Here is a 127,535-nt window from a genome sequence, read left to right as displayed (position 1 = left end):
CCTGGTCTGTAGGTCAATGGTTTTAGTTTTTGGTTGTTATCCTGAAATAAGGTCTGTGGTTAACACAAGCTGAAGAGGTTAGAATTCTCCGGCATAAAATACGTCAGTAAATACCCAACTGGTGAATTTCAAGATGGCGGTTGATAACAAGTGTCTAAATGAGACAACTAAACGTCATCACGCCCAACATTTACACACATACTATCTCCAGCTGCAGAGGGGTGTAAGCATTACCTTATTGCACCATGACACCCCCTCCACCTAAAGCTGGCTACACACCAACCCGATTTTGGGAGTCAGAGGCCGTCAGAGGCAGTCGGGCATTCGCGGCGCCCTACTCAGGTTGGTGTGTCCCGCACCGTCGTCTCTTTACGGCACCTTTTCCCGATGCCTCCCACGGCCGATTCAACACGCGGGAGGTCAGAGAAAGTCGGCCCAAGCAATCACTCTGATTGGCTGTTCACACTACCGCTGCCTGCTGGTAAGGACAGTTATTGCCACTCGTCGACTGAAGTATTTGCGGTGTGTTCGTAGGCGGGCGGCGTAGCGGGCTGCGTAGCCGACGCAGGCGACGTAGCTGACGTAAAAGTCGGGACGCCTTCGGTACGCGTTCTTTGGTCTCAGGTGGGTGTGTAGCGGCCTTAAGACCCAACTTGTAAAAGCTGCAGCACTTTTATTCAGTGCATCAGAGGCTTTTACCTGGAAGTCAGCTGTCACTTAGTAACAGGTGACTTGCAGCATCACCCATTCACATTATATATGCTTCCGTTAGGCAATATTATAAGGAATCACTCTGTACATTTTCATTGTTATGCGGATGATACTCAACTATATTTATCCATCAAGCCTGATGAAACCAATCATCTAAATAAAATGCAAGACTGCCTCAAGGACTTAAAAACTTGGATGACCTTACATTTTTTTATGTTAAACACGGAAGTTATTTTACTCTGCCCAAAGAATCTACGAAACAAATTATCTAAAGATATATTAACTATGGATGGCATTAATTTGGCCTCCAGTGAGACTGTAAGGAATCTTGGTGATATATTTGATCAGGATTTATCCTTTAACGCCCACATAAAATCAATCTCAAGGACCGCCTTTTTTCATCTACGTAACATTGCAAAAATCAGGCATATCTTGCCTCAAAACGATGCAGAGAAACTAGTCCATGCATTTGTTACTTCAAGGCTGGATTATTGTAACTCTTTATTATCAGGGTGTACCAAGAAGTCAGTTAAGTCGCTTCAGCTGACTCAAAATGCTGCAGCATGTGTACTAACTAGAGTTCGGAAAAGGGACCACATTACTCCTGTTCTGGCTGCCTTACACTGGCTCCCTATAGAACACAGGATAGAATTTAAAATTCTTCTTCTCGCCTACAAAGCCCTTAATGGGCAGGCGCCATCTTAAGGCCCGGACACACCAGTCCGATTTTGGGAGTCAGAGGCCGTCAGAGGCAGTCAGAGGCAGTCGGGCATTCGCGGCGCCCTACTCAGGTTTGTGTGTCCCGCACCGTCGTCTCTTTACGGCACCTTTTCACACCTCCGAACGCCTCCCGCGGCCGATTCAACATGTTCAATCGGGGGCGTCGAGAAAGTCATGTAAATTTTGGCCATTATTCAGATAGTGTGTCTGTCTGCCCATCTATTCTTTCTCCCATTATCCTCCACAATCTGCCTAGAAGTATGTTAACGTTGTAGCTGTTCAAGATGGTCATTTTAAAATGTGTTAAAAATATACTGTTAGTAGTTAAACCAATAATAATGTGCGGCTGCTACTGGCAGTTATGTAGGCACATTTTTTATTTTTTATAATCGCTGTGTGATTAAAAGAATAAACACAAATAGCAGGATAGGCAATACAAAACTTTATTTTGTACCTTGATACTACAGCCATTGCTAACACAGCATTAGACATATTTGGCAAACTCTTTTTTTTATCGTATTACACACTATTTTTATCGTATTGTAGTCGATTGTTGACATTGTACAGTTCTTTAGACATATTTGCTATATCTTATCCCACTGAAAAGGCACTGCACCGACACCGTTAAAATATTGGCATAGTTCATCCCTGTGCTGCTTGGCTCGAGCTGGATTATTGGTGGTGTGTGGCAGGGTGGCCTGCCGTAGTTCAGGGTCTTGTCTCCATCTTCCTGGGACAGTGCCATGATCGGGTCCTTCCTGGTCAACAACTCCCGCCATGTATGCGCTACAGTTCTCTGTGCGCAGGAAATTGTGCAGACCACAGCAAGCCAAAACAATGGCCTCCACTTTGGCAGTGTCTTGAATGTTTATGGTGGTGAGAAAGACCCGAAAACGGTTGGCTAGGATGCCAAAGGCATTATCTACCACCCTCCGAGCCCGCGACAGCCTGTAGTTGAAGATGCGTTGCTCTACAGCTAGCCTGCGGTTCGGATAGGGCTTCATCAGGTGCTCCTTCAGGGGAAATGCCTCATCTGCCACAATGGAGTAACAAACCGCCTGGCCAGACGCTGTGTTTGTTTGTTTATATCACTCAGTCTGTTCTTCTTCTCTTGGTGTTGGCAGTCTGTCTTCCAGTTGTTGCCTCTTTCGAATGACGAATGCACACTACCGCTGCCTGCTGGTAAGGACAGTTATTGCCACTTGTTGACTGAAGTATTTGCGGTGTGTTCGTAGACGGGCGACGTAGCGGGCGATGTAGCCGACGCAGCCGACGCAGGGGACGAAGCTGACGTAAAAGTCGGGACGCCTTCGGTATGCGTTCTTTGGTCTCAGGTGGGTGTGTAACGGCCTTTACCTTAAATAACTCATTATACCCTACTCTCCTACTAGGGCATTGCGTTCCAAGAATGCAGGGTTGTTGGTTGTTCCTTGAGTCTCTAAAAGTACAATGGGAGCCAGAGTCTTTTCTTATCAAGCTCCATTTTTGTGGAATCAGCTTCCAGTTTGTGTTCGGGTGGCAGACACCCTATCCGTTTTTAAGAGTGCGCTTAAGACCTTCCTTTTTGATAAAGCTTATAGTTAGGGCTGATTAGATTCAGCCCCTAGTTTTGCTGCTATAGGCTTAGATTGTCGGGGGACACCTTACTTCTTCCTTCTCTCTGTCTGTACCTGTGTACTCTCATGTTCCCAATAAACCAGCTTCCCCCAAATTTCTTTTTGGTGTCTTATATTGGGCTATATAAATAAACATTGATTGATTGATTGATTGATTGAATCAAATATCATTACATTCCATTCTACAGTTGTAGGCAATTTTCGCTAAAAAACAAAACATGTAGTTTGCTGGTGGCACTACAAGAGATCACTCTCTCTGGGGACCATGCATGTACAGTATGCCAAAAAATATGTATGTTCAGTCTGGGCAAAAATGGTGGCCTTAATGGCAATGCCTTACCTAGAACTAGAACTACATTAAAAAAAGTGATTCTACAAATAAGAAAAACATCTAGGGTTTGCACTGCTTACTCTGGAGAAAATAAATGGTATGTTTTAGAATAGTACATTGTGTGAACTCAGACTGAGTTACAATTATAATAATAATAATAATAATCTTTATTTGTACAGCACCTTTCATACAACAAGTGCAGTCCATAGTGCTTCACATAGACATTTCACAGAAAATAACACAGAACACAGATACCAGTAAAGTGCATAAAAACAAACAAAAAATGGCAGAGTAGACATATATAAAATGTAATTATTGATCAATAGTCTTTAGGGTTCTGTTCTTACATTTGTTTGCTATTAAATATAAATATATATAACATTTTTAGACAGGATTTCCACACACTGCTGTACAAATCTGCACATTTCAAAGTTATACGGTTAATGGTCCGTCCTTACTCAACATGTCACAATATTTGTCAGTTGTTTGAATTGGCAGGGGAGATGGCAGGAGACTGTTTTTTTGGTACTGTGACTATTGTTGCATGCGCCCACTTCCCAGCCCTCCCATCCCTCTGGTCTCTTTGTAAAAGGTGCAGTATGATTCAGACATGAAGACAGACAATCATTTCTCCTTTTTACAGGTGAGTGTCATTGTTTAAAATGTTCTAGTAATGCTGGTTTTTGTTGTTAAACCAAAATTCAAGACCTTGTTTGAAATGCTTACATCTATAAATAAGCTAATCTGTAGTCACTGTGCTGCTCTTCATAGAATCAGATGGAAAGATGAAGAATCCTGTTAATGTGTGATATTTAATATGTGGCTTTTCCAGGGTGAGGATAACTTTTTTTTAAATTAGACGTTTTTTGTAACTTCTTTCGTTGAATATCTTATAATAGATCCAAATCTTTATAACAACATCATTTTAATATTATATATTCACAAATGAAACTGAGATGTAGTCATCAAGAATGCATTTTAATCATAACCAAACTGTTAAATGGCTGTTAACAACATTTATCAGGGTATTTATAATATCACCTAGCATATGGGCAACATCATCACACTGAATGTATTGTTTTTTATAAGCTTGATTGCAAAATGTAAACGTAAAAAGAGATGTACTAATCAATGTCTACTCTCTTTTTTTGGATGATAGCAGAGCCATTACACAAAAAGAAAACAGACTTATAAAATGATGATTCTTGCAGACGTGATGTTTCTCAATTAGGTAAAATGATAAGAAGGACAAAGGGAAACATGGCGTGTGGGGGCTGGGGGCTGTGAAGATGACTGCCGAAGTGTCCTTCGCCTCACTGAGGGGGGATTTGCAGAGTATTAGGCACTTTTTACCCACTAACAGCCTTTATGAAAGAGCATATAGAGTAAAGTTGTACTAAAAGTAAGATTTACAAACCTGAACCTAGATATGGGTATCATTTCATGTTTATTTGTTTACTAATTTATATACATAGTACACGCCAAACTAAGATCAAAATGTTCATTAAGCATCATTTTCCTAACACAGTCCCTGTGGTGTTCATTAAAATCTATTACAAGTTAGCTTGGACATCTGCTCCCTGCTCACTTTGCTTGCACTGAGAATTACACGCAATTCTGCTCATTACAGTCATATGTCTTCTGCTGTATGATAATCTGTAATGAGCAATGCATGAATCCAGACGAGTAAAACTTAATTGCCAGAGGAGTGAAACTTATTTGATGGTATGAGCTGAAATGAAACTTTTATAAATATAACACATGCAGGTTTCATTGTCCTCTTTGAGAAAGTGTGACTGTGGTTCCAATTCAACAGACCTGATAGCTAATGTGGATAATTCCATGCAGGTTAAGCTAATCAATAACTTCCCTCTGTCAGAGCATTTCTTGGTTATGTAGAGACAGGCAAAAAGGGAAATACATATCGTTCTCCTCATTATATCAACATCTGGGATGAAAATAACATCTGTCTTTTCTTTCTTTTTTTTTCTTTTTTTTTCAATTTTGTTTTTATTGAGTCAGTCACAATGAGTTTACATTTATACAGTCAATATTTTTCCCTTTCCCCCCCTCCCCTCCCGGTCCTAGCTAGTAAAGTAAATAGATACATATAGGTACAAATAAAGTAATGTAAAAGATAATATAAAAAAATTAATAGATAAGGAAATAAAGAATAATAACAATAATACATGTACCCATATACTCACATATGTATACCCACATATACACATACACATATATATATATATGTACATACCTACACACATATACACATACACATACATACACGTACATACATACATGTATATAAAGACAGAAAAAAAAACATACATTCATAATTCCCCCCTATCTTCTTAATGTAGTGTCTTAAGTTCAGCTATGTAGGCTAACACAGAGCCCCAAACAGATTCAAATAGTTTTGAGGAGCCCCTCAGGATATATTTAATCTTCTCCAAGTTCAGGTACATCATTGGATCTTTAAGCCATAGAGATGCTTTAGGTGGTATCGAAGATTTCCATTCTAGGAGTATTCTTCTACGTGCTAAAATAGATGCAAAGGCTATACTGTCCTTAGTTTTCCTCCTCATCATTCGGTGGCCAGGTAGTACTCAGAAAATGGCAGTTTCTGCACATGGTGTCAGTACCACGTCCAAGGCCTCAGCAAGGTGTTTGAAAATGCTTGTCCAGTATCCTTGTAGGCGAGGACAAGACCAAAACATATGAGTCATGTTTGCTGGTGACGTGTGGCATCTGTTACAGGTATCCGTGACATTTGGGTATATTTTGGAGAGTTTAGAATTGGTGTAATAGATACGGTGGACAACTTTAAGTTGCATAAGATTGAGCCTGGAACAGGACGTACTATTGTTCACTCTCGCTAATGCGCCATCCCAGACATCATCATCTATTGCTTGGACTAGTTCCTCTTCCCAATCTTGTTTGATTTTACCAAGAGATGTTTCTGTGAGACGGGAGACGGAATTGTAAATTCTTCAAATCAAACCTTTTTCGGTTGTTAGAGTGTCCAGAATTGAGTCAATTATTGAATCCGGAGGGATATTGGGGAAGGAAGGGTTATTTAGTTTAACCCAGTTACGGACCTGTAAGTAGCGAAATAGATCAGAGTCTGGGAGGCAACATTTGTCAGAGAGTTGGCTAAAGCTACCGAAAACATTGTTGATATAAAGGTCTCTTACTCTGATAAGACCTAATCTCTGCCACATAGAGAAGGCCCCATCAGTGTAAGGGGGGAGAAAGAGATGGTTGTTGCGAATGGGACTATGAATAGAGGATCCATTAAGTCCATGAACATTTCTGAATTGGGACCATATTCTTAGGGTGGAAACAACTATCGGGTTATTCAAATATTGAGTCGGCCGGCTGGGTAATAGATGTAAGCAAAGCCAAAAGTGAGGTAGTAGGACAGGATTTGGCTTCAAGCTCACACCAACTCAATGTTGGTTCCTTAGTCCATAAAATTATGTTGTGGATATTGGCTGCCCAATAGTAGTGTCTTATGTTTGGAAGCGCCAATCCTCCTGTAGATCTGTGCCTTTGTAAAAGCTCTTTCCTAATTCTAGGAGTCTTCCCTTGCCATAAGAAAGAGGAGATTAGTGTGTCTATTTTACGAAAAAGTGATTTGGGTAGGAAGACTGGCAGACATTGAAAGAGGTACAGGAAGCGAGGGAGAACGTTCATTTTGATACAGTTTACCCTCCCAGCGATACTTAAAGGAGAGGTGTCATGCTTTTCCGGTTATTACCCGTCCCCTTGTGTGTTATGAAGGTTTTTATACATGTAAACGGTGTGCAGAGTCAAAACCCTCAAAGTACTCCCTGTAGCGAGTAAAACTCTAACACAGAAAATACCTCCCCAAAACGCCTCGTTGGAGATACGTCATTGTCCATTTGATTCTTCCGGGTGCGGCATGATGTCATGCCGTACCCGGAACGAAATGGACCAATCCGCGGAGCCGTTACGTTACGTCCGCGGAGCCGTTACGTTAAGCCCCCGCTGATTGGTCCAAATTGACCAATCCACGGACTTCCTCACACACACATCTGTGTGCAGGGAGCAGGCAGCTCAGCTGATTTCTCCTTCCTGGCAGCAGGCTGATAACAGACAGAGATGCTGTATGAGAAACCAATGTGAGTTTGGAAAAATGCACAGTATAAATCTATTTTAGTATACCTCAACAATGGAATTAAGATCAGTGGAAATGGCCATGACACCTCTCCTTTAAATGTAAATTATTCCACCTTTCCAAATCAAATTTGAGCTTGTCAATTAGTGGTGGGACGTTGTTTTTGTAAAGGTCTGAGAGTTTTCCACTTATATTCACGCCTAAGTACTTAACATTACTCCTGGACATCTTAAAGGTGATGAGTCTATCGGGGATCTGAAGGGCCAGGTCGTTTACAGGGAAGCACTCACGCTTGGAAAAGTTTAGCTTGTACCCTGAAAAGGTTCCGAATCGAGTTAACAGATCTATTATCTGAGGAATGGTAGATATAGGGTTAGAAATGAACAATAGTAAATCGTCAGCGTATAACGAGAGTATGTGTTCTGAACCATATCTGGTAATTCCTTGTGTAAAGCTGGCAGATTTAAGCGCAATTGATAAGGGTTCGATCGCCATGGCGAATAGTAACGGGCTTAGAGGGCAACCCTGGCGAGTTCCTCTACCTAGTGTAAAATATTGAGAATTCATCCCGTACTCACTGAAGCCTTGGGTGAAGAGTATAACAATGCTATCCACGACACAAATTTGGATCCGAGGCTGAACCTCTTAAGGACCTCAAATAGAAAGCCCCACTCCACCCTGTCGAACGCTTTCTCTGCATCCAATGAGACCACCACCTCTGGTGTCTCCTTGGATGCAGGAGAGAGGAGGATGTTGAGAAGGCGACGGATGTTGGAGAAGGAGTATCGTCCTTTCATAAACCCAGTTTGGTCTAATGATATGATGTTTGGCTTGACTGATTCAAGGCGTATGGCTAGTATTTTAGCTAGGATCTTATAGTCCGCATTCAGAAGGGAGATGGGGCGATAGGAGCTACATTCAGAATTTTCCTTGCCTGGTTTTAATAATACGATTACTACCGCATCAGTGAGCGTTTGTGGCAACGTTCCCCGGTCCAGAGAGTCCTCGAACATTCTCAAAAGAAGGGGGGTCAATTTATCAATACATTTTTTTTTTAACTCAATTGGATAGCCGTCTGGGCCGGGGGCCTTGCCACTCTGGATCAGCCTGATCGAGTCAGCTATTTCACTGGGCTTTAGAGGTTGATCCAACTCACCCTTCTGAGCAGGTGTTATGGACGGAAATTCCAGATCATCCAAGAATTGAGTTCTGTCCGCATTATCGACAGGGGCTTGTGAGGCATATAGTCCAGAGTAAAAGGTTTTAAAGGTGTCATTGATAACAGATGGGATTGTTGTGAGTTCACGAGTAGGGTCCGTATTTGTTTAATTTGTTGGGAAGCCGACTGGCTCTTAATTTGGTGCGCTAGGAGACGACCCGCCTTCTCCCCATGTTCATACTGAAATCCACGCGATCTTAAAAGCAATTTCTCAGTCTCTTGCATTGAAAGTAAATTGTATTCCATCTGAAGATTTTGCCTTTCTTTATCTAATTCAGGGGATGGACATGTTGAGAGTTTGCTATCTAGTTTTGCTATACTGCCCAACATTTCTAACCGTTTTTGCTTTTTCAATTTGTTTTGCCTTGCAGAGTAAGAGATAGTATCTCCTCGGATCACAGCTTTTAACGTCTCCCACAAAAGAGATGGTGATATCCCATCAGACATATTGGTTGTAAGGAAATCATCAATAGCTTTAGAGATTGTTTCACAGAATCGATCATCGTTTAACAGTGTACAGTAGGGATGTGCATCTCCATCACTGAGGCCGATACGATGCGCGTCTCGATACGCTACCAACGATACGATACCAACGATACGATACATTAACGATACCTTTGAAACACCAGGCGATGCGATACGATACGATTCACCCCTGTTGCGATACAGTTCGATACGATTTGATTCAACATTATGCGATACGGGGCGATACGATGTGATTCAACACGATGCTAAATAATGATACAATTCAATATGGTACGACAGAGGATTTTGTTTTATTCCTTATATGCAGCAAATCATACATTAACAAAAAAGTGCTTCACATATTTGCTTATCTCTACTAGTACTGCACATCCCATCATGCTGTTTCTTTTTTACCTTAAAAAAAAAAAACACTTGGACCTTTCACAAACTGGCAAAGTGTAGTAGTGTTCTCTGTCTCCAGAGTACAGTTCAATTTTATAACACCACACAGTTAAACAATTTAAGGATGCCCAGGATTAACAATGTGCAAATAACAACTACCATAGTGCAATGCACATACAACTGCCAGCCTGATGTGCTTAACACTCATTCATAGGCTAACTCACCAGTGAGCAGAAAGCTGTGGTTTCTATAGGAACAATAAAGAAAATAACCTTTCACAAACAGGTATTTCATAACTGCTTACAATTGTAAGGAAGACATTTAAACTATTATTGGCAGTCACAGGCTGTTGTAAACTAAACACCACTCTCACTGACAGAACACCTCACTGAGTGATTGAACTCATATGTCTAACTTTCAGGTTTCTCTTTTCAGCTGCAGACCCCATGTTGCCTCTATGTGCGTCGCTAAGTTCCTCGTACTACTTGTGTACTTTAAAGCCGCACGGCATCGTTTACAATTTGCGAGCGATTTTTCAAGTTGTCCGTCTTTCTTGAAAAATTCGAAGTGTTGCCAAACGTTTGATTTGTAGGTATTTTTCGGTGCGCTGTGTTTCTCTTTCTCCTCGACTTCCATGTGTGTTGTTAACTGAGACTCTCGGCCTCCGTAGTGGCGAAGCAAAGATCAAAGATCGTCTCTGCTGAGTGCTGACAAGATGAGGGGATATTATATGAATGAATCGTTTTTTTACCGATGCAAAGACGCTACAATCGATGCATCGCGAGTTCAACCCAAACTGTAGCCGATGTGCACTCTTTCAACCGGTGCACTCGCATCTTGAACGTTTATGCCGGTGCACCGATGCGAATCGGTGAATCTTAACATCCCTAGTGTACAGTTCAGTCTCCAGGGGGGACGTGTCTTTTGTAACAGTGTGAATGAGAGGTCAAGTAGTAATGGGGCGTGGTCGGATATCACTATGGTTGAGTATTCTATGCTTTTGACAGCGGGAAGAAAATAGTTATCGATAAAAAAATAGTCGATTCTCGAGAATGTTTTGTGAACCAAGGAGTAGAAAGAAAACTATTTCACTTTGGGGTAGAGAAAACGCCACACATCCTGTTTGACTCATAAATAATGAGATGGCTTTAGCCATTTTAGAGGGGGAGTCCCGTTTTGGGCTAGATTTGTCTAAAAGCGGGTCCATTGTACAGTTGAGATCACCGCCCAAAATCAAATGGTGGGAGTTTAGGTTGGGTAATAATGATATCACCTTTCCCATGAATGCTTCATCATCCCAGTTGGGCGCATATAGATTGGCGAGAACAACATTGACATTATTGAGGGAACCAGAGACTATCACAAAGCGACCTTGAGGATCCGCTATAACCTTAGTCGGGCTGAACTGTATTTTGTTATGCATCACAATAGCTGCGCCTCTTGCTCTACTACTAACATTGGAATGAAAGGTTTGGCCAACCCATGATGCCTTTAACCTATGGTGGTCCTTGGTGGTCAGATGAGTTTCTTATAAAAAGGCAATTTCAGTTTTAAGATGTTTGGAAAATGGGGGAAATATTCTGCCTCTTTTAACTGGGGCATGAGCTCCACCATTTCCTGTCCTACATTAACCATCATCAAAATGTGACCCAGAAGTATATGAAGAGGTAGCATGGGGCCTATTTAATGGAAAGCAGGAGAAACGAACAACAAAAATAAAAAATAAACATATAGTAGGACCTAACACCCAAATTCCCCCCAAAAAAATGCTCTCAAAAAGGAGAGCCAAACACATATTCCCTTTCCTAAGCTTGTTCCGAAAACGAGAACTAGCAGCAGGACTCCAAAAAAATATTTCACTTCCGTATGACATTAACCTATAATCTAACTAATGTTCCTGAGCAGACAGGGCTCCTATCTCTACAATTGGTCTGACATGTAGAGTAAACAGTCTAGTGTTGTTTGTAGCCAATATAAAGTTAACCGCACAAACCAGAAATGAAACAAAAAAGGTTCCTAGCAAGGCTTGTTTCCCCCGGACCGTGCCTCTTTAACACCGGAAGTGGCCACAGTAAACATCACACAACAACAGAGGAAAGCTAGTGCACATGCTGGATAACAACATCCATACCTCACGGTGGATCCATATCAGCATATCTTAATACAAACAGACTCAGGTTAAACATTTCAACTTCACCCTTTCCTGAGATGTCCGTTTGTGAGTGTTCATTTGCCGTGCATTCAGTCCAGAGAAAGTCTGTGCTCCACAGCCTCCCACTACTCGGGCGGGACAATGCGTTGGTTGTAGAAGTCCTGGGCTTTTTGCGGACAGTCAAAGTAGTAATCGTCATTTCTGAATGAAACATGAAGACGAGCTGGGTGCAACAGGCGGAATTGTATTCCTTTCTGGTAAAGAGAATTCTTGATGGGGTTGAACGCAGCTCGCTTTTTTGCTAGGACAGTGCTGATATCAGGATACACTCTCAACTCGGTGCCGCCGTAATACAGCTTGTGTTGTCTGGCCCATTTTAAGACTGCCTCCTTTTCCTGGAAACGGAGAAATTTGACAATGAAGGCCTGAGGCTTCCCCGTGTTGTTGGAGTCTCCCGGTCTGGGACCGAGGGAACGGTGGGCTCGTTCTATCTCCGGAGGACTGCTGAGAACACCGGGACCCGTCACCTCCATTATCAAGTCAGACACAAACTTTGTCGGGTCCTGACCCCTCTCGCGCCCCTCGGGTATGTTTATTATCCCAGAGTTGGACCGCCTGGACCGGTTTTCGAGGTCGTCCACCCGCTCCTGGAATGTGATGGTTTGGGACTGTAGGGACTGAACAGCGGCTTCCATCACGGTGAGTTTCCCAACGTTTTCACCCACCACTACTTCGGTTTTGTCGAGACGGCTGTTGAACGATGCCACTTGTTGTCCCAGTGAGTTTACTGACCTCTCCAGGGAATCCGTTGATTCTTGTATCAGTCTAGCCATGTCGGATTTGAAACTATGACTTTGTTTGCTGAGAAGAGCCTCCAGGTCCCCCTTGGTAACCGGGCAAGCGGCAGCCATGTTAGCTGCTATCTTAGCCGCTGTGGTCGCAGCTCTGGTTGTTTGTGTGGTTGATGTCGATGGCTGTTTCTGTTTCCCTTTAGTCATTACTTCATAGTTCCCTTAAATATGAGCGTGGTTTGAATCGGTTACAAAATCGACTTTGAAAGGTATTTGAAAGGTATAGAAAAGTTTGTCAGGAGCCCTCCACACACACGTCTGCTCACTCCCTCATCAAACCGGAAGTCTCCTGTCTTTTCTTTCTAAGGGTAGCAGGATGAGAGTCCTAATCCCTTGTAAAGCATATTCTCCTCGTTTGGCTCTTGTGAGCATATCACCACCAGGGGGCACCCTATAAAAGGGCAGAGGTTTCTAGCTGGCTGTCTCTTGTTTGTTGGTACACAGACCCGCCCCACTTGCGTGTTTGCCGTGTTTGCTTCCGCCACCGGTGCAGGTATGTTGCAGTAGCATTGCTCGCTTCAGGAAAGGTTCTGCAATTTGCCAGCGTATTGATACTTAGCCCTGCTTTGACTCACCTAGTGGAGGATCCTCCCGGTGCAGCCTGTCAACACAACCATAAAGAGCGTGAAGCTCTCCCCTCTCGGCGTCATCGATAGGAAAGCCTGATCGGTATGTGCGCTGTACGGCGATCTATTTAGTCAATCCACCTCATTATTTTTATTGATATTAACGCTGTATTTGTATTTATTCATAAACCTAGGGCCAATCCAATGTTTAAGGGACATCTGCTGTTTTGCTTCACCGGAGAAAGTGTGTTTATCGGCAGTAACGTCACAACTGCTGCTGATCCTGCCTAAATGTTTGGGCTACCGCTACATAATCGTTGCTTCTGATTGCTGCTTCTGGCCAGCTTTGCGTCGCCTACTGCGGATGCTCGCTCACCAGTAAAGTGCTGCTTTAACTGTACGCCTTCCTGCTGCCTTGCTTGGGCCGACACTTGAAGTGTGGAAGTCACTGAACTCTGGGGCTAACTCCCTCTATAACTTGTCCTTACTTTGGCCAACTTGATTTAAACTAGCTTGTTTATTTTATTCTAGTTAATTGTTTATTTTATTTTGACTGAACCTTTTCTCTTGTGATTTGTTTTATTTTTAAATGTTTACACAATTGTTATTGTGGGGGAAACTTCTGTGTAGCAATGCAGTGGGAGTCACCGACTCAAAGGAGACACAGGGAGAGCTGGAGCTTTGATGTCAAACACTGATGGTTTATTTAGGAGCTTCGGCCGGAGAATTCACATCACAAGTCCAAGAGCCAGAGGTTCTGACTTCACGGTAGAGTTGCCATGTCAAATCTGAAGAACTCCCCCCCAGACCCATGTATTTAGCTAGTTCTGAGAGAATAATCAACATTGTGCATAACAAGATAAAATCATAACACCTCTATCAGCTGACGCCAACAGGCTGGAACAGGGAGACAAAACACTGAGAGCACAGCAGCCAAGGTTACAGGTGCGTGTGCTCAGTCAGGACAGTATGAACTGATACACTGGGTCAAAGTTATGGACCTTGGAAAATATTTCCCCAACAGTTATCATCTGTTTATGAGAACATATTTGATATTGTGTTTGTTTATTACTTTGATTTACGTATTTTGCCCCCATTAACTGTGTTTGCCTCTTTGTTTCCCTACTTAGTTACTGAGAGCTGAAGCTGGTGGTGCTGGTGTCCAAGGTGCTGGTTTTCCTCCCTTCTTTTGTGTGTGATGTGCTCCCCCGGGATTTGATTTCCTGCACGTATGACTGGGGTGATTTAAGTTTGGTTTGCTTGGGGATCCTTCCACTCACTCGTCGACCCTATCCCCCCACTGGTAAGCCTCAGCCCCTAATTCATTTTTTCCCTTTGTGCTACAGCCCTGTGCGACTGTTTTGAACTACATTTTAACTATTGACTTGTGCTAAATAAAATTGTATATTTTTGATAAATTGAAACCACGTCTCCTGCTCCATTAGTATTCAAACCTATGTGTCCACTCTATAACTGAAAAAGGTGTTAATATTTCCTTGGGTGAAATACCCAAGGTGGCATTGTCGGAATTGTGAATGGTGTAATCAAACCAACTTTAACAAATACATTCACCTATCCTCCCCTCTGCGGCTACTGCCACATAAACAAAGCATAGAGATGGCATTTTAGATTAGGCAACTCCACTAAAACAAGGTATTTTTAAGCCCACAGACTTTAGTGATTCCTTCATCGAACTAAAATGTACTTAGAGATTAACTAATGAGAAGTAACCATGGAGCAGCAATTGGGTCATAACAAACACAATTCTGGGTGGTTCGTCAAATATTTCGCTGTTAATGTACCATACAACAGTGTAGGCAAACTGTGATAAAATGCCTCACTTAATCTGCTAAATCCACAGTAATTTCTCACAACTGTATCTATGTGTTTTGACAGGCTTGATTAGACCATGGATAACGGCAGCTTGGAATTGTTCGAAAAGGCTAACACATCTCTTCAGATTGAACTTCAATCCTGTACTACATTTAGGAACCAGGCTTCTCGCATTTTTCTGTATGCCTTCCTCTCTGTTGGCATTGTGTGCACAGTGGTGGGAAACTTTCTGGTGGTCTTGTCCATTGCCTACTTCAAGCAGTTGCAGTCCCCCACAAACTCCTTCGTCATGTCCCTGGCAGTGGCTGACTGCCTTGTTGGCCTGGTAGTGATGCCTTATAGTATGATTCGGACGGTGGAGGGATGCTGGTACTTTGGTGTCCTTTTGTGTAAGCTTCACTCTAGCCTTGATGTCATGCTCTGCACTGCCTCTATATTCCATCTCAGCTGCATTGCATATGACCGCTACTACGCTGTCTGCAACCCGCTAGTTTACTCTTTAAAAATGTCCAACAGTCGAGTAGCTCTCCTTATTTGTGTATGTTGGGCTGTTCCCATGCTCATCTCCTTTTGCCCCATAATGCTAGATCTTCATGTGGCAGGTGTGGACATCCTGATCCCTGAAGATTTATGCGTGTTCCTGGTCAATCGCATTTATGCTGTCATGGCTTCCTTGGTAGCCTTTTACTTGCCAATGGCTATCATGCTAATCGCTTATTGGAAGATCTTCAAAGCTGCCAAGCGGCAGGCCAGGCAGATCAGCGCCATGGAAAGCCAAATGGCTTCTGGAGTTGGAAAGGATTCAAGCAAGATAAAAAGACACAGAAACACTATGAAGAGGGAAAGAAAGGTAGCAAAAACATTGGGTATCATCATGGGAGTATTCCTAATCTTCTGGATGCCCATCTTTACAGTCATCATTGTGGACCCTTTTATTGAATACAGCACAGAGGTGGTTGTCTGGGATATATTTGTGTGGCTAGGATATATCAACTCCTCTTTAAATCCCTTCCTATATGGTTTCTTCAACCGTTCCTTCCGTAGGGCATTCCTCATGTTCATTGGCTGCAGGGTATGCCTGCCTGGATCCTCCCCTTGGATGGATCTGTCACACACTAGGAAAGACCCAAATGAACGTGCAGATCAACAATGAATTTAAAGAAAGTGTCTGTATATTTTGTGTTGCCTTTGGTAAATCAAGGGCAATATTAAGAGTGCTTCAACTGCAAATGTTTTTCAACTTCTAGAAAGAAATATGTTTAAAATCAAAATAAATGTAATACAATAACAAATAATTGTGATGTGGGTCTGCTTAACTACCCCTTAATAAGGATTGTTTTAAATCACCTGTTTTTATTTCATGTAAAGGAAGTGTGCTCTGTGGTAACAACATTTTGATGTTCTAACTTTTGTTTTGCGTCTGTCACAAAGGATTTTCCTATTTCCACTTCTAAGTATTTTACCTTTGGACCTTTTTTGCAATAAATGTGTCATTGTTATATTTTTAAATTCAAACAGAAGTGTGAACTGCAGGAATAATTTGAAAAGACCTATCCTCTACCTGCCAGTCACCGTCCACTGTTTATGTCTGGGTCTAGGATATGAAAGGCTCTATCTTGAAGTTGAATCATTCATGTGTGTATAGCGACAATCAAGGCTGTGGTATGTTCTTTTTTCCCCTGCTAAATTTCAATAATAAGAAGAGAAGCTTTGAATGGAATCAGATAAGTCTAGACTTATCTGATTCCATAGACTTATCTGATAGACTTATCGTGACACATCACTATGGACACATGTGTCCATAGTGATGTGTCACGATTCTAGTTTTGTCTGTCTTGTCATGGATTTTATTTTGCAATTCTGTTCTCCCTGTGTCTTGTCTTCCTTCCTGTGTTTTCCCTCCTGTGTCTGATTGTCTGATTGTGTTCACCTGTTGCCCTTGTGTTTCTGCCTCCCCTGCCCAGCTGTGTCTTGTCCTGTGATTACCCTTCTTTGTATTTAGTCTTGTCTTCCCCTGTGCTCCTTGTCGGTTCATTGTCTTTCCTGTCTCCCTCCATGTTGGTCACGGTCAGTTTTTGTTTTGATGCTACCTTGTGCTACCTGTTTATTTTATGTGATGTTTTTTCATTCATCAGCTTTTGTTTAAATAAAGCTCGCCTTTTGTTCCTTGACCTTTTTGCCTTTTTTTTGTATTCTGCATTTGGGTCCTACCTTTTTCTACGAATCCTGACATGATGGTAATCAGACACATAATAATATATCCGAATCCTGACAGAATGAACCGACCAAATTTGGACTCACCAGATTCAGATTTGTTGGCTCTACAGGCAGGACGTCTTGGGTACTCTCTGGAGTAAATTTTTTATACCTGGTATGACCCCTCATCTAGACGGCGTAGAGTGGCTGCTTTGAAGGAGGCACGCCAGGAGGTTGCCCGCAAGCCCTGGCTCAGGAGCTTGTTGCCTGACTGGCTACAACTTTTTACAAGTAGTCCTGAAAACTTGTCTCAAGCCTCTAACCCTTTCCTGGGGTCTGGCCTGGCCTTGGGAGGTTTGCGGATCCTCCGGAAGGTTTCTGGAAGATGCAAGGCCAGGATTCCAGCCCGTGCTCCAGCGGTTCCAGCTCCAGTACCGGCCCCAGCAGCCATGGTTCCAGCTCCAGTACCGGCCCCAGCAGCAATGGTTCCGGCTCCAGTTCCGGTCCACGCAGCCATGGTCCCGGCTCCAGTTTCGGCTCCAGTACTGGCTCTCCGGCCAACGCCAGCTCCCCGTGGCTCTCTGGCCGACTCCAGCTCCTCGTCTCCTGTTGGCTCTCCGGCCGACGCCAACCCCCCGTGTCCTGTCGGCGTACCGGCCGACTCAAATCCCTTCTTCATCGGGGATCCCGCCGACTCAAGCTCCTTCACCGTCGGGGGTGCCGCCGACTCAAATTCCTTCTCGAGTCCCCTCTCAAGTCCCTTTTCAAGTCCCCTCTCGAGTCACTTTTCAAGTCCCTTCTCAAATCCCTTCTCATGTCCCTTCTCTAGTCTCAACTCATGTCCCAACTCCATGTCCTGTGTCGTTGGGGGTTCCGCTGAGGGTCCTGCCAACTCCATGTCCTGTATCGTTGGGTGTTCCGCTGAGGGTCCTGCCAACTCCATGTCCTGTTTTGGGGGGGCGTGTGGCGCAGTGGGTAGAGCGTTGGTGTTTTGATCAGGGGGAGCACAGGTTCAAACCCCACTGCAGTCAGCATGTCATTGTGTCCCTGGGCAAGACACTTCACCCCAAATTGCTCCTGTGGGGATCATCCACAGTATTGAGTATGTAAGTCGCTTTGGCTAAAAACGTCTAACAAGTAACAAGTAACATGTAATGTTTCGTTGGGGGTTCCACCGGATTTCCTGCCAACACCATATCCTGTCCTGTTGGGGGTCCCGCCGTCACCTGCTCCGCCGGATTTCCTGCCAACACCATGTCCTGTCCTGTTGGGGGTCCTGCCAACACCATGTCCTGTCCGTCCGGGGTCCCACTGACACCAGCCCATGTCCCGTCCAGGGTTCCTGTCCGGACAACACTGGTTCCTATTCCGCCGGTGGTCCAGTCGGCCACGAACCCGGTCCGTCCTTGTGCCCGGCTCCCTAACTATGCCCGCGACGGCCTTAGCCGCTTCTCTGCCTCTACCTTGCCACCGGGCCGTCCGCCCGAGACTCCTTCCTGGTCCTCTGCCTTGCCCCGGGCCGTCTGCCCGAGACCACCTCCTGTTCCTCTTCTTTGCCCCTGGGCCGTCCGCCCGAGACCACCTCCTGTTCCTCTGCCTTGCCCCCGGGTCGTCCGCCCCCGAGACCCCTTCCTGGTCCTCTGCCGTGCCTCCGGGCCTCCGGGCCTCCGGACCCCCTCCACCCACCCTTTTGGAAGTGTTGGACTTTGGTTGAACGTCTTGAATCCGTCCCTTGAGGGGGGGGTTCTGTCATGATCTTAGTTTTGTCTGTCTTGTCATGGGTTTTATTTTGCAATTCTGTTCTCCCGGTGTCTTGTCTTCCTTCCTGTGTTTTCCCTCCTGTGTCTGATTGTCTGATTGTGTTCACCTGTTGCCCATGTGTTTCTGCCTCCCCTGCCCAGCTGTGTCTTGTCCTGTGATTACCCTTCTTTGTATTTAGTCGTCCCCTGTGCTCCTTGTCGGTTCATTGTCTTTCCTGTCTCCCTCCATGTTGGTCACGGTCAGTTTTTGTTTTGATGCTGCCTTGTGCTACAGTACCTGTTTATTTTCATTCATGTTTTTTCAGTCATCAGCTTTTGTTTAAATAAAGCTCGCCTTTTGCTCCTTGACCCTTTTGCCTTTTTTTTGTATTCTGCATTTGGGTCCAACATTTTTCCACGAATCCTGACATGATGGTAATCAGACACATAATAATATACACATAATAGACACTAAACCTATGTATGTTTTTCTGATTTTCTGATGTAAAGTATATATCAGATAAAATGGTATTAACCCAGTTTTTTTATTTATGTCATAGTTACAGTGCATAGCAATGGGACACGATACCCTGATAAGACTTTATATGATATGATGTGATATGAGGCATTAATTAATTAGTATCTAAAATACATCACATTTATGCATTTAACTTTTAAATGCAAAGTAAAAGTTGATTATATCTGTTTATTTATTTAATATCAGTTGGCAGGATTGAAGCACAACATTGAAGTGATGCAGTTGCGTTAGGCCTGAGATTCCGGAACGGCCCTTTATATCGTAAGACCCTTTTTGGTAGATTTTGGTCGTGATTACTCTTTTACAACATTAAACAAACTTGTGTTTATATTCCAAAAAAGCAACCTTTTAAAAAGATTTAAAAAAAGTAACACTATATAATTTAATTGATGCTAATTTAACTGCTAAGCACAGCGTCGGCTCTGGAACCGTACTCCTTGATCGGGGTTGGACTCTATTCTTCTCCGGAGTTTCCCAAGGTGTCAGGCACCGGGTGGGTATTCCTCACAACCTGACCAATTTGCTGCCCTAGGAAATATTTTAGCTGGCCTTTAGCTTAGCGGTGGTGACGTGAAGTCATGTGACCATGCTGATGATGAGTTGTGGTGTGTGTGTCTCACCTGGAGCTCCGCAACGCCTTTTTATAATCTGAAACACTGTCGCTGCACGCTCAACGGCTTTCATTAAAGATCACAGTGTTTCTGTGCTACATAGAAACACCTCTGGAAAATATAAAATAAACTTTTTAGTTTTGCTGTTTTGGATTCATAAATACGAGTAACATGACTTCCTATTAAACTGTGCAGCCTTTTCACTTTAAAACTATGATATTTACAGGCCAAACCATTCATTTATAATAAAATAAATGTGAATGGCAGGACTAGTTCAGACTTTAGGGGGCATCACATTTTGTATAGTTTAATAATTTCTTTCTTGGCCCATGCTACACTCTTTTGCTGAGTTTCATTCAAAGTGTTTGTGTAATCCTACAGACAGACAAACCAAACTGAAAACACTGTCAGAGTAATAAGAGTCATGAAACGATCCGTAAAAACCAAGTTCATAAGGTTTTATTTAAATATTATTCTGGATATAATCACTATTTACAGCCTTAATGCATTCATACATTGAAATATAAGATATATTTTGGAACAATGCAGTTCATTGAAGCCTCAATTATAATAACATGATTTACACTATGGGTCAGGGGTATTTCTGTAGATACACTGCTATCCAGTCACTTCAACATAATCAACACCGTGTCATTTAGCATCCATTAAAGCGACTTTACTCTTATGAAACAGAGCCATAACCCTCTGCCGGACCTCTTTGATCTGCAGGCCGTAGATCAGAGTGTTCAGGGCGGGCAGCACCACGTGTAGCATGACCGCCGCCACCTTTCTGTGGGCTACCAGCTGAGGGAAGCGGTGCAGAATGATGATGATGAAGCCGGACACCAGCAGGATGGCGTAGACGGCCAGGTGTGTGGCGCAGGTCTGCAGTGCTTTTCTGTTCAGAGTCTTGTTCTTACTGCGCAGACAAACCATGGCGATCCTCAGGTAGGTGACCGTGACGCTGCCGATGGACGAACCCAGCAGGACCACGGTGTATCCAAGGCCGTAGATGTTGTTGATGAGCACGCTCTCACAGGACAGCTTGAATAAGGAGGCGTTATTGCAGGTGAAGTGGACCATAATCCACCTGCAGCGAGACAGACGCACACTGAGGCCGATGAGGATCCCCACCATGGAGAGGGGGATCACCCACGCCCACACGGACAGAACCAGCACCATCCTGTGGGTCATGATGGTGGCGTAGCGCAGAGGGTTGCAGATGGCCACGTAGCGATCGAACGCCATGATCATGAGCACGGTGTGAGAGGCGCTGGCGTGGAGGTGGACGCAGAAGGCCTGGACAACGCAGTCCATGTACCGGATGACCCGCTGCGAGTCCGGCGTCAGGAGGCCCTGGAGAACATGAGGGATGATGACGGTGGCCCCGAACACATCGTTGATGCTCATGTTGCACAGCAGGAGGTACATGGGCTGGTGGAGGCCGCTGCTCCTGAAGATCAGCACCACCAGGCCAATGTTGGACACCATGATGAAGATGTATACGATTAGGAGAAGGATGAAGGAAGGAATATAAGACTGGGAGGGGATATTGAACCCTTCTAGGATCAGGATGTCTTTACCAAAAGTGCTGTTTTCCATAGCTTTATATCATGTAGCAATACAGACTTTTATATGTTCAAAGTTATATAGAGTTACAGTTGCAGAAAATCAAAGACATGTACCTGAAGATCTTTAAAAAAAGTCTTAATAAAGTTACCACACTGAATCTAAATGTGTTCACATCACAATAACAATGACTCACTGTAAATAAGACGCATACATTTGGTTATTTTTGTTATATCAGTTCATTAAATGGTTGATTCACGTAAATTGAAATAGTTCAATTTAAAATGGTATTTCAATATTGGATGAAGTTACACAATGAAGAGTTGTTCCTGAAGGTCGTTAGTTATTGACAGTAACATATGCTATTAGCAACAAAAAACAACTTTACATTCTCATATGTCTACAAAGTCAACATCTACACTGCTCCTAGTACTATCTATCTAGTTCATAAAATGGTTGATTAACCTTTTGTTTTTAAAGATTAAAATGGTATTTAAAGATTTGATGAAGTTACACAATGAAGAGTTGTACCTGAAAGTCGTTTCTACAAAAGACACATGTTTGCAGAGTTATTGACAGTAACATAGACACTGATTCTGCAAAGACAAAGTGTTAATTTTAAGCTCAACATAGAACAGGTTTCAGATCAGATCAGGAAAAAACTCCAATAACAACCTTGAAATGGGGAGAAAATGTGAAAGGAAATAGCAACAGAGGAGGGATCCCTCTTCCAGGACAGACGGATGGCAAACAAAAAAACACTTTACATTCTCATATAATGCATTAAAGTGATGGTAGAAACAAACACACCAACAAGACATGAGAAATGAAACTGTAGCTGGTTAAAATTGGGGTAAACCAACATTCAAAGGAAGCTTGAACACTGAGAAATCCTATAAGCTGCTACAGTAAATAAAAGATATGTGAATGTACATTCATTAAATAAGCACAATGTCTAACAGCAGCTGCTTAGACACATTCCTGCCTCCACCTTCGACTAGAAGTGAAGACTTTTATTTGGTGCATCGCTCGTTGATAGGTCAATGGTAACTTGGCAACAATGAAGCTTCATTATGTGTATCTAATGAAGGTTCATTCAAGATATTGGCAGGAAGGGTGGCTAAGTGACTAAATATCTTGGGGTTTGCTCGTGTGTTGACCAAGCAGCAACCTCCGGTTATCTTTAAATGGTCACTTTAGGGCTCTGAAAGTGAGATAATCCCCATAGACCCCCATGGTAAAAGGCCCAACCCTAACCCTATACAAACATGTTTGCAGCCTGGTGGAAGAAAAAAAAATGTTCTGGCCTATTTATAACAGCTATACCGAGGTTTACATTTGTATATAACTTGCCTGTTGAATATAAATGTAATGATGCAGGAATGAGTCCTAAAACCCGTAAATTAGTCAGCATTTTTTCACCTTCTGTCCCCTGGTCTGTAGGTCAATGGTTTTAGTTTTTGGTTGTTATCCTGAAATAAGGTCTGTGGTTAACACAAGCTGAAGAGGTTAGAATTCTCCGGCATAAAATACGTCAGTAAATACCCAACTGGTGAATTTCAAGATGGCGGTTGATAACAAGTGTCTAAATAAACTAAACTAAACGTCATCACGCCCAACATTTACACACATACTATCTCCAGCTGCAGAGGGGTGTAAGCATTACCTTGTTGCACCATGACACCCCCTCCACCTAAAGCTGGCTACACACCAACCCGATTTTGGGAGTCAGAGGCCGTCAGAGGCAGTCGGGCATTCGCGGCGCCCTACTCAGGTTGGTGTGTCCCGCACCGTCGTCTCTTTACGGCACCTTCACACCTCCCGATGCCTCCCACGGCCGATTCAACACGCGGGAGGTCAGAGAAAGTCGGCCCAAGCAATCACTCTGATTGGCTGTTCACACTACCGCTGCCTGCTGGTAAGGACAGTTATTGCCACTCGTCGACTGAAGTATTTGCGGTGTGTTCGTAGGCGGGCGGCGTAGCGGGCTGCGTAGCCGACGCAGGCGACGTAGCTGACGTAAAAGTCGGGACGCCTTCGGTACGCGTTCTTTGGTCTCAGGTGGGTGTGTAGCGGCCTTAAGACCCAACTTGTAAAAGCTGCAGCACTTTTATTCAGTGCATCAGAGGCTTTTACCTGGAAGTCAGCTGTCACTTAGTAACAGGTGACTTGCAGCATCACCCATTCACATTATATATGCTTCCGTTAGGCAATATTATAAGGAATCACTCTGTACATTTTCATTGTTATGCGGATGATACTCAACTATATTTATCCATCAAGCCTGATGAAACCAATCATCTAAATAAAATGCAAGACTGCCTCAAGGACTTAAAAACTTGGATGACCTTACATTTTTTTATGTTAAACACGGAAGTTATTGTACTCGGCCCAAAGAATCTACGAAACAAATTATCTAAAGATATATTAACTATGGATGGCATTAATTTGGCCTCCAGTGAGACTGTAAGGAATCTTGGTGATATATTTGATCAGGATTTATCCTTTAACGCCCACATAAAATCAATCTCAAGGACCGCCTTTTTTCATCTACGTAACATTGCAAAAATCAGGCATATCTTGCCTCAAAACGATGCAGAGAAACTAGTCCATGCATTTGTTACTTCAAGGCTGGATTATTGTAACTCTTTATTATCAGGGTGTACCAAGAAGTCAGTTAAGTCGCTTCAGCTGATTCAAAATGCTGCAGCATGTGTACTAACTAGAGTTCGGAAAAGGGACCACATTACTCCTGTTCTGGCTGCCTTACACTGGCTCCCTATAGAACACAGGATAGAATTTAAAATTCTTCTTCTCGCCTACAAAGCCCTTAACCTGTTACGAACCTTCCGCCCGGTACCGGGCGGATAAACGCGTCATTTGCAGGAAACAACGTCTAAGGAATCTTAATATTGAATAAAACTATGAATGTGTTGTATCCATGTAACGGGAAGAAACTCAGCTAACTGATCTTTTTTATTTATTTTTTCAAAAAAAACCCACAATGCTAGCACTCAGCCTCTGAATTAGCCAACAGCGAAAAAATATAACCCATCTCTGCACCTAAACTCACTCTAACTCCCTTATTACTTATCCTAGATGCACAACCAACCACTCGTTTTTGGTGTCCTGGAGACACTGAATCTACCGGTGCCCTCCTCAACACTCAGTGATAAACATTCGCGACGCTATAAACGAAAGCGTACATCATCACATGTGGAGCTAAGTAGCTAAACACGTAAACATGGCTTACCTTGGTCAAAAGTGGTCTTCAATGGCGATAAACGATAAACGATAAAAAAATGATGCTGCAGTTAATCCATAGGTTCATCCTATGTGTCTGTGCCTTCTTTGAAATTATTTCTGATAATCCATAAGCAATAAAACGGATTTTTAGTTTCCAAACTCCAGAAGGAGAAAATCTGCAAATCCAGTTTCAGTTCTAGACGCGTAGCCCCCACCTTTTCTATTTACAACGAATGTGTATGTAAGCCTCCCCCTTCGATTCTATTGGCTCTAACGGTCACAAGGGTATGTCAACCAACCAAATCGACCAAGGGGGGCCAGAGATAGGTCAAATCCACCCAAATGACCCCAGAAGTGGGGGTTTTTGGCTAAATCTCTCTAAAAAGGTCAAATTTCACTTGTTTTGCATCAATCTTGATACAGGGTACTTATTATATGTTGTACTTTGGATTCCTAAAGCTTTTAGTCTACTAACCCATCATCCAAGGGTAGTTTTCACTATCTGTAAAAAATAATTTTTGGACGGACAATATAATTTACAGTTTTTTACTATGTAAAATCTGAATTTTCTTTAAAATAAAAAACATTTATATTGATTCTGACACTTATACATCCAACTCACAGGTTTATCATTACTTTGAGAACAAAGATTATTAATTTAACCCTTTTAGAAGGGAAGATATGGTCATTTGTTCTGGGAATGTCATTTTCGAGCCTGAGACCTGAAAAACAGGCTCAGAGTGGAACAGGGTAATGGGCAGGCGCCATCTTAAGGCCCGGACACACCAGTCCGATTTTGGGAGTCAGAGGCCGTCAGAGGCAGTCAGAGGCAGTCGGGCATTCGCGGCGCCCTACTCAGGTTTGTGTGTCCCGCACCGTCGTCTCTTTACGGCACCTTTTCACACCTCCGAACGCCTCCCGCGGCCGATTCAACATGTTCAATCGGGGGCGTCGAGAAAGTCATGTACATTTTGCAAGAAGTGGCCATTATTCAGATAGTGTTTCTGTCTGCCCCTCTATTCTTTCTCCCATTATCCTCCACAATCTGCCTAGAAGTATGTTAACGTTGTAGCTGTTCAAGATGGTCATTTTAAAATGTGTTAAAAATATACTGTTAGTAGTTAAACCAATAATAATGTGCGGCTGCTACTGGCAGTTATGTAGGCACATTTTTTATTTTTTATAATCGCTGTGTGATTAAAAGAATAAACACAAATAGCAGGATAGGCAATACAAAACTTTATTTCGTACCTTGATACTACAGCCATTGCTAACACAGCATTAGACATATTTGGCAAACTCTTTTTTTTATCGTATTACACACTATTTTTATCGTATTGTAGTCGATTGTTGACATTGTACAGTTCTTTAGACATATTTGCTATATCTTATCCCACTGAAAAGGCACTGCACCGACACCGTTAAAATATTGGCATAGTTCATCCCTGTGCTGCTTGGCTCGAGCTGGATTATTGGTGGTGTGTGGCAGGGTGGCCTGCCGTAGTTCAGGGTCTTGTCTCCATCTTCCTGGGACAGTGCCATGATCGGGTCCTTCCTGGTCAACAACTCCCGCCATGTATGCGCTACAGTTCTCTGTGTGCAGGAAATTGTGCAGACCACAGCAAGCCAAAACAATGGCCTCCACTTTGGCAGTGTCTTGAATGTTTATGGTGGTGAGAAAGACCCGAAAACGGTTGGCTAGGATGCCAAAGGCATTTTCTACCACCCTCCGAGCCCGCGACAGCCTGTAGTTGAAGATGCGTTGCTCTACAGCTAGCCTGCGGTTCGGATAGGGCTTCATCAGGTGCTCCTTCAGGGGAAATGCCTCATCTGCCACAATGGAGTAACAAACCGCCTGGCCAGACGCTGTGTTTGTTTGTTTATATCACTCAGTCTGTTCTTCTTCTCTTGGTGTTGGCAGTCTGTCTTCCAGTTGTTGCCTCTTTCGAATGACGAATGCACACTACCGCTGCCTGCTGGTAAGGACAGTTATTGCCACTTGTTGACTGAAGTATTTGCGGTGTGTTCGTAGACGGGCGACGTAGCGGGCGATGTAGCCGACGCAGCCGACGCAGGGGACGAAGCTGACGTAAAAGTCGGGACGCCTTCGGTATGCGTTCTTTGGTCTCAGGTGGGTGTGTAGCGGCCTTTACCTTAAAGAACTCCTTATACCCTACTGTCCTACTAGGGCATTGCGTTCCAAGAATGCAGGGTTGTTGGTTGTTCCTAGAGTCTCTAAAAGTACAATGGGAGCCAGAGTCTTTTCTTATCAAGCTCCATTTTTGTGGAATCAGCTTCCAGTTTGTGTTCAGGCGGCAGACACCCTATCCGTTTATAAGAGTGCGCTTAAGACCTTCCTTTTTGATAAAGCTTATAGTTAGGGCTGATTAGATTCAGCCCCTAGTTTTGCTGCTATAGGCTTAGATTGTCGGGGGACACCTTACTTCTTCCTTCTCTCTGTCTGTACCTGTGTACTCTCATGTTCCCAATAACCCAGCTTCCCCGAAATTTCTTTTTGGTGTCTTATATTGGGCTATATAAATAAACATTGATTGATTGATTGATTGAATCAAATATCATTACATTCCATTCTACAGTTGTAGGCAATTTTCGCTAAAAAACAAAACATGTAGTTTGCTGGTGGCACTACAAGAGATCACTCCCTCTGGGGACCATGCATGTACAGTATGCCAAAAAATATGTATGTTCAGTCTGGGCAAAAATGGTGGCCTTAATGGCAATGCCTTACCTAGAACTAGAACTACATTAAAAAAAGTGATTCTACAAATAAGAAAAACATCTAGGGTTTGCACTGCTTACTCTGGAGAAAATAAATGGTATGTTTTAGAATTGTACATTGTGTGAACTCAGACTGAGTTACAATTATAATAATAATAATAATAATCTTTATTTGTACAGCACCTTTCATACAACAAGTGCAGTCCATAGTGCTTCACATAGACATTTCACAGAAAATCACACAGAACACAGATACCAGTAAAGTGCATAAAAACAAACAAAAAATGGCAGAGTAGACATATATAAAATGTAATTATTGATCAATAGTCTTTAGGGTTCTGTTCTTACATTTGTTTGCTATTAAATATAAATATATATAACATTTTTAGACAGGATTTCCACGCACTGCTGTACAAATCTGCACATTTCAAAGTTATACGGTTAATGGTCCGTCCTTACTCAACATGTCACAATATTTGTCAGTCGTTTGAATTGGCAGGGGAGATGGCAGGAGACTGTTTTTTTGGTACTGTGACTATTGTTGCATGCGCCCACTTCCCAGCCCTCCCATCCCCCTGGTCTTTTTGTAAAAGGTGCAGTATGATTCAGACATGAAGACAGACAATCATCTCTCCTTTTTACAGGTGAGTGTCATTGTTTAAAATCTTCTAGTAATGCCGGTTTTTGTTGTTAAACCAAAATTCAAGACCTTGTTTGAAATGCTTACATCTATAAATAAGCTAATCTGTAGTCACTGTGCTGCTCTTCATAGAATCAGATGGAAAGATGAAGAATCCTTTTAATGTGTGATATTTAATAAGTGGCTTTTCCAGGTTTAGGATAACTTTATTTTTTAAATTAGACGTTTTTTGTAACTTCTTTCTTTGAATATCTTATAATAGATCCTAATCTGTATAACAACATCATTCTAATATTATATATTCACAAATGAAACTGAGATGTAGTCATCAAGAATGCATTTTAATCATAACCAAACTGTTAAATGGCTGTTAACTCTGTACAACATTTATCAGGGTATTTATAATATCACCTAGCATATGGGCAACATCATCACACTGAATGTATTGTTTTTTATAAGCTTGATTGCAAAATGTAAATGTAAAAAGAGATGTACTAATCGATGTCTACTCTCTTTTTTTGGATGATAGCAGAGCCATTACACAAAAAGAAAACAGACTTATAAAATGATGATTCTTGCAGACGTGATGTTTCTCAATTAGGTAAAATGATAAGAAGGACAAAGGGAAACATGGCGTGTGGGGGCTGGGGGCTGTGAAGATGACTGCCGAAGTGTCCTTCGCCTCACTGAGGGGGGATTTGCAGAGTATTAGGCACTTTTTACCCACTAACAGCCTTTATGAAAGAGCATATAGAGTAAAGTTGTACTAAAAGTAAGATTTACAAACCTGAACCTAGATATGGGTATAATTTCATGTTTATTTGTTTACTAATTTATATACATAGTACACGCCAAACTAAAATCAAAATGTTCATTAAGCATCATTTTCCTAACACAGTCCCTGTGGTGTTCATTAAAATCTATTACAAGTTAGCTTGGACATCTGCTCCCTGCTCACTTTGCTTGCACTGAGAATTACACGCAATTCTGCTCATTACAGTCATATGTCTTCTGCTGTGTGATAATCTGTAATGAGCAATGCATGAATCCAGACGAGTAAAACTTAATTGCCAGAGGAGTGAAACTTATTTGCTGGTATGAGCTGAAATGAAACTTTTATAAATATAACACATGCAGGTTTCATTGTCCTCTTTGAGAAAGTGTGACTGTGGTTCCAATTCAACAGACCTGATAGCTAATGTGGATAATTCCATGCACGTTAAGCTAATCAATAACTTCCCTCTGTCAGAGCATTTCTTGGTTATGTAGAGACAGGCAAAAAGGGAAATACATATCGTTCTCCTCATTATATCAACATCTGGGATGAAAATAACATCTGTCTTTTCTTTCTTTTTTTTTCAATTTTGTTTTTATTGAGTCAGGCACAATGAGTTTACATTTATACAGTCAATATTTTTCCCTTTCCCCCCCTCCCCTCCCGGTCCTAGCTAGTAAAGTAAATAGATACATATAGGTACAAATAAAGTAATGTAAAAGATAATATAAAAATATTAATAGATAAGGAAATAAAGAATAATAACAATAATACATGTACCCATATACTCACATATGTATACCCACATATACACATACACATATATATATATATGTACATACCTACACACATATACACATACACATACATACACGTACATACATACATGTATATAAAGACAGAAAAAAAAACATACATTCATAATTCCCCCCTATCTTCTTAATGTAGTGTCTTAAGTTCAGCTATGTAGGCTAACACAGAGCCCCAGACAGATTCAAATAGTTCTGAAGAGCCCCTCAGGTTATATTTAATTTTCTCCAAGTTCAGGTACATCATTAGATCTTTGAGCCATAGAGATGCTTTAGGTGGTATCGAAGATTTCCATTCTAGGAGTATTCTTCTACGTGCTAAAATAGATGCAAAGGCTATACTGTCCTTAGTTTTCCTCCTCATCATTCGGTGGCCAGGTAGTACTCAGAAAATAGCAGTTTCTGCACATGGTGTCAGTACCACGTCCAAGGCCTCAGCAAGGTGTTTGAAAATGCTTGTCCAGTATCCTTGTAGGCGAGGACAAGACCAAAACATATGACTCATGTTTGCTGGTGACGTGTGGCATCTGTTACAGGTATCCGTGACATTTGGGTATATTTTGGAGAGTTTAGAATTGGTGTAATAGATACGGTGGACAACTTTAAGTTGTATAAGATTGAGCCTGGAACAGGACGTACTATTGTTCACTCTCGCTAATGCGCCATCCCAGACATCATCATCTATTGCTTGGACTAGTTCCTCTTCCCAATCTTGTTTGATTTTACCAAGAGATGTTTCTGAGAGATGGGAGACGGAATTGTAAATTCTTCAAATCAAACCTTTTTCGGTTGTTAGAGTGTCCAGAATTGAGTCAATTATTGAATCCGGAGGGATATTGGGGAAGGAAGGGTTATTTAGTTTAACCCAGTTACGGACCTGTAAGTAGCGAAATAGATGAGTGCCTGGGAGGCAATATTTGTCAGAGAGTTGGCTAAAGCTACCGAAAACATTGTTGATATAAAGGTCTCTTACTCTGATAAGACCTAATCTCTGCCACATAGAGAAGGCCCCATCAGTGTAAGGGGGGAGAAAGAGATGGTTGTTGCGAATGGGACTATGAATAGAGGATCCATTAAGTCCATGAACATTTCTGAATTGGGACCATATTCTTAGGGTGGAAACAACTATCGGGTTATTCAAATATTGAGTCGGCCGGCTGGGTAATAGATGTAAGCAAAGCCAAAAGTGAGGTAGTAGGACAGGATTTGGCTTCAAGCTCACACCAACTCAATATTGGTTCCTTAGTCCATAAAATTATGTTGTGGATATTGGCTGCCCAATAGTAGTGTCTTATGTTTGGAAGCGCCAATCCTCCTGTAGATCTGTGCCTTTGTAAAAGCTCTTTCCTAATTCTAGGAGTCTTCCCTTGCCATAAGAAAGAGGAGATTAGTGTGTCTATTTTACGAAAAAGTGATTTGGGTAGGAAGACTGGCAGACATTGAAAGAGGTACAGGAAGCGAGGGAGAACGTTCATTTTGATACAGTTTACCCTCCCAGCGATACTTAAAGGAGAGGTGTCATGCTTTTCCGGTTATTACCCGTCCCCTTGTGTGTTATGAAGGTTTTTATACATGTAAACGGTGTGCAGAGTCAAAACCCTCAAAGTACTCCCTGTAGCGAGTAAAACTCTAACACAGAAAATACCTCCCCAAAACGCCTCGTTGGAGATACGTCATTGTCCATTTGATTCTTCCGGGTGCGGCATGATGTCATGCCGTACCCGAAACGAAATGGACCAATCCGTGGAGCCGTTACGTTACGTCCGCGGAGCCGTTACGTTAAGCCCCCGCTGATTGGTCCAAATTGACCAATCCACGGACTTCCTCACACACACATCTGTGTGCAGGGAGCAGGCAGCTCAGCTGATTTCTCCTTCCTGGCAGCAGGCTGATAACAGACAGAGATGCTGTATGAGAAGCCAATGTGAGTTTGGAAAAATGCACAGTATAAATCTATTTTAGTATACCTCAACAATGGAATTATGATCAGTGGAAATGGCCATGACACCTCTCCTTTAAATGTAAATTATTCCACCTTTCCAAATCAAATTTGAGCTTGTCAATTAGTGGTGGGATGTTGTTTTTGTAAAGGTCTGAGAGTTTTCCACTTATATTCACGCCTAAGTACTTAACATTACTCCTGGACATCTTAAAGGTGATGAGTCTATCGGGGATCTGAAGGGCCAGGTCATTTACAGGGAAGCACTCACTCTTGGAAAAGTTTAGCTTGTACCCTGAAAAGGTTCCGAATCGAGTTAACAGATCTATTATCTGAGGAATGGTAGATATAGGGTTAGAAATGAACAATAGTAAATCGTCAGCGTATAACGAGAGTATGTGTTCTGAACCATATCTGGTAATTCCTTGTGTAAAGCTGGCAGATTTAAGCGCAATTGATAAGGGTTCGATCGCCATGGCGAATAGTAACGGGCTTAGAGGGCAACCCTGGGGAGTACCTCTACCTAGTGTAAAATATTGAGAATTCATCCCGTTAGTACTCACTGAAGCCTTGGGTGAAGAGTATAACAATGCTATCCACGACACAAATTTGGATCCGAGGCTGAACCTCTTAAGGACCTCAAATAGAAAGCCCCACTCCACCCTGTCGAACGCTTTCTCTGCATCCAATGAGACCACCACCTCTGGTGTCTCCTTGGATGCAGGAGAGAGGAGGATGTTGAGAAGGCGACGGATGTTGGAGAAGGAGTATCGGCCTTTCATAAACCCAGTTTGGTCTAATGATATGATGTTTGGCTTGACTGATTCAAGGCCTATGGCTATTATTTTAGCTAGGATCTTATAGTCCGCATTCAGAAGGGAGATGGGGCGATAGGAGCTACATTCAGAATTTTCCTTGCCTGGTTTTAATAATACGATTACTACCGCATCAGTGAGCGTTTGTGGCAACGTTCCCCGGTCCAGAGAATCCTCGAAGATTCTCAAAAGAAGGGGGGTCAATTTATCAATAATTTTTTTTTTTAACTCAATTGGATAGCCGTCTGGGCCGGGGGCCTTGCCACTCTGGATCAGCCTGATCGAGTCAGCTATTTCACTGGGCTTTAGAGGTTGATCCAACTCACCCTTCTGAGCAGGTGTTATGGACGGAAATTCCAGATCATCCAAGAATTGAGTTCTGTCCGCATTATCGACAGGAGCTTGTGAGGCATATAGTCCAGAGTAAAAGGTTTTAAAGGTGTCATTGATAACAGATAGGATTGTTGTGAGTTCACGAGTAGGGGTCCGTATTTGTTTAATTTGTTGGGAAGCCGACTGGCTCTTAATTTGGTGCGCTAGGAGACGACCCGCCTTCTCCCCATGTTCATACTGAAATCCACGCGATCTTAAAAGCAATTTCTCAGTCTCTTGCATTGAAAGTAATTCCATCTGAAGATTTTGCCTTTCTTTATCTAATTCAGGGGATGGACATGTTGAGAGTTTGCTATCTAGTTTTGCTATACTGCTCAACATTTCTAACCGTTTTTGCTTTTTCAATTTGTTTTGCCTTGCAGAGTAAGAGATAGTCTCTCCTCGGATCACAGCTTTTAACGTCTCCCACAAAAGAGATGGTGATATCCCATCAGACATGTTGGTTGTAAGGAAATCATCAATAGCTTTAGAGATTGTTTCACAGAATCGATCATCGTTTAACAGTGTACAGTTCAGTCTCCAGGGGGGACGTGTATTTTGTAACAGTGTGAATGAGAGGTCAAGTAGCAATGGGGCGTGGTCGGATATCACTATGGTTGAGTATTCTATGCTTTTGACAGCGGGAAGAAAATAGTTATCGATAAAAAAATAGTCGATTCTCGAGAATGTTTTGGGGACCAAGGAGTAGAAAGAAAACTATTTCACTTTGGGGTAGAGAAAACGCCATGGGTCCACACATCCTGTTTGACTCATAAATAATGAGATGGCTTTAGCCATTTTAGAGGGGGAGTCCCGTTTTGGGCTAGATTTGTCTAAAAGCGGGTCCATTGTACAGTTGAGATCACCGCCCAAAATCAAATGGTGGGAGTTTAGGTTGGGTAATAATGATATCACCTTTCCCATGAATGCTTCATCATCCCAGTTGGGCGCATATAGATTCACAAAGCGACCTTGAGGATCCGCTCTAACCTTAGTCGGGCTGAACTGTATTTTTGTATGCATCACAATAGCTGCGCCTCTTGCTCTACTACTAACATTGGAATGAAAGGTTTGGCCAACCCATGATGCCTTTAACCTATGGTGGTCCTTGGTGGTCAGATGAGTTTCTTGTAAAAAGGCAATTTAAGATGTTTGGAAAATGGGGGAAATATTCTGCCTCTTTTAACTGGGGCATTCATGCCCTTAACATTCCAAGAGACAAGTCTTAGACATGCTCCACCATTTCCTGTCCTACATTAACCATCATCAAAATGTGACCCAGAAGTATATGAAGAGGTAGCATGGGGCCTATTTAATGGAAAGCAGGAGAAACGAACAACAAAAATCAAAAATAAACATATAGTAGGACCTAACACCCAAATTCTCCCCAAAAAAAATGCTCTCAAAAAGGAGAGCCAAACACATATTCCCTTTCCTAAGCTTGTTCCGAAAACGAGAACTAGCAGCAGGACTCCAAAAAAATATGTCACTTCCGTATGACATTAACCTATAATCTAACTAATGTTCCTGAGCAGACAGGGCTCCTATCTTTACAATTGGTCTGACATGTAGAGTAAACAGTCTAGTGTTGTTTGTAGCCAATATAAAGTTAACCGCACAAACCAGAAATGAAACAAAAAAGGTTCCTAGCAAGGCTTGTTTCCCCCGGACCGTGCCTCTTTAACACCGGAAGTGGCCACAGTAAACATCACATAACAACAGAGGAAAGCTAGTGCACATGCTGGATAACAACATCCATACCTCACGGTGGATCCATATCAGGATATCTTAATACAAACAGACTCAGGTTAAACATTTCAACTTCACCCTTTCCTGAGATGTCCGTTTGTGAGTGTTTATTTGCCGTGCATTCAGTCCAGAGAAAGTCCCTGCTCCACAGCCTCCCACTACTCGGGCGGGACAATGCGTTCGTTGTAGAAGTCCTGGGCTTTTTGCGGACAGTAGTAATCGTCATTTCTGAATGAAACATGAAGACGAGCTGGGTGCAACAGGCGGAATTGTATTCCTTTCTGGTAAAGAGAATTCTTGATGGGGTTGAACGCAGCTCGCTTTTTGGCTAGGACAGTGCTGATATCAGGATACACTCTCAACTCGGTGCCGCCGTAATACAGCTTGTGTTGTCTGGCCCATTTTAAGACTGCCTCCTTTTCCTGCAAACTGAGAAATTTGACAATAAAGGCCTGAGGCTTCCCCGTGTTGTTGGAGTCTCCCGGTCTGGGACCGAGGGAACGGTGGGCTCGTTCTATCTCCGGAGGACTGCTGAGAACACCGGGACCCGTCACCTCCATTATCAAGACAGACACAAACTTTGTCGGGTCCTGACCCCTCTCGCGCCCCTCGGGTATGTTTATTATCCCAAAGTTGGACCGCCTGGACCGGTTTTCGAGGTCGTCCACCCGCTCCTGGAATGTGATGGTTTGGGACTGTCGGACATGTCGGATTTGAAACTATGACTTTGTTTGCTGAGAAGAGCCTCCAGGTCCCCCTTGGTAACCGGGCAAGCGGCAGCCATGTTAGCTGCTATCTTAGCCGCTGTGGTCGCAGCTCTGGTTGTTTGTGTGGTTGATGTCGATGGCTGTTTCTGTTTCCCTTTAGTCATTACTTCATAGTTCCCTTAAATATGAGCGTGGTTTGAATCGGTTACAAAATCGGCTTTGAAAGGTATAGAAAAGTTTGTCAGGAGCCCTCCACACACACGTCTGCTCACTCCCTCATCAAACCGGAAGTGTCCTGTCTTTTCTTTCTAAGTGTAGCAGGATGAGAGTCCTAATCCCTTGTAAAGCTTATTCTCCTCGTTTGGCTCTTGTGAGCATATCACCACCAGGGGGCACCCTATAAAAGGGCAGAGGTTTCTAGCTGGCTGTCTCTTGTTTGTTGGTACACAGACCCGACCCACTTGCGTGTTTGCCGTGTTTCCTTCCGCCACCGGTGCAGGTATGTTGCAGTAGCATTGCTCGCTTCAGGAAAGGTTCTGCAATTTGCCAGCGTATTGATACTTAGCCCTGCTTTGCCTCACCTAGTGGAGGATCCTCCCGGTGCAGCCTGTCAACACAGCCATAAAGAGCGTGAAGCTCTCCCCTCTCGGCGTCATCGATAGGAAAGCCTGATCGGTATGTGCGCTGTACGGCGATCTATTTAGTCAATCCACCTCATTACTTTTATTGATATTAACGCTGTATTTGTATTTATTCATAAACCTAGGGCCAATCCAATGTTTAAGGGACATCTGCTGTTTTGCTTCACCGGAGAAAGTGTGTTTATCGGCAGTAACGTCACAACTGCTGCTGATCCTGCCTAAATGTTTGGGCTACCGCTACATAATCGTTGCTTCTGATTGCTGCTTCTGGCCAGCTTTGCGTCGCCTACTGCGGATGCTCGCTCACCAGTAAAGTGCTGCTTTAACTGCACGCCTTCCTGCTGCCTTGCTTGGGCCGACACTTGAAGTGTGGAAGTCACTGAACTCTGGGGCTAACTCCCTCTATAACTTGTCCTTACTTTGGCCAACTTGATTTAAACTAGCTTGTTTATTTTATTCTAGTTAATTGTTTATTTTGTTTGACTGAACCTTTTCTCTTGTGATTTGTTCTATTTTTAAATGTTTACACAATTGTTATTGTGGGGGAAACTTCTGTGTCGCAATGCAGTGGGAGTCACCGACTCAAAGGAGACATGGGGAGAGCTGGAGCTTTGATGTCAAACACTGATGGTTTATTTAGGAGCTTCGGCCGGAGAATTCACATCACAAGTCCAAGAGCCAGAGGTTCTGACTTCACGGTAGAGTTGCCACGTCAAATCTGAAGAACTCTACCTCAGACCCATGTGTTTAGCTAGTTCTGAGAGAATAATCAACATTGTGCATAACAAGATAGAATCATAACACCTCTATCAGCTGACGCCAACAGACTGGAACAGGGAGACAAAACACTGAGAGCACAGCAGCCAAGGTTACAGGTGTGTGTGCTCAGTCAGGACAGTATGAACTGATAAACTGGGTCAAAGTTATGGGCCTTGGAAAATATTTCCCCAACAGTTATCATCTGTTTATGAGAACATATTTGATATTGTGTTTGTTTATTACTTTGATTTACGTATTTTGCCCCCATTAACTGTGTTTGCCTCTTTGTTTCCCTACTTAGTTACTGAGAGCTGAAGGTGGTGGTGCTGGTGTCCAAGGTGGTGGTTTTCCTCTCTTCTTTTGTGTGTGATGTGCTCCCCCGGGATTTGATTTCCTGCACGTATGACTGGGGTGATTTAAGTTTGGTTTGTTTGGGGATCCTTCCACTCACTCGTCGACCCTATCCCCCCACTGGTAAGCCTCAGCCCCTAATTCATTTTTTCCCTTTGTGCTACAGCCCTGTGCGACTGTTTTGAACTACATTTTAACTATTGACTTGTGCTTAATAAAATGGTATATTTTTGATAAATTGAAACCACGTCTCCTGCTCCATTAGTATTCAAACCTATGTGTCCACTCTATAACTGAAAAAAGTGTTAATATTTCCTTGGGTGAAATACCCAAGGTGGCATTGTCGGAATTGTGAATGGTGTAATCAAACCAACTTTAACAAATACATTCACCTATCCTCCCCTCTGCGGCTACTGCCACATAAACAAAGCATAGAGATGGCATTTTAGATTAGGCAACTCCACTAAAACATGGTATTTTTAAGCCCACAGACTTTAGTGATTCCTTCATCGAACTAAAATGCACTTAGAGATTAACTAATGAGAAGTAACCATGGAGCAGCAATTGGGTCATAACAAACACAATTCTGGGTGGTTCGTCAAATATTTCGCTGTTAATGTACCATACAACAGTGTAGGCAAACTGTGATAAAATGCCTCACTTAATCTGCTAAATCAGACTGAAACAGTAATTTCTCACAACTGTATCTATGTGTTTTGACAGGCTTGATTAGACCATGGATAACGGCAGCTTGGAATTGTTCGAAAAGGCTAACACATCTCTTCAGATTGAACTTCAATCCTGTACTACATTTAGGAACCAGGCTTCTCGCATTTTTCTGTATGCCTTCCTCTCTGTTGGCATTGTGTGCACAGTGGTGGGAAACTTTCTGGTGGTCTTGTCCATTGCCTACTTCAAGCAGTTGCAGTCCCCCACAAACTCCTTCGTCATGTCCCTGGCAGTGGCTGACTGCCTTGTTGGCCTGGTAGTGATGCCTTATAGTATGATTCGGACGGTGGAGGGATGCTGGTACTTTGGTGTCCTTTTTTGTAAGCTTCACTCTAGCCTTGATGTCATGCTCTGCACTGCATCTATATTCCATCTCAGCTGCATTGCATATGACCGCTACTACGCTGTCTGCAACCCGCTAGTTTACTCTTTAAAAATGTCCAACAGTCGAGTAGCTCTCCTTATTTGTGTATGTTGGGCTGTTCCCATGCTCATCTCCTTTTGCCCCATAATGCTAGATCTTCATGTGGCAGGTGTGGACATCCTGATCCCTGAAGATTTATGCGTGTTCCTGGTCAATCGCATTTATGCTGTCATGGCTTCCTTGGTAGCCTTTTACTTGCCAATGGCTATCATGCTAATCGCTTATTGGAAGATCTTCAAAGCTGCCAAGCGGCAGGCCAGGCAGATCAGCGCCATGGAAAGCCAAATGGCTTCTGGAGTTGGAAAGGATTCAAGCAAGGAAAAAAGACACAGAAACACTATGAAGAGGGAAAGAAAGGTAGCAAAAACGTTGGGTATCATCATGGGAGTATTCCTAATCTTCTGGATGCCCTTCTTTACAGTCAACATTGTGGACCCTTTTATTGAATACAGCACAGAGGTGGTTGTCTGGGATATCTTTTTGTGGCTAGGATATATCAACTCCTCTTTAAATCCCTTCCTATATGGTTTCTTCAACCGTTCCTTCCGTAGGGCATTCCTCATGTTCATTGGCTGCAGGGTATGCCTGCCTGGATCCTCCCCTTGGATGGATCTGTCACACACTAGGAAAGACCAAAATGAACGTGCAGATCCACAATGAATTTAAAGAAAGTGTCTGTATATTTTGTGTTGCCTTTGGTAAATCAAGGGCAATATTAAGAGTGCTTCAACTGCAAATGTTTTTCAACTTCTAGAAAGAAATATGTTTAAAATCAAAATAAATGTAATACAATAACAAATAATAGTGACGTGGGTCTGCTTAACTACCCCTTAATAAGGATTGTTTTAAATCACCTGTTTTTATTTCATGTAAAGGAAGTGTGCTCTGTGTTAACAACATTTTGATGTTCTAACTTTTGTTTTGCGTCTGTCACAAAGGATTTTCCTATTTCCACTTCTAAGTATTTTACCTTTGGACCTTTTTTGCAATAAATGTGTCATTGTTATATTTTTAAATTCAACCAGAAGTGTGAACTGCAGGAATAATTTGAAAAGATCTATCCTCTACCTGCCAGTCACCGTCCACTGTTTATGTCTGGGTCTAGGATATGAAAGGCTCTATCTTGAAGTTGAATCATTCATGTGTGTATAGCGACAATCAAGGTATGTTCTTTTTTCCCCTGCTAAATTTCAATAATAAGAAGAGAAGCTTTGAATGGAATCAGATAAGTCTCGACTTATCTGATTCCATAGACTTATCTGATCGTGACAGAAAACTAAGATCGTGACACATCACTATGGACATAGTGATGTGTCACGATTCTAGTTTTGTCTGTCTTGTCATGGGTTTTATTTTGCAATTCTGTTCTCTCTGTGTCTTGTCTTTCTTCCTGTGTTTTCCCTCCTGTGTCTGATTGGCTGATTGTGTTCACCTGTTGCCCTTGTGTTTCTGCCTCCCCTGCCCAGCTGTGTCTTGTCCTGTGATTACCCTTCTTTGTATTTAGTCTTGTCTTCCCCTGTGCTCCTTATCGGTTCATTGTCTTTCCTGTCTCCCTCCATGTTGGTCACGGTCAGTTTTTGTTTTGATGCTACCTTGTGCTACCTGTTTATTTTATGTCATGTTTTTTCATTCATCAGCTTTTGTTTAAATAAAGCTCGCCTTTTGTTCCTTGACCTTTTTGCCTTTTTTTTGTATTCTGCATTTGGGTCCTACCTTTTTCCACGAATCCTGACATGATGGTAATCAGACACATAATAATATATCCGAATCCTGACGGAATGAACCAACCAAATTTGGACTCAGCAGATTCCGATTTTTTGGCTCTACAGGCAGGACGTCTTGGGTACTCTCTGGAGTACATTTTTTATACCTGGTATGACGCCTCATCTAGACGGGGTAGAGTGGCTGCTTTGAAGGAGGCACACCAGGAGGTTGCTCGCAAGCCCTGGCTCAGGAGTTGTTGCCTGAGTGGCTACAACTTTTTACAAGTAGTCCTGAAAACTTGTCTCAAGCCTCTAACCCTTTCCTGGGGTCAGGCCTGGCCTTGGGAGGTCCGCGGATCCTCCGGAAGGTTTCTGGAAGATGCAAGGCCAGGATTCCAGCCCGTGCTCCAGCGGTTCCAGCTCCAGTACCGGCCCCAGCAGCCATGGTCCCGGCTCCAGTTCCGGTCCACGCAGCCATGGTTCCGGCTCCAGTTCCGGTCCACGCAGCCATGGTCCCGGCTCCAGTTTCAGCTCCAGTACTGGCTCTCCGGCCAACGCCAGCTCCCCGTGGCTCTCTGGCCGACTCCAGCTCCTCGTCTCCTGTTGGCTCTCCGGCCGACGCCAGCCCCCCGTGTGCTGTTGGCTCTCCGGCCGACGCCAAACCCCCGTGTCCTGTCGGCGTACCGGCCGACTCAAATCCCTTCTTCATCGGGGATCCCGCCGACTCAAGCTCCTTCACCGTCGGGGGTCCCGCCGACTCAAATTCCTTCTCGAGTCCCCTCTCAAGTCCCCTCTCAAGTCCCCTCTCAAGTCCCTTTTCAAGTCCCCTCTCAAGTCCCCTCTCAATTCCCTTTTCAAGTCCCCTCTCAAGTCCCTTTTCAAGTACCCTCTCGAGTCCCCTCTCAAGTTTCTTCTTGAGTCCCCTCTCGAGTCCCTTTTCAAGTCCCCTCTCGAGTCGCCTCTCAAGTCCCCTCTCAAGTCTCCTCTTGAGTCCCCTCTCAAGTCCCCTCTCAAGTCCCTTCTCGAGTCCCTTTTCAAGTCCCCTCTCGAGTCTCCTCTCAAGTCCCCTCTCAAGTCCTCTCTCAAGTCCCTTCTCGAGTCCCTTTTCAAGTCCCCTCTCGAGTCTCCTCTCAAGTCCCCTCTCAAGTCCCCTCTCATGTCCCTTCTCGAGTTCCTTTTCAAGTCCCCTCTCGAGTCTCCTCTCAAGTTCCCTCTCGAGTCCCTTTTCAAGTCCCCTCTCGAGTCACTTTTCAAGTCCCTTCTCAAATCCCTTCTCATGTCCCTTCTCTAGTCCCAACTCATGTACCAACTCCATGTCCTGTGTCGTTGGGGGTTCCGCTGAGGGTCCTGCCAACTCCATGTCCTGTATTGTTGGGGGTTCCGCTGAAGGTCCTGCCAACTCCATGTCCTGTTTCGGGGGGGCGTGTGGCGCAGTGGATAGAGCGTTGGTGTTTGGATCAGGGGGAGCACAGGTTCAAACCCCACTGCAGTCAGCATGTCGTTGTGTCCCTGGGCAAGACACTTCACCCCAAATTGCTCCTGTGGGGATCATCCACAGTATTGAGTATGTAAGTCGCTTTGGATAAAAGCGTCTAACAAGTAACAACTAATATGTAATGTTTCGTTGGGGGTTCCACCGGATTTCCTGCCAACACCATATCCTGTCCTGTTGGGGGTCCCGCCGACACCTGCTCCGCCGGATTTCCTGCCAACACCATGTCATGTCCTGTTGAGGGTCGTGCCAACACCATGTCCTGTCCGTCCGGGGTCTCACTGACACCAGCCCATGTCCCGTCCAGGGTTCCTGTCCGGACAACACTGGTTCCTGTTACGCCGTTGGCTCTGCCGGCTATGAACTCTGTCTTGCTGGGTGTCTCGCTGACACCAGATCCTATTCCGCCGGTGGTCCAGTCGGCCACGAACCCGGTCCGTCCTTGTGCCCGGCTCCCTGACTATGCCCGCGACGGCCTTAGCCGCTTCTCTGCCTCTACATTGCCACCGGGCCGTCCGCCCGAGACTCCTTCCTGGTCCTCTGCCTTGCCCCGGGCCGTCTGCCCGAGACCACCTCCTGTTCCTCTTCTTTGCCCCCTGGCCGTCCGCCCGAGACCACCTCCTGTTCCTCTGCCTTGCCCCCGGGTCGTCCGCGCCCGAGACCCCTTCCTGGTCCTCTGCCGTGCCTCCGGGCCTCCAAGCCTCCGGACCCCCTCCACCCACCCTTTTGGAAGTGTTGGACTTTGGTTGAATGTCTTCAATCCGTCCCTTGAGGGGGGGGTTCTGTCACGATCTTAGTTTTGTCTGTCTTGTCATGGGTTTTATTTTGCAATTCTGTTCTCCCGGTGTCTTGTCTTCCTTCCTGTGTTTTCCCTCCTGTGTCTGATTGTGTTCACCTGTTGCCCATGTGTTTCTGCCTCCCCTGCCCAGCTGTGTCTTGTCCTGTGATTACCCTTCTTTGTATTTAGTCGTCCCCTGTGCTCCTTGTTGGTTCATTGTCTTTCCTGTCTCCCTCCATGTTGGTCACGGTCAGTTTTTGTTTTGATGCTGCCTTGTGCTACAGTACCTGTTTATTTTCATTCATGTTTTTTCAGTCATCAGCTTTTGTTTAAATAAAGCTCGCCTTTTGTTCCTTGACCTTTTTGCCTTTTTTTTGTATTCTGCATTTGGGTCCTACCTTTTTCAACGAATCCTGACATGATGGTAATCAGACACATAATAATATACACATAATAGACACTAAACCTGTGTATGTTTTTCTGATTTTCTGATGTAAAGTATATATCATATAAAATGGTATTAACCCAGTTTTTTTATTTATGTCATAGTTACAGTGCATAGCAATGGGACACGATACCCTGATAAGACTTTATATGATATGATGTGACATGAGGCATTAATTCATTAATATCTAAATACATCACATTGATGCATTTAACTTTGAAATGCAAAGTAAAAGTTGATTATTTCTGTTTATTTATTTAATATCAGTTGGCAGGATTGAAGCACAACATTGAAGTGAAGCAGTTGCGTTAGGCCTGAGATTCCGGAACAGCCCTTTATATCATAAGACCCTGAACCAGATTTTGGTAGTGATTACTCTTTTACAACATTAAACAAACTTGTGTTTATATTTTAAAAAAGCAACCTTTTAAAAAGATTAAAAAAAAGTAACACTATATAATTTAATTGATGCTAATTTAACTGCTAAGCACAGCGTCGGCTCTGGAACCGTAATCCAATCGGGGTTGGACTCTATTCTTCTCCGGAGTTTCCCAAGGTGTCAGGCGGCGGGTGGGTATTCCTCACAAGCAGGGCCGGCCCTGACCAATTTGCTGCCCTAGGAAATATTTTAGCTGGCCTTTAGCTTAGCGGTGGTGACGTGAAGTCATGTGACCGTGCTGCAGTTCATTTATAGCCCAACTTTAGCCACCTTTAGCTTAGCGGTGGTGACGTGAAGTCATGTGACCGTGCTGATGATGAGTTGTGGTGTGTGTGTCTCACCTGGAGCTCCGCAACGCCTTTTTATAATCTGAAACACTGTCGCTGCACGCTCAACGGTTTTCATTAAAGATCACAGTGTTTCTGTGCTACATAGAAACACCTCTGGAAAATATAAAATAAACTTTTTAGTTTTGCTGTTTTGGATTCATAAATACGAGTAACATGACTTCCTATTAAACTGTGCAGCCTTTTCACTTTAAAACTATGATATTTACAGGCCAAACCATTAATTTATAATAAAATAAATGTGAATGGCAGGCCTAGTTCAGACTTTAGGGGGCATCACATTTTGTATAGTTTAATAATTTCTTTCTTGGCCCATGCTACACACTTTTGCTGAGTTTCATTAAAAGTGTTTGTGTAATCCTACAGACAGACAAACCAAACTGAAAACACTGTCAGAGTAATAAGAGTCATGAAACGATACGTAAAAACCAAGTTCATAAGATTTTCTTTTAATATTATTCTGGATATAATCACTATTTACAGCCTTAATGCATTCATACATTGAAATATAAGATGTATTTTGGAACAATGCAGTTCATTGAAGCCTCAATTATAATAACTTGATTTACACTATGGGTCAGGGGTATTTCTGTAGATACACTGCTATCCAGTCACTTCAACATAATCAACACCGTGTCATTTGGCATCCATTGTAACGACTTTACTCTTATGAAACAGAGCCATAACCCTCTGCCGGACCTCTTTGATCTGCAGGCCGTAGATCAGAGCGTTCAGGGCGGGCAGCACCACGTGTAGCATGACCGACGCCACCTTTCTGTGGGCCGCCAGCTGAGGGAAGCGGTGCAGAATGATGATGATGAAGCCAGACACCAGCAGGATGGCGTAGACGGCCAGGTGTGTGGCGCAGGTCTGCAGTGCTTTTCTGTTCAGAGTCTTGTTCTTACTGCGCAGACAAACCATGGCGATCCTCAGGTAGGTGACCGTGACGCTGCCGATGGACGAACCCAGCAGGACCACGGTGTATCCAAGGCCGTAGATGTTGTTGATGAGCACGCTCTCACAGGACAGCTTGAATAAGGAGGCGTTATTGCAGGAGAAGTGGACAATAATCCACCTACAGCGAGACAGACGCACACTGAGGCCGATGAGGATCCCCACCATGGGGAGGGGGATCACCCACGCCCACACGGACAGAACCAGCACCATCCTGTGGGTCATGATGGTGGCGTAGCGCAGAGGGTTGCAGATGGCCACGTAGCGATCGAACGCCATGATCATGAGCACGGTGTGAGAGGCGCTGGCGTGGAGGTGGACGCAGAAGGCCTGGACAACGCAGTCCATGTACCGGATGACCCGCTGCGAGTCCGGCGTCAGGAGGTCCCGGAGAACATGAGGGATGATGATGGTGGCCCCGAACACATCGTTGATGCTCATGTTGCACAGCAGGAGGTACATGGGCTGGTGGAGGCCGCTGCTCCTGAAGATCAGCACCACCAGGCCAATGTTGGACACCATGATGAAGATGTATACGATTAGGAGAAGGATGAAGGAAGGAATATAAGACTGGGAGGGGATATTGAACCCTTCTAGGATCAGGATGTCTTTACCAAAAGTGCTGTTTTCCATAGCTTTATATCATGTGGCAATACAGACTTTTATATGTTCAAAGTTATATAGAGTTACAGTTGCAGAAAATCAAAGACATGTACCTGAAGATCTTTAAAAAAAGTCTTAATAAAGTTACCACACTGAATCTAAATGTGTTCACATCACAATAACAATGACTCGCTGTAAATAAGACGCATACATTTGGTTATTTTTGTTATATCAGTTCATTAAATGGTTGATTCACCTAAATTGAAATAGTTCAATTTAAAATGGTATTTCAATATTGGATGAAGTTACACAATGAAGAGTTGTTCCTGAAGGTCGTTAGTTATTGACAGTAACATATGCTATTAGCAACAAAAAACAACTTTACATTCTCATATGTCTACAAAGTCAACATCTACACTGCTCCTAGTACTAGACTCCTACTACTAGGATGGGTTAAATGCGGAGGCCAAATGTCACTGTGTGTGCTGTGTGCTCTGCATGTGTGACCTTTAAAGAGGGTTTCATCCCTCCGATTCTATCTATCTATCTAGTTCATAAAATGGTTGATTCACCTTTTTCTTTTAAAGATTAAAATGGTATTTACAGATTTGATGAAGTTACACAATGAAGAGTTGTACCTGAAAGTCGTTTCTACAAAAGACACATGTTTGCAGAGTTATTGACAGTAACATAGACACTGATTCTGCAAAGACAAAGTGTTAATTTTAAGCTCAACATATAACAGGTTTCAGATCAGTACAAAACTCCAATAAAAACCTTTAAATGGGGAGAAAATGTGAATTACCTGAAGATGTTTAAATAAAGTCTTAATAAAGTTACCACACTGAATCTAAATGTGTTCACATCACAATAACAATGACGCGCTGTAAATTGGACGCATACATTTAGTTATTTTGCAGAAACAGAAGCACAACATATTAAGTCACCATGTCTACAAAGTCAACATCTACATCAGTTCATGAAATGCATGATTCTGCAAAGACAAAGTGTTAATTTTAAGCTCAACATAGAACAGGTTTCAGATCAGATCAGGAAAAAACTCCAATAACAACCTTGAAATGGGGAGAAAATGTGAAAGGAAATAGCAACAGAGGAGGGATCCCTCTTCCAGGACAGACGGATACATCCCTGTTGAACATTTTTCAATGCTATGAGAAACAAAAAAACACTTTACATTCTCATATAATGCATTAAAGTGATGGTAGAAACAAACACACCAACAAGACATGAGAATTGAAACTGTAGCTGGTTAAAATTGGGGTAAACAAACATTCAAAGGAAGCTTGAATACTGAGAAATCCTATAAGCTACTACAGTAAATAAAGGATATGTGAATGTACATTCATTAAATAAGCACAATGTCTAACAGCAGCTGCTTAGACACAGTCCTGCCTCCACCTCCGACCAGAAGTGAAGACTTTTATTTGGTGCATCGCTCGTTGATAGGTCAATGGTAACTTGGCAACAATGAAGCTTCATTATGTGTATCTAATGAAGGTTCATTCAAGATATTGGCAGGAAGGGTGGCTAAGTGACTAAATATCTTGGGGTTTGCTCGTGTGTTGACCAAGCAGCAACCTCCGGTTATATCTTTAAATGGTCACTTTAGGGCTCTGAAAGTGAGATAATCCCCATAGACCCCCATGGTAAAAGGCCCAACCCTAACCCTATACAAACATGTTTGCAGCCTGGTGGAAGAAAAAAAAAATGTCTGGCCTATTTATAACAGCTATACCGAGGTTTACATTTGTATATAACTTGCCTGTTGAATATAAATGTAATGATGCAGGAATGAGTCCTAAAACCCGTAAATTAGTCAGCATTTTGTCAACTTCAGTCCCCTGGTCTGTAGGTCAATGGTTTTTGTTTTTGGTTGTTATCCTGAAATAAGGTCTGTGGTTAACACAAGCTGAAGAGGTTAGAATTCTATGGCATAAAATACGTCAGTAAATACCCAACTGGTGAATTTCAAGATGGCGGTTGCTAACAAGTGTCTAAATGAGACAACTAAACATCATCACGCCCAACATTAGCCACCTTTAGCTTAGCGGTGGTGACGCAAAGTCATGTGACCGTGCTGTAGTTCCTTTATAGCCCCACATTAGCCACCTTTAGCTTAGCGGTGTTGACGTGAAGTCATGTGACCGTGCTGTTGTTCCTTTATAGCCCAAAATTAGCCACCTTTAGCTTAGCGGTGGTGACATGAAGTCATGTGACTGTGCCATAGTTGCTTTATAGCCCAACATTAGCCACCTTTAGCTTAGCGGTGGTGATGTGAAGTCATGTGACCGTGCTGTAGTTCCTTTATAGCCTAACGTTAGCTTTTTACTTCAGAAATCATAAAGTGGTGTTAATATGTGGAGATCATCACGCTTAACTAAACGTTTAAGAATCATAAACGTTTGCTTGACACACAGATTATTTTCTGACATAATCCAAAAAAGAAATCCCATTGGTTTAAACAATTCAATATAGGCCTGCAATATATATATACAAGTCAAATTGTACATGGATATGGATTCTCATGGATATGCAGATATACGCGGTTCTGGGTGTGCACATCAGCATTAAAGAACATTGTACACTATTGGAAAGGGTGTGTGAGTGCAATCAAGGCCCTTTAACAGTCATTATGTCATTTTACATATTTATGCTGCAACATTAAACTGATGAACACAGCACCTTTACCTAATGCGTCAAACATTTAAATAGTGGTAGTTTTATAACATATATTATTCTGAAATGGGGTAACCTTTTGTACTTTAAGAATATTTGATAATTTGATAATGCTAATAATTTACTACCTATAGTAGTTTAACTTTACTTTAAATTAAGTTTTGAAAACTATGAGAATGAAGAGAGGTGATTGAAGATGAGAAATTATTGTATATGTATGTATAAATGTAAATGTAAGTAGGAATAACTTGCATAATGACTTAAAGGACAATCATTGATCAAGTAAGGGGTGGGAATTAATAAGCATTTGCTTCCTCCTACTCCCTTTCGGACACATATGATTTTTTTTAATTATTATTATTATTATTAATATGAAGACTTTTTTTGTTGACTATATAAATATTATCGTGAATGTGGATAAATACTGTATTTTAACAATACGGTATTCTGTTTTTCACATTTGTTATTTTTTTTTTTTTTTTTTTTTTTTTTTTAATCTGTTCGAAATAAAAGATTGAAATGAAAAAAAAAAAATGAAATGAAATGCTGGATTTTCTACACTCGATGCTTTCACTGAAGGACTTAGCTGGGAACTTGAAGATATCGTTTAGTGTTTTGTTTTTCTGCATTTGCTGAAACCTTCTGACAGAACCGTCATGGTTTACATCATTAAACAATCCTAAAAATGTTTGACAACCAAACATGACTTCTTAAAAAGAATAAATTGTAACTAAGATGTAATGAAAAGGCAATTTCCCCAGAGTATGGTCAATATAATTTATCATTCTTAATAAATATGTTTGTGAACTCTGCAAATCTGTTACTCAACTACATTTTTAATCCAATATCTCTTAACTTTGTTGATTTCATCTTGTCACTTTGATAATGCATTCACTTTCCTGACACATCTAGTTTTTTTTAAATTGTGCTGTTTATTAATATGCATGATTCTCTGAAAAATATTTCCATGACTGACAAGGTTTATTGATGATGACAACCCTATTTATCTTTCAACACCTTTATGCAAAAATATTTTATTTACAACAACAGTGCCCTTTCAACATGATTCCTGCAGAAGCGTTATCAGTTTATTTCATTTGAACCACACGTCTGCTGTGAAACAAAGTGGCAATCCTCTGCTTTATCTGTTTCATCTGCAGCCCGTAGATGACGGCGTTGAAAGCAGGCAAAGTGGCTTCACATAAAACAGACACCACCTTCCTGTAGTCCGACATCTGAGGGAAGCGGTGCAGGGTGATGATGATGAGGGCGGACGCCAGCATGAAGACGTACACGGCCAGGTGAGTGGCGCAGGTCTGCAGCGCTTTGCTGTTCAGAGCCTTGTTCTTACTGCGCAGACACACCATGGCGATCCTCAGGTAGGTGAGCGTGACGCTACACATGGAGGATCCCAGGATGACCACGGTGTATCCGAGGGCGTAGATGTTGTTGATGAGCACGCTCTCGCAGGAGAGGTTGAACAACGAGGCATTGTCGCAGAACGGGTTGGGTATCACCCTCCTGCAGCGAGACAGACGCACGCTGAGGCCGATGAGAATCGTGACGCCAATGAATGTGGTCGCCCACGCCCACACCGACAGACCCAGCACCATCCTGTGGGTCATGATGGCGGCGTAGCGCAGCGGGTTACAGATGGCCACGTAGCGGTCAAACGCCATGATCATGAGCACGGTGTGAGAGGTGCCCGCATAGAGGTGAACACAGAAGGCCTGGAAGGCGCAGTCGATGTAATGGATGTAGCGCTCTGGTTGAGGAATGAAAATGTCACGGAGAACATGCGGTGTGACAATCGTAGCCCCAAAAATGTCATTAATACTCATGTTGCAGAACAGCAGGTACATGGGCTGGTGCAGGCTGCTGCTCGTACAGATCAGCACCACCAGCGTGATGTTAGACACCAGAGCAAAGATGTAGATGAAGAGGAGGAAGATGAAGGAGGGGATGGTGGACTGGGGGGAGACCTTCAACCCCTCCAGGAGGAGAATGTCCTCATTCAGAGTCAAGTTTTCCATGTCTATGTAAAACTGCATTTGTCCCTGCAAAGTTTCTGATAACAGCAAAAAGGTTTTACAAAGCAAACAGGAATGGGCTGAGCAACATGTACTACATTAAATAAACTGGATATTTATTACCAAATACCTTATATCAACATTGCGTATTGTACGATTAACTATTGCAGCTTTCAGCGTAAAGAATCAGTAATGTGGACACAATGACTTAATAGGTAGAAGCTAGAAAAGAGACATCACGTTATTGTAATGCAGACATTAAACAACAGGACAATACAACACTAAATCTGACATCATATTACAATGTTGATATATGTATACTCTTCTTATTACACTCTATGTTCTCGTCTTCATCATAAATATTTCAGTTTCTTCACAATTGTCACAATAATTCAGTGTTTCTGCAGCTAACCCTAACCCTGGATTCCCTGATCCCATGGATGTCCATTCAGACACACAACAAACAACACAGGTTAGAAGCATTTACAGTTCTGATGAAGATGAATACAAGGCAACATATTTCAAGACATGTCATTAGTACTCAGCCTGTAATCAAGAGCAATATCTTACCTGGAGTATTGCATATTAATATTAAAGCTTTTCCAAATCTTATTTTTGATGTCTTAAGAGCAGATTGAATCGCCCCCTGCATCAAGGACTTTGTACAATGCAAATAAAGGATACACGCTGTTATTAAAGAATAGCTACATATTGCTGAGGTACATTTACACACATACCATCTCCAGCTGCAGTGGGGTGTAAGCATTATCTTGTTGCATCCCCTCCACCTAAGACCCAACTTGTAAAAGCTGCAGCACTTTTATTCAGTGCACTGGAGGCTTTTACCTGGAAGTCAGCTGTCACTTAGTAACAGGTGACTCGCAGCATCACCCATGTGTCCATAGTGATGGTAATCATACAAATAATAATATACACATAATAGACACTAAACCTTTGTATGTTTTTTGGATTTTCTGATGTAAAGTATATATCATATAAAATGGTATTAACCCAGTTTTTTTATTTATGTCATAGTTACAGTGCATAGCAATGGGACACGATACCCTGATAAGACTTTATATGATATGCTGTGATATGAGGCATTACTTCATTTGTATCTAAAATACATCACATTGATGCATTTAACTTTGAAATGCAAAGTAAAAGTTGATTATTTCTGTTTATTTATTTAATATCAGTTGGCAGGATTGAAGCACAACATTGAAGTGAAGCATTTGCGTTAGGCCTGAGATTCCGGAACAGCCCTTTATATCATAATAAGACCCTGAACCAGATTCTGGTAGTGATTACTCTTTTACAACATTAAACAAACGTTTGGTTATATTCCGAAAAAGCAACCTTTTAAAAAGATTTAAAAAATGTGAATATATATAATTTAATTTATGCTAATTTTACTGCTAAACACAGCGTCAGCTCTGGAACCGTACTCCTTGATAGGGATTGGACTCTATTTATTCTCCAGAGTTGCCCAAGGTGTGAGGTGTGGGGATACTCACAAGCCCCCGGTTGGGTGCCGCTTTGTAGGAGTTTCCCCCAGTGGACGAAAGTGGTTGCCTCCCTACGCCTGCGGGTTATGTGGGGTAAAACTCTGACTGTTGTATGTGCTTATGCACCAAACAGTAATTCAGAGTATTCAGCCTTCTTGGAGACCTTCGAAAGAGCTTCGCACGACTATGGGGCTCCTAAAGGGGGACTCCTTAGTCCTGCTTGGAGACTCCAACGCACATGTGGGCAATGATGGAGACACTTGGAGGGGTGTGATTGGGAGGAACGGCCCCCCTGATTTGAACTCAAGCGGTGCTTTGTTACTGGACTTCTGTGCTAGTCATCGATTGGCCATGACAAACATGTTCGAACATAAGGCCGTATGTTTTGGACACTCGAGTGCAGAGAGGGAGCTGTCAACTGATCAGCATCTGGTGATGAGTTGGGTCGAGTGCCAGGGGAAGCCTCTGGACAAACCTGGTTAGCCCAAACGTGTATTAAGTGAACTAGGAATGTAGGGTGCTTTATGCAGATGATGTGGTTCTGATGGCTTCATCAGTCTGCAACCTTCAGCACTCACTGGATCGGTTCGGAGCCGAGTATCTTCGTCACAACGGTGCGGTCAAGCTTCTGCAATACCGCTCCGACTGCTCTGATACTTGCGGGCCCATCTCATGCTCCATTGCAGTCACTTTGAGTCGCTGATGAGGATCAGCAACTCCAAATCTGAGGCCATGGTTCTCAGCAGGAAACAGTTGCACTGTCTACTCAGGGATGGATCCTAAGGCAGTGGCGGTTCTAGAACATTTTACACAGGGTGGCAAAGGGGGGGCAAGACGTCATGCCAGGGTGGCATGGAAGGGTGGACAGTACGTGGTATTTTATACTGTATATATAACCTATTTATTGTTAAATCATGCCCCAACACAAGTGTTCTTAATGCACAAGAGAAACAAGGTGTTCAGACAAACAAACTAAAATATAGTATAAAACAGCTCAATGCTCATGATACCCTAGAATTATTTTTACTGTAAGTACAGTCAAATTACTTAGTTATAATGAAGTACACAAATGACATCACCCACCTCTTAAGAGAGCTAAAGGTGACCTGTGCAGCAACACATTTCAATACATATTTGTCAATACTAAGAGCTGCTATTGTGCTGCTGTAATGGAATATGTATGCAAGAAGAATAAGAACATACCATGTGGTCCAGCTGGAGTCTCATCTGCCTCCTGATCCCTGCCTCTGTCCCTCTTTCTGACACTTCATCTTCATTCCTCACATACATTTCTTCTTCTTCACTAATGTCTTCATCTCCTCCTCTTCTTCCTGCTCTGACCCTCCTGGTCTCTTCAGTGAACTCTCTTTTCCTTTTCCTCTTTCTGTTCATCCTGATCACTTCTCAGATATGTCTTTTTGTTGTTGAATCACTCCAGCTACTCTGGCCTGCAAGAGTCTACTTGTGAAAAGCACTGGTACAAATGCTTGTATAACTTTACACGTTAGGGCCATGTAGCTAATAAGTAGCATATAATAAATATAACATCAGAAAGTATTTATAAAACGCACACAGGCAGCTGTGTTCAGACCCAGTTTGACGGTAAAGGATGTATCCTGGTTTAATTTATCTGGCCTCATTGCTGTGATGTGTAATTTACGTGGATTTAATAGTACCGCATAGTTTAGCAAATAAAGTGATCTAGCGCTGTCTGTGTAGTATTTTGTACGTGACGCCCCAAACAGCGACCGTCTGTTAAATGCTATCGATTCAAACGGCAGCGTTTTATTAGGGCCCGAGCACGGAGCGCTAGGACCCAACGGCGTCCTAGCACGAAGTGCGAGGAACCTATTGTTTTCCTACGTATTCTTATTATTTTTCTGCTGGCGTTTCCTGTTTTTGAGGGCAACTTCAAAAGTTGTATAATTTTGCACGGATTCCAGAATCGGTGAAAACTACAATATTCTGGAGTCAATGAGTTCAAATTGTCCAACATGCTCTCTAGCGCCACCTATGGCCATTTCCATTTTTGTAAAGATGTACAAAGTCGCACCGTAACTCCAAATGACCTGAAATTTTGCACACTTATTCGGGTGGACCTGCTTTAAATATATATATCTCATTTTTTTAATTAGCATAATTTCAAAAACAGTTAAATATTCACTTAAATTTCAATTTTTTGTTTTTCAACACCAAACTTAGTATACAGCATCGTTGGAGGGTCAGACACATTACCGTAGAAAATGAGCATGTTAACACGATAAATATTGCCGCCATGAATCAAAACGTACGGGCTTAGATAGAAATGCTCATAACTCATCAACAATGTATCCAAAAAACACACATTTTGGTGGTAAGGTTTATTCTGTATTGGGGAATAGGCACAAAAAGTAATTTTCTTTTTGGACTATAGGGGTGCCAAAAACATGACAAATGTATAACTCAAGAACTGATGGACGAAATAATTTTTTTATTTTTTAGACATACTCTGGGGGTGAGTATGAACTTATATTTAAAGTGTTGACAAATGTGGGCGTGGCCTGTACTTTTTATTTTATGACGATGTGCTAAAATGTGCTTCGGAACGCAAAACTTGGGACACACGTCAAAGCCCACAACCTTTTCGAGAATGTAAAAATAAACGTAATTTTTCAAAAAAACTGCTCACTAGCGCCCCCTATTGTGTGGTAGTCACATATAGTTTCTCAGAACTTCACCAATTTTGGCACATACATTCCTCATGGAATTGCGGACATATTACTAATTTGCTTCCATTAGCCCCGCCCTCGAGAAAGTCGGCCATTTTCAAAAATGTGCGTTTTTCATGCAATTTAAGCACATTCTTGCGAACTCCTAGAGGAATGATCGGAGAAATTCCAGTCCAGGACAAGTTCAGTCCCTATCCAATATGATACTTAATTGCGGAGCACATCTTTGAAAAATCACTCGTGGAGGTCGTAAGCTAACAGCGAAAACTCAATTTTTTTACCATTTACATGTCGCAAATTACTCCAAACTACTCGGATATAGTTTTGCCGATATTCACGAAACGCTGTATCCACATTGCTATTATGATTGCACACATATTTTAAATTGCTTTTGATTAGCCCCGCCCCCCAGAAAGTTGGCTATTTCGAAAAATGTGCGTTTTTCATGCATTTTAAGCACATTTTTGCTAATTCGTCATAGGGAAATGATCGAAAAAATTCCAATCCAGGACAATTTAAGCGAATATCCAAAGTGATGCCAAGGAATAGTCGATCGCTTGAACATGGAGCTCGTAAGCTAATGGAGAATGTACAATTTTTGACCAATTATATGTCAGATAAGCTACCGAGACCTGCCTATCTGCCTGGCACATCAACTCTCACACAGACACACAAACAGACACACAAACACACACACACACACACAACCATACCTACACATTGTACAAGAAACACAAACAGCTCCTAAAGCATATAATAAATATCAGGCTACAGCCCTTGTATATTTTATTATGTGAAGCACTACAGTATATGGTTTCATGAAAAATATCTACTGTTTATTTGTAGATATCTCCTAAAGCCTACAAATAAAGTGTGAAATGTAGGCCTGTTACATATATTATTGAGCGATATATATTATACACACTGTTCTGCTTTCTGCACTGACCTCAGCAGCTGTTCTCACTGTAAACATCGCGTCACAATGAAAGCAGTTGTATTAAACAAATAAATAGCCTAACATCCAGGGGAGATGTGATTAGTGAGTAAACAAACGGTAAAGGGCAGAAAGTCTGATGCACATTTGATCATCTTAAATAACTTATAATCACAACGGGAACAGTTTGCAGAGCTATGCTTCGTTGACATAACTCCAGCCATGCGTCACGCCTCTTTTAAACATCACTGTTGGCTGAAATCCACTCCGGAGAATACATCAGTGTACCCTCGGTTATAGCTCCTCCAGAGAGACTCCTCTCTCCTCTCTCCTCTAAATCAGTGTATCCTCGGTTACGGCTCCTCCAGACAGCCTCCTCGATAATCGATCCTCGGCGAGCTTTTAGAGAAATTTGTTTTCCTTCGACACGTCGCGCCGACATCCGTTTCCGGGTCGCTGCCGGAGGACCTGGGAGTCTGGGACGCGAAAATTATAGAACTGACAAACGGCTCATTTCTGAGGACTCACGCACGTCTGCTAGACGCCGGGACGACCGGCTGCCCTCCCCGACAGGCGCACGGACGCGAGGGCCCGCTCATCACTGCGCGCACTTCTGCGACCGCAGTTTTAATTAATATTTAGTTTCAAGCTCTCGTCTTTAGTAAAAACAAAACTAGTGGAAGGGGAAATGCTCCCAGGGGAAGCTGATCCACCTTCAGGTGCTGGGACAGCTCGCTCCCTCTCTGCAGCGGTGTGAGCCGCGGTCTGTGAACGCCGCTCCGCAGTTTAATGCAGGGCCGTAGCTACGTTTTTAACGGGCCTAAGATGATATTTAAAATGATTCACTTTTAATTAATGAACTGCTTGTTTCATTGCTTGAGAAGCTTGTGGACATAGTGTAGGTTTGTTTCTACAAGTACAGTTTTATGGACACAAAAGTTAGGGGGGCAGCTGGGGGGGCAAGGCTCTACAGTGGGGGGGCAGCTGCCCACCCTTGCCCCCCCGTAGATCCGCCCCTGTCCTAAGGTATCTAAGGCCCTAGCCACACGGTGACGAAACGGGTCGTATCCGCTACAGTTCTCTATCTTGTAGACGGTTCGGCCACATGAGGCCGACAGGGAAACGCGGATAACGATAACGGGTCCCAAGGTGGGTAGATCTGCGGACGCAACCCTCTGGGGGGCCAAACGGCTCCGTGATTACGCCCTATACGATCATTTCCTGATAACGAAGATACTGACGGGCTGTCAGGAGAGGGGGAGGAAAAGAGAGGCTCCGTGTATTATTCTTATATTATTATATAGAGTCGTTATTCTTTTGTTTTAAAGCTAAATAAATAACAAAGAAGACCTTTGACCGGCATTTTTATAATTTTGTCGGGAAGATTTAAACTTTAACGGACATGTTGACCGGCGGAAACTCAGCCGCACGGTTCCCTCGTCCATTGGAATAGGTGGAGAGGTGGGTGTTTTTCATCTGCTGGTGGACTACCGGGGAGATTTACATCAGGAGCACACGCTTGCCTCGGGGAGGGAGAAAAAGAGAAACAGCCAGAGCCCTGCCTCTCCCCACCTCTGCTGCTAAATCCACCGCGGAGAATAAACAGAAGGGCAACCATGGCAACCATGCTCGGGAAGTCTTCTTCGTTGCTTTTGGTGTATTTTGTGGTGGAAGTACAGCGCCACTTACAGGCCCGGCATATGTACTACAGCGTCTCCAGCGGGTCAAGCGGTCTCGTGTGGAAGGACACGTTTCTGGTGCCTATTGCGTGTGGATGGAAGACTTTTTTGATATCGAATTCGGTTCGTTTTCGTTTCCGTGTAGGGCCTAAGGGTCTTGTTCTCGAGTGAGAAAACCGTTGTGACGAAGCCTGAAGGCCAAGCTCTCAGTCTACCAGTCCATTTTCGTTCCTGCCCTCACCTTTGGTCGTGAAGAATGGGTCATGAGCGAGAGAACAAGATTGTGGATACAAGTGGGCGAAATGCCTTTCTAGACTCTACCCCTACATGGCCAAACGGAGATAGTTCTTGCAACTAGTAACTAAGAATGTATTTTTCTAGGCCCTGTTACCTCCAACAACCATGTTCTCAAGTTTAAAAATGTTTACAAAGTCTCAGTTTCGCACACTTAAGAACAAAACAACATATTATCCAAGTAAAAGCATTCTGAGTGTCTGGATATACTGGGTCTGGTTTATAGCGTGCAGGAGGTACATTATAATATATAACTACCCTGATGTCAGCTTGATCCCTTGAGGTTACATCACCCACAATATGACTACAGAACTTCTCTTTAAAAGTTGAGTCAGAGGTTGTAGTCTTCTGTCAGAAGAAGGGTTGCTGTTTGGTGACTACAGGCAAGGGGAAATAAATTAAAGGTCATATAATGCTTTTAAGTTTCTCCCGGATTTACATTTGAAATGGTCTGACTTGTATTGAATAGATCTAATAACTATTGTGACTTATCAGTATCCCCCTTTTTTGTGTTTTCTTTCTTCAAGTTGATGGAAAACTACACTTTCAACAGCTTCACCCTCCAGCTGGAGGGGTTAAAAGTCACAGAAACGTCAATGTACCCTGTATTTTTCTTTTTCTTTTTTTTATACGTTATTATTATATTGGTGAATATTGGCATTGTAATTCTGATTTTCATTGACAAAAACCTTCAGCACACCATGTATCTACTTTTCTGTAACCTGCCCTTCAATGATATTCTTGGAAACTCTATCATGGTTCCTCGTTTGCTCATAGATATACTGAGGCCTCCCTCTGTGCGCCTTATCAGTTATCCAGAGTGTGTGGTGCAAGCATTTTCCACACATATGTATGGTACCACTGCTCACACAGTGCTCATGATTATGGCTTTTGACAGATATGTGGCAATCTGTTATCCTCTGCGCTATGCTGCTATAATGACAAACAAGATGGTGATTAAGCTGACAGTTTCTGCCTGGGGAGTAGCCTTGGTTTTGGTCGGGATTCTGCTCGGTCTGACAATACGCCTGAACCGATGTGGGACTTTGATCACAAATCCTTTTTGTGACAATGCCTCTCTGTTCAAACTGTCCTGTGAGAGTGTGTTCATTAATAATGTCTATGGCCTCACGTTCACTGTAGTGCTCTTGACATCTTCAATCGGCAGTATTGTTATCACCTATAGTAAGATTACAGTTGTCTGTCTGATGAATAAAAACAAGTCTTTGAACAGTAAAGCCCTGAAGACCTGCGGCACTCATCTTTCTGTATATCTAATTATGTTACTGAGTGGAATGCTTGTTATCCTCCTGCATCGCTTCCCTCAGTACTCAGACTACAGAAAACTTGCTGCCATTTTATTCCATATCATCCCCGGCAGCCTGAACCCTATTATTTATGGCATTCAGTCGAAAGAGATACGAAAATTCCTGTCACAATTATTTCAGCATAAGGTTTTGCCATCATTTTAATTCCAATACAAATGAACAGAACCAAACTAAATATAAATGCATTTATATAAGAAGCAGTGTGCTTGTCTGTGTTTGTTTTTAAGCATATACATTGGCCACACCTAACTTAACGTTATTGTGATAAAATGAATAGTTAATCAAACTGTGTTTAATATTTAGTTTACTTGTAGAAAACAATGAAACTATAATTTGTGATTTTTCTCTTTTTATTTGAGTAATGCTTTAACTTATGGTCATTTTTGAACATATAATATACTTTATCAAGTAGTTGGTAATTATTACGAAATGATGTGTTAACCTCATGGAATTGTATTTTAAACATCTATAACAATATTTGGATGGCTTTTATAAAGATGCAACTTGTAATGGTTATAATATCGTAAATGGTTAATTATATTCGCTAAAACATCAAGACTGACCAAACATTATTAATTGTTAATAAATAGTTTCTGGTCCACCAATGTATGTTATGTTAAATTATGTTTTAGAAATTATTTGGTACTAATACTTAATATTGTATACAAAAATGTGTACTGTGACAGCTGCTCACATTTGTGATAACCTATTATCAGGTATGATAAAATACAATTTGTGTTTCATATTACACAAACTAATGATGAAAAAACATGAATTATGAATAATATGTAAATGGTATATATTGTCATTCATCAAGAAATAATGATTATCGATTCAAGTAATTTACTATCAATTCAACATTTTAAATAATGGTTATTTTAAATGGTCACGCCTGTTATGCTTCTGTAATCTGTTTTTCTATTTGTTTAGAAGCAAAATAATTAAAAAAAAATGTGTGCTTTTATACAATTATTTGTTTGTTGTTTGTAATTATTACAATGGTGAACTTTGCTGCATTATTTTGTTCTGAATCTCTGTTCATGGTACGTCTTTTCCTGCTACTGGTCATTGTCAAAAAATACTGGTTGTGATGAAGTTATGTAGAACTTAATCCGTAACCAACAGAAGACAATCCATAAATATTTTCCTTTCTACTAAACGTGTATTTTTTACATTTGTTTTGTGTGACGCCATTTCCACAAATTGGAGTTGGGGTTAGATTGGTTTGTTGAGGCAGGGGCCCTTGTTATTAATCATCATTGTGATTCCCAGGCCGAACCACCCCCTCGTTCATATTAGCTTCAAATATAACAATGGTGTTGTAACCACCATAAGGAGCAATAATAACGTAAGGAAATATGAATAGTCTTTTTAATATTTACATTAAATTGGAATTCGTATACATCTTTTAAACTTACAATATTCACAGAAGTTTAAAACAAATATCCAAACCTTTACATGACTTTTCAAAGTACAATTTAATTACTATTTCCTTGCATTCTAGCAGCAGGAAAGTGAAAGCTACTACATAGGCACTACATTTGTACATTTGCAACTTTATAATAGCCATCCAAATCACCTTTAGAGGCAGTTTAGAAATCAATAACTAACTTATTATCATGAGAACAGATTGTTTCAAACCTGTTGTCCACTTATGTGTCTAATTGTTGATATAAAAACAATTCTGAAGGTTATTTTGGATGGCGATCATATATTCAAAATGAATTGTTATAATAAATTGTTAAACAGTTAGTTGCTTATACATCCATGAACATTATTAAGACTGAGTCTTTGGTAAAAGGTTATTATACATATTAAAGCATCCAAAAACTTTTTTTATTTGAAAGTTAATACTTTGTAAATGTTTATAAAGTTACAGATTTTATTTCCATCCATCCAATTAGTTTGATAGATATCTACGAATCATTTGGCAAACATTGACAACTACTTGATATAGTATATAAACTTGAAGCAGTGCACAACAAAAAACCTTTCAAGACATTTAGAGAACATTACAAAGGTTAATTACTTCTTATCATTAGGTTAATAAATATAGTTTCATTAACTTTTTTTTTCAATAAATTGAGGGGTGATGTAAATATTCTTTTATCATTTGAGTACTAATTTAACCGATCCAATAATATGCATAAAAAACTAACAAATACAGGCATATTTCTGCTTATGTATATATTATGTAATCATTTGAATTAACATTACAACGATGGCAACACTCTTTTATACAGAAACATTTGTGAGAGAAATGTTCGTATCTCTTTCGACTGAACCCCATAAATAACAGGGTCCAGGCTGCCAGGGATGATATGGAATAAAATGGCAGCAAGTTTTCTGTAGTCTGAGTACTGAGGGAAGCGATATCATAATTAGATATACAGAAAGATGAGTGCTGCAGGTTTTCAGGGCTTTACTGTTCAAAGACTTGTTTTTATTCATCAGACAGACCACAGTAATCTAAAGGCCGCTACACACCCACCTGAGACCAAAGAACGCGTACCGAAGGCGTCCCGACTTTTACGTCAGCTTCGTCGCCTGCGTCGGCTGCGTCGGCTACGCCGCCCGCCTACGAACACACCGCAAATACTTCAGTCGACGAGTGGCAATAACTGTCCTTACCAGCAGGCAGCGGTAGAGTGTATTCGTCATTCAAAAGAGGCAACAGCCGGAAGACAGACTGCCTTTTATACACCAAGAGAAGAAGAACAGACTGAGTGATATAAACAAACAAACACAGCGTCTGGTTTCCCTTTTCACTCTCTCTCGTCGATCGAAAACATGTATCGTACGGTACTGGCGTTATCAGCAATTGGATTGTTGCTTGCGGCTGCAGAGAATAAGAAGCGGAAGCGAAAAATCAGGAGAAACCGCACTAAATGGGTGAGAACATGGATACTACAGCAAGAAGCTCAGGGGGCTTTCCCGAACCTGTGTCGAGAGCTGGAGTTAAATGAAATCTCAGAGGGATGATCTATGCCAATATTTTAGCGGTGTCGGTGCAGTGCCTTTTCAGTGGGATAAGATATAGCAAATATGTCTAAAGAACTGTACAATGTCAACAATCAACTACAATACGATAAAAATAGTGTGTAATACAATAAAAAAAAGAGTTTGCCAAATATGTCTAATGCTGTGTTATCAATGGCTGTAGTATCAAGGTACGAAATAAAGTTTTGTATTGCCTATCCTGCTATTTGTGTTTATTCTTTTAATCACACAGCGTTAATAAATACAAAAAAATGTGCCTACATAACTGCCAGTAGCAGCCGCACATTATTATTGGTTTAACTACTAACAGTATATTTTTATACATTTTAAAATGACCATCTTGAACAGCTACAACGTTAAAATACTTCTAGGCAGATTCTGGAGGATAATGGGAGAAAGAATAGAGGGGCAGACAGAAACACTATCTGAATAATGGTCCGGACTTTCCCGACGCCTCCCGCGGCCGATTCAACATGTTGAATCGGCCGCGGGAGGCGTCCGGAGGTGTGAAAAGGTGCCGTAAAGAGACGACGGTGCGGGACACACAAACCTGAGTAGGGCGCCGCGAATGCCCGACTGCCTCTGACGGCCTCTGATGGCCTCTGACTCCCAAAATCGGACTGGTGTGTCCGGGCCTTTACTGTAGGTGATAACCATGCAGCCGATTGAAACTGTGAATAGAACTACAGTGAACGTGAGGCCATAGACATTATTAATGAACACACTCTCACAGGATAGTTTGAACAGGGAGGCATTGTCACAAAAAGGATTTGTGATCATAGTCCTACATTGGTTCAGTCGTATGGTCAGACCGAGCAGAATCCCGACCAAAACCAAGGCCACTCCCCAGGAAGAAACTGTCAGCTTGATCACCATCTTGTTGGTCATTATGGCTGAACAGCGCAGGGGATTGCAGATTGCCACATATCTGTCAAAAGCCATAATTATCAGCACTGTGTGAGAGGTGGTACCAAACATATGTGTGGAAAATGCTTGCACCACACACTCTGGATAACTGATGATGCGTTCAGAGGGAGCCGGAAATATCATTAAAAGGCAGGTTGCAAAAAAGTAGATACATGGGCTGGTGAAGGTTTTTGTCAATGAAAATCGGAATTACAATGCCAATGTTAACCAACATAATAAACAGGTAAGAAAAAAAGAAAAAGAAAAATAGATGGTACATTGACGTTTCCGTGACTTTTAAATAGTTTTCCATCAACCTGAAGAATGAAACACAAATGAAGGGGATGCTGATATGTCACAGAAGTAAGAAAAAGATCTTACCAGAAAAATATATGTTTCCTAAAATGTAAACCACAATTACATTTAAAATAATTCAATATTACCTTCAATTTCTCTTTCTGTGCCTGAAGTAACCACACAGTCTTCTGACCGACTTCAACCTCTGTCTCAACTTTTAAAAAGATGTACTGTAGTCATAGCGTGGGTGACGTAATAGTGGGTCATCAAGCAGGTAACGATTGGCTACCTATCTTGTGAGAATTCTTCTGATCTGATGTTTGAGTTCATCAAAGAAAACAGCTCAACCTATGACCCTTGCACTCCACTGCCCCAAAGACTTGTGACCCATTGTTGGTCCCTGAGGTAACATGTTTTTTTTAAGAACTCCCTATTTGCTCATTCCAAGAACTATCTCCATTTGGCCGTCTACAGGTTATGTCGGTCATGTTGGGGACTTACCTTAGTGGCAGCTCGCACAGGGCACTCTCTTGGTTGTACAAAAGTATAGAACAATCTCCTTTGCACACGGTGTATTTATTCAAAGTTAAGTGTATTTCATTTTGCATGAGAAACAAACAACATAACACTTCCCACAATATTAAAGATGTGACAGTATCTATTGGAACAATTTATGTTTTTCTTACTTTTACGTTTTGGGATTTAAAATGTTTTGTTCATAAATCTTGGCTGATAACAATCACATTCTGATCACATAAACTATCCCATAAAAGTGTATTAGTACACACATTAAAACGTTTATACTATATTAAGAATCTATAAATATGACATAGATGGAGAAACAGATTATTGAGCATTAACAAGTATTATCTATCCGTCTACATTATGTTTATCGATGCATTAGCAAGTATTTATTAACAATTTAACGAGGTAATATAAGCTTCAGTTGCAACTTCATAATAGCCATCCAAATCATCTTTATAGGCAGTTCAAAATGATTTGGATGACCATCATTAAGTTACAAATGATGGTGATAATTCGTTGTTAAACAGTTAGTTGCTAAAGCATCCATAAACAATATTCAGACGGAGTCAATACTTTGGTAAATGGTTATTAAATACATTTTAAAGCATCAGAAAACATCATTTAGATTGAAAGTGAATTGTTTAATAAGTGAGACTTCTATAGACAAATCATTTGGTAAAAATAAACAACTATTTGATAAAGTACATAAACGTTATAGTGATCCCAACAAAAAACCTGTAAAGACATTTAGAAAACATTTTCAAGTTTCATTACATCATTAAGATAATAAATAAGGTTGACTTAACTATTAGCATTACATTGTGGGGTCAAAGACATGTTGCTATTTAAAAGGTCAGGAATCTATTCACAACGTAGTACTTATTAGACCTTGCATTTAACATGCATACAACAAACACATACAAGCATATTCCATCTTATATTTATATTCTTGGTTATTTGTATTGACATTAGAATGACGGTAAAACCTTTTTACGCTGAAACATATGTGAAACAAATGTTCGTATCTCTTTCGACTGAACCCCATAAATAATAGGGTTCAGGCTGCCGGGGATGATATGGAATAAAATGGCAGCTAGTTTTCTGTAGTCTGAGTACTGAGGGAAGCGATGCAGGAGGATAACAAGCATTCCACTCAATAACATAATTAGATATACAAAGAGATGAGTGCTGCAGGTCTTCAGGGCTTTACTGTTCAAAGACTTGTTTTTATTCATCAGACAGACCACAGTGATCTTGGTGTAGGTGATAACCATGCTGCCGATTGAAACTGTGAACAGAACTACAGTGAACGTGAGGCCATAGACATTATTAATGAACACACTCTCACAGGACAGTTTGAACAGTGCAGCATTGTCACAGTAAGGATTTGTGATCATAGCCCTGCATCGGTTCAGGCGTATGGTCAGACCGAGCAGAATCCCGACCAAAACCAAGGCTACTCCCCAGGCAGAAACTGTCAGCTTGATCACCATCTTGTTTGTCATTATGGCAGAATAACGCAGTGGATTACAGATGGCCACATATCTGTCAATAGCCATTATAATGAGTACAGTGTGAGCGGTGGTACCAAACATATGTGTAGTAAAAGCTTGCACCACGCATTCTGGATAACTGATAATGCGTTCAGAGGGAGGCCGCAGGGTATCTGAAAGCAAACGAGGAACCAAGATAGAGTTTCCAAGAATATCATTCAGAGGCAGGTTGCAGAAAAGGAGATACATGGGCTGGTGAAGGTTCTTATCAATTAAAACTAGGATTATAATTCCAACATTAGCTAACATAATAAAAAGGTACGAACAAAAGAAAAAGAAAAATACAGGGTAAAGGGACATTTTCGTGACCTTTAAGCCCTCCAGTTGGATGTAAAAGCTGTTGTAAGTGTAGTTTTCCATCAACCTGAATCAAAAAACACAAATGGGGCATGCTGATTAGTCACAAAAGTCATTTTAACACAAGGTATACATTTCTGCAAATCTAAACCGAGGATACATTGAAAATATTTCAATGATTTGATCATCAAAAGCAGGTCAGTAATACCTTAAATGTCTCTTTCCGTGCCTGTTGTAGACTGCTTCTCACCAGCCAGTCTTCAGAAATGTGTCTCAATTTTAAAAGAGATGTACTGTCCTCCTGGGTGACGTAACGTCAACTCATCAAACTGGTAGCGATAGCAATCCCTGCCTAACTAATGGGTTTGACAGGGCTTGTTGTTGAGTTATTATTAGAGATTTTATTAGAGTATTATAATAGAATACCTGGCATTTTCCCGCCTTGATTTGATTAATTTCATTGTTAAAAAAGGTTTCATTGATATTAATGGTCACCCTTCGAGGTCAATGCCTAAACTTAACCTTGTGAGGTCAGTGCCCAATCTTAACGGTAGGAGGTCAATGACTCACCTTCACAATTCAAGGTCAGTGTCCAAACTCAACCGTATGAAGTCGATCTGTTATCTGATTGGTTGCACGTCCAATGGTCAGCGTTAACAAGACACTTGATGCTTTTCATGTGAAAGCAAACTAATGGCGCGTTTCCACTACAGCGCGGAGCACGGTTTAAGAGGGCTGTGACGTCAGCGGCCCGTCTTTGGTTGCGTTTCCACTTGGCCTAGTACCGGCCGGCGGGTCCTAATTCACAGTTTTTCTGGCCTCATAAAATCATGGGTCTAGGGCCAGAGACAACGAGGCTGAGTCGGGCTGAGTATGCTAAACTAGAGAGAGCATCGCTGGCAAGGGGGCTACAACTACAACAAGATGGACATATTTGACCGTGATTTAATTGTAATACACGTTTCAAAATGATGCCGAAGTAACAACATACTGATACCGGTTAGTAAAAACCATGAATTAATGCTTTGTCAAGTCTGCAGACAGACGGCAGGGGAAAAACCTTTTAAAATGCGTGTTTTCTAAATGGAGATTGGCTAAGCTAACGCAGTATATGCTCCGACCGTCCACACTCACAACAACGGCCTATACAGACATAAATAAAGCAGCGACTGTATTCGCCATGACACAGGCAGTCTGTGGTTTGTACTTGTCTAGTTTCTGAACATATATGAGGAGCTGTGAGCTCTGAGTGCTAACAACTAACGGCTGTGTTGTTTTTCTGGGGTTCTCATTGAAGATGACGTCACGGCTCCGCCTACACTGCGTTACTATAGATACTACCCCAGTTCCTAAACTGTAATGGAAATGCGCCATAAAGTGAGCCAGTCCTAACGAGGCCTAGCCATACCGAGTGGGGCCGAGCGAGGCCGTGTAGTGGAAACGCGCCATAACTGTGTGAGGTCAATGCCTAGCCTTAACCTAACGCAGTCATTGTCTAACCTTAACCATGAAGTTCATGCTTAACCTTAACTTTAGCCTGTTAAGCCCGAGAGACCCCGGTACCGGGGTACTGACGCAACATCTTGCAGGAAACAGTGTCTGAGGGCATGTTAATTTAATAAAACTATGAATGTTTTATATCCATGTAACGGGAAGAAACTCATCTAACTGATCATTTCTTTTGTTTTTCAAAAGAAAACCCACAATGCTAACACTGAGCCTCTGAATTAGCAATGAGCGAAAAATGCTAACACCTTACTGCACCGAAAATCACTCACAAAACCTTATTATTTATCTTTTCACCAGATCCAACACATCGATTCACATCGTGAGGTGACACAGAATCGATTGACACTGACATTACCACTGAATTATACGTATTTGCGACGTTATAAGCAAAAACGGACATCAAAACAGGTGACGCTAGGTAGCTAAAAATGCTAACATTTTTACCTTGGCTCTGTAGTCTCTCCAAAGTGGTCTTCAATGGCATTAAAACGATAAAAACGCTGCTGAAGTTAATCCATAGGTTAATCTAATGTGTCTGTGTCCCTTTGAAATTATTTCTGATAATCCATAAGCATTAAAACTGCTTTTCCGTTTCCAGATGTCAAAGCTAGAGATAGGTCCACTCTGATGCAAAATGACATGCGCGAAGCCCCCACATTTTCTCTTCACAACATGTGTGTGTGGGGGACTCCCCCTTCGATTCTATTGGCTCTAACGGTCAGAAAGAGATGTCAACCATCAAAATTGAGCAAGGGGGGCCAGAGATATGGAAAATCCACCCAAATGACCCCAGAAGTGGTTTCTTTTTGCTAAATTTCTTTAAAAAGGTAAAATGTCACTTGTTTTGCATCAATCTTGATACAGTGTACTTATTATATGTTGTACTTTGGATTCCTAAAGCTTTTAGTCTACTAACCCATCATCCAAGGGTGGTTTTCACTATAAGTAAAAAATCATTTTGGACGGACACTATAATTTACAGTTTTTTACTATGTAAAATCTGAATTTTCTTTAAAATAAAAAACATCTATATTGATTCTGACTTTTCTACATCCAACTCACAGGTTTATCAGTACTTTGAGAAAAAAGATTATTAATTTAACCCTTTTAGAAGGGAAGATATGGTCATTTGTTCTGGGAATGTCATTTTCGAGCCTGAGACCTGAAAAACAGGCTCAGGGCTTAACAGGTTAAAAGGTCAATGCCTAACCCTAACTGTGCTATGTCAATGTCTAGCGTTAACAATTTCAAAGTCAATGCCCAACAGTATTCATTTAATTGATAATCTTAACTACAAGGGTGAATGCCTAATCCTAAATGTTTCAAGCTCAATGCTTAACCTGAACCTAATTAGGGTCTGAGACCAGTGGTCGGCATGTTTGACCCCCTGAATATATATGAAAACTCACAAAATGTTGTACACTCATCAGGACTGGTGAAAATTGCGATGTATATATGGTTCCGGAAATTAGCGTAAACATTTTTGGAAGCCACGCCCACTTCCGTTTTTAACATAAACTCCCCCTACTTTCACGTAAATGAACAAAACTTTGCAGGTACATCTAAACTGCGGAGACGAACCAAAAAGCCTCTTGCAAGTGTATAAAACAACGTACAGGAAATCGACCATTTTGAATTTGGCGTTGGAAAAACTTGATTTATCGAGTTTTTTGCCCTCCGTACTTTAGAGATCTCCTAGGGATTTTATCCGATTGACTCCCAATTAGGTAGGTAGCGTCTCGAGACCTGGGGGATAAAAAGTTATCAGGAAACGTAACTTTTTACAGCACAGCGTTGTCTTGATGCATCGCCCATTTTCACGTTCGCTCGATGCTAGGCAATCCCTCGCCACAGAACACGATGATGTCCTAACTCCAACTGACATGGTCATAACGCCGCCAAATTTCACATGACGGTTAACACTGCTGCCCTGAACAGCTCTGGATCAAATCTGAGGTTTCATAATGTGGCGTTACCGTGGCAACGTATCCCTCGCCATAAAACACGATGTCGCTGTAACTCCAATGGACATGGTGTATATCACCGGTCCATGCCTCAACAGCTCTACGCCAAATCCGAGATCTCACCATATGCAGTTTCCATGGCAACGCATCCCTCACCAAAAAACACGATGTTGTCGTAAGTCATAGGAAAATTGGCCAAATGGCACCAGGCTTCAGATGATGGTTAACACTCTGGCCCTCAACATTTCTATATGACAATTCTGAGATTCGCTAAAACTCTGTTGCCATGATAACACATTACTCGCCATGAAACACGATAACGCTGTAACTCCTATGAAAATGTTCAAAAAGTGCTCAAACTTCACCTCTGTGCTAACAGTCCAGCCGTGAAGACATCTAATTTTCATTTTTGAGATTTCACAAATGCCGTTGCCATGGAAACACAATGCTCGCCATGAAACACGGTTCTTATAACTTCAGTCGAAATGCTTCAAACGGCCGGAAACGTCTCATGTTATATAATGATGCAGCCCTCAAGACATTTAAGAGTATTATGGGGTGTAATCGTATGACATGCAGACAACAGCGGACCTACGCGGATCATCGAAGACCCATTCATCGCTGCTCGCAGCTTTCATTTAACTTAATTCTGTACGTTTCCATTATTCTGTTTTTTTTTTTTCATCCAACTTCAGAAAGTTGCTTATGTCTCCTGTTTTATTGGAGTAATAGGTAAGTCAGAGGATTGTAGGGTCAGTTCATGATGACTTTCGGCCACTGGTTATGAAATTGCTAAGGTCATCATAGAATACAGAGAGAGAAACTTAGTAGTAGTAGAACCTTTATTTAGCCAGGAAAATCAATTAAGAACAAATTCTTATTTTCAATGATGACCTGACAGGAGGCAAAAGGCTTCCTGAGGGGATGGGGGTTGGGAGGAAGAAAATAAAAAGACAGACTCCGGGCACGACAGAACCCAGGAGACAACACAATGACACAGAGCAGAGATGACAGGCATAGCAGTTAAACATATAACATCTCTAAAACAACACTGCTGTGGTTCAATCAGTCATTAAAATAATGTCATTTATATATATTGAGAATAGGATGGGTGCTAGGATAGAGCCTTGTGGTACTCCCTTAGAGATGGATAGGGGCTGTGTCATCAGATTGTCAGATTTTACACACTGGGTGCGCATGGACAGGTAGTTTTCAAACCAGGCTATCAATTGGTTAGTGACACCAATGCATCTAAGCTTTCCCAGAAGCAGTTGGTGATCTACAGTGTCGAAGGCTTTGGCAAGATCTATGAAAATGGCAGCACAGTATTGTCTGGAGTCAAGGGCATTGATGATATCATTTAGGACTTTAAGAGTCGCCATCTCACACCCATGACCTGCACGGAACCCAGACTGCATGTCAGATAGTATGTTGTAAGTCTTCAGAAACCATGTTAGCTGTTTGCAAACTAACTTTTCTAACACTTTCGCTATACAGGGTAGAATGGATATTGGATGATAGCAGTTGGGGTCAGCATGGTTTCCCCCTTTAAACAAAGGTTGCACTGAGGCTGCCTTCCAGGCAGAAGGTAGCACTGCTGTCTGTATGGACAGATTACAAAGGTGGGAGATAGCTTCTGCAATAATTGGGGCTGCAACTTTAAAAAAGAAGGGGTCTAGCCCATCAAGACCTGCAGGTTTGTTGAGGTCAAGTTTACTAAGGACCTCCAGCACATCGTTCTCACTAACTTCCTGCAGGCAGAAGCTGTGACATGGTGGGGGGCTTAGGCCCCGGCTCCACGGGAACGCATACGGCAAAACGCATAGGAGTAACGCAAACGCAAACGCAAAAAAGCTTCCGCCCACACGCAATATACACCGGATTGTGTCAAGCTACACGAGACAGCTCCGTTTACATCCAACCGCTGGAAAAGCTGCAGTACATATGCCGAACCTGTACGTGGCGCTGTAACTTCCTCCACAAAAAGCAGCGAGTATAAGATCCCCCCCGGATGTGTAAGGCACAAACAAACAAACAAACAAACAAACACACAAGGTAGAAGATGGCTGATATTTGTGCAAGAAAGGAGGTCTTTTCGTGGACTGATGATGAGGTAGAACTTCTACTTCGGATCACATTAGAGTACAAAACTTCATTAATCCAGGAGAATGTTGACTGGGAGTCCTGCAAGTTGAAGTATAGCGATATAGACAACTTATTTCAGGCGCAGTATCCGAGGACCGACACAGGGAAGGATTTCCCTCACAGCGTGGGGGCCATTACAAAGCCCCAGCTTGCCGCCAAGCTAAAACAAATCCGCATAAAGTACAGGCATGCGGTGGACACTAAGTGTCGGAGTGGCCAAGGACGTGTTGTGCACATGTTTTTTGAGCTGTGTGAAGAGGTCTGGGGTGGCTCGCCTGCAACGTGCTCCCTTAGCTCGGGCATCGAGACGGGGGACCTGGAAGAGTCGTCTTCCGGACCAAGCTCACCCCGGAGTTTGGAGCGTTCCAACGATTCGCCACCGCCAGAGTCGAGCGAATCCAGCGGAAGTCTGCCAGCTGCTGCAGTTGTACAGCATCGCAGGAATCTGCTCCAGGTATGTTCATGATTTCAAGCTTAACGGACTTGCTACATACTACGATACAGTACCTTCCACAGAAAAACTGAACACGTTTAAGCTTTGTAAAAGTAGAATGTATTGAGAGCTGTTGTATTTGTAAAAGTAGAAGCTATTGCACAACATGCCTTTGGTCTTATGTGATCTGGTGGCTATGGTCCTATTGTGTAATAATAAAAAAATGCTCTGGTTTATTCAAGGTGCAGCTGAACGGCCACAGAAGTGACCGCTTAAAAAAAAAACTTCCAGTTGACCATGCCGTGCAGGAAGACCTGAAACTAAAAAGGAGGATGGTGGAGCTGATGGAGCAAAATCAGAAAACATCCACCCGCAACGCAGAAAGCTTTGTTCTGATGAATGAAAATATTCGGGAGGGCTTTTCCCTGATGAGGGAATTCATGCATGCGCAACCCCACAGTAGCAGCGGTGGACAATTACCGGAACAGTCACCGTACCTGTATAGAAGGCCACAGCCTGCCTACACACCAAACCCCTCTGCACCACACCCCTCTGCACCACACCTGCACACGAGGACCCCTGACCCCCCACGGCAACCATCTCAGTATTCATACAGGCAGTCACTCTTTCAAGAGGACTGTTGAAGCACAGAGCTTCATTTTTTGTTGCACTTTATATATATATAAAGAAAGTCTGGAAGTGGGTGCAGCAAATTTAACTTTTTATTCCAGTGAATATTTTTTGTTGCCAGTCAAGGTGTTCTATTCCTTGTTGCACTGTGAACATGTGGACTGAAAGCATTTCACTTCTTTTTCCAGTGAATGTTTATCCTTATTTGTGTTGCCAGTCAAGGTGTTCTATTCCTTGTTGTACTGTGAACATGAGGACTGTTAAAGCACAGAGCTTCAGTTTTGGTTGCACTTTATATATATATATATAAAGAAAGTCTGGAAGTGTTTTTAACTTTTTATTCCAGTGAATATTTTTTGTTGCCAGTCAAGGTGTTCTATTCCTTGTTGCACTGTGAACATGTGGACTGAATGCATTTCACTTTTTATTCCATAAATGTATATATATATATATCATTATAGCTCTTGCAACTGTTCTTAATAAAAAACATTGCAAAATAACAGTGTTGTCTCTCATGTCAATGTACTCCGCAAGCACTCTTCACTGTCTTTCCCTCATTACAGTCAGTGAGATATCTATTACTGGCCAAGTTGACTGATAAAGCAGTGAGCTTCAGTTTGTGGCGTAGTAAGCCAGTTGTTTAACCCATAAGAACCCGGACCCGTTTCTACTTTTGGGAACATTGAGAACATAATTAAGACATATATAGACCATATTTCTGATAAATAACCCCCCCTAGTGTCATATAACTCATAACTTCAATAATGAGGATGCTTTTTTGGTTTAAATAGGTTAGAACATTGTTTGAACTGAAGAATAAAGGATATATTAACTAAATGTAATTGAATCAGCTAAATTAACTCAGCAGATCATAATCATATTTCTAATCGTGCATATATGTCACTCCGGGTTTCCTGTGAAAGTCAGGATGGAACATCAGTGTAACTTTACAGAACATTAAAGTTCATGTGACACCGTGCCACATTGGGTCCTTATGGGAAAGTATAAATATACATATGATAATTAAGACATATATATACTATATTTCTGATAAATAACCCCCCCTAGTGTCAAATATCGGAAATGTCACATGTTGCACTTTAAGTTCAAAGAAAGTCTGGAAGTGGTTGCAGCCAATTTTATTTTTAATTTCACACTTTGAACATTGGAGAATCACATATTTTGTTGCTTAATGTTACATACATTAAGAAGTACTAAGTAAAAAAAAAAAGCTTGTCACTGAAGGAGCTGCACAGTGAATGTAACAAAGAATGTTTATCAGATCTTAACACAGTAACCTTCCAAAAAAAAAATACAGTCTGTCTTTTATGTAGTCCTAAGGGTCAATGTAAGCCGTAAGCACTCTCCTCACTCTCTTTCCCTCCCCCTCATTACAGTCAGTGAGATACCTATTGCTCTGTGTGGGAGGCTGTAAATCCCTTTCACCTTGAATTGTTCCCAACACAGATTGATCATCCACAGCCTCCTTACTGGCCTCACAAACATTGTGGAGGACAAAGCAGGAGTAAATGACATGGGGCAGGTCAACCAAGTTTATGTCCATAGGCCTTCTAAGTGCAGCAAATCTGGCCTTGAGGCGACCAAACGCACACTCAATGACCATACGTGCCCTACACAAAGATAGCCCAAAGTACTGTTCCTGAACTGTGGAGCCACCGGTTGCATATTCCTTCATCAGGTACGGCAGCAGCGGGTAGGCAGGATCACCAAGAAGATAAATTGGTATGGCCTCCTCCTCGTCCACAATCTGTTTTCTCAGAGCAGGGATCTTTCCAGTTTTCAAGAACATGTTTACCTTTGAGTTAGCAAAGACCCGTGCATCAGGCACACTCCCAGGCCACTTTACCACGACATCCATGAATCGGTACTTGTAATCACAGACGGCCTGTACATTAAGGGAATGTTTGCCTTTCCTGTTGATGTAGTCAGTGGGGTTGGTAGATGGCTGCTTGATTTCGATGTGGGTTCCGTCCACTGCTCCTAAACATTGTGGCATGTGATGAGCATGATCGAAGCCCTCAACCAGATCCGCGGTCTCGGGCTCAGTAAAAGGCAGCTTGATATATTTTGGACCCAGGTGGATGGTGATCGCTCTGCATGTCTGCCTAATAATGACGGACAAAGTCTGGCGCGAAACACCGAAGGCGTTAGCAGTCTTCCGCATCCTTCCCCCATCGCTCAGGTAATACAGTACTAACGCAACCCTTTTCAGTGGATCAATTGGTGCCCTCATGTTTGTTGTTTGCCTTTCGATATATGGGCACAGTTCTTCGGTCAGGGCGACGACAGAGGCTCTGGACATGCGGAAGTTCTCCCTCCATTCCTCATCCACGACAACGCCATTGACAAAATTGTCCCACCAACTGCTGCTTCTGCCCGGTCTTACCCAAAACCTTCTCCTGGTTGCCCTTCGGGTTATTCCCCGCAGTACTCTTAGCAACATGTAGGTCATGTTCTCCATGTCCTGTTGTTGCTGATGGATGAGCTCCTGTAGATGTTGCACAAAGAACTGTAGCATGGTCAGTAGCGTCTGGAGCACGATAGCAATCCTGCGATCCGCCATTGTTGTTGTTAACGAAACACATCAGCAATGATGCGGGGTACGCGGAGAGGTGGGGAGAGGTGGGGAGAGGCGGGGAGTGGCGGAGCTATTGCGTCGTCATTATCAGAAACGGATGACCGTATAGGCTACCCCACGGCCCCGTTGGACCCCCCAGAGCGCTTCGTTCCCAGATCTATCCACCTTTGGACCCGTGGTCCGTTTCTACCGTTCCGTTACGGCGTCGTCTAGCTTAAAGGGCTATACGCATGAGAAATATGCGGATTCAACCCGTTTTCGTTCCCGTGGAGCCTAGGCCTTAGGAGGCGCTATAGAGTCAAATAGGTTCCCACATTTAACAAAGTGCTGGTTAAAGAGCTCTGCTTGGTCTGAATTAAAGGTCAATAAAATATGTAAATATGCCAAAGATGTAAATATGCCATATGTCAAATGATTGCTACCTTAATTGCGTCCGGGCCCCCTTGGCCTCCCTGCTCAGTAATGTAATGTAGACATGACCTTACTGTTTTACCACGTTTGTTTGCTGTTGTTAGTGATGTGTTAATTAGCACCATAATCAGCAGGAACTCTGCAGGGAAACTTCAGCTAACCCCAACCTCCCACCGCACCAGCTGAAGTCAATCAACAAGCTCTCTGTTGAGGAAAGTTTCTCTACGCTGAGACTCAACAACTAACATGAAACCACCAGGCGACTCATACCTCCGTTGGGTTTAAGGCATTCAAACAACAGCAACTTTCGAAAGATTATCCAATCAAGAGATTTCTTACAACTTTGTGCAATCTTAAATTAAATGATCCCAGAGTGACACAATAGTTTAAATTATATTTCTCCTACTCGTAACATTTAGCTTATTTTGAATAATTCTCAAACCCAGCCCGGCATTTGGAAATGTTTAGGGAAAAAGGTTGTACAAACTGTGACTCAAATTTGGAATATGTATGTACAGAAAAAGGAAAATCAGATTTGAATTCAACTTGTACATGCTTGTTCTCCAACTTTGTCTTTAAAACGTTTGTGTTTTTTTTACCATATTGAATACCTTTATTGGGCATTTGAGCCACAGGGTGTCGAGGCAATGCTGTATCTGTCCTTTCATTGGCTCCAGAACCACGTGGCCTCCAAACACTTCCTGGGTTATTGCAAGTTAGTTTATTTTGGTTTGTTTGTTTGTAAGGAGGATTACTGATAAACGACTGCCCATGTTGTAGAATGAAGTAAAATCACATTTTGGAACAGATCTGTGCAAATACGAGCATGGTTGTGGTAGAGGTCTGCACTCTCGTAGTCGTTCTCCTAGTTTTAGCTTGTTTTTAGTTCATATTTTTGCCAGTTTTGCACCTAGGAGTGACCCCCATGAAGTACAATCATCTTGGACAATGAGCTTAAATAATCACAAAAGGGTTGAATACTCTTATATGTAATGTAGAAAAAGTCACAATAATTTGAGTTCACAACAGAGAAGCTTGACCTTTGACAAGTTTTCTGAAAGATGAATTCTCTGAATGAGCCCACTGGCAATTATATAGCATTTTTTATTTTGTCTGTTAATTTGTTTTAACAATGATACTTTCTTCGAAAAGCTAAAATGTATAAACAGTTGATATTATTTCAGCTGTTCTAGTAACGTTTTCTAAATGTTTTCATTGCTGTATCTGACAGTGTAATGTTAGGTCCACCCCGGCCTGTGCATGTGTTTGTTGCACACATTTTTATTAATGGGCTGTAATGATTGTCCTAGAGGCTTCAGAGCTCCCTGGTGTCTCAGTGACCGGCAAGTTAATAGAAATAAACGCTGCAGTGAGGCGTTCAGGGGCCGACGGACAGGGATCCGCTCGGTCTCTGGAGAAACTGAAGCCTTCAGACCCTTCTGTACTTACTCAAGATGTCTTGCGCTAGTTATGGTATTTGGGGTAGTGGTATACATGTTACACACATTACTTCTTGGTCTTTCTTACAGAAAACACTGATCTGTATCATTTAAAAGACTAATATCAAAAAAGGCCGACCAATATTGGATATATGGATATATATAAATATAACTTTGGTGTTTATTTATATTTTCTTTATATCATATCTAAGATAAATAAAGGTAATGAAATGAAAGGAAACCAGGCTGTAAAATGGTATCAAACAAACTGCTTTTGGGTATCTACTAATTGTTATGCTGATATTTTGTAAATTATGAATGTGAAATAAAAATAATTCCGGAAGAAACTACAAACTGAAACACTGCATTTCCAGAAGTTGGTTTTGCTAACATATTAGTTTATGGTTTGGTCAACTATTAGATTGTTTGGAAGGAAATTAGCTTCATGATCCAATGAATTGAAATTATTTTATATTTTTCGACTACTTTGTTCTGACCAGATACCTGCAGAACTAATGCCATCGACATTGTTCATTGACATTATACCTGCAAACTATTAGCATTTTAGCATTGGTGTTTTCGCACAACCCACTAACTTTATGAAACTGACCTGTTGTGAGTCTCTTTTTCCAGTTTCATTTGAAATTTCTTGAGTTTACGATGTAGGATAACATCTTGGTAGACGATAGTATAAAACAACAGTTGCAGGTTTGAGTCCCGGGGGCTTTCATTATCCTCTGAGCGCTGATAAACATCTATTACTGGGCCTCTCTCTTTGCTCCCACAGGTCTAATTACCATCAGAAACTGTTGATAAGTGTTTGTAAGGAAGCAGCTCACAGTGGACCTCATTAATGGTTGTTTAAGGAACATTACACATCACTGTTGCCACAGCAGACAGTATGTTGTAGACCACTAGGAGGCAGTGTCCTCCCCTGAGCCCCCAACATGCAACAGTTTCAACAAACTTTTAGTTAGTAACCACAAACAAACACGGTGAGATCATTTGACATCTTTAATGATGTTTCCATCAACATGTCACAACTAACTTTCATTGCTATTTCTTCAGTTGCTTGTTAAATACAACTTTTTTTGGCCAAAGGTTTCAGCAAATAGGGATGAAAACCCAGTTCAGAGACTAATTTTTCTCATAAAATGTGTAACGTTTTGAATACACCTAACATGTTCAGATTAGCCTTCTCATTGAGGCCCTTAATCCACCCCCGGCCCCCCCCCCCTTGCAAGTTTCCTTGACCTGTCTGTTTTTGATGTTTTGCTGATTTAACCTGTAGAGTATTTCTTTTATGCATTGTAGGGTGTACATAGGTGTCTTGAAAGGCGCCGCCAAATAAAATATATTGGCACGAATGTCATTAATGTTTTCACTTTCCTTATTACCTAAAATTGTCGCCATCGCTAATTGATAGTATAAGGAAATCTTGCTAAAACACATATGAGCTATTGGAGTCTAAAATAATGTAAAATATCTAATGTATCATTGAGGGTTACAGGTGCCACAAACCAAAGACACCGAATAAGGGGGATTGTAAATCAAGCAAGTATAAAAGAACATCTTGATTTACAGAAGAATACATATTTTAATGATACAGAATGCCCAAGAGCCTTACTGCATTATATGTAATTATATGTTTTCCCTGATGCCTGAATTGTTATGGTTTCTTTAACACAAATTAAACATTTTCTTCATAAATTGGTGATACAAAGAGATATCCAAAATCCCATCTGTAAAAACCTTTGACTCTAATATGTCAATAACATGAAACAAGAATATTAACCTGGCTTTATCCAATGTTCACATTTCTGTGATGGAAATGGAGGCAAATTAGCAAATATTTGATGCCTCATTCAAACATAACATGTCACAAAACTTCTAATATTAAAAATTCATTGTGTTAATGCCAGTAATGAAGTGGGGAAGTGTTATGGTCACATCTGTTAATTATAGTTGTAATGCTATTCACCTGCCATTAGGAAACAATAAGAGAAAAATTATTGATCTTTGAGTTTGTAAAGTCTTATAAAACAACCGGAAGAGGTGCTGAGTCGTCTCACTCAGCAGATTAAAAGAGGTCAATAACGTCATGATGCAGATCTGAGGGGGTTCTGGTCTTTGCTCAGCAGTTTTCAGACGTCTCTGTGGCTTCATGTATAAACCTCCAGTTTGCTTTTTGTTTGGGGACTAAAACAGGAAATTATGGAAAGTGTGTTTAACAGCAGAAACACCATCACTGAGGTTTTTATTTCCTTTAAACTCCCACTTAGTCCTCTGGTTAGTGTTTCATGACTTCAGGTCAAACATGTCTTGATGTCTGTGAACAGAAACCCAATGATTACTGTGCAGCAGACGTGACATCTGGAAACAACAGCAAGATGCACATTGACTCAGGCATTATAGAAAAAACATTTATTTTATGAATTCATTTACTACAACAGGAAGTAACTTTTTCCATTTAGCAGCATTCTCCATAATATCCAGCAGGGGGCGACTCCAATGTCTGCAAAAATAAGTCCGAATGTAAGTGAAAAAAAAGCATAGATAGATATATAGATCAGGTTCAGGTTCAGGTTCAGGTTATTTATTTGTCCCCGTAGGTAGATTCTGTTTGCAGAGAAAAAGACAAGGGTTCCATCCTGACACTAAAAACAAACACAAACAACAGACACATCTCTAGTAAAAGTACAAGTATACCCTGCTCAACCAAATCTCAAAATATTTAAAAAACATTTTTATAGCATACTGTATACATATGGTAGTATATAATTTACGGATATATAGAAAATTGCAAATTGTTATCAGGACTATAAAACTTTAAAACAATATTATATTTGATTGTTAATGAAACCTTATTGACTGTACGTCTCCTGTATGTCCTTCAAAGGGGTTTTGTCTCTAATATCCAGCAGGGGCGACTCCACTGGCAAAAATAAATCAGATTGTATTGAAGTCTATGAGAAAATGAGGTAACACTTTAGGGTTTATCATTAAAAAATGGTTGATTTAATGTTGATCAAACTTCAATTATTAGTTATTTTTCTGTTAGCATCTATGAAATGATAATATTTATTTACATTTGTAAGAAGTATATATAATAAAATATTAATATATATTTCTTACTGCACCAGAGAGACATTTTTTGTTTCCATTTGTGTCCCCATAGTCTTTACACCGGCTTCCTGTGTGTCAAAGAATAGATTTCTAAATACTGCTGCTGGTTTATAAAGCACTGAATGGTTTAGGCCCAAAATACATTTCTGATCTCCTGCTAAATGATGAACCATCCAGATCTCTCAGGTCTTCTGGTCTGCTTCCTGTCCCCAGAGTCAGAACTAAACCTGGAGAAGTTCAGTTATGATGCTCCAAACATCTGGATCAAACTCCCAGAAACCTGCAGGTCCGCTGCAACTCTGACTGCTTTTAAATCCAGGCTGAAGACTTTTCTTTTTGCAGCTGCTTTTAATTGAACTATTCATATCTTAAACTGCACTGTAACTTTTATTCATGTATTTTCTCTTTTAATGTTTATTTTGATATCTTTGCTTTTTAATGACTGTTTTTAAATGCCATTTTCTTAATGTCTTTCATTTTTGTAAAGCCCTTTGAATTGCCTTGTGTTGAAAGGTGCTGTATAAATGAACTTGCCTATAGGGCTGCATTCTCTCATATAACCAGCAGGGGGCGACTATAATTCACTGACAGTAGAATGAGTTGTAAAGTTATGTGTACATTTGGCTCCACCTGCTGCTCACACTAGCTCCTCCTCCTCCTCCTCCCCTGTGTTCGAGGAGCAGTGGAGGAGTGTCGGACCTGAGAGGAGAAGCAGCTCACAGTGAGTTTTCATTTACAAACTTTACAAACTTTAAAATCAATGCAAACTTTAAACTAAAAGCTTAACTTCAAACTTGTATTTCAATCCTGACAGTGGTGTAGTTCTGATCAGTGTTGGAGAGTAACTAAGTACTCAGATACTGCAGTGTAGTGAAGTACCTTTACCATTTCCTGCTACTTCATACTTTTACTACTCTACAGTCACAGGAAAATGCTTGTATCCAATACATGTTGTGACTCACAGGGGGATGAATAAATAAAGTTCCATCTTATCTTATCTTAAGGTACAAAGAACACTAAACATAATACAAAAATAATATATATAAAGTATTATAATAAGTTATAATAAAACGTTATTGATCCCTTGGTTGAGTTCACAAAAAAACAGCAGTATATAGTTAGAAAAATAGTCATTATTTTACTTGACGCAACATATTAATGCATTTATTTGTAATTATTATATTAGTTATCTTTCCTTTATACTATTTATTATTCATATGTATTTGTGTATTATTATTATTTGTTTTTTTCCTGCTTTTGAATGCATTCGTTTGACTTTACAGAGTATTTCTGTATCACTAACTATATCTGAATACTCATTTTACCTCGGATTCTGCAGTAGAAAGTACTTTATAAAGTTTGAAGGGGACTTTTTGATGTCTTATTTTTAGGTGTGAAAATCACAACTCATCACACTTCAGCTTTTTTTCTTGCATCTTCAATGTCTTTGCAAACTCATTAAAACGTCTCCACCTCACCTCAGTGATTCATTGTGAACCACGTGGAGTTAAATGTAATATCTTTGTAAATGTAATACTTTAATCAAAATAAATTCTCACATATTTACTATTTCAATCTTAGGGAATATTTGCGTTTTTGTACCACTTACATTTTAGAGAAGTGTTTTCCTTTACTTTTTTTTCGTTTGCGTTTTTTCTTTTGTATTTACTACCTTATTCTTATCGAATATTTAAGGTTTTTCTCTTGTAAATTCACACTTTAAATCTCAGAGAATATAGGGGAGGGATGAAACCCTCTTTAATGGTCACATATGCTGAGCACACAGCACACAGTGAAATGTGGCCTCTGCATTTAACCCATCGTACTAGGAGCAGTGGGCAGCTATTGTACAGCGCCCGGGGAGCAATGGGAGTGGGGGGGAAGGGGGGGGATGTCCTGTGCCTTGCTCAAGGGCACCACGGCAGGGCCCAGGCGGTGATCTGGGACCTCTCCAAGTAGCAGTATCCACTCCATATTTAGGTCTGGTCGGGGACTTGAACCGGCAACCCTACGGCTCACAGTCCAAGCCCCTACTGACTGAGCCACTGCCGGACCATATCCACCTGTTATGCAGTCCCATTCTACTGGCGTAGGAAAAACAAAGAGCATTTCTTGGAGTCTGAGATTGTTTTGTTTTTATTTGGCCGTTACGAGATAAAAACTAACACCCAGATTGCGTGTTTTTCCTTCTGTTGACATTCCTCTGCTGATTAGAGATCTGTGTCTTCCTGATCGTCTGAGATTGATTTCCGTCTTTTCTGATTTTCTTTCCCTTTCCGTGTCGCTGTTATTTCTGTCATAAAATGTTCAGGCCCAAACCGAAATATAACTCTCAGCAAGAGAGTAGCCGCAGCCAATCAGAAAACAGATTCTAAAAATAGGAACATTTTCTAATAGACTTCTATACAATCTGAGGTAATAAAGAGAGAGAGAAGTAGGAACATTTTCTCATAGACTTCTCTACAATCTGAGGTAATAAAGAGAGAGAGAAGTAGGAACATTTTCTCATAGACTTCTCTACAATCTGAGGTAATAAAGAGAGAGAGAAGTAGGAACATTTTCTCATAGACTTCTCTACAATCTGAGGTAATAAAGAGAGAGAGAAGTAGGAACATTTTCTCATAGACTTCTCTACAATCTGAGGTAATAAAGAGAGAGAGAAGTAGGAACATTTCCTCATAGACTTCTCTACAATCTGAGGTAATAAAGAGAGAGAGAAGTAGGAACATTTTCTCATAGACTTCTCTACAATCTGTGCAGGTTTAAAAAACAAGATGGTGCTATCTTTGTCTGATTTTCCCAGTCAGCTACTAATTCTTTTTATCAAATTATTTAGACACAAATAAATGCAGCAAAAGTTCCCTAACTTGCAATGTAAACAAGAATTATAGATGCACTTTTAAACAAATTATTAACCCCTTAATTCAGATCTGCGCCAAAATATAATGCGCTTTCCGTGGTCTAACCATTCAGTTTTCTGTAAATTGGACAGTTATTTTCGACTTTGGTTTGCAACCAATGGGATATCAAGGCGCTCCATCAGAAGACTCTTTAAACCAATGGGACGCAAAAGTATTCAATTGGTTGAATGACAAAAAAACAACTCCCTACATAGCGACTTTACTCTTTATCCAGCAGCCAATTTGTAAAACAAACCTTCAGAGATCGCCAAATTGTAACCCCTAGTCTGAAAAACCCTGAAGGTCCATCCATCACTTGTTTGACCTGTATCCAATCGTGGTTGTTTCTTTTTTCAAACCCTCATTAAACGTTTCCCGCTCTTTCTACATGCAGTGATTTATTTGGCTTTTATCCAAACCTCAGTCTGCAGCTTCCATTTGACTATCTGCCTATCAATCTCTCTTTGTGCAGACATGCAGCACATGCACATTATTTATGCTGCAGCGGTGTGTTCTTTTGCATTTGTGTTTAAATGAACGTCCTTAAGGTCATAAAAGTGTGTTATCAGACACTGGACTTTGAAACTTTACCTCTGTCGAACTGTGGTTGTATTTTACAGGTTTTTGCTTCAGTCTGTGTGATATAAATTAAATCATGGGAGCCAACGACCTCAAAATGAACCCTGACCCCGCGGAGTTTCGCCCCCCCGCCCGACGCCGGAGTCTCTTCTACAGCGTCAAGGTTTGTCTGCTTTACATCGACATTTGATGACAAAAAAATGCACATATTGTTGGGTTTAAATGTTGAATATTGCTTTCAGTCCATTCGGAACATATTTTGAAAAGTAACATAAAGAAATCCTCCATGAAGTAGGTAAAACATAGAAGGTTTTAAGAAATAAGACAAGAAAACCCTTGATTTTACATTAAATTAATGCAATTTCTATCATTTGGTTGCAACTATTTCAACAATTCTTTCTCTGAATTTGACATAGAGGCCAAATGTCAAACAGAACAAAGATATCATAAACAAAATACAAAACAATACCAATAAAACTAATAAAACAGACATTTTTGGAAAACAAATCAATCAGGAGGTGGTTTTTGGACCTATCCATGTTTTTATGTAACCTGACTTTTAAAATGCGCACAATAACCTAAGAAATATTTGTATTATTGATATGCCATTTCATGATATCAGGCTGCCCAATAATTAAGACCCCGCGGACACAGATGCTTTTCTTGGAGACATATGAGTTAGTATCTTTGTCTACGTGTAAATTAAAAGCATTTCAATCTGCAGGAGTAGGTGTTCAAGGTTTTGTTGTTTTCGGCACCGATTTCCTTCTTGTCTGAGGCGAAACTTCCCTTCCTGAAGTTCATCCTGGTATTGTTCACATGTAAACATTTCCTCTCGACATGTCATGTCACGAAACTCTGATGAACTCTTCGTGTCGTAAATCACTCAGAACCTGGACTCATTTTAAATCAGGAGTTTGACATCTGCAGAGAGCCAGTGTTTTCCTTTATATTCTTCTTCTTCTTCTTCTCTTCAGTTCTTCGTGTTTTGCCACAGTTTGCTGCAGTTGGCTCAGTTGTTGGTGTCGGGCTACATGAAGAGCTCCATCTCCACCATCGAGAGACGCTACGGCTTCAACAGCCAGAAGTCAGGACTCCTGGCTTCTTTCAATGAGGTCAGTAGGACGGATAAACAGGGGCCCCAACATGACAGTGGGCCCCATTGGCCTTCAATGCAAACATGTCGCTATAAGATCAACCAAACAGGAAGAGACTAAAATAACCACAGAGACTTAAACCATGACAAAGACAGAGAGAAACCACAAAGAGACACAAAACATCTGAAAGGAGATGCCAAACGACAAAGAGACTGAAGTGACTAGAAAGAGGATGGAAATTAGCTACTAGCTCAAATCTGGAATATATCACCTCATCTCTTCTTGAGATGAATGTATTTTATGCATGGTCCTTGTTCAATAAAGACATCATTTATAAAGTACAATGATATAAACAATAAGCCACAACAACTACAACAAGATGCAAAAAGCTCATTTATGATTATTTAGGTATTGGCTAATAAACAAATACCAAGAGACTCAAACTGACTGCAAACTAATTTAAAATGACCACAAAGAGACATAAAATAACCACTAAATGTCTCTCTTTGTCTCATAAAACCTGTATGGGAGTTCTGCAGTTTCTATTTGTTTACAACACAGCTGCTGGTCTTTCCAGATAATCGTACTGAGTAATTATAATGTATTGTCAAGAAAGAAATGACATTCCTGATCAACTGTCGGGCCAAAGGCAAGCACAGAGAGGTCTTAAAAACCTATTCAACACACTTTCATTTCTGTCTTTCTTTTAGAAAACACATTTAAAACAACTCAGGACAGCAAGGAGGTTTCCACATTTGCTATCTGCTTTAAGGGTTGGACACTGGGAAACGAAGACACAGTATTTTCCAGGAATAGTTTGTCAAATGTTGTCGACTTTCCTGACAAAATACCTGTGAGATCTTGGGGTAATTTTCATGGTATGTGTTAAATGAGGTTAAAAAGGAGATTCATGTTTTGTTTTGTGCAACGCTAATGTAGGGATTGTTTGATAGTAATTGTTATTCTGCTAAAAATGTGCCCAGATATCTAATAGAAGATTAACGAGAGATCTAAGATATGTCCACATAGGGAGGTTACAAGGTTTACAAAAAAGTAGTTTTCCCCCGTAATGTTCTCAAGAAAAGTCCCTGCATGGGATGATCCGAAATGTGGTCCCCAATGTAAACAAAAACCAGCATATCTGTGTGTGTGTGTGTTTATGTGTATTTGTGTGTGTGTGTGCGTGTGTGTATGTGTGTGTGTGTGTGTGTGTGTGTATGTGTGTGTGTGTGTGTGTGTGTGTGTGTGTGTGTGTGTGTGTGTGTGTGTGTGTGTGGGTGTGTGTGTGTGTGTGTGTGTGTGTGTGTGTGTGTGTGTGTGTGTGTGTGTGTGTGTGCAGGTGGGGAACACGATCCTCATCGTGTTCGTGAGTTTCTTGGGGAGTCGGGTCCACCGGCCGCGGTGCATCGGCGGCGGCGCTCTGCTGGCGTGTCTCGCCTCGCTGATCATGTCGCTGCCGCACTTCCTGGGAGGGATGTACGAGTACACAGACAGCATTAACTGTGAGAACACACACACACACAAACACACACACACACACACACACACACACACACTCATATAGCTTCATTGTCTGGTCAAATCTATTCTTATTTATTTTTCTTAGATAAATATATGATAATCTGTAACTAAAAACAAACAAAATCGTACATTTACTCTAGCTTTACATTTCCTTTTCCTGCTCCTTATGAATAAAGATAACTGGCATTATAATAACTTTCACAAGTTAGCTTAACCTTTACTCGATGAATGTAATGAATTACTAAGTTTAATGTGGTGTATAAAATAATATAAATTCATAAAGATGTAAAGGCACATTTTTCATAATAAGTACTTTTAGTGTTCAAAGTAGTAGTACATGTGTGCAGGATTAACTTGCAACTACTTTTTTGTAGTAACTACTTATTGCACATGTGTATATACTGTATATATATATGCAAACTTTTATCATCTATTTGAAGAATGTAAAATCAGATTTTATTTAGGAAATTTCCCAAAATATGTCGGTTGCCACTTCTTGCCCTTTCTGGGCATACATTCAGATTGAATGAAGTTTTAAACAATAAGTACATAAAGCTGCCTGTGTGCAAAGAGATCCCATTCAACTCTATGATGTAAATTAAATGAAGTACAAAAGATGGACCTTGCTTTATCCAATGTTCACATCCCTGTGACGAATAATATGCAAATGAGCAGATATGTCATAAAATAAGACCTCATTTGTTTATTTAAACATCACATTTCAGAAAATTTCTAATATGAAAAAGTATTGTCTTAATGTCAGTAATGAAGAGGGAAAGTTTCACGGTGATATATATTAGTTAAATATGTTCCCCTCTTTTCCCCACAGCTTCCGGTGTTAACAGCTCCAGCCTCTGCCAATCAGAGAGCCCCGTCTCCACCTCCTCGTCCAATCAGAGCTGCAGCGGGCAGCAGGGCGGGGACCAGCAGGGGGTCTACCCTCTTCTCCTGATGGGGCAGCTGCTGCTGGGCATCGGAGCCGTGCCCATCCAGCCCTTCGGCATCTCGTACATCGACGACCACGCCAGCAGGAAGAACTCCCCGCTGTACCTCGGTACGTCCAGGAAGCACCACTTCAATACTGTCCTAAATATCACATGTTTTAAATGACCATCCTCGTAATAATCTCATGGGTTGTTTGGCCCCTCTTTCATCGTTTAGTGGGGTTCTTTTTTTTAATGTTTTTTGTATTGATTTGGTTGTTTTGGGTCGTGGATAGTTTGTTGTTCTTTTACGACTTTTTGTCAATTTTCGGTCTTTTTGTTAGTTTTTGGGGGGGGGGGGGGTTTAGTTTTTTTTATTGGTTTTTGTGTTGATTTGTTTGTTTTCCTTCTTACTGATATCATACCTGGTCTTGCATCTTCTTGTTGTCGTATTCTGACTTTCTTTAACCTGTTAAGCCCGAGAGACCCCGGTACCGGGGAACTGCAGCAACATCGTGCAGGAAACAGTGTCTGAGGGCATGTTCATTTAATAAACTATGAATGTTTTATATCCATGTAACGGGAAGAAACTCATCTAACTGATCATTTAAAAAAGAAATTCAAAAGAAAACCCACAACGCTAACACTGAGCCTCTGAATTAGCAACGAGCGAAAAATGCTAACAGATTACTGCACCGAAAATCACTCACAAAACCTTATTATTTATCTCTTCTCCACATCCATGACATCGATTCACATCGTGAGGTGACACAGAATCGATGGACACCCTCATTATCACTGAATTATACGAATTTGCGACGTTATAAACAAAAACAGTCATCAAAACAGGTGACGCTAGGTAGCTAAAAATGCTAACATTTTTACCTTGGCTCTGTAGTCTCTCCAAAGTGGTCTTCAATGGCATTAAAACGATAAAAACGCTGCTGAAGTTAATCCAATGTGTCTGTGTCCCTTTGAAATGATTTCTGATAATCCATGAGCAAACAGACGGATAATCCATGCTTTTACGTTTCTAGATGTGTTTGTTGTAGTCATCTTGCATCTTATTGTTGTCCTATTCTGACTTCCTTTGGATGATTGCGTCTCTTTGTCGTCCTTCTATCTTGTTTGGGCTTTTAATCAGCTTGGCTTCTTTTTTTGGCTGCTTTGCGTTTCTTCATAGTCGTTTTAAATGTTTTTGCACATATTTCTCATCCGTTTATGGTCCATTTTGCAGCTATCTTTGGTCATTCTACGTCCATTTGTGGTTGTTCAGTTACTTCAATTACCTTTACATCATTACTAATTTAGCATTATATAATATTCTATAACTCTAAAACCCTTTGTTCTGCGTACTGATTTATTTGTATTTGATACTTTAGGTACTGTAATATACTTTAATACTTTTACTTGAGTTATATTTTTGAATTCAGGACTAGAGTAGTATTAGGACTTATGTTTGGTTTGGCTGTGTGTTTCGTGGTTACAGAAAAACTCATGGCCCTATGATCAGGAGATGTTGTGGAAGGGTGTAGCTCGGGACAGGGAAGAACACAGATTACTTTGGAGTTGATCCAAATCACGGTGCGGCTGCATGCATTATTTTTGTTTGTTAAAATAATCGGAAAATGTATGTAAACACTCATTATGTTTTAATTATGGCAACAGCCTCAGTGGAGGTCTGCGCATTAAGTTTTCATTAAAAACATATTCAAACTTTCAACTTTTCCTATTAAAGCAGCATTAAAGGGAATGTAGGTCATGTTTGTGTCACACACACTCCCTCAGCTTGTGTTACCGCCCGCTCTTATCTTACAGCTTCCTGCTCATAATCACCACTTGGAGCCTTATTTATTGTTTGCATGCGATGTTATTAAGAGATGAAAGGCTGACTGAGGGTAAGCCTTCCTCAATGAGCCTGCCATTGGACCAACAGAACTGAGCTCCTGCAGGTTTCTGTTCACAGGCTGCTGTTAGCTGTTAGCTGTTAGCTGTTAGCTCCCTGCAGAGTAACACCAGCCTGTGGCATCTGAAGCCTCCGCCTCAACAAACCAGTTTTTATTGTTTCCTGGAACCAATGTGAGGCCGGAGTAATGAAACCAGGAGACAATGGGCCCCTGACTCTGTTAATAGGAACTATACACGAAAATGAAATAGGTAAACTTATTCTGTTCCCCTTTGTCGTCTTTTTGCATCTATTTTCTAATAATTTAGCAGCTCTTTGCATTAACTTTAGTTCTCTTTGTGCTTGTTTTAGGTCAGGTTTTTTCAGGAAGTGTTTCATTATGCCAGTTTTGCATCGTTTTTCAGTCAGTTTTTTTCCGTTTTGCATAGTTTTTCATTATATCTTAGTCTCTTTCTGGGCTTCTGCGATTATTAGTATTTGGCGTTTTGTATATTTTTTTTTATTTCTTTGCATCATTCGAACTTTTGTATCTTTTTTTACTCTTTGACATTACTTTGTGGTCAATTAGCGAATAACAAATCAAAGTCAAAAGGTTTACAAAACATAACCAAGTATTTTTGCTGCATTTTTGTTTTGTTTTGTTTGAATTAATAACATTATTGTTATGGGAATGTTAAAAAACGGTTTAATGTTATTAACTGAGATAGAAATGTGTATGTGTACAATGTGTAGTTCTGCACAATTATCAGATGCAGAATATGAGTGGTTTTTCCCAAAATGTAACATATATGGTAGAGTTTGATTTGAATCAGAAAAACTGAACATCCTGTACTTTGTTTTGGCTGTTTTTCAGGCATCCTGCTCGCTGTGACCTCCATCGGCCCGGCGGTCGGCTTCATCAGCGGCTCCTTGATGCTGCGCTTTTATGTCGACTTTGACAAGTTGTCCAAAGGTGAGGTGACGCAGCTCATTCATTACTCCTGCTTTTTTAAACGGAGGGGAGGACTTCCTGCATGTGGAAATCACTTATACCGAAGTTAAAGAAGACACATATCTGATAGAGTTTAAGCTAAAATAACACATGAATGCTGATTTAATGTGACGTCCAGTAGCTGTGAAAACACCCCTGCATATCTTTCTGTAAGTCAGAATTATGAACACAACTTGTTGTTATCATAAAAGAGGAGGATCATTTAAAACCTCATCAGGCAATTTTTGGATTAACGAAGTCCGTAGTTGAATGAAAACAAGCTAATTAATGGGGAGCCTTATATCACAAATTACACATTTGCATCAGGGTTTCTTCAATCTGTTGAGACACCATATGTCCGTAGACACTTGCAGTGGATAAAGAAGAACTTCCCAAAACCCCTCCGATGTTTTTGTGTTCAGCTTTCTAAAGAGACTGAACAAACCCCCCACTTGAGTTTCAGAGAGTCAGCATTTCACAGCGTCTATGGGCCTGCTTTCACATTTGCTCGTATTTCGGGATGAGTTTCAGGACGTGACAGTTTGTTGAAGTTGAAGCTCCGGAGGTTTCACGCCTCTCTGGTTATCTGAGCTACAGTTTCTTTTGTGCGTTGTTCAAACAAAAACCTAGTTCCTAATCATGTGTGCACAAATATCCAGTCAGTGTGTCTTGGGCCTGTGTGCGTGTATGCATGCATGTGTAATGTGTATTTTTAGCGGGCCTTGATTGTATGTGCAGGAAATGTTTTCACATTGGAAACTCTTTGTTGACTGTGTACGTGGGTGCTTGTGTATATAGCTTTGTGAGGACCTGGATCTTGACCTGTAAAGTGAGGACATGCCTCGTCTTTATTCCTGCAAATGGCTTTTAGATAATATATTATATAATATTGACCTTATTAACTTACCTCACGGCCCGTCCACACGGCGGCGTGCGTTGAAGCTTCAACGCTTCTGCCCATTCACTTTAAATGGGGTGACGTCACGCTTTGCCGAACTGCATTGTGGGAGCGTTGCTTCGCTTTGCTCGCATTGCTCGCTTCAAAAGTTGAGCAATGTTCAACTTTTGAAGCTTCGGCGGAACGGTCAGCCAATCAAATCATATGCCAGTACAAGCTCTAGCCAATCAAACCACGTGGTTGTGTGTCCGGGGCGGGAGATTCATGTGATTGGTTGTTGGTCAAGTTTCAGACAAGCTCACCGGCAAGCTTCAGCGCACGCCGCCGTGTGGACGCTGCGTCAGTGTTATTTTAACTTTTAACAAAGATTTTTAAAGATTAGAGTAAATGTCCTTGTAATGCATGTTTTGTAACGGTCCTCACAAGTATACAAGTATAAACATTTGTGTGTGATCATGCCTGTGTGTCCATAAAGAGTTTTGAGATTATTTGTATGGCAGCTGGCCTTGGTTCTGTATTGTTGACGTGACGTGACGTCATTTTATTGACTCATGTTGAACTTTTCTGCAGAAGTCTAACTTGGCAAGAACTGAAAAATACTTCACACTGTGGCAAATATATTTGACAAGTTATTAAAAACAAACATCAATTTATTTTGAAGTGTTCAAATGAACAGTTCAAAGTCTGTTGTACTTTATTTATACTAAGGCCAAAAGCAGTTTCACAATAGACCTTCAAGTTTAAAGAGTCCTCTCCTGCTGATGTTCAGGTGTATATCAGTATGTAGTGTCTCTACTTTAAAGAGTCCTCTCCTGCTGATGTTCAGGTGTATATCAGTATGTAGTGTCTCTACTTTAAAGAGTCCTCTCCTGCTGATGTTCAGGTGTATATCAGTATTTAGTGTCTCTACTTTAAAGAGTCCTCTCCTGCTGATGTTCAGGTGTATATCAGTATGTACTAGTGTCTCTACTTTAAAGAGTCCTCTCCTGCTGATGTTCAGGTGTATATCAGTATGTAGTGTCTCTACTTTAAAGAGTCCTCTCCTGCTGATGTTCAGGTGTATATCAGTATGTAGTGTCTCTACTTTAAAGAGTCCTCTCCTGCTGATGTTCAGGTGTATATCAGTATTTAGTGTCTCTACTTTAAAGAGTCCTCTCCTGCTGATGTTCAGTTGTATATCAGTATGTAGTGTCTCTACTGTGACATTTCTCCTTGCTTTAAAGTTCAAAAAGCTCTTTATTTTTTTCATACTGCCTGTGTTGCAGCACCTCTTTTCACCCTCTGTCTGAAACCAGAGCCCAGTCCGCTTTGATTGGTTAGCTGGCTGGCTCTGTTGTGATTGCTCAACCGCTTACAGATGTCCAGAGTTATATTTATTTTATTGACATTGAGCATCAAACTACAACAAATGAAGTTGTAATAGTACAAAGTGCTCCCAGCCACTCCTCAACAGGTCCAACAACACTGAGTCATCTGCAACTTCACTTTTATATTTCCTTCTTGCACAACACCTTTTCAAAATCATTCAAAATGTTAAGCTGGTGAGATCTGGTAATAAATGTAGTCTTTGGGCACATAGGGCTAATATTTGTTGTTATTAAATTGTAAGAAACATCACAAGTTGATTTTATGCATGAAATGTGAAACATAAGTAAGAGTAATGAATGTGAAAAGGGAATCTCCTCCAGGGTGTGTTGTCATGTCAGTTTGTGTTTCACAACTGTGTCTTTTTGTTTTTGTTATGCAGACCAGATCCAGTTGCACCATAAGGATCTTCGCTGGGTCGGCGCCTGGTGGCTCGGCTTCCTCGTGGCGTCCGGCCTCCTCTTCCTCGCCGCGCTGCCGTACCTCTTCTTTCCCCGAAGCATCCCCAAAGAGGTGAGACAGGGAAATTGTTAGAAAAATCTCACTGTTCACCGGCTTGAGCTTCAATCTCAGGATCCATGTATTTGTGATCCTCTCCAGAATGGAAGTAGTCATCACATACAGAGCATCAACTAGTTCCTGAACAGTGTCCTTCACATGCTGATATCCAAGAGAGGGAGTTACACAATCACAAGATGGAGGAATATAAAGCAGAATTCAATGTTTAGTTCAGATTAGCTCCACGTCAGAAATGATCATGCTTGTCATATGTCTATCTCCATAGAGGCTGAATCATCATGTTAATCACATAGCTATCATATGCCTAAAACAGTCCTGATGCTCTTCTAGGTAATCATACATCCTGTCATGTACACAGCTACAGTTGGGATACCTTTGTTATCATGATACTCTCATATTGGAAGAGGACATTCACTATTTTCCCAACTCAGATAGACAACAAAAGGTTATTTAAGTTTGTTTGATAAAAACAAAGAATAAGTGTCAGAATAATAACGTTTAATCAAAGACAATCACGATAAACAGGATGCAAAATATAAAAAGGGCTCATCTTAACAAGCTGTTACAGGAATGTTTCTGGCTCCGTCCCCAAAACAAAATTAAAGGGTTCACTCAGCTCATGTTCTATCAAACTCATGAGGTGAAGTATTGCTCAACATTGTTCCCATCTAAAATAACGTGACAGAAAACAGCCGACAGCAGCGACACTTTCATTTTTAAACACAAAAGCCTGATTTAAAGTTGTCCCCCCACATGCAGTATCTCTCTTTAGACCCAGGATCGGACACAGTAATGAATGTGTTGGTACTGAAACTAGCCAAATATATTTAAGCTTTGTCCGTCCAACATATGATGCTCCAAGCTGCATAATGTTTTGTGATGATGATGAAGTTGTATGCTTGCATGTTGCAGAATAGGGCCCCTTTAACCTGTTAAGCCCGAGAGACCCCGGTACCGGGGCACTGCCGCAACATCTTGCAGGAAACAGTGTCTGAGGGCATGTTCATTTAACAAACTATGAATGTTTCATATCCATGTAACGGGAAGAAACTCATCTAACTGATCATTTGTATTTGTTTTTCAAAAGAAAACCCACAATGCTAACACTGAGCCTCTGAATTAGCAACGAGCGAAAAATGCTAACAGATTTAGTACACCGAAAATCACTCACAAAACCTTATTATTTATCTCTTCTCCACATCCATGACATTGATTCACATCGTGAGGTGACACAGAATCTATGGGTACCCTCATTATCACTGAATTATACGAATTCACGACGTTATAAGCAAAAATGGACACCAAAACAGGTGACGCTAGGTAGCTAAAAATGCTAACATTTTTACCTTGGCTCTGTAGTCTTTCCAAAGTGGTCTTCAATGGCATTAAAACGATAAAAACGCTGCTGAAGTTAATCCAATGTGTCTGTGTCCCTTTGAAATGATTTCTGATAATCCATAAGCAATAAAACTGCTTTTCCGTTTCCAGATGTCAGAGCTAGAGATAGGTTCGCTCTGATGCAAAACTGCATGCGCGAAGCCCCCACCTTTTCTTTTCACAATGAGTGTGTGTGGGGGACTCCCCCTTAGATTCTATTGGCTCTAACGGTCAGAAAGAGATGTCAACCATCAAAATTGAGCAAGGGGGGCCAGAGATATGGAAAATCCACCCAAATGACGCCAGAAGTGGTTTATTTTTGCTAAATCTCTCTAAAAAGGTCAAATGTCACTTGTTTTGCATCAATCTTGATACAGGGTACTTATTATATGTTGTACTTTGGATTCCTAAAGCTTTTAGTCTACTAACCCATCATCCAAGGGTAGTTTTCACTTTAAGTAAAAAATCATTTTTGGACGGACACTATAATTTACAGTTTTTTACTATGTAAAATCTGAATTTTCTTTAAAATAAAAAACATCTATATTGATTCTGACTTTTCTACATCCAAATCACAGGTTTATCATTACTTTGAGAAAAAAGATTATTAATTTAACCCTTTTAGAAGGGAAGATATGGTCATTTGTTCTGGGAATGTCATTTTCGAGCCTGAGACCTGAAAAACAGGCTCAGGGCTTAACAGGTTAAATTAATATGCAAACAAGTATTCCTACTCCCAGGAACCTAACGTTGTCTGATTATCAACAATGCAGTAAGACTGTGGCTCTTTCCTTTAGGCAGATACAGAGAAACGTTTTTTTATTTATTGAAATCATATTAATGTAAATACATCTCAGGGTTCTGTACTGCAACCACCAGACTGGTATTATTAACAATCCAAAAAGTAATCATGAGTTTCAGCCCCTAGATGTGACCTGAATTTCACAATTTACAGGAAAAACATAATGTATTTTCTCCAAAATCTTCCAAACATGACCTCCTTTGCAAAGGTTACTACAGGTGATTCTTGGATTGCCTGCAGGCTGCTGCATGTTATACAAACTTTCTCAGATCTATCAGATAACACACCTGTCGCACTCCGCTCTACAGACAGAGGTCTGATCAGATAACAACCTGAGAATTCTTAAAATGTTTTTTCACATATCTATTCGTCTGCTTTTGTCCCAGAGGGCAGAATGAGATTAACTTCATTTCATTTTACAAAACAATCACTACAGGTGGATATGGTACAAAATGTAACTAACAGATATCACCATGAAACTTTACCACTTTATTACTGACATTAACCTGTTAAGCCCGAGAGACCCCGGTACCGGGGCACTCCCGCAACGTCTTGCAGGAAACAGTGTCTGAGGGCATGTTCATTTAATAAACTATGAATGTTTTATATCCATGAAACGGGAAGAAACTCATCTAACTGATCATTTAAAAAAAAAAAAAATTTAAAAACCCACAATGCTAACACTGAGCCTCTGAATTAGCAACGAGCGAAAAATGCTAACAGATTACTGCACCAAAATTCACTCACAAAACCTTATTATTTATCTTTTCTGCAAATCCAACACATCGTTTCACATTGTGAGATGACACAGAATAGATGGGTACATACATTATCACTCAATGATACGAACTCGCGACTTTATAAACAAAAACAGACATCAAAACATGTGGCGCTAGGTAGCTAAAAACGCTAACATGGCTTACCTGTGTCGTAGTCTAGTCAAAAGTGGTCTTCAATGGCATTAAAACGATAAAAACGCTGCTGAAGTTAATCCTTAGGTTAATCCAATGGGTCTGTGTCCCTTTGAAATTATTTCTGATAATCCATGAGCAATAAACCTGCTTTTCCGTTTCCAGATGTCAGAGCTAGAGTATAGGTTCGCTCTGATGCAAAACTGCATGCGCGAAGCCCCCACCTTTTTTTTGTACCATGTGTGTGAGTGGGGAGATTCCCCTTCGATTCTATTGGCTCTAACGGTCAGAAAGAGATGTCAATCACCAAAATCGACCAATGGGTTCCAGAGAAACGGTAAAACCCCCATTTCCACCCAAATCACCTCAGAGGTGGAGTTTCTTTTGCTAAACCTCTCTAAAAAGGTCAAATGTCACTTGTTTTGCATCAATCTTGATACAGGGTACTTATTATATGTTGTACTTTGGATTCTTAAAGCTTTTAGTCTACCTTACCATCATCCAAGGGTAGTTTTCACTATAAGTAAAAAATAATTTTTGGACGGACACTATAATTTACAGTTTTTTACTATGTTCAATCTGAATTTTCTTTAAAATAAAAAACATCTATATTGATTCTGACTTTTCTACATCCAACTCACAGGTTTATCATTACTTTGAGAACAAAGATTATTAATTTAACCCTTTTAGAAGGGAAGATATGGTCATTTGTTCTGGGAATGTCATTTTCGAGTCTGAGACCTGAAAAACAGGCTCAGGGCTAAACAGGTTAACAGCATTATTTTTTATATTATACGTTTTCTGACATATGTTTAAATATGCATATGAGGCGTTATTTAATGCTCACTTTTGGTGACTTTAGGAGAAATCTGCAGACACAAACAGACAAAGATAGTCAAATAAACTCCTGCATGTGGATTTTGAGGTTTTCATTCCACTGGTCTGAAAATAAGACATGTTATAGGAGCTAAATCTAAAATCGAAAGCTTGGCCTCACTCCGCTGTTAGATAAAGCTCTGGACTTTGGCAGCTTTCTGTTTGAACGCAGGGAGTCGTATCAGATATAATAAAATGTTGAGCAACCTGCTGGCATCACGCCTTAATTTTGAGAAACGTTTGCAGTTTAATGTTTTCTTTGTGTCGTGGCCAACACTGCTCCACAAACTCAAACAGAATCATCTGCAGTGCTGAACACTTCTTACTAAAAGCACCAAAAAACATCAGATAACTTCCATAAATCTATTATTTGGGTCAGAATGAGGAGAACATTTTTCATAATGGAGTCACTAAATATGTTATCTGTACAACTTCAAGTACTCAGATAACACTAAAATACATTTCAAAGATATTTCAAGATTTTTCATTCAAGTTTCCAATTTACATTTTCCAAAATCTTTTGCAAAATCACTTTGTGGCATTCCTCTCTTTTTTCCAGAGTGTCTCTCTGTCTGTCTCTCATGTCGTTGTGTCCCTGGGCAAGACACTTCACCTCAAATTGCTCCTGTGGAGATTGTCCACAGTACTGAATGTATGTAAGTCGCTTTGGATAAAAGCGTCTAACAAATGACATGTAATGTAATGTAATGTCTGGTTTTTGGGGCTCGATGATCCTACCTGACAGATTAACCCTAACCTTTGTTTGATCGTAAATCATCTGATCGACTGAGAGGCTCGGCTCGTGGCTCTGTGTTTTATCAGAGGTTAAAAATCCAGCCATAAACAGAAGAGAAGCCTAAACACACATTCTCGTTTGGACCACCATGTCAGGAACGCCGACCGACTGAGGTCCGACTCAAATTTAAGTTCTGAGCGTGTGAATGTTTATCAGAAAAGCTTTTAGGCAACCCAACAACTAATTAAGTACTTGTTTCATGACTAAGATGCTTTTAGTGATTGTTTTATTTGCGGTGTTAATAACACACAACATTAGTGGAAACAAATATCAATATATAATAATTTTAGGAAGTGTATTCCTTATTTTGAATCTGAATTACATTTCTTTTTTTCGGAAATTATTGAAATATCCCTGACTGTGAACATTTAGAAAAATCCCCTTATCATTTAATTTGCGATATAAAGTGTACATTTTTGTCTTTATATAAAACACAAGTCGCATTAAAAGTTGAATTTAAACTAGGGTTGCTATTCAGAATTGAAGTTTGACAAAAATATTAATTTATAATATTTTTAGGAAAGGGACATCTTTTTCTCCAAGCTAACAAGTGTTTTTTTTATGCATTAAAATAAATGTGTTTGCTATGTATTGACAGATCCTCCACTGTAAACAATTTAGTAAACCACATAACATATAGTATGCAGTTTTTTTAATATTCAGTCCTCTACAGTGGCAGTATTAATAGCATTCTGAAAATTAATATTTTATAGTATTTACCAGAAAAGCTTTTAAGCAACCCATTTACTAAATAAATGCCTGTTTCATGAGTAACCTGCTTTTACCAAAGAAACTATGATGTATTTCTGGGTATGCAGAGTTCATAACACAGACCACATTCTGCAGCATGCACATTTATCTGAAGTGTCATTTAGAGCTGTTAATGTAAACCTTAAGCTGCAGACTCAGGGGTTTTTAAACCTGCCGGGAAATAACAAGACGTTCTGCTTCCATATTTGTGCAGGACGAGGACGAGGACGTGGAGTCGACGCCGGACTGCAAGCAGCAGCTTCAGCAGACTGACTCGGAAACATCTTTCCTCCAGTTCCTCAAAAGTAAGACTCTTATTTCCCTTCTGCTTCCTGTCTGCAGCGGAGGCAACTACAGGGCATCGAGCAGAGGTCACTGTGATGCTGGACCATCAGCACTGAAGCAACAATGGGGATTTTAAACCTTGTGCACTACTACTTCTATTCTATTTTATTTGTATTTACTTGCACATCTCAAAACATTCTCTTGCACTATTTTATCTGTTTTATTTGTTCTGTGTCATATATATATTCATGTTGCTCTGTTGGAGGAGGACTTCAGTTTTTCATTGCCATATCTACACTGTAGCTGCTGAGCACATGATGATAAAGACTTGACACTTGAAACTACTGGGAATAGAAAACGGGTTAATATGCCTGCTAGTATTGGCCTTTTATGTGTGCATATGTACACATGTGTCTGTTGATTGTGTATATATATGTATATCCATATTTGTATACATATTTTATATATATTTGTATTTTGTATTCCTCTGGATTGTGGGAAACGGTATTTCGATCTCTCTGTCTGTACACACAAACTGAAAGATTGACAATAAAGTTGGCTTTGACTTTTATGGCTAATCCTCTCTATCATCATCATCATCATCATCATCATCATCATCATCATCATCACCATCTTCCTCCCTCCCTCCCTCCCTCTGTTCCTCAGGTTTCCCTCGTATCGCCCTGCGGACGCTGCGCAGCCCCATCTACCTGCTGGTGGTTCTGGCTCAGGTGAACCTGGCGGCGCTGCTGGCCGGCCTCGCCACCTTCATGTCCAAATTCATCGAGAGACAGTTCACCCAGACCGTCTCCTTCTCCATCATGATGATAGGTGAGAGAGCAAACAGGTCTGCAGGCAGAGGTTGGAAGTAGTGGAGTACAAATACTTTGTTACTGGACTGAATTACATTTTTCTGGTATCAGTACTTTACTCCACTACTTATTTTTCTGACGACTTTTTACTTTGACTTCTTACATGTTGAACACACATACCTGTACTTTCTACTTCTTACATTTTGAACACAAATACCTGTACTTTCTACTTCTTACATTTTGAACACAAATACCTGTACTTTCTACTTCTTACATTTTGAACACAAATACCTGTACTTTCTACTTCTTACATGTTGAACACAAATACCTGTACTTTCTACTTCTTACATTTTGAACACAAATACCTGTACTTTCTACTTCTTACATGTTGAACCCAAATACCTGTACTTTCTACTTCTTACATGTTGAACACAAATACCTGTACTTTCTACTTCTTACATTTTGAACACAAATACCTGTACTTTCTACTTCTTACATGTTGAACACAAATACCTGTACTTTCTACTTCTTACATGTTGAACACAAATACCTGTACTTTCTACTTCTTACATGTTGAACACAAATACCTGTACTTTCTACTTCTTATATGTTGAACACAAATACCTGTACTTTCTACTTCTTACATTTTCCAAACAGGCTGGTTCCTTTAGTTTGAATGTGTGTTTGGTGGCGTGATCATTATTATTTAGAGTCATTGCGTGCCTATTGATTTGAACACGATCCGTGTATCCATCATTTCCTGGTCTTCTCTAAAGAAGAGGGACCAATGAAAACGTTGTCATGTTGCCGTTGTTCAGCATGGAAACATTCATTAGCTAACAATGACATTATTGTTCTATTAATATAAAGGGAGGTCAGGTACTCTTTAAAACAGCTGCTAGTTATGGGTACTTTTTACTGAAGTACATTTCAAAGCCCTCTTTACTTTTACTTGAGTCAAGAAGTTTAGTCAGTACTTCTACTTTTACCAGAGTATTTTTAAACACGAGTATCTGTACTTCTACTTGAGTAAAGGATGTGTGTACTTGTGCCATCTCTGTCTGCAATCATCACACCAGTAAGAGCCACAAATATTACATTTCAGAGAAAGTTATTTAGTTTGTATGACATCGGGAACCTTGAGGGGTGAAATTACCTCTCTGTTAAATGAGTTCCATAACAGTAGTGTAATTAGTTCCCGGTCAGAAGTGAAACTGGTTTCCTTACGCAGAAAATAACTTACCTCTTACCTAGTTCCCTGTCCGTGATAAAATTAGCCCCTTGTCAATAGTGGAATGAGTTCCCTGTCGGAAGTGAAACTGGTTTCCTTACAAAATTATAATTACCATCCTCTTAAATGAGTTACCTATCAGTGGGGAAATAAGCTCCCTGTCTCTAGTCAAATGTGTTCCCTTACAATGGTGAAATGAGTTGCTTGTACTACTACTACTATTTGGAGCATTGTAAAAACAGCCACAATTAAAGTTATATACAGTCAACTGAAATATGGAATTTGTGTCTTCTGGATTTCTTCAGGAGGAGTTTGCATCCCGCTGGCGGTGCTGGGGACCGTGCTCGGCGGCGTCCTGATGCGGAGGTTGAGTCTCTCGGTGGGCGGAGCCAGTAAACTCTGCACCGCGGCCATCTTGCTCTGCATCCTGTCCTCCACACCGCTGCTGTTCATTGGCTGCTCAACTCAGAAGGTCGCCGAGGTCTTTCCTCAAGGGTAGCTGCCTATTTTACCAACTAAATGGACCTACGTCTAAAGCTGAAAGGGGACTCATTTAACATCTAAAAGGGAATTCAGAATTCAGAACTATTTTCACTGCTAACGGGGAACTTATTCATTTACAGAAAATGAACTTATTTCATAACTGACAGGGAATTTCCTGATTGAACGGGAATTGCAGTGCCCTAAAGGGAACTATTCCTCAGTAACAGGGATCTAATTGTCTCACTCTCAAGAAATAGTTTTCACTAATGAATTGAAACTAATTGCTGTTGTCAGAAAAGTAATTCCACATCCAATCGGTAACCAATTCCACTTATGACAGGGAACTAATTACCCCATTGATAGCGGACTTAATTCACTGTTGATAGGGAACTAATTCCAGCACTGAAAGGAAACTAATATCACGTTTGGCAAGAAACTAATTTTACTTTTGACAGGTAACTAATTTAACAAATGTAAGGTAAATTCACTGCTAACAAAGAACTAAATACACTATTGACAGGGAACTCATTTCCCCCACTGATAACTAAGTAATTTCACGTTTTGTATCTACACACCCTAACACATTAAGTTTATTAATATTGTGTGTGTGTGTGTTTGCAGCAGTGCTGTGTTGTCGTGCAGCGCCGGCTGTAGGTGTCCGGCGGAGGCCTTTAACCCGGTCTGCGGTTCTGACGGCGTTGAGTTCAGGTCCCCCTGCCACGCCGGCTGCAGCAACATACAGATTGACGCCAGCAACAAACCCACCGTAAGAACTACTATATCAACTTTGGGACCAATACAGCATTAACAATAATAACTGTGTGTAAATCAATCGTACTCGGTTGGAAATGTCTTCTTAACCCATAAGAGCCCACGGTGACACAGATAGATTACATTTACATGTTCTGGAAGGTTCCTTATACAGCCTAAGTGACACACCCTGAACAGTCTGGTGGGTCATGATCCAGGTCATGTGATTACATTTCAAAAGCTTGTTTTTTGTGGCTAAAGGTAAGATTCAAGCCGTTTAAGAATTACAATGCTTACATAACATGTCCTTTGTTACATTTAACCTGTTTTGAAAAATAATCTTGTACATATTGATATGAAACAAATAATATAAAGATCGCTGTGACATTAACCTTAACATTTCTCAGTATATCTAGAGTGACATATATGTCACAATTAGAAATATGATTATGTTCTGCTCAGTTAATCTAGCTGATTCAATGATATTTAGTTAATATATTCTATACTTTTCAGTTCAGAGAATGTTAAAACAAATGTAAACCAAAGCATCATCCTCATTAATGAAGTTATTAATAAGCATTACTTTACCATTAACTCCCAATGTGACGTATATGTCACTTTTAAAATATTTGACACTAAGGGGGGTTACTTGTCAGAAATGTGATCTATGTGGTCTGGTTTAGTCTAAATGGTGTTCCCCATAACTTTCCCAAAAGTATAAATGGGTCCGGGTTCTTATGGGTTAAGGAAATAAACTATAATCTGTTCCTTTATCTCTTTCACTGTTACAGCCCATTTGGTTTTCAGTTTAAATTCAAACATACTCCAATTCCCTGAACATCCATTTTCTGTGGGAAGGGTCTTGAGTGGGAACAGACTGCATTATTAATCAAAGTGAAACAATAATTGAAGCCAAATAAAATCTCTCAGTGTAACCAAAGGTTAGTGGAGGGACTAAAAGCAGCTGGAAGCTGTGGTAAAGTTCACAGGAAACACTAGAGAGATAGATATTCATCTTTACTCATAAACAAATACATCAAATGGCCCAATGGTAGAACCAGAGTTAACGTTGCTGGCCCTTAAATCATTGAGATTCCCCCTCAGGGAAGAAAGAAACACTACAAGAACATCCCTGAAACTTTCCAGATAATAGAACATTGTTGAACTAGATCATAAAAGTTTCCACCATTAGAAAACCAGACAACATTTAACATTAACATACTATTTATATTTAGTTGCATACATTTGACCTTAAAGGTGACTCTAAATATATCCAGAATAGTTTTTGCAAAGGTTGGATAAAGATTGTTTCCTGTTTAAGTTTCCATACAAATTATAAATAATGGAAAAGCCTAAAGTCTGCTAATCCGAAAGTGAAAAGTCTTATCCTAACAGTTTCATTTAGTTGGCATTCAATGTTGGCAATAATTCTACATTTTTAGGACAAGAAAATGAAAGTGAAACACGTATTTTAGACTTAAAGTGATATTCCAGATGTGCAGGAAGTTATATAATATCCAGATGTTGTTCTAAAACCTCTCAGGGTAAACAGTAGGACTTTACGGATTAAAGGATACTGATCGGAACTGTTTTTTTTAGAGATTGTTACTGTGATGGTAACGTAGCTGGTAAAGAATTTCACTCTGCTGGTTTTACTTTCACTCTCTCCTCCATCATGTTCCCTTGAGACTTTCCAGAGAACTAATGTTCCCTGGAAACATTAGTTCCTAACAATCTTAGAGGGGGTTTGAGTAAATAGAGAGGAATGAAGGAAAGCAGACACATCCGAGAAATGACTGATCACCACCCCTCTCCCAGAAGCTGTGACGAAATGCAGCGATACAGAAGGCGGTCACGACTTCAAAAACATCCGCGCTTATCTAAAGGAAGGATCTTTTTATTTATTTAAGATATAAAGAAACACAAAATACTTCATCATGGGACAGATTTTTACTTCACAACCAAGCCCTCTCAGGGAACTAATTGAATAAATAACAGGGGAATCATTACGTTATGAATAAATATAACACTAACAGGGAACTCATTTCAATATTGACATAGAAGCAATTTAAGCACTGTAAGGTGAGTCATTTTAGAAGTTTAGGGAATTAATGTTAATACTAACAGGGAACTTATTTTGGATTTTGAAAGGGAACTCATTTCACTATTGACATGGATCATGCAACCCCACTGTCAGGGAACACATTTGACAGGGATGTTATTTTACAAATGTAAGGGAACTCATTTCCCTATCGACGTGGAAGTACTTTTGGCAATATAAGGTTACTTAATACAATTTTGACACGAAAATAATTTCAACATTCATATGGAACTCATTTAACTAGTGACAGGGAACTAATTATACTAATGAAAACGAATCAGAAAAAAACGACTCAAAATAATGTTGAACCGCTCTCCCCATTAACAGGGAACTATGTTTACCTTCGTTAGGGAACTCATTACATTAAAAAGGAAAAGGATTCATTTCATACATTTTTTAGGGATCTTAGGGAACTCATTTCAGTATTTACCGAGAAGCAATTTAAGCACTGTAAGGTGACTCATTTTACAAGTTTAGGGAACTAATGTAAATACTAACGAGGAACTTATTTTGGATTTTGAAAGGGAACTAATTTCACTATTGACATGGATCATGCAACCCCACTGACAGGAACACATTTGACAGGGATGTTATTTTACAAATGTAAGGGAACTAATTTCCCCATTGATTGGGAACTACTTTTGGAAATGTAAGGTTACTTAATACAATTTTGACAGGAAAATAATTTCACCATTCATATGGAACTCATTTAACTAGTGACATGGAACTAATTATACTAATGACAACGAATCAGAAAAAAACGACTCAAAATAATGTTGAACTACTTCCCCCAGTAATAGGGAACTATGTTTACCTTCGTTAGGGAACTCATTTCATTATTAAAAAGGATTCATTTCATAACTTTTTAGGGATCTCAGGGAACTAATTTCAGTATTTATCTGGAATGAATTTCACCACTGTCAGGGAACTAATTTCAATATTTACAGAGAAGCAATTTAAGCACTGTAAGGTGACTCATTTTAGAAGTTTAGGGAACTGATGTAAATACTAACGAGGAACTTATTTGGGATTTTGAAAGGGAACTAATTTCACTATTGACAGGGATCATACAACCCCACTGACAGGGAACACATTTGACAGGGATGTTATTTTACAAATGTAAGGGAACTACTTTCACCATTGACTGGGAACTACTTTCGGCAATATAAGGTTGCTTAATTCAATGTTGACTGTGTCTGTAATGACCCCCACAGCCTGTAGGGGGCGTTGTCTCACCCCGGTTATCAGAATCAGAAACAGAAACAGGTTTATTACCAGGTATGTTGACACGTACGAGGAATTTGACTCCATGTCATCGTGCATACATAAAAGTAAAACAAATATTTTAAAACACAGATAGAGAACTAATTTCATTATTGTAAGGGCTTCATTTCTTTACTTTTTAACCTGTTAAGCCCGAGAGACCCCGGAACCGGGGCACTGCCGCAACATCTTGCAGGAAACAGTGTCTGAGGGCATGTTCATTTAATAAACTATGAATGTTTTATATCAATGTAACGGGAAGAAACTAATCTAACTGATCATTTTAATTTTTAAAACCCACAATGCTAACACTGAGCCTCTGAATTAGCAACGAGCGAAAAATGCTAACAGATTACTGCACCGAAAATCACTCACAAAACCTTATTATTGATCTTTTCTCCACATCCATGACATCGTGAGGTGACACAGAATCGAAGGGTACCCTCATTATCACTCAATTATACGAAATCGCGACGTTATAAACAAAAACAGACATCAAAACATGTGGCGCTAGGTAGCTAAAAATGCTAACATGGTTACCTTGTCTCTGTAGTCTGCTCCAAAGTGGTCTTCAATGGCATTAAAACGATAAAAACGCTGCTGAAGTTAATCCATAGGTTAATCCAATGTGTCTGTGTCCCTTTGAAATGATTTCTGATAATCCATGAGAAATAAGACTGCCAATAAGACTGCTTTTCCGTTTCTAGATGTCAGAGCGAGAGATAGCTTCACTCTCATGCAAAACTACATGCGCAAAGCCCCCACCTTTTTGTTTTACAACGTGTGTGTGGGGGGGAATCCCCCTTCGATTCTATTGGCTCTAACCATCAGAAAGAGGTGTCAACCATCAAAATCGACCAAGGGGGGCCAGAGATATGGAAAAAAAAACATTTCCACCCAAATCACCTCAGAGGTGGAGTGTTTTTGGCTAAACCTCTCTAAAAAGGTCAAATGTCACTTGTTTTGCATCAATCTTGATACAGGGTACTTATTATATGTTGTACTTTGGATTCCTAAAGCTTTTAGTCTACCTTACCATCATCCAAGGGTAGTTTTCACTATAAGTAAAAAAGAATTTTTGGACGGACACTATAATTTACAGTTTTTTACTATGTTCAATCTGAATTTTCTTTAAAATAAAAAACATCTATATTGATTCTGACTTTTCTACATCCAACTCACAGGTTTATCATTACTTTGAGAAAAAAGATTATTAATTTAACCCTTTTAGAAGGGAAGATATGGTCATTTGTTCTGGGAATGTTATTTTCTAGCCTGAGACCTGAAAAACAGGCTCAGGGCTTAACAGGTTAAGGGATCTCAGGGAACTCACTTCAGTATTTACCTGGAATTAATTTCTCCACTTTCAGGGAACTAAATCGATATTTATCTGGGAACTCATTTCACCACTGTCACGGAACTAATCGTGCACTTTTAAATATCCTAATCTCTCCAGAGGACAGATGACCCCATGACCTGTCTTTGTTATTTATTTATTTATTGTGTCTGTAAAGACCCCCACAGCCTGTAGGGGGCGCTGTCTCACCCCTGTTATATGTGTCTGTAGAACTACACTGAGTGTGAGTGTGTCGGGGGTCTCGGCGTCGCCTCTCCGGGGACTTGTGGCAGTGGATGCTCAAACCTCCTGCTCCCCTTCGTGGCTCTGTTGGGCGTCACCAGCTTCATCGCCTCCTTCTCCCAGACGCCCTCCGTCATGATGATCCTCAGGTGGGAAAGCATGAGGGTCAAAATGTCAAAATATGATCTGAATTGTTATGTCACAAATGCAACTGGGCTATCATCCTGCAGGAGCATACAAAGACACCATCAGTACATTTACATTTGGTTACTATAACCATTTATGAACACACAGTTAGAAATACACTACATTTAAAGTGTTTAGACTGTAAGTGTAAATATGCACATTGACATTGAATTTTATCTCGATGCACTGTCATCGCTACTACCTCTGCTTTCACCACTCTGTATAATGACAATAAGATATATTCTATTATATTCTATTTAAGAAAACAGAGTGCAGCAAATGCGTTAAAATATTGAGGGAACTTAAACAACTTTCATAATCAAATGTTCACAGCTTCGTTGTATGTATACAATATTTAATATAAAGTACTGGGGAAATATGCCCCTATTAAGCTGATTTGAACAAATCGTGCTAGATATTTTTCGAGGCAGTCGAGTCCCTTTATTGAAAACACAAGAGGTCCTTATAAGTAAGTATAAGTTTTGCATTGTAAAGAAACCTGACAAACTTTCCTTCACCCAAATTACAAAATGTATTCTCCTTGTAAATATGTTTTTACGGTGGCCCGGAAGTGCAAGACACCACAGCATTTCACAAAACACCACAGCATTTCACAAAACACAACAGCATTTCAGAAAACACTACAGCATTTCAGAAAACACCACAGCATTTCAGAAAACACAACAGCATTTCAGAAAACACAACAGCATTTCAGAAAACGCCGCAGCATTTCACAAAACGCCGCAGCATTTCACAAAACACAACAGCATTTCACAAAACACAACAGCATTTCACAAAACACAACAGCATTTCAGAAAACACCACAGCATTTCACATTGGACGGAAAGGGTATTCCTTTAGGGAGAACACTTCTTGTTTGTGATTGGACAGAGCCAGCCAGAGAAGCACTGCTGTGATTGGTTGTTTTTGCTGCCAGTCAAGAAATGACGCTTCGTGATCGGTCAGCACCCGACAGCGCAACATGTCCCAACACATCAACCGTTAGCTGTTAGCACACACTCAGAGCTCACAGCTCCTCATATCTGTTCAGAAACTGGACAAAAAAACAAGTACAAACCACAGACTGTCTATGTCATGGCGAATACAGTCGCTGCTTTATTTATGTCTGTATGACGCTGTTGTGAGTGTGGACGGAGCAGCTACAGGTTAGTTTAGCCTGATCGATCCGCCCCCTCTCCAGCACGTCTTGTTTGAATGACAGGAGTAAACACTGACAGCTGCGGTGAAACTCGAGCGATTAGAGCGATGCGAAAAAAACATGAATTAATGCTTTATTAATTCATGGTTTTTAAGGGGCTTATCTCCATGTAAATACTATGGTAGACTACCCAATATTCGCATCGCTCTAATCGCTCGAGTTTCACGGCGGCTGTCAGCTGTGTTTGTTCCTGTCATTCAAACAAGACGCGCTGGAGAGGGGGCGGGGCGTATCTCCATGTAAATCCTATGGGAGATACCAACTACAACAAAATGAACATATTGACCGTGATTTAATTGTAATACACGTTTCAAAGTGATGCCGAAGTAACTACATACTGATACCGGTTAGTAAAAACCATGAATTAATGCTTTGACAAGTCTGCAGACAAGACGGCAGGCGAAAAGCTTTTAAAATGCGTGTTTTCTGAATGGAATCGGATCCATCAGGCTAAACTAACCTGTAGCTGCTCCGTCCACACTCACAACAACGTCATACAGACATAAATAAAGCAGCGACTGTATTCGCCATGACACAGGCAGTCTGTGGTTTGTACATGTTTAACTTTTGTCCAGTTTCTGAACAGATATGAGGAGCTGTGAGCTCTGAGTGTGTGCTAACAGCTAACGGTTGATGTGTTGGGACATGTTGCGCTGTCGGGTGCTGACCAATCACGAAGCGTCATTTCTTGACTGGCAGCAAAAACAACCAATCACAGCAGTGCTTCTCTGGCTGGCTCTGTCCAATCACAAACAAGAAGTGTTCTCCCTAAAGGAATACCCTTTCCGTCCAATGTGAAATGCTGTGGTGTTTTCTGAAATGCTGTTGTGTTTTCTGAAATGCTGTTGTGTTTTCTGAAATGCTGCGGCGTTTTCTGAAATGCTGCAGCGTTTTGTGAAATGCTGTTGTGTTTTGTGAAATGCTGTTGTGTTTTGTGAAATGCTGTTGTGTTTTGTGAAATGCTGCGGTGTTTTCTGAAATGCTGTTGTGTTTTCTGAAATGCTGTTGCGTTTTCTGAAATGCTGCGGTGTTTTCTGAAATGCTGTGGTGTTTTGTGAAATGCTGTGGTGTCTTGCACTTCCGGGCCACCGTACGTTTTAATCTACCAACCTCAATATCCAGAGAGGAACAGCAGCTCTCTGTGTAATAATTATCGTTGGTTAAAAAAAAGCAGAAATGTTAAACTAAATAGCATCTGATATGCACATATGACTCTAATTTAAGTTTATATTAAACATTACAACACTCATGTGATTTGAAGATACCTAAAACAAAAGAGCTGCTCACAGCTGCAAAGCATTAAAATAAATTCCACACGGAGGTCCAACAGCAGCTGGAACCCTTTGAGAAAACAGAACAAGTTTTTTGGATTATATGGAAATGATTAGAGGGTCAGAAAGGGGGGGAGGGGGGGGGCGTTGTCGTTTAAAAGCAGAGACTTTTATTTTCCTAAGCTGCTGCCTCACCTGTTCCTCATCAGAGAACCAGGCACTGATGGATAAAGCAGCTGCCAGGATCCTGCTGAAACCAGCGTGACGCTTCAGATAAAACCAAACTGGAACTCTGAGCCTCACGGTCTACCTTCCAGGACAATTCAGAGAGTTAGAAATATAAAGATTAGACGGTCAGACTGAAAGAAAAACACTCTAAAAACAAACACAAAGTAGAGTTGCTGAGATACCATCAACAGAAAATGAACCAATTACTCTGATTGATATTTAACTACAAAGAGAGACACAAAACAGCTGCTAATGAACATAGAACGACTACAAAGTCACACAAAAACAAAAAAAAGCATGTTCTGTTTTCTCCAAGGTTTCCAGTTGCTGTTGGACCTCACATGGAATTTATTTTAATGATTTGGTAAACCTTGAGGCTCATCGTTCCAGTTTTAGTTTATCTGAATGGTCACACTGGTTTCAGCAGGGTCCAGTTTACCTTTCTGGACAATTCCTGATTAGAGTCCATTAATATAAAGATTAGACGGTCAGACTGAAGGGAAAACGCTCTAAAAACAAGCGCAAAGTAGAGTTGACAGCAGCAGGAACGTCTGCTGAGATACCATCAACAGAAAATGAACCAATTACTTTTATATCTTACTACAGACACAAAACAGCTGCTAATGAACATAGAACGACTACAAAGTCACACAAAAACCAAAAAAAGCTTGTTCTGTTTTCTCAAAGGTTTCCAGTTGCTGTTGGACCTCCACGTGTAATTTATTTTAATGATTTGGTAAACCTTGAGGCTCATCGTTACAGTTTTGGTTTTATCTAAATGGTCACACTGGTTTCAGCAGGGTCCAGTTTACCTTTCAGGACAATTCAGAGTCCATTAATATAGAGTTTAGACGGTCAGACTGAAGGGAAAATGACTCGAGTTGACAGAATGTTGAGATACCATCAACAGAAAATGTTACTCTGATATAAAACAGCTGCTAATGAACAAAGAACGACTACGAAGTGACTCAAAAACCACAGATATAACAACAACAACACCACAGCAATTATAAGGATAACCACAGCGTGACGGTGCGCCCACAGGAAGTGCACACTGATTTCCTCACACTGATTGTATCACTTGTTTGTCATGCTGTGTTTCTGCAGGACGGTGCCTGCGGAGGACAAGTCGTTCGCAGTGGGGGTGCAGTACATGCTGTTCAGAGTGCTCGGTAAGTAATGACTTCCTCTGCACTTTGAGCAAGGCACACACCAGGTCTGAGGTTAAACTCTGAGACCTTCATTCACTGACCTCAGATCTGTCAATACAGCAGTGTATGCATTTAAAACATTTTCATATTGAGAGGGAAATCTTTTTATTTGTTTTGTCTAAATGTATTTATGCTGCGTTTTGCTATATATTTATTGATGTACAGCACTTTAGTCAACTCTGTTGTTTTTAAATGTGCTATATAAATAAAGTTTGATTGGATTAACCTTCATTAGACACTACACAGGTCACCAAACGACACAATCTTTGACCGTGTGTGTGTGTGTGTGTGTGTGTGTGTGTGTGTGTGTGTGTGTGTGTGTGTGTGTGTGTGTGTGTGTGTGTGTGTGTGTGTGTGTGTGTGTGTGTGTGTGTGTGTGCAGCGTTCATGCCCGGCCCGGTGTTGTACGGCAGCGTCATCGACAGTACCTGCATCTGGTGGGGCAGGAAGTGCAGCAAGAAGACTTCCTGTCAGTACTACGACCTGGACCGCTTCAGACAGAGGTCAGCAACATTTGTATTATATTTTTCTTTATTAATTAAAATGTTCTATATTTATTTTTTCATCGTAAACCTTTTTATATTTTTGTAATTTTTATACAATTTTTTTTATTTAATTTGTTTTAATTTGTATATTCTTCATTTTTTATAAAAAATGGTTTGGTTTACATTTTTTATAATTTAATTTATTTTTTATTTTGTGAAGCCATGATATGACAGGTGAGACGTGGGTCTATTAGCCTCGTCTTTTGATAAGTACTTAGTGACTGTGTACTTAAACAGACCAACAAACTAAAAACACGACCTCCTTGGCAGAATGAAGAGCTTCTGGTTCTGGCAGATTCTTGAGGTTTTGACCCTGGAAACTCCTGAGTCTGGAGCCGTGATTCAGATATCCTCTAAATGTAACAGGGTTTTCCCCTTGGGTCCATGCAGCACACTTCCACCAAGTTTCATGAAAAATTGTGCAATAGTTTGTCTTTGATCCTGGTAACGAACCCTATAAAACAAATCTCAGAACTCCTCAGAGGAAGCCTTTACTCAGCAGCTCGGTCTGGCAGATTCTTGAGGTTTCGCACCCTCTAGAAATCATGACGTTAGGCTGGAGTCCTGATTCAGATCTGCTAAAAATGTAAATAGGTTCTTCCTTAGTCTCTGCTTCACACTTCCACCAAGTTTAATTAAAATATGTCCAGTAGTTTTTCAATAATCTGGCTTTTTAAAACCAAAGTTTTCAAATGTTTTTACATCGTGTTTGAGAGTTTTTCAGTCCGTGGCTACAAGTATGGTTTTATTGTCTCGTGCTTTTACATTTGTTTCGTCTAAATGTATTTATGCTGCGTTTTGCTATATATTTATTGATGTACAGCACTTTAACTCTGTTGTTTTTAAATGTGCTATATAAATAAAGTTGGATTGGATTAACCTTCATTAGACACTACACAGGTCACCAAACGACACAATCTTTGACACCGTGTGTGTGTGTGTGTGTAGGTTTCTGGGTCTGCAGGTGGTGTTTGTGTGCGGCGCGCTGCTCTGCTTCCTGCTGACCATCGTGGTGCTGCGCCGGAGGGCCGGGCAGATGGAGACGGAGGGTAAAGGAGTGAAGGGAGGGTATGCGATGGTGAGCGCTTCGTCTAAAGAGAAGGAGCTGGAGGGAATCAAAACCTGAAGACACACAGCGAGAGGACGCAGGGAAATAAAGACGCTGAACGAAGCAGAACAAGAGTTCAAAGAGAATGCTAACGTGGAAGCTGCTACGCTAACAAAACTGCAGTTCATGTAAAGGATCTGTCGGCCTGTATAATCAGAGTCTCTCATGTTGTATTGTTTCACTAACGCTCACACTCCAGTGGATGTACATAAGCTGATCAATGTATTGGGACAAAGACGATGTATTAACCTCTCCGCTCATTGTACTCACTTTTCTGGGTTTTCAAGTTCAGCTTTTAGTTTATTTTAACTTCTCTCAAGTTACTTCAGTCGGGCTCTTGGTGTTGAGGCGGTTGCACCAAACTTTTCTAAGCGACCCTAAAGAAAGCAGCGGATCTCCTTTCAAATCTTCTTGTTCTGTGCATGGTCCGGCGCTCTCACTGGAGGCACGGTCATTCAGCCAGACCCTCAAATGTCCTGCGTCTCAGTGGTGGATGCTAACCGCTGTTATAGCATCACTGTGAAGCTAGCCATGCTAACCCTGCAGAGTGGATCTCATTCTGGAGTACTTACACAATGACTTGCTTCTGAAAGCTCCGAAAAAGATGCCGCATATTTTTTTAAACAGTCAATGTTTCTGTAAATATTTCTTTGTTTATATACAAAATGGAACGTCATACAGCTATTTTTTTACATGGCTGGTGTGCAGGCGACTCGGTTCAGAAAGCTATCTTGTTTACACAAAATAAATGTGATAAACATGTAAACATTAACCCTCTGTCTGTGAAAGAATACACATGTGGAAGCACTCAATCTGTTCTGGACAGGGAACTGGTTAGAAATGATATTGGTGTGATTCTTCAACTGTCCTTATTTTAGTCAAAAACTTTTATTTTTTTATTTTTTTCATTGGACATTAAATCCTGCATAGATTTTAGTTTAATCATTTTATAAATATATAATAATTGTACATTTCTCAGAGTGTATGGTGATCGTTGAAGAGTCACGTTTTTTATTGACATGTCTGGTTTTAATCTGCTCCACTTCTAAACTCTGAAATTCACTTTCAAAGCTATTTTTTTATTAATCTAAAGCTGTGAAACATGTTGTCTGAGGAATCTTTAATAAACTTAAAAAATGGATGTGTCTTCAGTTTCACATTTTTGCGGCCCCCGTGCAGTCACTCTGAGGACCCCAGCTATGTCCTATTGATAAGCAGATACAGTATCTCCGTCATATAAAGGTACCCTGTACAATTCTCATACTTGTTATATCTGTTTTAAATACCGTAATGATATGGTGCCCCGTGTGAGGCCATTGGAACAGCGTCTCCATGGGAAACTGCGAAACCTGGTCCGTTCATCATGACTCCGGTTAGCGGACGTAAAGATGCATCAAAATCCAGACAACAACATGACCACTACCACCAGACCCTTTTTAAAAACAGTTTTCCCAAATAACAGGCCTGTCCGTTAGCGGGGATAGAAATGAGTCTCTGGGGTAAACACGTTGCTCGTTTATTCGCACCTTTACGGTACAGGTTGCTGAAGCTGCCCAATTGCGTGGGTCTTTTAAATGAAGACGTGTTGTTTGTTGGTCAGTCTGAATTTTGGCTTTCTTCCATCAAATCTGAGCAAACACACTAAATCTGGCTTTTTTTAGAGGTCCTAAAATACACTCATGATGTGTAGACTGTACCGTAAACATGTGCACACTCACTTCAAAACCCATGAAGCATGAGCGCATTCCTGACACGCTCTGCACTAGTATAAATAGATTTTTATTATAAGTACCTCACACAACCCCACTTCAGACACTAAATACCTCTCAGTCCCCCTCTTACTTTCAGACTGAAATATGTCCACGATTGTTGGATGCATTGCTGACTCTAGCCAACGTTTTCCTCATGCTCTATTAAATCCTGACTGATTGCTTCATTGGTTTTACTTTCTCTTCAGATCCTAAGTCTTCAAACCGTCTCCAGAGACAGATCAATGATTTCATAATCCCCTCTCTTTGTTTATATGAAACATTCCTGACGCTCTCGGCACACACAGACAGGCTTCAGCGTGTTGTTGCTGCAACAGTTTCCTTCTGCAGGCTCAAACATGTCAACGTCTCAGAAAATGATACTTCTTCTGAAGCTGAATGAAGGATTTCAAGGACTCTTGGATCAGCTGGAAAATGTATCAACCCAACCTGAGAACAGGGCTGTTTTCTGAGAACAAAAATGTTGACTTTTTAAAGATATGTGGTTCTCACAGGACAAAGCTACAAACATCTTCTCAAATACGATGCATTGGTGCAGATGTAGAGCATAAAAAGGAGGTGAAAGCATCTACAGCAGAAACATGCCACATATTGCAGCAGTTATATACATCTAGAGACATTAAATGACTGGATTTATGGTTGAAAATGTGATGTTTTAAATCAAAAAGTCATATATTTGCAAAAGAAACTTAAGAGAGTCTGAGAGCGGGCGATGACCCAACCTGGCAAAATAGTTGCTTTTCTGATAAATGAAGGACTTTAATCTCGCTTAACAAATGCATTAAGTGTTAAGGAATAATTCTTCTAGATATCTAACCTTTTGCTCTGTGACGTTTTATGACCTACTCTGACGTCTGTTATCTCCTTTAAGGAAAGGCATTGGTGCCATATGTGTTGTTGTCATCAGTTTGTGACCGGTCAACTTGTCTGGCACGAATGGTAATTGTTGTGGGAACGCTGAGGCACTTCTTTATCGGTGTTTGTGGACTCTAAGATGTGAAATCTTCGAGGCCATGAGTGTCGGACGCAGGTGGTTCAGTGTTCCCAGCTGTTTGGTCTACTCCTTCAGAGATGTTGATTACTCTCTGTGAACCAGTTAAAAGGTCTAGCATAGAGAGAGGCTCTTCAGAATGGACGTGGCAACTCTACCGTGAAGTCAGAACCTCTGACTCTTTGACTTGTGATGTGAATCCTCCGGCCGAATACTCTGAATAAACCCATCAGTGTTTGACATCAAAGCTCCAACTCTCACCGTGTCTCCTTCCTGAGTCGGTGACTCCCAATGCATTGCTACACAGAAGTTTCCCCCACATTAAGTACATAAAACAGTAAAGCACTAAATGCAGGACAATAAAGTAAAAAAGAAATAACCCTGGATTATTGTGACGAAGGAATCAAACTTTATTTTTACTGCCCTTTTCAAACAAATCAAATACATTTTAAAGTGAAAAATGAGGAAGCTTAAAGTAGTAAAATGCAGTAAAGTAAAAAAGATAATAATAAAACCACAAATAAAATACAACACTTAAAGGTGGGGTAGGTCATTTTGGAGAAACCGGCTCGAGATCGCTAGAATTTGAAAATACACAACCGGAGAAAATCTGCCACTTCCTTACAGAGCCCCTCCTCCAACACACACGAACGCGCACATGACCAATGAGGGCACGAGATAAGTTTGTGCACAGATGGAAGGCTGACAGGCAGGTAGGCCATCCAGTTATTTTAGCCGGGCCGGCTCAGATGATTGGTCGTGCTTTTTACAGTATTACGGCTTCCACAGATGACATTTTTTTATGTATTTATTGTCAAAGCACTTCAGATATTCATTGCTATCGGGATGTTAAGAGCATTCCATGGAATATAACAAAAAGTGTATCTCGAGCCGGTTTCTCAAACTCACCTTTATTAGAAGGGTTTAACTGTTAAAAAATATGAATGTTTTTTGAGTGAGTTCTATTTGGGGCTCATCCTCCTACAGACACTTTTCATCATTCTCTATAAATAACATGTGCAGCTCAGACAGGAAACAGGAGGGTTCAGTCTGAAGGTGTTTCATCAGAAAGACACTCAGCCGCTAAAAGAAGAAAGAAGAAGTGAGCGTTTGCCCAGGAAGGTTCTTTATTTCATTCAAAGCTTTGTCTGGACACAGATGAAAGAGGTATCACCATTATAAAGTATTTCAAGCTTTTACAACCTTCTGATTAAGTGTTGATGATGATGATGATGATGATGATGATGATGATGATAGTATAGTTATGTTAAACGCTCTGGAATAAGGGGTAGAACATGTGTTGACTCAAGTAAAGTTTAAATATCAAACATTTCCAAAGGGTATGAGTGAATTTAAGTGGTGTTTGTCTCCCTCTGCTGGACACTGGATGTCAAACATCACAAATACCACCACATTAAAAAGTCCTGCTTTTTCAACAGTCACATTAAAACAGTTACTAAGTCCACCTACTATCACTTTAAGAATATATCTTGGATTAAAAGAATAATGTCACAGCAGGATTTGGAAACACTTTTATCTTCAGTAGACTCGATAACGGTGTCTTTACAGGTCTCACTATAAATCTATTAGAAAGCTGCGGATCAGTCCAGTTCTGAGGTCTTTACACTGGTTCCTCACTAACACTAAGAAAGAGGATCAGTCCAGTTCTGAGGTCTTTACACTGGTTCCTCACTAACACTAAGAAAGAGGTTCAGTCCAGTTCTGAAGTCTTTATACTGGTTCCTCACTGACACTAAGAAAGTGGATCAGTCCAGTTCTGAGGTCTTTACACTGGTTCCTCACTAACACTAAGAAAGTGGATCAGTCCAGTTCTGAGGTCTTTACACTGGTTCCTCACTAACACTAAGAAAGTGGATCAGTCCAGTTCTGAGGTCTTTACACTGGTTCCTCACTAACACTAAGAAAGTGGATCAGTCCAGTTCTGAGGTCTTTACACTGGTTCCTCACTAACACTAAGAAAGTGGATCAGTCCAGTTCTGAGGTCTTTACACTGGTTCCTCACTAACACTAAGAAAGTGGATCAGTCCAGTTCTGAGGTCTTTACACTGGTTCCTCACTAACACTAAGAAAGTGGATCAGTCCAGTTCTGAGGTCTTTACACTGGTTCCTCACTAACACTAAGAAAGTGGATCAGTCCAGTTCTGAGGTCTTTACACTGGTTCCTCACTAACACTAAGAAAGTGGATCAGTCCAGTTCTGAGGTCTTTACACTGGTTCCTGTCAGATACTTCATACTGCTACTGGTTTATAAAGCATCAAATGGTTTATTCTGATCTGCTGCTACATTATGATCCATCCAGAACTCTCAGGTCTTCTGGTCTGCTTTCTGTCCCCAGAACCAGAAATAAACCTGGAGATGTTTAGTTATCCAAACATCTGGAACAAACTCCCAGAATCCTGCAGGTCCTTTTAAATCCAGTCTAGAGAACTATTCATATCTCAGACTGCACTGTAACTGTATTCATGTCTTATTTTATACCTGGGTTATTTTATTATCTTTGCTTTTTAACCTGTTAAGCCCGGCATCCCCGGGCTTTTTTTTCACGAAACTGTGTCTCAGGGCTTCTTAACATTTAACAACCTATTAATGTGTCATACCCACTTAACGGGAAGAAACTTAGCTAACTGACGATACGAACCATTTTTACCGAAAAACAAAACACAAGTCTCACAAGAAACGTCTAAGAGCAAAAACGGAAAATAGTCTTACCCTTGCTGATTTTCTGATCAAAAGTTGTGTTCAATGGCATTAAAACGATAACAACGCTGCTGAAGGTTAATCCATAGGTTAATCCAATGTCTCTGTGTCACTTTGAAATGATTTCTGATAATCCATCATTCCATTTTTGTCAAAAACTGAGATTTCATATTAGCTGTTATTAGCACTATTAGAGCGACAACCCAGCTTCTGGTTTTGGGCATGCTGGCTGCGCATCACTCTCATTCACCAATGGTAATGTTTAGATGGATTTTAGGAACTTCCCTCTCGATTCTATTGGCTCTAATGGTTCAAAAGAGGTGTCAATCATCAAAATCGACTGATGGGTTCCAGAGATAGGGTAAATCCACCGAAAGGACCCCAAAAGTGGGTTGTTTTTTCTGAACCTCTCTAAAAAGGTCAAATGTCACTTCTTTTGCATCAATCTTGATACAGGGTACTTATTATACGTTATAGTTTGGATTCCTAAAGCTTTTAGTCTACTATCCTATCATTCAAGGGTAGTTTTCACTATAAGTAATGTTTTTCTTTTGGACGGACACTATCATTTACATTTTGTTACTATGTTCAATCTGAATTTACTTTAAAATAAAAAACATCTATATTGATTCTGACTCTTCTAAATCCAACTCACAGGTTTATCATTACTTTGAGAAAAAAGATTATTAATTTACCCCTTTTAGAAGTGAAGTTATAGTCATTTGTTCTGGGAATGTCATTTTCGAGCCTGAGACCTGGAAAACAGGCTCAGGGGTTAACATTTTATAACGTGATTCTGCTGCACTAATGTCTTTAGTTTCTGTAAACTTTGAATTCCCTTGTGTTGAAAGCTGCTGTATAAACCTGCCTTTAAAATGCATGCCTGAACAAAGACATGACCTTTTTTTTGTCTACCTAAATTACAATATTGGCTGCTTTTCTTTTGAGTCATTTTTTTCCAAAACTCAATTTTGCTAGTTTTTCTTGGTTTTGAATGCATTACATTGTACTTGGAGTGGAGTATTTTCCAGATACTGCAATAAAGGATCTGAGAATGTCTTTCAACACTATCACTCACAGCAGGAGACATTTCTCCTGCAGTTTTCTCATGTTGGATTTTGATGGCAAGACTTTTACTTTGAGTTTTTTATATCGTTGTTCTGAAGGATCCAAAAATCTTCTTCTTCTTCTTCTTCTCCAGTTTCTCCTGGGCAGCGTTGCAGAAACCTCAGGAATCTTTCCGTGGAAAATCAAGACCACATGTGTGCAGGACACACACACACACACACTCACACACACACACACACAAACACACACACACACACACACACACACACACACACGCACACTCATTTATACCTCATTTTATTTTGTCAAAGTTCGGGGGAGTGTGTGGGAGAGAAACTCCCTCTGGAGGGAACACAGGGACTTTGCAGACCATTTACATGCACTAAAACCTATATAACACACTACAGGAGAAGGAACACCACAGAAGAAGAATAGGGCCTCTTTAAGAAATGAAAGGTTCATCCTCTGGGGAGCAGGAACAAACGGAACCAGAGAGACGTGTTTCCTTTCATTGTCGTTTATTTCTTTGAAGAAAACATTTGATTTATTTTCTCTAAAACTACACTTTTGAGCTCAGAATATTGTCAGTGTGTTTGTCATGCTAACATGAGCACGCTAACATGTTTCATCGTGAAAAAATTAAATATAAGACGAAAACGTTAAATCAAATATCCTCGCAAATATAAGCAAACAGCTGAAACCCCTCCTAGAACCTGCTAAGAGTGAGTGTGTGTGTGTGTGTGTGTGTGTGTGTGTGTGTGTGTGTGTGTGTGTGTGTGTGTGTGTGTGTGTGTGTGTGTGTGTGTGTGTGCGTGTGTGTGTGTGTGTGTGTGTGTGTGTGTGTGTGTGTGTGTGTGTGTGTGTGTGTGTGTGTGTGTGTGTGTGTGTGCGTGTGTGTGTGTGTGTGTGTGTGTGTGTGTGTGTGTGTCTATCATTGTTATTCAGACTTGTTCTCACCACATGCAGTTTCACACATAGTTTGCAAATTCCCCTAAAAGTGTGAAACATTTTGGAAAAGTGTGATATCTGTTGTAGAGAAAGCATGTGTGTGTGTGTGTGTTACATTGTCAGGGTTTTAGGGTTGACCACTCTGCCGATGAACAGCAGCGCGCCCGAGGCCTCGTCCCGGATCAGGAACAGGAAGGGGCGGTCCACGCGGTACGTCAGGTGACCCGGAGCACCGCTCCTCGGGTATTGGTTCCCCTCGGGCGCCGTCTCCATGGCGACCTTGTGATTGACACTTCCCAGCTTGGTAGCCTGGGTCGAGATCTTCTCCAGGTCCGTGTCTGCGAGCCAATCAGAGAGTCCTGCAGGAGGCATGAATGAGTCAGTATGATACTCAATGTAAGTACTGCTTTTTCTTATTTTTTTATGTTATTGTAGTTTTCTTAAAATAGTTGTCTATCTGTGTCTCATTTTTGTTTTACTTTTATGCATGCACCACGACACCAAGTCAAATTCCTCGTACGTGTCAACCTACCTGGTGATAAACCTGTTTCTGATTCTGATTCTAATTCTGATTTACTTGGCGCCGCCCTGAGTGGCAGCCTGTTTAGCAGCTCTCCTTTGTTTCTTTTTGTCTTTTCTCTATTTCTTTCACCTTACTCTTACTCTTTATTGGACTTAGTTAGATGTTGGGACACTGATTTCTATAAACTCTAATCTGTGTGAATCTGTGCTGTCCTGTTTTTCATTCTCACCCTGTTGCTGTTAAACTACTGAATTTACCCCCGGGGATTAATAAAGGTCCATTTTATTTACTCCTCACAGCTGAATCTGATCTGAAGGCTCTTTGAGCAGCTTTTCTCTCACTGATCCTGCTGTTATGTGCAATGTGTGTTGTTTGTTTTTCATGTGTCTTGATATTTGTCTGTTGATGTTGCACATGGAGCTGCTGTGATGCAACTCGAATTTCACACTTGATCTGACCATTAAAGTATTATCGTATCATGTCGTATCGTATGTCATGTTATCTTATTTAACCTGTTAAGCCCTGAGCCTGTTTTTCAGGTCTCAGGCTCGAAAATGACATTCCCAGAACAAATGACCATATCTTCCCTTCTAAAAGGGTTACATTAATAATCTTTTTTCTCAAAGTAATGATAAACCTGTGAGTTGGATGTAGAAAAGTCAGAATCAATATAGATGTTTTTTATTTTAAAGAAAATTCAGATTGAACATAGTAAAAAACTGTAAAGTATAGTGTCCGTCCAAAGTGACATTTGACTTTTTTAGAGAGGTTTAGCAAAAACAACTCCACCTCTGAGGTGATTTGGGTGGAAATGGGGGTTTTACCGTTTCTCTGGAACCCATTGGTCGATTTTGGTGATTGACATCTCTTTCTGACCGTTAGAGCCAATAGAATCGAAGGGGAATTTCCCCACACACACACATGGTAAAAGAAAAAGGTGAGGGCTTTGCGCATGCAGGTTTGCGTCAGAGTGAACCTATCTCTCGCTCTGACATCTGGAAACGGAAAAGCAGGTTTATTGCTTATGGATTATCAGAAATAATGACCCCAGAAGTGGTTTCTTTTTGCTAAATCTCTCTAAAAAAGTCAAATGTCACTTGTTTTGCATCAATCTTGATACAGGATACTTATTATATGTTGTACTTTGGATTCCTAAAGCTTTTAGTCTACCTTACCATCATCCAAGGGTAGTTTTCACTATAAGTAAAAAAGAATATTTGGACGGACACTATAATTTACAGTTTTTTACTATGTAAAATCTGAATTTTCTTTAAAATAAAAAACATCTATATTGATTCTGACTTTTCTACATCCAACTCACAGGTTTATCATTACTTTGAGAAAAAAGATTATTAATTTAACCCTTTTAGAAGGGAAGATATGGTCATTTGTTCTGGGAATGTCATTTTCGAGCCTGAGACCTGAAAAACAGGCTCAGGGCTTAAAAGGTTAACCTATGGATTAACTTCAGCAGCGTTTTTATCGTTTTAATCCCATTGAAGACTACTTTTGACCAGACAACGACACAGGTAAACGATGTTAGCGTTTTTAGCTACCTAGCGCCACATGTTTTGATGTCTGTTTTTGTTTATAAAGTCGCAAGTTCGTATCATAGAGTGATAATGTATGTACCCATCGATTCTGTGTCACCTCACAATGTGAATCGATGTGTTGGATGTGCAGAAAAGATAAATAATAAGGTTTTATGAGTGAGTTTCGGTGCAGTAATCTGTTAGCATTTTTCGCTCGTTGCTAATTCAGAGGCTCAGCGTTAGCATTGTGGGCTTTAAAAAAAATGAGTTTCTTCCCGTTACATGGATATAAAACATTCATAGTTTATTAAATATTAAGATGCCCTCAGACACTGTTTCCTGCAAGATGTTGCGAGAGGGCCCCGGTACCGGGGTCTCTTCGGCTTAACCGGTTAATCACTTCCATGTCCTCTGGTCTGGAAGTCAATGGTTTTCTGAATGTGTTTTTGGTTGGATGGTTTGTGACTAACCCAGGTCAGTGAGCAGCGGCAGCAGGTTGGTGGAGAAGCTGAGTTTCAGGGCGGGCAGCGACAGGGACACCTCGACAGGAATCAGCGTCATGGAGAGGTCCTGCACGAACTCTGCCGTCAGACTCTCCTCCAGCAGCGTGGTGTTGGACGTCACGTCGTCCGGCAGGAACACGTACATGCTGATGTCGTCCTGCATCTGGATCTGAGCGATCTGCAGGAGTTTCAAGATACAGGGCTTTATCATCATATGCTCAGCAGCTACAGTGTAGCTTTTCATTATGGTAATGCAAAGCTGAAGTCACAGGCTATACAGGCCAATAGAGCAACATGAATATATGTAGGACATAGAACAAGTAAAACAGATAAATCAGATAAAAGATAGATACAGTCATTTTTCATAAAGTCTGACTTTTCTCTGAAAATCAAAAACTTCTGACTTTTTTCAGGAAAATCTCAAAATTCAAACTTTTCCACAAAATTCTGACTTTTTCTGAAAATTATGAAAATCCCCAAATGCTTTATCATCATGTGCTAAGCAGCTACAGTGTAGATATGGCAATGAAAAACTGAAGTCATCCAACAGAGCAACATGAATATATATACAGATGTAGCACTCCAGATAGGACTCCACCCAGCAGATTCCAACCGAAATATTTTAGATCAAATAAAGTATATCTAATCTTATTATCTTAATTGTAATTCAATAATATATAGTCTTTATATATTAAATAATCATAATGTAAATGTTTACACTTCTTTATTTTTTATGCTCATACTTTTACCTTTACAATAGTTTGCTTTAATATGCAGTATATTTTTTTTAATATTGTTGTGGTGTACACAGTACAGTAGATCAAAGTAAATCAACTCATACATGATCACGTATTATACAGTAATGTGTTGTATTATTAAATAATATCATTATAGCACATTAACATTAACCCCATTATAGATGCCACATTGAATGGATGAACACATTTATGCATCAATAATTACAACGGAGTATTTCTAAATATAAGTTGTACAAATAATTATATGTATTTAATACTAATAACATAATGATTCATTTTACTTTCAGATGATAATACTTTTCACTTGGGCTATTGACAATTTGGAATGCAGGACATTTGCTTCTAACACGTCTTTTTACCTAGTTAAATAATCGGAATACTTCTTCCACCTCGGATTTTAACCTGTCACTGTTTTTAAAACTTTAATTTAGTGGGAATGCTGATACAGCATTCCCACTACTTGTTCTTCTACGCACAAAATTCTTTATTATTCCGCCGGGTTATTTTGCGCCTCTTCTGCTCCCACATTCCACATCGCAGAAACTCTGTTCAAACATCAAAACGTTCAGCTCGGTCGGGAATCGATGGCTATTACTTTTCTCATTCATAACTTTCATAATTCCAGAGATACATCCCATAATTCATCACATTTTTAACATGGAAGTCAATGGAGAAACTCTTCAGACTTGAAAAATCTTCATGCGACTTCAACTGCTAACTGTTCCTTCATACTTTCACTCAGAAACCTCATTCCAACTTTAAAATGTTACACATCTTTCTGACATTATTCGTGTAACACAACTTTTAAATCTGATTCTTACTTTTAGAGATATTAAACATTATTCAGATCTTGGTAAAGAGGCCTACTTCAGATTTTAGAGTGTGTGATGTCACAGCTAGAGTGGAGGACAGATTACATTTTGCTTTCATATTTTCTTTTAAACATGCCATAATTCCCAAACCCTACATTCCTGAGACATAATTTTTCATGAGGAACGTAGGAAAACATCTCGTAGCTTGAAAAATAAAAATAAAATTAAGCAAAATAATTAAACAAAATGCCTCTTGAGGGCATGAAGGGACAAAAACTTTCAACATGTCTCCATTAAACCCCATTGTAAGTTCAGCCTCATCTTTCCCCACCACAGCAGCCGCACACCTTTAGTTAATCTGCCAAAAAGGCCACATTATTAACCCGGAAGTACACAAAAAGTACACTTCAGATGCTCAAGTTCCTTGACATGCTTCACACTTTGAAATTTCACCGATATCTGTTACGGTTCTTCAACAAAACATTCACATGTAAGAGGTTTATCTCTCATTCAGAACAATGCAAATGCTCTCCTCTCACTGATTACTGCACATCACCATGGAAACCTTTGATCTCTAGACATGTCGTTAGCTCAAATATAAACACCTGTGTCATGGAACACGATGATGTCATAACTCTTACTGTAATGCTCAGAGCAGCAGACTTCAGATAATGGTTAACACAGCTCTATATCAAATCTGATGTTACGTAATGTGGTGTTACTATGGCAACGCATCCCTCGCCATAAAACAGCAGCAGACTTCAGATAATGGTTAATGGTCCTGCCCTCAACAGCTCTACGTCAATTATGGGGTGTCATCATATGCCGTCCCTCGCCATAAAACACGATGTCGCTGTAACTCCAATGGACACGGTCCGATCGTCCCCCAAACTTCGTTTGTATATCACCGGTCCATGCCTCAACAACTCTACGCCAAATCTGAGATCTCACCATAGGCTGTTTCCATGGAAACGCATCCCTCGCCACAAAACACGATGTTGTCGTATCTGATATGAAAATGGTCAAAACACCACCAGACTTCAGATGACAGTTAATGGTCCAGCCCTCAACATGTCTATGGGCCATTAGTGAGTTTTCCTCAAAAGATGTTGCCATGGCAATCCCTTGCAATAAAACACGATATTGCTATAACTCCTATGAAAATTGTCAAAAAGTGCTAAAACTTCACATGTGTGCTAACAGTCCAGCCGTGAAGACATCTACGGGACAGTTTTGAGATTTCTTCAAATGCCGTTGCCATGGCAACACAATGCTCGCCATGAAACACGGTTTTCTCATAACTTCAGTGAAAATGCTCCAAACAGCCCAAAACTTCACAGGTTTGGTAACGATGCAGCCATCAACATATCTAAGCGTATTATGGGTTGTCATCAAATACCGTTGCCATGGCGACAGATCATTCGCCATCAAGTTAGTTCAATAGTTTGCAGTTCAAATATTCTGCTGCTTTTCCAAGCCTTTTTACTTTCTTTTCTTCTCTTATCACACATTCTAGCCCCCAGTGTTCATGTATCATTTCAATCTAAATTCTTCACTTTCTTCTTACACATTACATTTCAGCATAGCAATTCAGCATCAGCTTTTCAGCATAAAGCATTCCCACTAGCAATTTCTTCAGGAATTGCATTCTCTAGTTAAATGTTTGATATTTCCATAGACCCTTTCAGACCGGCAATGCTGCCCTGCATGTAATTCCGATTGTCCATCGGAATGTGACAAAAGTCAAAAGTCTCCCATCTCCCTTGGGAGACTTTCTCCACACATTCCGATGGGCAATTATTTGAAACATAGGCTACTATCTCTTGTTAAAAAAAACAAAAAAAAAAACATATCTAAATAAATATGTCTGTCCTGGGCCATAAATGCAATTATGCTCTCAGTTTTCAGATAAAGCCACGGCATCACAATTGTTCTGTATTCTACAATATAGTTATTTTCACCTCCCTCCCGTATTGCTTTCAACCCACCACACCAGCTTTTATGGAGAAAACAAGTTATATAATAATTAACCAGAGGCATGTTTCTCACTATTTTATGCATAGAAACAACAGGCTACTGTGTGTGTGAGGAATCAGCTGTTTATTTCATATGATTTTCATTGTGGCAGCGTCCATCACGGCTCTCCCTGGTGGATCCATACATTGCAGCTGGTTGCAATACACAAAGACAGCTAACTGGGTAACAGTATGTTCCCTGACAGTAGTTGACTTCTCAGCTTGTCACTCAGAGGGGGGTGGGGGCTGGTGAACGTTATGGTCAATGTTTGTAAACACTGTGAAATGTTTACTTTATTTGATAATTTCAGTAAAAACTAACGTTCATATTTCAGAGATGAAGAGACAGATCACTGCATAAATATGCAAACCTACAGTTAACTTTACTGCTGGAGAAGAGAGATCAGGGGGGGGGAGAACTGTGGCTGATGGGCCATTAGGTGTGTAAACACACAGCTGATCACCTGAGAGCTGCCGTTTCATTCAGGCCACATTTACACGAGAACGAAACGGCTTGTATCTGCATAGTTTCTCTTGCGTATAGCCCTATTATTTACACGAGGCCGTAACAAACGGACCCCACAAACGATAACGGGTCCCAAGGTGGATAGATTTGCAAACGAAACGCTCTGGGGGGTCAAACGAGTCCGTGTAATCGCCTCTATACGAATATTTCCTGAAAAAATAACGATAGCCCCACCTCTCCCCGCCTCTGCTGCTCACTGCTGTAGCATGGCCAGTAGCTACTGTCAGTAGCTACTGCTAGTGCTACTGCTACTGACCATGCTACAGATGTTAGTACAACATCTACAGCTCGACCATGCTACAGATGTTAGTGCAAAATCTACAGCTCCTCTACCACAACCATCAGCAACAAGTGGACATGGAGAATTACATGAACTACTACATGTTGCTAAATCCACCACGGGGCATAAACAGAAGGGTAGCCATGGCAACATTGCTGCGGGGCTGCTCCGGGGTCTTCTTCGCTGCTTTTGGTGTATTTTGTGGTGGAAGTTACAGTGCCACTTACAGTCCCGGCATATGTACTACAGCGTTTCCAGCGGTCTCGTTTGAACAGACACGTTAAATGAAACGAATGCATGTGAACGGAAGACTTTTATGAAAGCGCATACTGTGCATAAACGCAAACGTTCCCGTGTAAAAGCAGCCTCAGACTATTTAAAAAAAAAGAATGGTCTGATTTTAACATTGCACAACAATGAACTCAATGTGTGATTGTTATAGCAGTAATATTAAAGGTAGGGTAGGTAATTTTGGAGAAACCAGCTCGAGTGCGCTAGAATTTGAAAATACACAGCCGGAAAAAATCTCCCACTTCCTTACAGAGCCCCTCCTCCAACACACACGAACGCGCACATGACCAATGAGGGCACGAGATAAGTTTGTGCACAGATGGAAGGCTGACAGGCAGGTAGGCCATCCAGTTATTTTAGCCGGCCCGGCTAAAATGATTGGTCGTGCTTTTTACAGTACTACGGCTTCCACAGATTACATTTTTTTATGGATTTTTTGTCAAAGCACTTAAGATATTCATTGCTATCGGGATGTTAAGAGCATTCCATGGAATATAACAAAAAGTGTATCTCGAGCCGGTTTCTCAAACGTACCTACCCCACCTTTAAACACTAATAATACAGCCCGTTTGCCCATGGTGAGATGACGAGGCTTCATTAAAAATAAACCTCTTTTTAGTGAATTACTGAGTTTGGGCAAGTTAATAAAGTTTTAATGAAGTTGACAACAGTATATTCATATTTGTCAGTGCTTTCATGTCAATTCGGCGAACATAAACATAAATGATCGTGAAGATGATGATTAAATTAGGATTAAAAATCGGTAGTGAGAGCTGCTGCATTTCCTCCCGTCGGATGTGATATAAAAACAAACTGATTATTTTTGTAGTTGTAAACTCACGTGGATTAAACCACATTTATTAGTGCTTTCATGTCAATTCCGGGAACATATGATACATTAAATGATCGTGAGGATGATGATTAAAAATAGTTTGTTTGAGCCGGTCTGCATTTCCTGATGAAAAAACAAACCGATGGTTTTTGTAGTTATAGACAGTACGCCAACGTGGATTAAACAACATTATTTTGTTAAATAAAAACATGGTGATGTTTTGTAAATGATTACATGTCTCTCAGTGTTTCCCCTACCATTGTCTTGGAGGGGCGCTGCGCCCCCCCTGAAATTCAAGGTGTTTAAAAAAAAATATATATATATATATATAGCACCAAATTGCAACTAATCTCTATCTACTGTCACTTTTCACAT

The 127,535-nt window shown here is 40.8% G+C and overlaps 10 protein-coding genes, 1 long non-coding RNA gene and 1 pseudogene across 11 annotated transcripts in view; 5 read left to right on the top strand and 7 right to left on the bottom strand.

The window, feature by feature from the left end:
• The first annotated feature begins 15,086 nt into the window (after positions 1 to 15,086).
• LOC117469508 (trace amine-associated receptor 3-like) lies at positions 15,087 to 16,163 on the top strand. Its single transcript, XM_034113937.1, has one exon. The coding sequence runs from the start codon at positions 15,087 to 15,089 to the stop codon at positions 16,161 to 16,163; it is 1,077 nt and encodes a 358-aa protein (XP_033969828.1).
• A 4,582-nt stretch (positions 16,164 to 20,745) lies between these two features.
• LOC117469507 (olfactory receptor 52D1-like) lies at positions 20,746 to 21,696 on the bottom strand. The gene has a single exon (XM_034113936.1). It carries the CDS (start codon positions 21,694 to 21,696, stop codon positions 20,746 to 20,748), a length of 951 nt encoding a protein of 316 aa, XP_033969827.1.
• Positions 21,697 to 37,941: 16,245 nt separating this feature from the next.
• On the top strand, positions 37,942 to 39,018 carry LOC117469506 (5-hydroxytryptamine receptor 4-like). The gene has a single exon (XM_034113935.1). The coding sequence runs from the start codon at positions 37,942 to 37,944 to the stop codon at positions 39,016 to 39,018; it is 1,077 nt and encodes a 358-aa protein (XP_033969826.1).
• A 5,180-nt stretch (positions 39,019 to 44,198) lies between these two features.
• On the bottom strand, positions 44,199 to 45,149 carry LOC117469505 (putative gustatory receptor clone PTE03). The gene has a single exon (XM_034113934.1). The coding sequence runs from the start codon at positions 45,147 to 45,149 to the stop codon at positions 44,199 to 44,201; it is 951 nt and encodes a 316-aa protein (XP_033969825.1).
• Positions 45,150 to 48,904: 3,755 nt separating this feature from the next.
• Positions 48,905 to 49,849, bottom strand: LOC117469494 (putative gustatory receptor clone PTE03). The gene has a single exon (XM_034113917.1). It carries the CDS (start codon positions 49,847 to 49,849, stop codon positions 48,905 to 48,907), a length of 945 nt encoding a protein of 314 aa, XP_033969808.1.
• A 7,638-nt stretch (positions 49,850 to 57,487) lies between these two features.
• LOC117469496 (olfactory receptor 146-like) lies at positions 57,488 to 58,441 on the top strand. The gene has a single exon (XM_034113920.1). It carries the CDS (start codon positions 57,500 to 57,502, stop codon positions 58,439 to 58,441), a length of 942 nt encoding a protein of 313 aa, XP_033969811.1. The 5' UTR covers positions 57,488 to 57,499.
• A 2,069-nt stretch (positions 58,442 to 60,510) lies between these two features.
• On the bottom strand, positions 60,511 to 62,483 carry LOC117469504 (annotated as a pseudogene).
• Positions 62,484 to 63,993: 1,510 nt separating this feature from the next.
• LOC117469497 (olfactory receptor 146-like) lies at positions 63,994 to 64,941 on the bottom strand. The gene has a single exon (XM_034113921.1). It carries the CDS (start codon positions 64,936 to 64,938, stop codon positions 63,994 to 63,996), a length of 945 nt encoding a protein of 314 aa, XP_033969812.1. The 5' UTR covers positions 64,939 to 64,941.
• Positions 64,942 to 70,711: 5,770 nt separating this feature from the next.
• Positions 70,712 to 71,200, top strand: LOC117469498. The gene is made up of 2 exons (XR_004554599.1): positions 70,712 to 70,947; positions 71,169 to 71,200. It is a non-coding gene; the product is annotated as an uncharacterized LOC117469498 (long non-coding RNA).
• A 1,692-nt stretch (positions 71,201 to 72,892) lies between these two features.
• LOC117469503 (putative nuclease HARBI1) lies at positions 72,893 to 73,741 on the bottom strand. Its single transcript, XM_034113933.1, has one exon. The coding sequence runs from the start codon at positions 73,739 to 73,741 to the stop codon at positions 72,893 to 72,895; it is 849 nt and encodes a 282-aa protein (XP_033969824.1).
• Positions 73,742 to 79,767: 6,026 nt separating this feature from the next.
• On the top strand, positions 79,768 to 112,734 carry LOC117469489 (solute carrier organic anion transporter family member 2B1-like). Its single transcript, XM_034113912.1, has 15 exons — positions 79,768 to 79,852; positions 82,652 to 82,773; positions 83,588 to 83,725; positions 85,047 to 85,209; positions 86,058 to 86,282; positions 88,911 to 89,009; positions 91,673 to 91,803; positions 97,536 to 97,626; positions 98,273 to 98,437; positions 99,955 to 100,144; positions 100,754 to 100,898; positions 105,814 to 105,974; positions 109,837 to 109,901; positions 110,323 to 110,443; positions 111,434 to 112,734. The coding sequence occupies exons 2-15, from the start codon at positions 82,687 to 82,689 to the stop codon at positions 111,609 to 111,611; spliced, it is 1,959 nt and encodes a 652-aa protein (XP_033969803.1). The 5' UTR covers positions 79,768 to 79,852; positions 82,652 to 82,686; the 3' UTR covers positions 111,612 to 112,734.
• A 5,907-nt stretch (positions 112,735 to 118,641) lies between these two features.
• LOC117469474 (pigment epithelium-derived factor-like) overlaps positions 118,642 to 127,535 on the bottom strand; it is a 20,581-nt gene continuing 11,687 nt past the window's right edge. The window contains exons 7-8 of the mRNA XM_034113890.1: positions 121,614 to 121,824; positions 118,642 to 119,447 (exon numbers count right to left, since the gene is read on the bottom strand). Coding sequence (XP_033969781.1) covers positions 119,200 to 119,447; positions 121,614 to 121,824 — 459 coding nt within the window. The 3' untranslated portion in view covers positions 118,642 to 119,199. The remainder of the gene's footprint in view (positions 119,448 to 121,613; positions 121,825 to 127,535) is intronic.

Source organism: Trematomus bernacchii, unplaced genomic scaffold, assembly GCF_902827165.1.
Source record: "Trematomus bernacchii unplaced genomic scaffold, fTreBer1.1, whole genome shotgun sequence".
NCBI lineage: Eukaryota > Metazoa > Chordata > Actinopteri > Perciformes > Nototheniidae > Trematomus > Trematomus bernacchii.
The sequence above is the reverse complement of the archived record's forward strand: the minus strand, read 5'-3'. Positions and strand labels throughout refer to the sequence as shown.

Bases quoted from the DNA above. Each gene is read 5' to 3' on its own strand.
- LOC117469506 (XM_034113935.1), top strand. From the start codon at position 37,942: ATGGATAACGGCAGCTTGGAATTGTTCGAAAAGGCTAACACATCTCTT.
- LOC117469505 (XM_034113934.1), bottom strand. From the start codon at position 45,149: ATGGAAAACAGCACTTTTGGTAAAGACATCCTGATCCTAGAAGGGTTC.
- LOC117469507 (XM_034113936.1), bottom strand. From the start codon at position 21,696: ATGGAAAACAGCACTTTTGGTAAAGACATCCTGATCCTAGAAGGGTTC.
- LOC117469494 (XM_034113917.1), bottom strand. From the start codon at position 49,849: ATGGAAAACTTGACTCTGAATGAGGACATTCTCCTCCTGGAGGGGTTG.
- LOC117469503 (XM_034113933.1), bottom strand. From the start codon at position 73,741: ATGCGGAAGACTGCTAACGCCTTCGGTGTTTCGCGCCAGACTTTGTCC.
- LOC117469496 (XM_034113920.1), top strand. From the start codon at position 57,500: ATGGAAAACTACACTTTCAACAGCTTCACCCTCCAGCTGGAGGGGTTA.
- LOC117469497 (XM_034113921.1), bottom strand. From the start codon at position 64,938: ATGGAAAACTACACTTACAACAGCTTTTACATCCAACTGGAGGGCTTA.
- LOC117469489 (XM_034113912.1), top strand. From the start codon at position 82,687: ATGGGAGCCAACGACCTCAAAATGAACCCTGACCCCGCGGAGTTTCGC. The intron at 97,627-98,272 runs GTAAGACTCTTA...TCTGTTCCTCAG, and splicing joins TTTCCTCCAGTTCCTCAAAA to GTTTCCCTCGTATCGCCCTG. The intron at 105,975-109,836 runs GTGGGAAAGCAT...GTGTTTCTGCAG, and splicing joins TCCGTCATGATGATCCTCAG to GACGGTGCCTGCGGAGGACA.
- LOC117469508 (XM_034113937.1), top strand. From the start codon at position 15,087: ATGGATAACGGCAGCTTGGAATTGTTCGAAAAGGCTAACACATCTCTT.